The 140,629-nt window shown below is 48.5% G+C and overlaps 3 protein-coding genes, 1 long non-coding RNA gene, 1 other non-coding gene and 1 pseudogene across 7 annotated transcripts, besides 1 other annotated feature; 2 read left to right on the top strand and 4 right to left on the bottom strand.

Moving 5' to 3' along the window:
* Positions 1-9,794: 9,794 nt before the first annotated feature.
* On the bottom strand, positions 9,795-14,102 carry Gm11543 (predicted gene 11543). Of its 3 annotated transcripts, none has more exons than XM_006534610.2 (5): positions 13,770-14,102; positions 11,564-11,586; positions 11,001-11,084; positions 10,663-10,786; positions 9,795-10,482 (listed from the first exon to the last, which is right to left on the bottom strand). In XM_006534610.2, the coding sequence occupies exons 1-5, from the start codon at positions 13,848-13,850 to the stop codon at positions 10,381-10,383; spliced, it is 414 nt and encodes a 137-aa protein (XP_006534673.1). In that variant the 5' UTR covers positions 13,851-14,102; the 3' UTR covers positions 9,795-10,380. The 3 variants fall into 3 exon arrangements, with proteins under 3 accessions (XP_006534673.1, XP_980150.2, XP_011247675.1); XM_975056.4 differs by having other exon boundaries at positions 10,663-10,861; XM_011249373.3 differs by lacking the exons at positions 11,564-11,586; positions 13,770-14,102 and adding an exon at positions 11,325-11,456 and having other exon boundaries at positions 10,663-10,861.
* Positions 14,103-26,946: 12,844 nt separating this feature from the next.
* On the bottom strand, positions 26,947-31,709 carry Gm11544 (predicted gene 11544). The gene is made up of 5 exons (NM_001205037.1): positions 31,361-31,709; positions 28,732-28,754; positions 28,157-28,240; positions 27,825-28,017; positions 26,947-27,654 (listed from the first exon to the last, which is right to left on the bottom strand). The coding sequence occupies exons 1-5, from the start codon at positions 31,439-31,441 to the stop codon at positions 27,553-27,555; spliced, it is 483 nt and encodes a 160-aa protein (NP_001191966.1). The 5' UTR covers positions 31,442-31,709; the 3' UTR covers positions 26,947-27,552.
* Positions 31,710-42,681: 10,972 nt separating this feature from the next.
* Positions 42,682-69,241, bottom strand: A430060F13Rik. Its single transcript, XR_880154.2, has 5 exons — positions 69,068-69,241; positions 44,386-44,408; positions 43,824-43,907; positions 43,484-43,682; positions 42,682-43,316 (listed from the first exon to the last, which is right to left on the bottom strand). It is a non-coding gene; the product is annotated as an RIKEN cDNA A430060F13 gene (transcript).
* Positions 63,044-65,927: an enhancer, noted in NCBI's record as "VISTA enhancer mm568". NCBI's record gives its function as "enhancer in: neural tube[3/5] | hindbrain (rhombencephalon)[5/5] | forebrain[4/5] | branchial arch[3/5]" and the evidence as "EXISTENCE:transgenic organism evidence [ECO:0001131][PMID:17130149]".
* A 32,563-nt stretch (positions 69,242-101,804) lies between the features above and the next one.
* On the top strand, positions 101,805-101,949 carry Gm22456 (annotated as a pseudogene).
* An 8,727-nt stretch (positions 101,950-110,676) lies between these two features.
* On the bottom strand, positions 110,677-116,732 carry Gm46293. Its single transcript, XR_001780299.1, has 3 exons — positions 116,239-116,732; positions 115,515-116,108; positions 110,677-111,418 (listed from the first exon to the last, which is right to left on the bottom strand). It is a non-coding gene; the product is annotated as a predicted gene, 46293 (long non-coding RNA).
* A 1,607-nt stretch (positions 116,733-118,339) lies between these two features.
* On the top strand, positions 118,340-135,158 carry Col1a1 (collagen, type I, alpha 1). The gene is made up of 51 exons (NM_007742.4): positions 118,340-118,560; positions 120,026-120,220; positions 120,343-120,374; positions 120,494-120,529; positions 120,620-120,721; positions 121,507-121,575; positions 121,813-121,857; positions 122,020-122,073; positions 122,234-122,287; positions 122,661-122,714; positions 122,834-122,887; positions 123,218-123,271; positions 123,353-123,397; positions 123,496-123,549; positions 123,663-123,707; positions 123,844-123,897; positions 124,132-124,230; positions 124,320-124,364; positions 124,458-124,556; positions 124,676-124,729; positions 124,911-125,018; positions 125,122-125,175; positions 125,459-125,557; positions 125,706-125,759; positions 125,849-125,947; positions 126,471-126,524; positions 126,714-126,767; positions 126,868-126,921; positions 127,030-127,083; positions 127,484-127,528; positions 127,616-127,714; positions 127,927-128,034; positions 128,391-128,498; positions 128,690-128,743; positions 128,892-128,945; positions 129,190-129,297; positions 129,386-129,439; positions 129,550-129,603; positions 129,734-129,895; positions 129,999-130,106; positions 130,448-130,555; positions 130,659-130,712; positions 130,822-130,929; positions 131,297-131,350; positions 131,472-131,579; positions 131,836-131,889; positions 132,213-132,320; positions 132,407-132,689; positions 132,825-133,015; positions 133,217-133,459; positions 133,589-135,158. Exons 1-51 carry the CDS (start codon positions 118,485-118,487, stop codon positions 133,733-133,735), a joined length of 4,362 nt encoding a protein of 1,453 aa, NP_031768.2. The 5' UTR covers positions 118,340-118,484; the 3' UTR covers positions 133,736-135,158.
* Positions 135,159-140,629: the final 5,471 nt, after the last annotated feature.

A 140,629-nucleotide genomic window follows, 5' to 3' on the forward strand; every position in this document is an offset into this window, starting at 1 on the left:
TTTTTAAAGATTTATAGGCCGGAAGTGGTGCCACATGCCTTTAATTCCAGTTCTTGCGATGCAGAGGCAAGAGGATTTCTGAGTTCAAGGCTAGCCTGGTCTACTGAGTGAGTTCCTGGACAGCCAGCACAGCCAGAGAAACTCTGTCTCGAACCCCCCAAAAGAATTTATTTATTTATTTATTTATTTACTTACTTACTTACTTACTTACTTATTTTATATGAGTACACTTTAGCTGTAAAGATGGTTGTGAGCCTTCATGTTGGGAATTGAATTTATGGTCTTTAATTGCTAAGGTCAGCCTAGCTTGCTGGATCCATGCTCACTCAGACCTGAAGATTTATTTATCATTATTAATAAGTTCACTATAACTGTTTTTGGATGGTGTCATTACTGGCGGTTGTGAGCAACCACGTGGTTGCTGGGATTTGAACTCAGGACCTTTGGAAGAGCTGTCTGTGCTTTTAACCACCAAGCCATGTTGTCAGACCCAGTACAAGCCTTTAAATTCTAGCATTCAGGAGACAGAGACAGATGGATCACCTACACTAACCTGGTCTACAGACCAAGAGTTCCAGGACAGTCAAGAATACACATAGTGCCGGGCGGTGGTGGCACACGCCTTTAATCCCAGCACTGGGGAGGCAGAGGCAGGCGGATTTCTGAGTTCCAGGGCAGCCTGGTCTACAAAGTGAGTTCCAGGACAGCCAGAGCTATACAGAGAAACCCTGTTTGAAAATCCAAAATAAGAAAGAAAAAAAAAAAAAGAATACACATAGCAACTCTGTGGGGGTTGGAAGGGTGAGTCTGGGAAGTTGACTCAGAGGTTAAGAGCAATTGTCCTTGGACCTGAATCCAGTGTCCAGCATCTATATACAAGATGGCTCATAAGCTTCTGTAACTCTAGTTCTAGTGAGATGGCAAAGCTTTTAAATTCAAACTCCATTTCAGAGACCCTGACCTAACTTTGAACTCAGGTAGACTGGCAAGCTGGTATCTAGCATTAGTTTCCAAGTTGTTCCCCAACAGAACCTGAGCCTAGTTCTAGTCTCCAGGCTAATCCCAACAAGACCAGTGTCTCCAGGCTATTCCCCCAACAAATTTGCAACCCCAGGTTACAAGCTGGTTTAGAGCTGGGCTGTGTTTTGTTTCATCCCTCTGCATTTTTCTTACCATCCCTTTCTTCTCCACATTCTGCTAAAACTGCTCTGTATCTATGACACCTAATAGCACTGGGCTGTGATCTATTCCAAGGAGGGTGAATGCTTGGCTTTAGCTCAGTTCTGCCTATAGGGGCAGCATTGAGTCATTTTAGCAAATATGCCACTTCTGGCTGGTGGGCTGTGTGACCATAAGCCATGCAGTCTCTAACTCTCTGCAAATTCATTTGCAAAAGGAGGACTGATGAGTCAGAGACAAATGAAATGACACACACAGACTCTGAAGGATGACATGAATTGCTTCGTATACCGAGCGATCTTATACAAAACCGAAAACAGTTCACTTCTGCCTCCCCAGGGTCAGCTGGACAGGCATAGGCAAGGTCTCTCTCCCCAACCCCAGTTCCCCAGTGTCCTGCACACAGCAATAGCAAATAAACATGAGCTGATTTTGTTTGTGGCAGAATGAAGTACCCAGGAGTGAAGGGACTTGCCTCTTTCCAAAGCAGCTATCTCTTTGTCCCTCTATACAGGCTTCAGGAGAAAGGCAATTTGGTCCCTGAATGGCTCAACAGCCCCTTCTGCTGTCCAGAATGTGTTCTGCACCCCTGCTAAGGCCAAATTAGAAGGGGTAGGACAGTGACCTTTCTGGTAGGATGACTGGTTAGGACCCCTCCCACACATGGTGGAAGGTGACACACACAATTTCTCTCTCTGTCTCTTTCTCTCTGTCTCTCTCTGTCTCTGTTTCTCTCTCTCTTTCTCACACACACACACAGAGAGAGAGAGAGACAGAGAGAGAGAAAGAGAGAGAGCACTCACATAGGGTGAAATGGCAAATCCTTGTGATTTCAACCCTCCGGAGGGCAAGAAAAGAGGAAAATGAGTTCAAGGCTAGCCTGGGCTACATAGTGGGAGTGTGTGAGGTGTGTGTTCCAACCCCAAGGTGGTGGGGGACCATCATCTCAGAGGGTGAAGTCTTCCCTCTTCCATTCTTCTCTGGTGTGAGCAGAAGACACATGCCCAGCTCTGAGGGTGAGTAAAACACCATTTTCTTTCATTTGTCTCTGCAGTTTAACATCTGCTAATTCTCCTGGTGACACGCAAATTCCTACTACAGCTTAAATAAAGCTCCTTTCTGGTCACAAGGAACAAGATCTGCATTCATTCAAATGGCCTTTGCCAGCATGAAAATCTCTTGAGCCCAACAGCCAAAAATTGAATTATTAAAAACAAACTTTTAGTGGTTGGAGAGATGGGTCAGCAGTTAAGAAACTGTATGGTATTGCAGAGGGTCAGGGTTCAATTCCCAGCACTGACTTGACAGTTCCGGACCATCTATAACTCCAGTGCCAAGGAATCCAGATTGTCTTCTGGCCTCCCTGGGCACCAGGCCTTTGGTGCACAGATATTAGCAGTCAAAATACCCATATACAGAAAATAATAATTATAATAATGGTAACAAATCCTTTTTAAAATCTATTAATGTTTAAAGTCAGTATAGTGCAATAATAATAATAAGTCATAATACTGTACAATCCAGCAGGTGACAGCACACACTTTCAATGCCTGTAATACAACCATTCAGGCTGACAGGGTAGGACTGAAAATGCACATCAAGCACTTGGACCTTGAGTAAGCAAGGCCTGGCAGAGATCGCGTAGGGGACAGCACTTCCCACACAACTGTGGGGACTGGGTTTGGAGTCTCAGAATCCATGTACCTGATCGTTGTAACATAAGTTTATTAATCCAGTGCTGGTGGGTGGATCCCAGAGATTCCCTGTCCAGTCAGCTCATCTGAAATGGTGAACCCTGGTTTCAATAAGATGCCCTGTCTCCAAAATACTTAAGTAAGTAAGTAAGTAAGTAAATAAATAAATAAAGCTACATGGAAGAGACTAGGGCATCTCCACAGCCCTCTGACCTCCACATGGAACATTGAGTGGTCACACACATGCATAGCACACATGTGCACTGTCCCAGCTTCACTGCTGTGATCATTATCCTGACAGAAGCCCCTTGGAGGACAGAGGACTTCATCCTGCTTACAGCTCAGCTTAGAGTTCATCCTGCAGGGAGGTCACAGTAGCAGGGGCTCTGCAGCAGCCGCTCCCATTCGCAGCCAACAGCACAGAGAAAGGATTGCAGGTACAGAACAGAAGGTTCACAGACTCGCTGCTCAGTCCATGGGGCTGGCTGCCTGAGCGTCCCCATCTGGTTCCTGAAGCAATCCTGGACAGCTGATGGTCTTCAGTCAACCTTTGAAGCCAGATGAAGCTGGTTCTAGTATCACTGAAGGAAGGAGTAGAGGCAGCAACAGGGTAGACGAACTGACCAGAGAGAGTGAAGGGCAAGAAAGTAGAAGGCAAAGCTTGCTTCTTTTGGCTTTTATATGTGGGCTAAGAGAAGGTGCCACTCACATTAGGGTGGGCCTTCACCCTCCAGTTAATACAAGAGAACTCCTATAGTGCCTCCCACAGGATACCATGATGTAACCAATCATAATTGAGGCTCTTCACTGTGATTTGAGGCTATACAAGTTGACAAAACTAATAAATATATATATACAACACCAAATGCATATAACATACACACGTATACAACACATTCCCTAGGGATGATGAAAATAAGTGGGATTTGATGGTCCACTAACACAGGAAAACACTATATTGCAGAGGATAAAGTGGTTTCCTTCTGTGGCCAACTCCTCAGCCCTTCAGGTGAGTTTGGGATTTTCAGTGTGAGCTGAGTGCTTTGGCCTTTTCCGGGTTTCCTTGAATGGCGAATATTCCCACTAGCCTGTTATAGGATTCAGAGTTCTCTAGAGGAACAGAAACGATATAATGACTCTCTCTATATATATAGAAAAGGGATTTATTGGAATGGCTTCCAGGCTGAGTTCAGCTAAGCTAACAATGGCTGTCTACCAATGGGGACTCCAAGAATCCAGTTGTCAGTCAGTCCACAAGGCTGGATGTCTCCACTGGTCTTCAGTGTGCACCAAAATCCTGAAGAAGTAAAATCTAATGCCAATAAGGAATGAACTTGCTCAGATTTAAGCTTTATCTTCCTGCTTCAAGAGATCTCTGATAATAGTGGGTTTAACTGCATCAATTGATTTCTGAAAAAAAACCCTCACAGGTGTACCCAGGCAGTTGGATTTTAATCAATCCCAGAGGTTGTCAAGTTGCCAATCAAGAACCGCCATCATACAATGGGGATGGCATGTGGTGGGGTGGGAATGTACTTTGAGATGTGCTGTTTTGTGTGTTATTTTAGGTCCCTAAAAGGTTTACTTATTTATATTTTATGGAGATTCTATGTTTTGCCCACACGTGGGTGGGCATCACATGCCTTGGGACTGGTGTGGAGAATCAACTTGAAGACCCAGGCAAAAGCAGCAGATGCTCTTAACCACTGAGCCATCTCTCCAGCCAGCTAAATTCTTTCTTTGTCTTCTCGGGAATATTCAGGGCTTAATGCTTTCACTTCTTCTACTTCTCCTTCTAACAATTATTTATTTACTTTAGGTATAGGAGTACATTGCTACAGTCTTCAGACATATCAGAATAGAGCATTGGATCCCATTAAAGATAGTTGTGAACTAATACTTGGTTGCTGGGAATTGAACTCAGGACGTCTGGAAAAGCAGTCAGTGCTCTAAACTGCTGAGCCATCTCTCTAGCCCCATTTTCTCACTCCTTTTCTGCTCTAAATTGGTCACTCTTCTTGGGGATCCATGAACAAACATCTACTTTTTTCAGATAGAAAATCAAAGTAAGGACAACACCAAAGACCAACTTGGGAGCCAGTTACTTTGATTGTGGTTACTTACAGGAGTATTGGTGAGGGATGATTTATAAGAGCAGAAATGTCTCAAAGACAGCAGCATTACTGAAAGTCCACCCTAACATTGTAATGGCTCATAAACCCTGGGAACCTGTAGCCCAATGCACATCATGTGTGTAGATCAACAGTTTAGAGAGTGTCTCTGTAGTGAGCTCAGCTGCTGGACTAAGCTTTTTTTCAGGTAGCTTTGCTGGTCTAAAAGCAACTTTCAGATGTCCTTACTGATTATGTATGCTTAAGGAGGAAGAGACCAGTGCATCTTGTCTGTTTCAGGTACTTCCTGAAGTCTTTGAGTTGTTTCCTTCCCTGCATAGAAATTTCTCTATCTTAAGGAGCTTCCCAAACAGAGGATTAACTTGAAGGAAATTGCCACACAACACTGTCCTGGTATTAAGTCATTAACTTAAGGATCTGGTTGGGGTTGAGTCCTCAGTGCAGAAAGAATGTCCTTAGCAGACAGATTTTGCAAGGTCAAAGGTAGAGATTTGAGGACAGTTCCCTGCTCAGGGACACCAAGGATTGCTGGCCTCCACTCCGAGTCTCTGAAAGGAGCCACCTGGCCAATTTCTTCATGTCACACCTCTGGTTCTCAGAACTGAGAAAGCATGCCCTTTGATAAGTATTTTGGGGTTCTGAGGCTCTGAGGTTCTCCTCTCCTGGAGGTCCTTGCAAAAGCTGCCTGTTGATCTTTGCATTCCACATTGTATATTGTAGTTCTCTCTACTAGAGTTAGCTCAATGTTACTTCCTCAAAGAGCACAGGCCTGGCCTCCTTCCCTAAGCAGTCTCAACCCCACCCCCTCTTGGGGGAGCTCTCTAGAGTCACCTGTATGGGCTTTTTGACCCAGTCAGTACTCAGCATGCTCTAGAAGCAGACTCCCTTCTTGGGTGTTTGTGTGTTTCATGGGGACAGATGGTGTCTGAGTGAGGTAGCTCTTACCATCCAAGCGCCACTGCTCCACTATAGTGTCTGGTATTTTTGGAAGGGCTCACTGAGAACTGACTGAAGAAAGGGAGGAGGAAGGAGAAGGAGAAGGAGAAAGAGAAGGAGAAGGAGGAGAAGGAGAAGGAGGAGGAGGAGGAAGAGGAGGGGAAGGAGAAGGAGAAGGAGGAGGAGGAGGAGGAAGAGGAAGAGGAGGAAGAGGAGGAGGAGGAGGAGGAAGTGTGCTCGAACATACAGTGAAAGGGGAATGACCTAAAAGAGTCTCAGGTAGGGCTGGCAAGAAGACTCAGTGGGTAAGAGCACTGACTGATCTTTCTTAAAGTCCTGAGTTCAAATCCCATCAATCCTCATGGTGGCTCACAACCACCTGTAATGAGATCTGACACCCTCTTCTAGTATGTCTAAAGACAGCTACAGTGTACTTACACATAATAATAAATAAATCTTTAAAACAAACAAACAAACAAACAAACAAAAAGAACCCAGGCTAGTTAGAATCTCCTGAGTCAGCTTGAAGGATCTGAACACCTGCCCAACAAGATTATCAACATAGCAGTAAGACTTGAGGCCCTGAGGGTAGCGGGGTTCTCAGAAGAAAGACAACACTGGATAAAGACCTTCTGTGGCATTTGGAAACTCAGAGACTGCAGGGAACTGATCTGTAGATGGAATTTCTCTACCCCAAAAGGTCCCTTTCTTTTCTGCCCTATAAAACCTTCAAGCCCTTGCAGAGACACTGACTGTCTCCTCCTGCAGGGAACCTGCTGCCCTTCATGTTCTGATCAAGGGACCATGTACTTCTCATAAAGGACAGGGACCTCCCCTTTTCTTTAATTTCCATGTTGTTCTCCATCTATCCCCTCCTCTCTCCTGGGGACCAAATTTTCAGATGGTACCAGGTGTCTCCAGAGCCATTTCCCCCACAAGACATTTCTGGCTTTTCTTTGAGCTGCCCATGGCTGCTGTGGTCCCCAAGAAGTCAATCACCAAGGTGTGATACCCACCATTGCCTGGTCATACCTAGTCATGACTCTGGACAGTGGCCGGTCTTTCCTTGAGGGAGCTTGCGTGCAGAGTGGACGCAGTGCATAAACACACAGTACAACACAAAGCAAGGCAATTTTAGAATGTGATGGGGCTCCTCTCTGCAGCATCAGAGATATCTCTCAGACAGGGGAAAACTGGAGCCTGGATGATGGAGAAAAGCCCTCTGGGTAGGCCCTGTGGTGATAGAGAGTGAGTCCAAACTTCATGAAAAGATGAAATCCCCTGAGGCAGGTTCTGACCAGAGACACTTAAGTTGAGAAAGAAGAAAGACTGAGGCTAGAAAGGAGAGACCTCATCTGAAGTCCTGCCCCAAGCCTCTCCAACACAGGAAGGGAGTGAGCACTGTATCTATGCTAAGGAAGGATTGCCCTGGGGCTAGCAATCAGCTCAGCTGTGCTTGCTTCCCACACTTGAGGCCAGAGGCTCAGTCACCAGTAGTGTGTATATACCTGTCACATGTGCCACCTATCAGACATACTTGTCTGTCTTCATAACAAGGCTGAAAATTATACCAACTGTCATTGATGAAATTTCACTTACTATGTTTTTTTCCAGTGCTAATGTTTGAAGCCAGGGTCTTGAACATGTTAGACACCCTACGACTGAGTTGTATGCCCAGCCCTTCATAAACTATATCTGCCTATAAAGAAATTCTGTAAAAGACTTACCAAATCCATAAAAGCAAGATTTGTTCGCTGGAAAAAGAAAAAACTCATGTAATGCTAAAGTATACACTATATAAAGTTTGGGCCAGAGAGATAGTTTAGCATTTGGAACACTGGCCACTCTTGCATAGCACCCACCATCAACTTTCAGTACCTACAATGGGGCTCTTAACTGTCTGGAGCCCAAGTTCCAGGGGATCAGCTGCCCACTCCACCCTCCTAGGGTCCTGCATGCACATTGGTACACAGATGCACACACAAGCAAAACACTAATATAGATTAAAAATAAAATCTTAAACTGGGCAGTGGTGATGCACACCTTTAATCTCAGTTATTGGGGTGTGAGGGGCAGAGGCAGGCGGATCTCTGAGTTTGACACCAGCCTGGTCTGCAGAGGGAGTCAGGGATAGCCAGGGCCACACAGAGAAGCCATACCTTGAGAAGAGTTTTTTTAAAAAGCCCCCCAAGCTAGCCACCTGCTTAACACTCACAGAAGCTCTCATACAGTCCTAGAATTGTTGGAGCAGCAAATGGGGACTGAATTCTGAGTCTTGCACATGCTGGGCAAGTTCTCTACCACTGAGCTATGTTCTCAGCTACTCTCCCCACCTTGGCTTTATCTCATTGTAGCTCAGGCTAGGCTGAAATCTGTAATCCTCCTGTCTCTGAGTCTTGACTAACTTGGGACTATACCACAGCACCTGGCTCTTTTAGATTTTAATAGGCATGCAGGGAAACATACAAACACACATTTATTAAAATGTAACAATTAAGTTTATTTTACAAAGCTGCTATGAACTTGTCTCTTCTCCCAATAAGACAGACACAATGTAGGTTGGCATGACAGACCCTTCATCCTTAGAGGATGGATGATAATTGTATGTGCAAGTCTGACAGAACAAGCCCCATAGGTCAGTGGATGTGGACCATCATTTCACACCCCACCCACTCCAGGGCACCAGGAGATGAGCATCTGCATCTCTGTGAGCTTTGGTGTGTGGGTCTCTCTGCAGGCTTCTCCTTAGAGGCGACTCTGCACCTGGTCTCATTCTGGATCCCAAGGACAGAAGTATTACAGTTGTGGCTTTATAAATATTGGTGGAATAGACAATACAAGGTCACCTCTGAAAAATGTGATATCTCTTCACTTTCACCCACAGTAGTGACTATACTGAGTGTATATATATACTAATCCAGGGGACTGGAGATATGGCTCAGTGGTTAAGAACACTGGGCGCCCTTCAGGACCTGGGTTCGATTCCCAGCACCCACATGGCAGCTCATAATCATCTGGAACATCAGATCTAGGGAACCTGACACCCTCACAGAACGCAGATGCACATTTTAAATATAATAAAATGTCAGCCACTGAAGTTCAGGAAGCCACTCTCTGCAGCCCATACCACTGAATTAAAGCCCTCCACCATCTTCAATGTCAGATAGGTGACAAGCAGAATGAAGGGACCTCCTCAGATAGGGCAAAGCCCAGTTCTCAGAGTGTGAATCTACCTGGAATCCCTGCCCTGCCCTCTTCTGTTGTGGTCCAGGGATGAGTATTCTTGAGCATCCTGAATGTCAAGCCAGCCTGGTCTACAGAGGGAGTCCAGGACAGTCACACCCGGCCTGCCTGCACACCTAAGCAGTGAGTATTGATAGTGTTGTCTGTCTGAAGGGAAACATTGGCCTTCATCCCTCTGCAGCACACACAGTAAACACAGGGGTAAGGTGCCAAGTCATGGGCACCAGGAACTGTCTTCACTCCCCGCCCCCTGCAGCTCCAAGTTGTCCTCAGTCCCTCTGCCACAGGTCAAAACTTCTTCCCTTCAGGATTCAACTTTGGGCTGGGTTTCTATGTAGAACCTGGAACCCAGGCTCAGCAGGATGAGGAGCTAGGAGGGGTCTGCCTCTGCTATCACTCCAGAGGATTCATAGAGAGGAATGTGAAAGGAAGTGTTCCCTGACCAAACTCCAAGGAAGTCTAACCAAGTCTCATTCTGCAGGCTTTCTCCCCACCCTACCTTCCCCCAGAGGCTGTTTGTGGCTTGAATCTCTCTGAGTCCCATTCTTAATCAAGTTCTTGTGTCTCCAGAAAGCCCATCCCAGGAATAGAACAGGATCCAGAGAGCTTTTCAATTCATTTATTCAGTGCCCCCCATGCCCCAGGAAGCTGAAGGTCTATGCATTCACTCACATCTTGGCTGCTCTATCCTCCCAGCAGGTGCTCAGTGCAGTCAGTCACCACTGGAAGAAGATGGAAGTGTTTCCTCAGCCTCTATCCTTGTCTCCATGCCCACTTAGCTAGCAGCCAGTTGTGGAAACTTAGTGCCTGAGTTTTCTGCATTGCTATAGCGGGACAGTGAGGTCTTCTCTGCCCAGGCATGGTTGGAAGATGGCTCAGAGTCTGTGCAGTTCACTCTTCAATCTCTTCCAGGCACAGAAGTGCTGCTGTAAGATGTCAGAGCAAGCTGTCCAGTCAAAATTGGCAGTCCACTAGCAATAATCTCTCTTCATCTACTACAGCTACCCCCAATTCTTAAAAATGTCAGCAGTCTTAGTGTGGACAGAGATAATGGATACAGCTTAGCTCTCATGACAAAAGGGGAGGGTTCAGCAGTGTATAAAAACAATAAATTAAATCAAAGGACAAGAGACATGATGGGATAGGCAGTCATTCCAGGGTTCTGGGCTTGATCCGAGAGCTGTGTGTAAGGAAGCTCAAAGGGTTGCGTAGGCACGCCCTCTCATCTGGCCAGCAGGGCCCTCAGGCCTGAGGCTGTAGGGAGGAGGTGGTTCTGTGGGAGTTGGCATCTGAACAACCTGCAGGAGAAAAGGGATACTGGTTTTATTTAGGGTCTGGGTAAAGAATAACAATCATTGTTGGCAGAGCCCTCACCAATCTATTATCCCCTCTCCCAAGTCCATTATCCTCCCCACCCCCCAATTCCATTATTTCAACATGTTATGAAACACATTAGGTATTGGGACAGAAAGACCCACCTGACTGTAGGGTGGTGGGGGATCCAAGGAGGTAACCCAAATGCTCTCTAGGGGAGCAATGGAGGGCGGTTCTGGAGGAGTCTGATGATCAGATGTTCTGACGTCATGCTGTAGATCTGTGCACCTCAAATAGAAATGCCTCAGTAGGACACAGATGAACGAAACGAGTATAATGGCATACAGGATGATGTTCACAAGCCTAGGGTAGTAGGGGATGGTGTTGTCAGAAGTGTCCGGGCCATGCTCCCGTGCCATACCTCCTCCATCTTCTACCCCACCCTGATTCATGTGGACCCAGCCCTCAGTGAAGATGCCCAGAGTTGTGACCCTGGCCTTACCTAAAGCGGTTATTTTCAAGATCCCAGAACTTTCTTTCAGGGCAGCATCCATTGTCACAGCATGTGAATCCTTTGGTACAGTTTCTAGTCAGAACAAAAAGGCATGGGTAAATACTGAAGACATCAGAATGTCAAAAGAAAGGGTCCCTGCTTCTCAAGACACTTAAACCCTCAGGTTGCCAGCCACCCTTAGTGGGTGTGTGGTAACAATCTATCCCGGTTTCACTGGGAGAAATTAGGGTCTGGACTTGGGACCTGAGTTCAGAGTTCATCAGGGCAGTATGCCTTTCTACTCAGGCAGAATGGTGCTGACGCTGAACTTACATTGGAGGCAGGAGTGGGACATTGCTCATTTGACTCCTGCTCCCCGATCCAGCTAAGACAGGTTGGAGATTAGCAGCAGTTACAGACCTGCAGATCCATGGTTGGGTAAGCTGACAGGGGCTATGGTTTAGGCAAAGTGATATGAATTAGGTGACTGTCCCCTTAGCCAGGGCAGAATCTGAGCACACAGGTATCACCCCTGCCTTTACTGACAATTATTGACAAAGTCCCATACTTACAAGATGTCACATGTGTTTACAGTCTGTGGAAGAAAAAAAGACAGAGGTCAGAGCTCAAAGCCTGGGACTTGGGTCTCAGGTGTTAGACTGTTTGTCCAGCATGCAGATAAATCAGGTCGGTGTGGGGAAACCAGGGGTGTTGCCCATCATGACAGAACTCAAGAGGAGGCAGAACTCTTCAAGGCTACAGAGCCAGTTTGAGGCCAGATTGGGAAGTAGAAACCTTCTCAAAGAGAACTATTAGCAAGAGTCTGCTCAGACATTGTCCAGACACTGGGTACCAGATTCTCCTTCCTTCCAACTACCATAGCCAGAGTCAACACACACACACACACACACACACGCACACAGATTGGCATAGGAAGCCACCTTTAGTTGATCCTTAGCTTCAGAGCCCCCCAGAAAGCAGCCTAAATCTCCCACTGCTTCTACTCCCATGATCCAGTGTCATAGGTAGAGACAACTCTGGAAGTTCAATGAACATAATCAGGCCTTATTCATCCTCATGTCCCTGCTGGAAACCCCCTGCCCTGTATCCTAAAGCATTTTGAAGCATCTAAAATCTCCATACAGAATCCCATCCTGTTGATAGCAGTACTGTCTAAGCTCTTAATTAGGACTCTCTTCCCCCAGGTATCAAGGCAGCGCCCTCTCTGGCTACTTCACTTAGAACCATTGCCAGGTGTGGTCCTGCATGCCTTCAATCTCAGGAGTCCACAGCTTCTAGGGACTAGAAGCTCTAGACCCTCTCTCAACAAATAAAGTAGAGGAAGCCAGCTTTTGTCTTTGCTAACGATCATCACAATAGCATTTCTTTTGCTAAAGAAAAGACAATAGGACAGGTGACAGTCACAGCTGGGATCATTCCCTCTCCATGCTCTGTGCTTTGGTGAGGATGGATACAGTAAGCTAAGAACACAAGGGGCCCATAAACTCAGAACTAACTCTCTCTCTCTCTCTTTCATGGGCAGTATTATCTATATAATGAGACCATGTATCAAAAAAAAAGTTTATAGGTTTGATACACTGGACCAGGATTATTCTGTATTGCATTTTTTTTTTTTGTTTTGGTTTTTGGTTTTTGGATACAGGGTTTCTCTGTGTAGCCTTGGCTGTCCTGGAACTCACTCTGTAGACCAGGCTGGCCTCGAACTCAGAAATCCGCCTATCTCTGCCTCCCGGGTGCTGGGATTAAAGGTGTGTGCCTGTGTTGCATCTTAACCAGTTGGTCTGATCAGAATGGTTGGGGGCCTGAGGTTTAATAAACATGGATTGATTGGATCTGATTGGGAGGACTGACAGTGTCTATACTCGGGGCTGCAGAGAGGGGTCAACAAATGATGCAGAGGTCCCAGAATGGAAGTGTCTTGATCCTGGTCTTGACAAATACATTGCCATGCTCAGAGAATTACAGGTTTCAAACAGCCATGGACAGTGTTCTGGGGAGTGGACTTGGGACTTCACTTATGTCTGCCCGCCATAGCAGATTCTCAACCAAGTTGTAAATTTAATTTGAGTTGAGGCCAGCCTGGACTACAGAGCTCTAGGATAGCCAGGGCTACAGAAGCCATGTCTTGAAAATCAAAACAAACTAAAAAAAAGATTGCATTAAACAAAGGCTTGTTCTGACGACCTCTGAGGAAACCTGCCAACCCGAGACACTTAGAGATTATATATGAACAAGCACTCAATTCCTGCCCCCCTGGGATCAAGGTATGAGAACACACAGCCAGGCAGCCAGCTCTACTCTGAGATTGAATTCAAACTAATCATGGAAGTGGGAACCTCCACTTCCCTGGTACACAAACAGAAAAGTCCCAGAGAGGGACAATAAACTACACTCAAGTCACCAACCTTGGAAGAACAGGGAAGGAGAGACCCCTAACCCAGACAAGCAAGACCTCAGGTTCCTCAGCCTGACTCAGGGCTTAATAAGACATGCCAAGACTAAAACGGGGGTCACTGATCCTATTCAGGGCTGTGGTTGGGGCCAGCTCCCAGGTAGCAACACAGCCCTGCCAAGATAGGGGCCCAGATTTCCCTAGAGTCTCCCTGTGTTGTCCCTACCCCCAACTTTACCCAAACACAACAGACAGGAAGTTTCCAATTGCCTGTGGTTTAGGTAATTCCTGACAAGTTGAGGACTGGGTTCCTAGGCAGGCCTCTGCCCCATAGGGTCCTCAAAAGTCATAGAAGTCTCGCTTACCTCATTGAAGCTTACTCCTTGGAGACTGGAAAGCAGGCCAAAGGTCAAGGTGAGTGTGCCCCAGATCCAGGCGTCCAGCATCCTGTCAAGGGGTCCACTGATCTTCAGAGTGTAAGGACAGAGTGACAGGGCAGGGCCTTTTCCACTTCTCTCCACCTATAGGGCCAGCCTCAGGATAGGCCCAGAGTTAACACACTGGAGTTGGCTGGACCAGGGCTTCAAGCTGAACAGGAGCTCAGGGAAGAGAAGTGGAGAGGAGCTGGCCTTGCTTGAGTTTGAGGAACTGGGAGGTGGGAGGTTAGAAGACGTTGATTTGCAGCCTTGTAAGTTGGATGGAGGAGAGCACTGTGGAAGTCCCTCTGCTGGGCTGTGCTTAAATAGAGGATAGAACAGGGCGTGGTGACACAGCCTTTAATCCCATCAGGGAGGAGGCAAATCTCTGTGAGTTCAAAGCTACTACGATCTAATTAGCGAGATCCAATCCAGGCTAGATTCAATTTAAAAAAAAAAAAAAGAAAAAAAGAAAAGAAAAAAGAAAAAAAGGAAAAAAGGTCAAGTTGTAGTATGGCAAGCCTTTAAATCCCAGCATTCAGGAAACAGAGGCAGGTGGATCTCTGAGATTATCCTGGGCTACAGAGTGAGTTCCAGGACAGCCAAGGCTTCTCAGAGAAACCCTGTTTCAAAAAAACAAAATAAGTAAATAAACTTTGAGAGATGAGTTCACCACTGGAGAGCGCTGTACTTGCCCAGACACAAGAGAGACCGCAAAGGGAGGGAGGCAGAAATTCTAGGAAAGGCAGGCCAAGGCCCAAGAAGGATAACGGGAGGTGTGGCACATGAATGGAGCCATTCCTTTGTTCTTTGTCTAAGAGGTGGGGAAAAGACCCTGAATTTGGGAGGAAAAACTTTAGCACAGCATTCCCCACAATTCTGGGATAATAGTACCCTCTCTGGTTTGCAACAGTGTGGCATGTTGGGATGCTGTTACAGTTTCTTTCTGAATGAAGAAATATCGCGCTCAGGACTTTGTCCACTAGCCAAAAAGCCAACAGCCCTCAATGCGGGAGAGCAGGCCAGGTGGGATTCATGGTAGAACTCAGGCGGTCAGAGTATGGCCACCAGGTGGCAGCATCGGACAGCGCCGAGGTGTGCACAGGGACCTGGGACTTGACCTAAGAGGCTCTGGGGCCCCTTGTAAGAAAAACCCCTGGACAGGTGGATGCATGGTGACTGTCAAGTGGCAGCCAAGCTAGGGGAAAAGGGCGCAATGAGGTAGTGGATGATTCGCTGTCTGGTCTGGGGACACAGGAAGGTCGCCTTGGAGGCTCTGGTGTTAGTGTGAGGTGCATCTCATAGCTCCTGTTACCTGTCCACTCTAACTTGGCTCCTGGGAATCAGGCAGCTTCTTGGAGACTTCCTCTGGTTTCTGGTTCCCCTTTTCCCTGTCATACTGAGTGAGCTTCCAAGCCTCGCCTTTCCTGCCAGTCTGTTTTCCAATTTCAGTGTTTCACTGCCTCTCCAAAGGCACTCATTTGAGCCCTTCTGTTTTTCCTCCTGTTTTGCCCTATTATCCACTGCCAGTGGAAGAAGTCAGTTTTTGTTTTTGTTTTGCCCCCATTTCCTTGACTGCTTTGGTCCCTGCATTCCTGTGGCTCAGGGACCCTAGCTTGCTCATTGTCCTCTAAGGAATTGTCCTCTGGTCTCTCTCCCCCTTTCTGCCTCTGTTTCTCACTATCCCTTGGCCCTTTTTAGCGCTTAGCAACAGAACCTTCCAGAGCCAAGCCAAGTGCAATTGGGATGTGGCCCCTGAGAATTCCCTCTCTACTTGCAATCTCTGGTGACAGAGTCTAGGGAGAGAAAAGGGAGTAGGAGGGAGTATGCCACTTGCCAACACCCCTGTACTTAGTAATGGAGCCCATCTGAAGCCTCTTTCCCCCTGCTGAGGTGGACCCTGCTTGAGACAGTGCTAAAACTTCCCAACAACACTCACACTTGTGCCTCCTTTTTTTTTTTTTTTTTTCAAGATAGGGTTTCTCTGTATAGCCCTGGCTGTCCTGGAACTCACTTTGTAGGTCAGGCTGGCCTCGAACTCAGAAATCCGCCTGCCTCTGCCTCCCAAGTGCTGGGATTAAAAGTGTGCACCACCACGCCCGGCTCACTTGTGCCTCTTGAGTGAAATTGTTGCTAACTGGGAATTCTGGCCCTCCTCCCTCTGCCCAAATCCCACTGTCTCTGTCGCCATCTTGAGATATACTTCTATGGCCCTTCATTCCCTGCTGCCGGTCACCCTGTCCAGGCTGGTCTGGGTCTCCTCTGTAATTATGTCTCAGGAAAGATGAGAAGGTCAGGCATACTCAGTAGTTGAGAAGAGGGGTGGGGATGGCTGGGCTGGGGAACTGAAGGGAAGTAGCTAGTACCAGTGGCCCTGATGGGCAGAATGGGCTGGTGGTATTTCCTTTGAGTTTCTGGCATCCATCTAACCCAGATGTAGTGTTGCCAGAAGATGCCTGTGAGTGGGATTAAAGTTGTATTTAGATAATACTAATGTTTACTTGTGTGATGGTTTGTGTGTGCTGGGCCAGGAGAGTGGCACTATTGGAAGGTGTGGCCTTGTTGAAGTAAGTGTGTTATTGTGGTTTTGAACTTTGAGACCCTCATCCTAGCTGCCTAGAAGCCAGTATTCTGTTAGTTGCCTTCAGAAGAAGATGTAGAATTCTCAGCTTCTGCACCATCCCTGCCTGGATTCCACTATGTTCCTGGCTTGATGAAACTGGACTGAAACTTTGAACCTGTAAGCCAACCCCAATTAAATGTTGTTCATCTAAGAGTGGCCTTAGCCTTGGTGTCTGTTCACAGCAGTAAAATCCTAACTAAGACGGAAGTTGGTACCAGGAGTGGGGTAATGCTATGCTAGGACTGAGCATGCTTTTGTTTGAAAGAATGTGGGGTTTGGGACTTTGGATTTGGAAAGCAGTGGGGATGCTTTAAATTGGGCTGAACGGGCCATCCTAGTATGGATATGGAAGACTTTGTTATTGTGAATGGTTTGAACCGTGTAGACCTGGTCCAAGAGGTTTTCTTTTTTTCTTTGTTTCCTTTTTTTTTTTTTGGTAAAGATTTATTTTATTTATATGAGTATACTGTAGGTGTCTTCAGATGAACCAGAAGAGGGAATCAGATGCCATTACAGGTGGTTGTGAGCCAACATGTGGTTGCTGGGAATTGAACTCAGGACATCTGGAAGAGCAGTCAGTGCTGTTAACCGCTGAGCCATCTCTGTAGCTGCGCCTAAGAAGTTTCGGTGAAGAATTTAAATATATGGTACTTTGGTGAAGAATGGGGCTACTCTTTGCCCTTGTCTGAAGAGTCTGCCTGAGACTAAGGTGAAGAGACTCAGATTAATTGCATTGACAAAGGAAGTCTCAAAAAAAGCCCAGCAGAGACCTTGATCTCTGGTTTAGTCTCATGAAGAGCATTTTGAATGAGCATAGCAAGCTGAGAAAGAAAATATATAGAATATATGCTCCAAATATTAAAGGGGTACTAGTGAGTGAAATGGACCTGAATCCTATGTTCTAGGAGATAACAAACTAGGGAGTTGGGGGCAAGATCCTACCCAGCTAAATTTAGATCCAGGCGTGGTGATATAAATGTTTAATCCCAGGAGACAAAGCCAAACAGATCTCTGAGTTTAAGGCCAGCATGGGACAAAGCAGGTTCTAGGTGAAGAAAAGTTTAAACCCAGGCATGCAGCACACACCTTTAATTCCAGTATTACAGAGGACAGAGGCACGCAGATCTCTTAGTTCAAAGTCAATCTACAGAGCAAGTTCCAGGAAAGCCAAGCTTAGGTAGAGAGGGAGTTGGGAAACAGAAAGCTGATAATAGAAAAACGAGAGCCATGTTCCAGCCGCAGCAAGCAGCAGAACTGGGCAGCTTCAGCCATGTGGCTCTGGCTTTAAAGTGAAAAATAGAAAGGACTACTGGGACCATTGATGCTGGTTAGCTGGAGCTATGATATTAGCTGTGATTACGAAGAAACCCACATCACTGAGGTGAAATCTTCTGGGATGTGTTTCTGGAGAATACGAAGAAGTTGTTTTCCAAAGATAGTCAAGGTTGTACCTCAAGCTGTAGCTGTGCTTGGTAATGTGTAAGAGTCACCCAGGTGGTACTGGTTTTGAAGGAATGAAGGGGTCATGAAGAATAGCTGAGGCTTGGTACTCTGGAGGCCATGAAAGACCATTGGTGAAGGTACAGCCTCAGTTCTACTTGATGGCTCTGGACAGAAGGGTCATGCAAAGGATCTGAGGCTTGGCACCGTGAAGAGAGCCTCTGAGAGACCCTTGGTGAAGTCTAGTTGCAACGAAAGACCCCCCAGTAATGGAGATGCTAGTACCATGGGATGATCACCAAGAATAGCAGCAGCAGTGGAGTGGATCAACCTGAGCTTAGAGAAATGTACAGAGGGCAGAGCTGGAGCAATGATGCCAGCCTTTTGGTGGAGCCCAGAAAATCATGTGTCCATCCCAGACATTGAAAGGAGAAGATGTAACATTGAAGCTGTCTTGGAGACTGCAAGACTTTCCAGATGCAAGGGGGCCATAGGATATCTGCCATGATAAAGCTGCACACGAGGAATGGAAACAAACCAGAAAAGAAGCTTGTTGCAGTCAACAAAGATGAAAAAGGAGTTGGAGATCTGAACACTGCCTTGAAATCAGACATGAAGGTGCAGAGTTTGGAGTTTGCCCAGCTGGTCTCCTGTCTTACTTTGGGGATTACAGTTAAATGATTGGATGAACCTTAGAAGAGACTCTGAACTGTGGACTTTTAACATTGTTGAGAGTGCTATAAACTATGGAGACTATGTAAGTTGGACTAAATGTACTTTTTTTTACTATGTTATGGGTAGATATGGCCCCCATAGACTCATATGTTTGAACAAGCCTAAGAGGGCCAGGGAGTGGAATGTGATGGTTTGTATGTGATTGGCTCTGGGAGTGGCACTATTGGAAGGCATGGCCTTGTTGGACTACATGTGTCACTGTGGTTGTGAGCTTTGAGACTCCCATGTAGCTGCCTGAAAGCCAGTATTGTGCTAGCAGCCTTCAGATGAAGATGTAGAACTCCCAGCTTCTCTTACACCATGCCTGCCTGGGTGCTAAATGTTCTTATAAGAGCTGTCTTGGTCATGGTGTCTGTTGACAGAAGTTAAACAGTAACTAAGACAATTTGTTATGTGAATTTCAAAATTACCTTTTTTTCACCCCTTGGGAGAGAGGTTTCTCTCTGTAGCCCTGGTATCCTGAGGTTTCTCTGTGTAGCCCTGGCATTCTGGAACTCATTCAGTAGAGCAGGCTAGCCTCAAACTCAGAGATCTCCCTGCTTCTGCCTCCTGAATACTAGGGTTAGAGGCCACCACTTTGCCACTAAATAAAACCAACATAACAAATACTAAAATAGGTTATATGAAATTTGTAGTGTCTCAGAATTTACTTGATGAATTTCTGCTCACATTTAAAATGTCACAGAGATAGACATCGGAGAACAGCTGTTCCCTGCTTTGCCCTACAACTTTGAAAGAAGAAAGTGTGGTACCTACACTTGACTCAGCAGGCAGAGTCCACAGGGTCCCCAGAGGTTACCTCTGGCCTCCCAGGTTTTTTCCATGATATCAAATTGTCCCTCTATGTCCCTATCTGCACATAGGGTGGGGACGAGACAGGAAGCTGAAGATTCCTGCGTAGGACAAGAGCCCAAAGCCCTTGCCAGTGTTCATTAAGACTGAGGCTCAGCATTCAGTAGGAAAGTCAGATATGGAGCTCAGTGAGAGAGCTATTCTTTTTCTGTGTGGCCCTGGCTGTCCTAGAACTTGCTCTGAGGCCAGGTTGACCTTGATATCAGAGATCCACCTGCCTCTGCTTCCTGAGTGCTAGGATCAAAGGTGTGTGCCACCACTGACCAGCAGAGGATCTGCTGTTGTTCAGAGAGACAAGAGCCCCACCCAAGACTGCACCCCCACCCCACCCAGTGAGCTAGCCATGAGAGGGTGGCATGTGCATGCATGTATGCTGGGAAGCAGAGGCAAGAAGACCCAGAAAACTTCTGAAGTCTTTGTGTCTGCTCACGATTCCTCATCAAATTCTAGCCTGGGTTTCCCAACAGTGTCCCCATGCCTTCTGCACATCCACTCTTCTTTGCTGAAGGAGGAGTTCATTGTCTGTGGTTCCTCATAGGGTCTGGCTTTAAGGGCCTGGAGGTCAGCTGGTCACCCATGCCTTCTCAGAGAAGGCAGCTGGAGTCCAGTGTCCAGGAAGGCCAACTCACAGAGGACACGAGGGCTGAATCACAATTATAACCATGTAGGTTATAAGACCCCACAGGCAGCTCAAGTGACTACATCTCAGCCAGGGCCGGAGGGGTGGAGGGGCTACAGCTCTCTTGGAGGAACACACAGCTGGGTTTGGGAGAAGTGAGACCTTGCTTCTACCTGCTTAGCAGACGCTGGGGAGAAGAGCTGGGCTGTGTTCAGTTTCATCACTCAGCATTTTACCCTACCATCCCTTGCTTCTCCACATTCTAGTAAAACTACTCTGTATCGATGACACCTGATAGCACTGGGCTGTGATCTATTCCAAGGAGGTTGAATACTTGGCTTTAGTCAGGTTCTGCCTATAGGGGCAGTATTGAGTCATTTTAGCAAATATGCCACTTCTGGCTGGTGGGCTTTATGACCATAAGCCATGCAGTCTCTAACTCTCTGTAAATTCATTTGCAAAGGGAGAACTGAGGAGTTGGAGAGAAATGAAACGACACACACAGACTATGAAGGGGGGACACTGTGATGCCAAAGCTTTCAAGTTCAGACTCCATTTTAGAAAACCTGACCTAAGTTTGAACTCATGCACCCTAACAGGCTGGTACCTAGCATTGGTTTACAAGTTGCCCCCAAACAAAACCTGAGCCTAGCTCCAGTCACTAGGTGAGTCCCCAGCAAGACCAGAGTTTCCAGGTTATACCCTCTAACAAACCTGCACCCCAATCTTCCAATCTCACCACATGCCTAACGACCACCTATGCAGAAAGAAACAAGCTAAGTTTATGATATGACTCCCAGCACCAGTCAGTTATGTTAAAGGCCACAGGAGCTTTCCAACTAGATGCCTGCACACATACTCCCTGCTTGCTGCTTACTATAAAGCCTTGCCCTGATAGATATTCAGGGCACCCCCATCACCAAAGCCGTCCTGCATGACGGCAGTGTGTTGGGGTCCTGAGCTAAATCGAATAGAATAAAGATTCTGCTTTGAGTTGCATCAGATTGGTTCCCTGTGGGTTGTTTTTTTTTGGGGGGGGGTATCACTAACATTTCCCTGGCACAACAACATGAGTTGCTTAGTATACTGATTGATTTATACAAAACTGAATACAGTTCACATCTTCCTCCCCAGGGTCAGCTGGGCAGGCATAGGCAAGGTCTCTCTCCCCAACCCCAGTTCCCCAGTGTCCTGCAAACAGCAATAGCAAATAAACATGAGCTGATTTTGTTTGTGGCAGAATGAAGTACCCAGGAATGAAGGGACTTGCTTCTTTCCAAAGCTGCTACCTCTCTGTCCCTGTATACAGGCTTCAGGAGAAAAGTACTGTTGTCCCTGAATGGCTCAGCTGTCCCCTCTGCTGTTCAGAATGTGTTCTGCACCCCAGCTAAGGTCAAATTAGGAACAGTGACCTGTCTGGGAAGATGACTGGTACTGACAATGGCAAGAGGTGACACTGGGACACAGCCCTGAGATATCTCTCTCTCTCTCTCTCTTTCTCTCTCTCTCTCTCTCTTGCCTGCCCTCCCTCCCTCCCTCCTTCCCTCCCTCCCTCCCTCCCTCCCTCCCCCGCCTCTCTGGTGTGTGTGTGTGTGTGTGTGTGTGTGTGTGTGTGTGTGTGTGTGTGTGTGTTTGAATCCCATACTGGTGCAGCTCCACCATCTTCTGAGGTCTTCTCCCTCCAGTTATCTCTGGTGTGAGCAGGAGCCACAAGCCCAGGAAGAGGGTGAGGATAACACCATTTTCTTTTATTTCTCTCTGAAGTGAACTATCCACCAATTCTTGCTCTGACAATAAAATTCCTACAGTTTAAATAAAGCTCTTTCTTGGCCAGGAGGAAGAAGATCAGCATTCACTCAAATGGCCTTTGCCAGCATGAAAAGTTCTTGAGCCCAAGAAAACTGAGTAATTAAAAACAAACTTTTAGGGGCTGGAGAGATGGCTCAGCATTGAAGAGCACTGGATGCTCTTGCAGAGGATCAGGGTTCAATTCCCAGCACCGACTCAACAGTTCCCGACCATCTATACCTCCAGTTCCAGGGAATCTTAATCATTTTTGGAATCCAAGGGTACCAGGCACTTGGTGCACAGACATATGAGCAGTCAAAACACCCATACACAGAATATAATAATTATTATAATCGTAACAAAGCATTTTAAAACTATTAATGTCTAAAGTCAGTATAGCCACAGGAAGTCACAAGATGGGACAGCAGGCCAGCAGGTAACAGGACACACTTTCAATGCCTGTAATACAAACATTCAGGCTGACAGGGCAGGGCTGAGAATTCACATCAAGCACCTGGACCTTGAGTAAGCAGGGCCTGGCAGAGATCGCTTAGGGGACAGCACTTCCCACACAACTGTGGGGACTGAGTTTGATTCCCAGCACCCATGTAATGAACTGATTGTCATCCCATAAATGTATTAACCCAGTGATGATGGGTGGCTTCTTTTCCAGCCAGCTCATCTGAAATGGTGAACCCTGGTTTCAGTAAAAGGCCCTTTCTCCAAAATAAGTGAGTAAATAAATAAATGTATGTATGTAGAAGAGACTCTGGCATCTCCACAGCCCTCTGACCTCCACATGGAACATTGAGTGGACACACACATGCACAGCACACATGTGCACTGTCCCAGCTTCACGGCTGTGATCATAATCCTGACAGAAGCCCCTTGGAGGACAAAGGACTTCATCCTGCTTACAGCTAAGCTTATAGTTCATCCTGCAGGGAGGTTACAGTAGCAGGGGCTCTGCAGCAGCCGCTCCCATTTACAGCCAACAGCACAGAGAAAGGATTGCAGGTACAGAACAGAAGGTTCACAGTGGGCTGGGTGCCTGAGCATCCTCATATGGTTCCTGGAGCAATCCTGGACAGCTGCTGGTCTTCAGTCAACCTTTGAAGCCAGATGAAGCTGGTTCTAGTATAACTGAAGGAAGGAGTAGAGGCAGCAACAGGGTAGATGAACTGACCAGAGAGAGTGAAGGGCAAGAAAGTAGAAGGCAAGGCTCACTTCTTTCAGCTCTTATTTGTGGGCTGCTACAAGTAGGTGCCACTTGCTTTTTTGGGTCTTCACTCTCCAGTTAATACAAGAGAACTCACATAGTTCCAACCACAGGCTAGCATGATGTAACCAATCGTCATTGAGGCTCTGCCTGTGATTCCAGGCCATATCATGTTGACAAAAAGTAACAAAAAAATTATATACCCAACACTTACACATAAAACATACACACATATACAACACACAGACAACATGCACACAACACATACATACATAAAACATACATACATATACATACAAAACACACACATATATACACCAAGTCTCTCCACATGCCCAGCTTCTCCCACAGGTTACACTATTGTGTGGTGACTGATGGTTACAAGTTGTGTAAAATACCAACATCAGGAAACTACATGGGTACAAGCTATCTATAATTCTACTTTATTTTATGTCATATAGATCTCCCCCTTGACACATCGTTTCTCTTTTCATACTTGTGTAAGTTGTGTTTGTTTGTTCATTTGTTTGAGGAAAAGTATAACTATGTAACCCTGGCTGGCCTGGAAAACTATGTAGACCATGTCAACCAAGATGGCTTGAACTCACAGAGATCCACCTGCCTTCCTTTCCTAAGTGCTGGAATTAAATGCATGTACCACCAGGCCAGGTTCGCATCTAGAAACTCATGTAACCACTGCAGCAATTAAAATTCATGCTGACAGAATGAATCAGTATGCAGATCGAATTCCAGGACACCTAGGGCTAAACACAGACACACACACCCCACCCCCCAAAACCCCCCACACACTAAAAGCTGTCAAACTTCCTCAATGCTCTCTCTGGTACACACCCTGCTCAGTAGCACCCACTCCTGCACCTCTTAGTAATGTCTCCATCTCTGTCTCTTGGAGGAGACTGAAGCCCAGTTCTCCCAGTTGTCTAGATAATGAGGCAAGGCCACATTCCACCCATGTTGCTGTGGAATGAGGAGAAGTCAGCATTACCTTGGGATGAAGGAAAGGATGGCGGGATTTGAGGGTCCACTAGAACAGGAAAGCACTGTATTACAGAAGGATAAAGTGGTTTTCTTCTGTGGCCAACTCCTCAGCCCTTCAGGTGAGTTTGGGATTTTCAGTGTGAGCTGAGTGCTTTGGCCTTTTCCGGGTTTCCTTGAATGGCGATTATTCCCACTAGCCTGTTATAGGAGTCAGAGTTCTCTAGAGGAACAGAAATGATATAATGACTCTCTCTATATATATATATAAAAGGGATTTATTGGAATGGCTTCCAGGCTGGAGTTCAGCTAAGCTAACAATGGCTGTCTACCAATGGGGACTCCAAGAATCCAGTTGTCAGTCAGTCCACAAGGCTGGATGTCTCCACGGTCTTCAGTGTGCACCAAAATCCTGAAGAAGTAAAATCTAATGCCAATAAGGAATGAATTTGTTGTATCTTTCAGCCTCAGAAGATCTCTGTTAAGCTTGGGTCTAACTGCATCAATTAATTTAAGAAAAAAAAATCCCTCACAGGTGTACCCGGGCAGTTCGATTTTAATCAATCTCAGATGTAGCTCAGTTGACAACCAAGAACTATGTGGATGGTATGAGGGAGGTGGGAATGGACTTTAAGATATGCTGGTTTTGGTCCCTAAAAGGTTTACTTATTTTTATTTTATGTGGATTCTATATTTTGCCCACTTGTGCCCATAGGCATCACATGCCTTGGGACTGGTGTAGAGAATCAAAGTGAAGACCCAGGCAAGAGCAGCAGATGCTCTTAACCACTGAGCCATCTCTCCAGACGGCTAAATTCCTTTCTTGCCTTGTCAGCAATATCCAGGGGCTTGTGCTTGTGTTTCTCCTCCTCCTCCTCTTCCTCCTCTTCCTCCTGTTCTTCTTCCTCCTCTTCCCCTTCATCATCATCCTCCTTCTAACAATTATTTATTTATTTTATTTATAGGAGTATTGCCACTGTCTTCAGACATATCAGAAGAGAGCATTGGATTCCGTTATAGATAGTTGTGAACCGCCACTTGGTTGCTGGGATTTGAACTCAGGACTTCTAGAAGAGAAGTCAGTTCTGCTGAGCCATCTCTCCAGCCTCATTGCCTCAATCCTGGTATACAGAGGGAGTCTGGGACACACAGAGAAGCCCTTCTTGAGACGTTTTGTTTAATTTTTTTCATCCTCTCAGTTAACCACCTGGTCACTGCTCGTGGAAGCTCTCCTATCATCCTAGAATTGCTGGAGCAGGAACTGGAGATTAAACTCTGGCTTGCACATACTAGGCATATTCTCTACTCCTGAGCTATGTTCTCAGCCACCCTCCCCACCATGACTTTAACTCATTGTAACTCAGGCTAGACTCAGATCTGTAATCCTCCTGTCTCAGATTCCTGACTAACTTCATACTACACCAAAGTACTGTCTCTTCTGAATCTTAATAGAAATGCAAAGAAAGAACACAAACACACACACCTTTATAAAAACGTAATGATTAAGTTTATTTCACAAAGCTGGTCTTTTTTCCCAATAAATAGACCCAATGTAGGTTGGCATGACAGATCCTTCATCCTTAGAGGATGGATGATCAGTGTATGTGCATGTCTGACAGAACAAGCTCCCATAGGTCAATGGATGTGGACCATCATTTCACTACTATATATTCTATAGTCTGCATTTTTGTGAGCTTTGGTGTGTGGGCCTCTCTGCAGGCTTCTCCTTAAAGGTGACTCTGTGCCTGGTCTCATTCTGGATCCCCAGGACAGAAATATTACAGTAGTGGCTTTATAAATATTGGAGGAATGGAGAGTACAAGGTCACCTCTGAAAATGTGACATCTCTTCACTCTCACCCAGAGGAGTGACTATACTGTGTGGGTATATACTAATCCAGGGGACTTGAGATATGGCTCAGTGGTTAAGAACACTGGCTGCCCTTCAGGACCTGGGTTCGATTCCCAGCACCCACATGGCAGCTTAAAATCATCTGGAACATCAGATCTAGGGGAACGTTCTGTGCATCTCACAGAACACAGATGCACATTTTAAATATAATAAAATATGTCAGCCACTGAAATTCAGGAAAGCTGCTCTCTTCAGGCCATACCACTGAGTTAAAATCTCTCCACCATCATCAATATCAGGTAGGTGACAAGCAGACAGAGGTGACCTCCTCAGATGGGGAAAAGCCCAGTTCTCAGAGCCTGAATTTAGCTGGAATCCCTGTCCTGTCCTCTTCTGTGGTGGCCCAGGGATGAGTATTCTTGAAAATCCTGAATTTGAAGTCACTCTGGTCTACAGAGGGAATCCAGGACAGTCACAGCTGGCCTGCCTGCACACCTAAGCAGTGAGTTTTAATGGTGTTGTCTGAAGGGTAAGATTGCTCTCCAGCCCTCTGGAGCACACAGAATAAAGACAGGGATAAGATGCCAAGGCAAGGGCACCCAGAACTGTCTTCAGTCCATCAATTCTATCACAACAGTCCAGGTTCCAAGCTGTCCTCAGTCCCTAAGGCACAGGACAAAACCTTCTTCCCTTCAGGAGTCAAGTTTGGCCTGGGTTTAGATGTAGAGCCTGGAACCCAGGCTCAGCAGGATGAGGAGCAAGGTGGGGTCGGCCTCTGTAACCACCCCAGGGGATTCCTAGAGAGGAATGTGGAAGGAAGTGTTCCCTGGCCAGACTCCAAGGAAGTCTAACCAAGTCTCATTCTGCAGGCTTTCTCCCCACCCTACCTTCCCCCAGAGGCTGTTTTCTGGCTTGTATCTCCCTAAGAGTCCCATTCTTAATTAAGTTCTTGTCTCCCCAGAAACCAGGTCCCAGGCATAGAACAGGATCCACAGAGCTTTTCAGTTCATTTCTTTATTGTCACCAAGGACCCAGGGAGGTGAAGGTGTATTCATTCATTCACATCTTGGATGTTCTGTCCTCCCTTCAGGGGGTCAGTGCAGTCAGTCACCACTGGAAGAAGATGGAAGGGTTTCCTCAGCCTCTGACCTTGTCTCATCACCACTTAGCAGCCAGCCATTGAAACTTAGTCCCTGTGAGTTTTTTGTTTTTTTTTTTTTTTTCGTTTTTTCATTGCTATAGAGGAGCAGTGAGGTCCTCTCTGCCCATGTATGGTTGGAAGATGGCTCAGAGTCTGTGCAGTTCAGTCTTCAATCTCTTCCAGGCACAGAAGTGCTGCTGTAGGATGTCAGAGCAAGCTGTCCAGACAAGATTGGCAGTCCACTAGCAATGATCTCTCTACATCCACGACAGCCAACCCCAGTTCTTAAAAAAGTCAACAGCCTTAAGTGTGGGATGGAGATCATGAATCCAGCTTAGCTCTCAGGACAAAAGGGGAGGGGTCTCACTGCATAAAAACAATAAATTAAATCAAAGGACAAGAGACATGATGGGATAGGCAATCATTCCAGGGTCCTGGGCTTGATCCAAGAGCTGTGTGTGAGGAAGCTCAAAGGGTTGCGTAGGCACGCCCTCTCATCTGGCCAGCAGGGCCCTCAGGCCTGAGGCTGTAGGGAGGAGGTGGCTCTGTGGGAGGTGTCATCTGAACAACCTGCAGGAGAAAAGAGATACTGGTTTTATTTAGAGTCTGGGTCAAGAATGACAATTATTGTTGGCAGAGCCCTCACCAATCCATTATCCTCCCCACCCCACAATCCATTATTTCAACATGTTGAAAAGCCAGCTATGAAACACATTAGGTATTGGGACAGAAAGACCCACCTGACTGTAGGGTGGTGGGGGATCCAAGGTGGTGACCCTAATGCTCTCCAGCGGAGCAATGGAGGGCGGTTCTGGAGGTGTCTGATGATCAGATGTTCTGACACCATGCAGTAGATATGTCCGTTTGAAATAGAAGTGCCTTATTGTGCCACAGATGACAAACAAAAGGGCCCACAGGATGAGGTCCACAATCCTAGCAAGGGGGGGATGGTGTTGTCAGAAATGCCCAGACCATGCTCCCATGCCATACCTCCTCCATCACCCACCCCCACCCTGTTTCCCAAGGACCCAGCCCTCAGTGACGATGCCCAGAGTGGAGACCCAGGGCTTACCTAAAGTGGTCATTTGCAAGATCTGAGAGCTCTCTTTCTGGGCAGCATCCATTGTGACAGCATGTGAATCCTTTGGTACAGTTTCTAGTTAGAACAAACAAGCATGGGTAAATACTGAAGACATCAGAGTGTCAAAAGAAAGGGTCCCTGCTTCTCAAGACACTTAAACCCTCAGGTTGCCAGCCACCCTTAGTGGGTGTGTGGTAACCATCTATCCAGGGTTCACTGGAAAGAATTGTGGTCTGGACTTAGGACCTGAGTTCAGAGTTCATCAGGGCAGTATGCCATTCTTCCTTAGGCAGAATGGTCCTGATGCTGAACTTACATGGGAGGCAGGAGTGGGACATTGATCATTTGACTCCCACTCCCTGCTCCAGCTATGAAAGGTTGGGTATTAGCAGCAGATACAGACCTGCAGACCCCATGGTGGTTGGGTAAGCTGACAGGGGCTATGGTTCCAGAAAAAGTGATATGAATTAAGTGTCTGTCCCCTTATCCAGGGCAGAATCTGAGCACACACCCATCCCCCGCCCCCACGCCTTTACTGACAATAACTGATAAAGTCCCATACTTACAAGATGTCACATGTGTTTGCAGTCTGTGGAAGGAAAAAGACAGAGGTCAGAGCTCAAATCCTGGGAGTTGGATCTCAGGTGGTAGAGTGTTTGTCCAGCATGCAGATAAATCAGGTAGGTGTGTGGAAGCCAGGGGTGCTGTCTGTCATGACAGATGTCAAGAGGAGGCAGAACTATTCAAGGCTACAGAGCCAGTTTGAGGCCAGATTGGAAAGTAGAAACTCCCACAAAGAGTACTGGAGGCAAGTGTCTGCTCAGACATTGTCCGGACTCTGGGTACCAGATTCTCCCTCCTTCCAACTACCATGTCCAGGATCAACAACTGGAACCTTCCTCTGCCTCAGCATGTGCCGAGATTAATGGAACAAATTGCCAGGCAAGGTCCTTCAGCCTTTTTTATTGAGAGAAGCAAGGGCCTCACTGTGTTGACCTGGCTAGTCTGGAATTCAGAGGTCTACCTGTTTCTATCTCTAGACTGCTGGATTAAATATGTGGACCACTACACCTAGCACACACACACACACACACACACACACACACACACACACACACATACTCACTCACTCTCACACACACACATTCACACTCACACACACAGCGATTGGCCTAGGAAGCCAACTTTAGTCGATCCTTCAAGCCCACCAGAAAGCAACCTAAATCCCCTACTGCCTGTGCCCCCATGATCCAATGTCATAGGTAGAGACAACTCTGAGAGTTCACTAAACATAATCAGGCCTTATTCACCCTCAGATTCTTGCTGGAACCCCCTGCCCTGCATCCTTCCGTATTTTGAGGCACCCAAGGTCTCCATACAGAATCCTATCCTGTTGATAGCGGTACTGTCTAAGCTCTTAATTAGGCCTCTCTTCCCCCGGGTATCAAGGCATTGCCCTCTCTGGCTACTTCATTTAAAACCATTGCCAGGTGTGGTCCTGCATGCCTTTAATCTCTGGAGTCCACAGCTTCTAGGGCAGCCAGAACTAGGCCCTCTCTCAACAAAAAGTATAGGAACCCAGCTTTTGACTCTGCTGATGATCCTCACAATAACATTTCTTTGCTAAAGAAAAGACAAAAGGACAGGTGACAGTCACTGCTGTGATCATTCCCTCTCCATGCTCACAGTTGCTCTGTTCTTTGGTGAGGATGGATACAGTAAGCTAAAAACACAAGGGGCCCATAAACTCAGAACTCAGTCTCTCTCTCTCTCTGTCTCCCCCTCTCTCTCCCTCCCTCCCTCTCTCCCTCTTTCTCTCTCTCTCTTCCTCCCTCCCTCCCTTTCTCTCCCTCCCTCCCTCTTCTCTCTCTCTCTCTCTCACACACTCTTCCATATATCCAACTCTTATCATAGATCATATTGGTTTTTCAAGACTGGGTTTCTCTGCCTATCCTGGAATTTGTTCTGTACCAGGCTGGCCTAGAATTCAGATCCATCTTCCTTTGCCTATGGACTGCAAAGATTAAAGATCTCTGCTAACACCACTGGGCTCCTATACTACCTACATTTAAACAGTGGTTAGGCTAGACGTAGTGGACCCTGCCTTTAATTCCAATGATGAGGTACCAAGACAGATCTCTGTTGAATTCATGGGTAGTATAATCTATATAGTGAGTCCATATATATATATAAAAAAGGTTGACAAGTTTGATAAACTGAACCAGGATTATTCTGCGTTGCATCTTAACCAGGTGGTCTGATAAGGATGGTTGGGAGCCTAAACATGGATTGATTAGATCTGATTGGGAGGACTAACAGTGTCTATACTTGGGGCTGCAGAGAGGGGTCAACAAAAGATGCAGAGGTCCCAGACGGGAAGTGTCTTGATCCTGGATTCACTCATGCATGGTCTTGGATGGAGAACGACAGGCTCCCAACAGCCAGGGGACACTGTTCTGGGGAGCAGACTTGGGACTTCACTTATGCCTGCCCGCCATAGCAGATTCTCAACCAAGATTGTAAATTTAATCTCTGAGTTGAGGCCAGCCTGGACTACAGAGCTCTAGGATAGCCAGGGCTACCGAAGCCCCATCTTGAAAAACAAAACAAACTAACAAAAAGACTGTATTGAACAAAGGTTTGTTTAGAGCATCTCTGAGGAAAACCTGCCAACCCAAGACACTTAGAGATCTTACACGAACAAGAGCTCAAATCCAACCTCCCTGGGATCAAGGTATGAGAACACACAGCCAGGCAGCCAGGTCTACTCTGAGATTGAATTCAAACTAATCATAGAAGTGGGAACCTCCACTTCCCTGATACACAAACAGACAAGTCCCAGGGAGGGACAATAAACTACACCCCAAGGTAACCAGACATGTTGGAACAGGATAGGAGAGACCCCTACTGGGCTTAATAAGACATGCCAAGACTAAAATGGGGGTTACTGATCCTATTCAGGGCTGTGGTTGGGGCCAGCTCCCAGGTAGCAACACAGCCCTGCCAAGACAGGGGCCCAGGTTTCCCCAGAGTCTTCCTGCATTGTCCCTACCCCCAACTTTCCCTAAACACAACAGACAGGAAGTTACCAATTGTCAGTGGCTAAAGTAATTCCTGACAAGTTAAATTGGGGACTGGGTTCCTAGGCAGGCCTCTGCCCCTAGGGTCCTCAAAAGTCACAGAAGTCTCGCTTACCTCGTTGGCGCTTACTCCTTGGAGACTGGAAAGCAGGCCAAAGACCAAGGTGAGTATGCCCGGGATCCAGGCGTCCAGCATCCTGTCAAGGGGTCCACTGATCTTCAGAGTGTAAGGACAGAGTGACAGGGCAGGACCTTTTCCACTTCTCTCCACCTATGGGCCCAGCCTCAGGATAGGCCCAGAGTTAACACACTGGAGTTGGCTGGACCAGGGCTGCAAGCTGAACAGGACCTCAGGGAAGAGAAGTGGAGAGGAGCTGGCCTTGCTTGAGTTTGAGGAACTGGGAGGTGGGAGGTTAGAAGAGGTTGATTTGCAGCCTTGTAAATTGGATGGAGGAGAGCACTGTGGAAGTCCCTCTGCTGGGCTGTGCTTAAATAGTGGATAGAACAGGGTGTGGTGACACAGCCTTTAATCCCATCTGGGAGGTGGCAAATCTCTGTGAATTCAAAGCTAGTATGATTTTATAGTGAGATCCAATCCAGGCAGGATTAAATTTTAAAAAGAAGCTGGGCGTGGAGGCGCACGCCTTTAATCCCAGCACTTGGGAGGCAAAGGCAGGCGGATTTCTGAGTTCGAGACCAGCCTGGTCTACAGAGTGAGTTCCAGGACAGCCAGGGCTATACAGAGAAACCCTGTCTCAATAAAACAAAAACAAAAACAAACAAACAAAAATTTTTAAAGAAGAAAAGGAAAAAACAAAAAACAAAAAAGGCCAAGTTGTAGTATCGCAAGCCTTTAAATCCCAGCATTCACAAGCAGAGACAGGTGGATCTCTGAGATTATCCTGGTCTACAGAGTGAGTTCCAGGACAGCCAAGGCTTCTCTGAGAAACCGTATCTCAAAAAAGCAAAATAAGGCTGGAAGTGGTGGCTCACGCCTTTGATCCCAGCACTCGGGAGGCAGAGGCAGGCAGATTTCTGAGTTAAAGGCCAGCCTGGTGAGTTCCAGGAAAGCCCGGGCTATACAGAGAAACCCTGTCTTGAAAAACCAAACCAAACCAAAAACAAAAACAAAAACAAAAACAAAAAACAAAATAAGTAAATAAAGTTTGAGAGATGAGCTCACCACTGGAGGGCGATGTACTTTCCCAGATAAAAGAGAGGCAGCAAAGGGAAGGAGACAGAGATTGTAGGAAAGGCAGGCCAAGGCACAAGAAGGATAATGGGTTGTGTGTCACATGAATGGAGCCAAGCCTTTGTTCTTTGTCCAAGAGGTGGGGAAAAGACCCTGAATTGGGGAGGAAAAACTTTAGCACAGCATTCCCCACAATTCTGGGATAATAGTACCCTCTCTGGTTTGCAACAGTGTGGCATGTTGGGATGCTGTTACAGTTTCTTTCTGAATGAAGAAAAATCCAGGCTCAGAACCTTGTTCACTGTGGCCAAAAAGTCAATAGCCCTCAAAGGGGGTCAGCAGGCCAGGTGGGATTCATGGTATTACTCAGGGGGTCAGAGTATGGCCGCCAGATGGCAGAATGAGTCAGTGCCAAGGTATGCACAGGGGACCCTGGGCTTGACCTAAGAGGCTCTGGGGCCCCTTGCAAGAAAGCAGGCCAGATAGGTGGATGCATGGTGACTGTCAAAAGTGGAAGAGAGACATGTTGCAGGCAAGCTAATAAATGGAGTAATGAGGTAGTGGGTAGGTCACTGTGTTGTTTAGGGACACAGAAATGTCGCCGTTGGAGGCACCTCACATCTCTTGTTTGTTACCCGTCCACTCTCAAGACTACTGGGAAAAAGACGATGTCTTGGAGACCTCCCATGACTTCTGGTCCCCCTTATCCCTGTCAGACTGACTGACTCTCTAGCCTCACCTTTGCTCCCAGTCTCTATTTTCCAATGTCAGTGTCTCCCCAACCTCCAAAGAAACCCATTTGCCCCTATCCCCCCGTTTTTCTTCCTGTTTCTATCACCCACCGTAGGTCACTGGAACAAGACTGATTTGGTTTTGGTTTTCCCGAATTTCCCTGACTACTTTGGTCCTCACACTCCTGTGGCTCAGGGACCCTCGCTTGCTCATTCTCCTCTAAGGAATTGGCTTCTGGTCTCTCTCCCTGTTTCTGCCTCTGTTTCTCATTATCCCTTGGCCCCTTCTAGCACTTAACAAGAACCTTCCAGAGCCAAGCAATGTGCAACTGGTATGTGGCCCCTTGGAATCTCCTCTCTACTGGCAATCTCTGAAACTGAGTCTAGGGAAAGAAAAGGGGGTAGGAGGGAGTATGCCTCTTTCCAACCCTCCTGTAGTTAGTAATGGAGCCCAACTGAAGCCCCCTCTGCCCAGGAGGATCCTGCTTGGGACAGTGCTAAAACTTCCCAACAACACTCACACTTCTGTCTCTTGAGTGAAATTGTTGCTTGGACTTAGACTTCTGGCCCTCCTGCCTCTACCCAAGTCCCACTGTCTCTGTCTGCATCCTGAGATATACTTCTATGGCCCTTCATTCCCGGCTGCCTGCCACCCTGCCCAGGCTGGTCTGGGGTTTCCTCTATAAATATGTCTCAGGAAAGACAAAAAAGTCAGGCACACTCAGTAGTTGAAAAGAGGGGTAGGGATGGCTGGACTGAGAAACTGAAGGGAAGTAGCTAGTATCTGTGGCCCTGATGGGCAGAATGGGCTGGTGGTATTTCCTTTGAGTTTCTGGCATCCAACTAACCCAGATGTAGTGTTGCCAGAAGAAAGGGGGAAGATTAAAGTTGTATTTAGAGGTCCTGGAGAGATGGCTTGGCGGTTAAAAGCACTGATTGCTCTTCCAAAGGTCCTAAGTTCAAATCCCAGCAACCACATTGTGACTCATTACTATCCATAATGGGATCTGATGCCCTCTTCTGGAGTGTATGAAGACAGATACAGTATACTTACATATAATAAATAAATAAATAAATAAATAAATAAATAAATAAATCTTTTGGTTAGAATGAGCTGGACCCAAGCAGGCTGTGCCAGAAAGAGAAGAAAAAGTGTCTGAAGACAGCTACAGTGTACTTATATCTAATAAATAAATACATATTTTAAATAGATGAATAAAGTTGTGTTTAGATCATACTAAAGTTTACTTGTGTGATGGTTTCTGTGTGCTTGGCTCTGATAGTGGCACTATTGGAAGATGTGGCCTTATTGGCATAGGTGATTCACTGTGGTTGTGGGCTTTGAAACTCCCATTTAGCTGCCTGGAAGCCAGTATTCTGCTAGCAGCCTTCAGATGAAGATGTAGAACTCTCAGCTTCTCCTGCAGCATGCCTGTCTAGGTACTGCCATGTTCCTGTGTTGATGATAATGGACTGAACGTGTAAGCCAGCCCCAGTTAAATGTTGTCCTTATAAGAGTTGCCTTGGTCATGGTGGCTGTTCACAGCAGTAAAACCCTAAGACAACTTTTTTCTTTTTCTTTTCTTAAAAATTTATTTATTTATGAATACAGTATATCTGTCTTCAGACACAGTAGAAGAGGGCATCAGATCCCATTACAGATGTTTATGGCCATCACGTGGTTACTGGGAATTGAACTCAGAGCCTCTGTAAGAGCAGTCAGTGCTCTTAACAAAAGAGCCATCTCTCCAGCCCCTAAGACAACTTGTTTCTGAAAGTGAAAATTATTTCTTTTTCTTAAGACAGGGTTTTTATGTGTATCACTGGTATCCTGGAACTCACTCAGTAGATCAGGCTGACCTTGAACTCAGTTATCTGCTTGCCACTGCCTCCTGAATATTAGGATTACAGGCCACCGACATACCTCTAAATATAACCAACATAACCAATAAGTGTTAAAATATATTATGTGAAATTCAAAGTGTCTCAGTATTTACTTGGTGTGTTTGGCTCAGCTTACATTTAAAATGTCACAGAGATAGACACTGGAGAACAGCTGTTCCCCCCTTTGCCCTGTAACTTCTGAAAAGAAAGTGTGGTACCTACACTTGACTCAGCAGGCAGAGTCCACAGGGTCCCTGGAAGTTGCCTCTGGCCTCCCAGGTTTTTTCCATGATACCAAATTGTCCTTCTGTGTCCCTATCTGCACATAGGGTGGGGACGAGACAGGAAGCTGAAGATTCCTGCAGAGAACAAGAGCCCAAGGCCCTTGCCAGTGTTCATTAAGACTGAGGCTCAGCATTCCTATAGCAGAAGTGAGGGCAACTCTTTCTCTGTGTAGCCATGGTTGTCCTAGACCTTGCTTGCAGTCCTGCTTAGCCTTGAGATCAGAGATCCACCTGCCTCTGCTTCCTGATTGCTAATATCAAAGGTGTGTGCAATGACTGCCCCGTCAGAGGATCTGTCATTGTTTAGAGAGACAACGGCCCCACTCTAGGACTGCACCCCCAGCCCATTCAGTGAGCTAGCCATAAGAGGGTGGCATGTGCATACATGTATGGATATCCTCTTGCATGCTGGGAAGCAGAGGCAGGAAGACCCAGAGAACTTCTGAAGTCTTTGTGGTGCTCTGGATTCCACACCAAATTCCAGCCTGGGACTCCTAAGAGTGACAAAGTCCCCGTGCCTTCTGCACATCCACTCTTCTTTGCTGTAGGAGGAGTTGATCATCTGTGGTCCCTCATAGGGTCTGGCTTTAAGGGCCTGGAGGTCAGCTGGTCACCCACGCCTTCTCAGAGAAGGCAGCTGGATTCCAGAGGCCAGGAAAGCCAACTCACAGAGGACATGAGGGCTGAGTCAAAACTATGACCATGCAGATTCAGAGATCCCACAGGTAGCTCAAGTGACTACATCTCAGCCAGGGGCCACTGCTGCTCTCTTAGAGGAACACCCACCTGGGCTTGGGAGAAGGGAGACCTTGCCTATACAGCCAGGCCAGGTTCACATCTGGAAATATATGTAGCCACTGCAGCAATTAAAATTCATGAAGACAGGATTGTTGAGCATTCGGTGCAAGTTCCAGGACAGCCAGGGCTATACTTGCACACACACACACACACACACACACACACACACACACACACTGATTCAAAGCTGTCAGACTTCCTCAACACTCACCCTCCCCAGTAGCACCCACTGTTGCACCTCTTAGTAATGTCTCCATCTCTGTCTCTTGGAGGAGACTGAAGCCCAGTTCTCCTAGTTGTGTGCTCTCTCCCCGGTTTGTCACTGATAACGAGGCAAGGCCACATTTCACCCATGTTGTTGTGGAATGAAGAGAGGTCAGAATTCCCTAGGGATGATGAAAGGAAGAAAGGATTCAATGGTCCACTAAGACAGGAAAGCACAAGCCGGGCGTGGTGGCACACGCCTTTAATCCCAGCACTTGGGAGGCAGAGGCAGGTGGATTTCTGAGTTCAAGGCCAGCCTGGTCTATAGAGTGAGTTCCATGACAGCCAGAGCTACACAGAGAAACCCTGCCTCGAAAAAACAAAAACAAAAAACAAAAGACAGGAAAGCACTGTATTACAGAAGGATAAAGTGGTTTCCCTCTGTGACTGACTCTTCAGCTCAGGTGAGTCAGGGATTTTCAGTGTGAGCTGAGTGCTTTGGCCTTTTCCAGATTTCCTTAGATGGGGAAAGTTCCCACCAGCCCTTTATAGGAGTCAGAGTTCTCTGGAGGAACAGAAATGATATAACAACTCTCTCTATATATATAGAAAAGGGATTTGTTGGAATGGCTTCCAGGCTGGAGTTCAGCTAAGCTACCAATGGGGACTCCAAGAATCCAGTTGTCAGTCAGTCCACAAGGCTGGATGTCTCCACTGGTCTTCAGTGTGCACCAAAATCCTGAAGAAGTAAAATCTAATGCCAATAAGGAATGGATTTGTTCAGAGTCATGTGTATCTTCTTGCGTCAAAAGATCTCTATTAAGGGTTGATCTAACTGCATTAATTGATTTAAGAAAAAAAAACCCTCACAGGTGTACCCAGCCAGTTGAATTGTAATCAATCCCAGATGTAGTCAATTTGCCAACCAAGAACAGCCATCATACTATGGGGATGGCATGAAGTGGGGTGGGAAGGTATTTTTAGATGTGTTTGTGTGTGTGTGTGTGTGTGTGTTCGTTTAGGTCCCTAAAAGGTTTACTTATTGATATTTTATGTGAATTCTATGTTGTGCCCACATATGTTGGGGGGGGCATCACCTGCCTTGGGGCTCGTGCAAAGAAGCAAACGAAGGCCCAGGCAAGAGCAGCAGATGCTCTTAACCACTGAGCCATCCCTCCAGCCAGCTAAATTCCTTTCTTGTCTTGTCAGGAATATCCAGGGGTTAGTGCTTTCACTTCTTCTTATTCCTCCTCCTCCTCCCCTTCCCCTTCCCCTAACATTTATTTATTTATTTTATTTATTTGAGTACATTGATACAGTCGTCAGACATAACAGAAGAGAGCATTGGATCCCATTAAAAATAGTTGTGGACCACCACTTGGTTGCTGGGAATTGAACTCAGGACCTCTGGAAGAGCAGTCAGTACTCTTAACTGCTGAGCCATCTCTCCAGCCCCATTTTCTCACTTCTTTTCCTCTCTAAATTGGTCACTGGAAGCTCAGGATGATACTTTATTCGTGATAAGGTATCTATTATATGACCCTCTTCCTGGGGATCCATGAACAAACATCTACTTTTCTCAGATAGAGAATCAGAGTAAGGATACCACCAAAGAACAACTTGGTGAGCCAGTTAGTTTTATTGTGCTTACTTACAGGACTATGGGCAAGGGATGATTTATAGGAGCAGAAATGGCTCAAAGACTGGAGCATTACCAGAAGTCTACCCCAACATTGTAACGGCTTACAAAGTCTAGAAACCTGTAGCCCAGTACACATCAGGTGCGTAGCTCAACAGGTTAGAGAGTGTCTCTGTCAGGGAGTACAGCTGCTGGAATATGCCTCTTTAGATAGCTATGTTGGTCTGAAAGAAACTTTCAGTTGTCCTTACTGCTTATGTATGCTTAAGGAGGAAGAAACCAGTGCATCTCATCTGTTTCAGGTACTTCCTGAAATCTTTGAGTTGTTTGTTTTCCTGCATAGAAATTCCTCTATCTTAAGGAGCTTCCAAAACAGAGGTCTAACTTGAAGGAAATTGCCACACAACACTGTCCTGGTATTAAGTAATTAACATAAGGATCTGGTTGAGGTTGAGTTCTCAGAGCAGGAAGAATGTCCTTAGCAGACAGATTTTTGTAATGACAAAGGTAGAGATTTGAGGACAGTTCCCAGCTCAGGGATACCAAGGATGGTTGGCCACTACTCCCAGAGCCTCTGAAAGGAGCAACCTGGCCACTGGTGCTCAGAACTGAGAAAGAACTCCCTTTGATAAGCATTCTGGGATTCTGAGGCCAGTCTCCTGGAAAAACTGTTTGCAAAAACTGCCCATTGATCTTTGCATGCCACATTCTACTTCTCCTCTTCTCCATTCAGTTAGCTCAATGTTACTTCCTCAAAGAGCACAGGCCTGACCTCCTTCTCTAAGCAGTCTCAGCCCCACCCCCTCCTTTAGGAGCTCTCTAGAATCACCTGTAAGGGTTTTGGACCCAGCACTCTGCATGCTCTAGAAGCAAACTCCCTTGTTGGCCTCTTGGGGGATAGGAATGGTGTCTGCTTGAGGTACCTCCTAACCTCCAATCACCACTTCTCCCCTACAGTGGAATTTTTGGATGGGCTTACTGAGAACAGACAGAAGAAAAGATGGAAGAAGGAAGAAGGAGAAGGAGAAAGCATGCATGTACATGCAGTGAAAGAGGAATGACGGAAAGGAGCCCCAGGCTAGTTAGAAACTCCTGACTCAGCAGGAAGGATCTAAAAACCTTCGGGATGAGAATATCAACAAAGTGATAAGAGCACAGGCACTGAAGGGAGGCAAGGGTCCTGAAAAGAAAGAAAGTACTTGATAAAGACCTTCTCTGGTATTTTACAACCCAAGGACTGCAGGAAACTTATCTGCAGATGGAATTTTTCTACCCGAAAAGTTCCCTTTCTTTTCTGCCCTATAAAACCGGTAAGGCCCCATGCACCACTGCACTGACTCCCATGCCACGGGGACCTGCTGCCCTTCATGTTCTGATCCATGACCTTCTGCTCCTAATAAAGGACAGGGTCCCACCCCTTTCTTTTATTCCCATGTTGCTTCCATCAATCCCCTCCTCTTGCCTGGGATGGCAAAATTACAGATGGTACCAGGTGTCTCCAAAGCCATTTCGCCCGCAAACAGTTCTGGCTTTTCTTTTGAGCTGTCCATGATTGCAGTGGTCCACAAGAAGGCAATCACCAAGGTATGATACCCACCATGGGCTAAGCATAAACTCTGGACTTCCTTGTGACAGTGGCCGATCCCTCCTTGAGGGAACTTGGGTGCAGAGTGGACACAGTGAAAAAACACACATGACAACACAAACCAAGGAAATTTCAGGACTGGATGGGGCTCCTCTCTCTGCAGCATCATAGAGGTCTCTCAGACAGGGGGAAACTGGAGCCTGGATGATGGAGAAAAGCCCTCTGGGTAGGCCCAGTGGTGATGGGGAGTGAGTTCAAGTGTCATAAAAAGATAAAAAACCCGAGGCAGGCTCTGACCAGAGACACTTAAGCTGAGAAAGAAGCAAGCCTGATGCTGAAAGGGAGAGACCTCATCTGAAGTCCTGCCCCAAGCCTTCCCAATACAGGAAAAGAGTGAGCACTGTATCTATGCTAAAGAATGCTTGCCCTGTGGCTAGCAATCAGCTCACTTGTGCTTGCCTAACACACTTGAGGCCAGAGGCTCAGTCCCCAGCACGTGTGCATACATGTCACAAGTGCCACCTGTCAGACATACTTGTCTGTCTTCATAACAAAATTATACCAACTGTCAGTGATGAAATTTCACTTAGTATGTTTTTTCCAGTGCCTATGTTTGAAGCCAAAACCTTAAACATGTTAGACACTGTACCACTGAGTTTTATGCCCAGCCATTCATAAACTAAATCTACCTATAAACAAATTCTGTAAACACACCTACCAAATCCACAAAAGCAAGGCTTGATCACTGGAAAAAGAAAACCCCTCAAGCAAGGCTAAAGCATACACTATATAAAGTTTGGGCCAGAGAGATGGTTTAGCATTTGGAACATTGGCCACTCTGGCAGGCACCCAGGATCAATACCCAACATCCACAACGTGGCTCTTAACTGTCTGGAGCCCAAGTTCCCGGGGATCTGCTGCCCACTCCGGCCTCTTAAAGTCCTGCATGCACACTGGTACACAGATGCACACACAGGCAAAACAGTAATGTAGATTAAAAATAAAACCTTAAACTGGGTGGTGGTGATGCACACCTTTAATCTCAGTAATTGGGAGTGGGGGCAGAGGCAGGTGGATCTCTGAGTTGGAATCCAGCCTGGTCTGCAGAGGGAGTCAGGGACAGCCAGGGCCACACAGAGAAGCCCTAACTTGAGTAGAGGTTTTGTTTTGTTTTGTTTTTTTTTTTTTCCCAAGCTAGCCACCTGCTTACTGCTCACAGTAGCTCTCATACAGTACTAGAATTGTTGGAGCAGCTACTGGAGAATAAACCCAGGCTTGACATGCTAGGCAAATTCTCTACCACTGAGCTATGGTCTTAGCCACTCTCCCCACCTTGGCTTTAACTCATTGTAACTCAGGCTACAATGAAATCTATAATCCGGGCTGGTGAGATGGCTCAGTGGTTAAGAGCGCCGACTGTTCTTCCAAAGGTCCCGAGTTCAAATCCCAGCAACCACATGGTGGCTCACAACCATCCGTAACAAAATCTGATACCCTCTTCTGGAGTGTCTGAAGACAGCTACAGTGTACTTACATATAATAAATAAATGAAAAAAAAAGTTATCTTTATATAAAAAATAAAGAAAGAAAGAAATCTATAATCCTCCTGTCTCTGATTCCTGACTAACTTGGGACTACACCACAGCACCTGGCTCTTTTAGATTTTAATAAACATGCAGAGAAACATACAAACACACATTTATTAAAATGTAACAATTAAGTTTATTTTACAAAGCTGCTATGAACTTGTCTCTTCTTCCAGTAAGACAGACACAATGTAGGTTGGCATGACAGACCCTTCATCCTTAAGGGATGTGTGTTCAGTGTGGGTGCATGTCTCACAGAACAAGACCCATAGGTCAATGGATGTGGACCATCATTTCACACCACACCTACTCCAGGGCACCAGGAGATGAGCAGCTGCATCTCTGTGAGCTTTGGTGTGTGGGCCTCTGTGCAGGCTTCTCCTTACAGGTGACTGCGCCTGGTGTCATCCTGGACACCCAGGACAAGGAAGAGTAGAGCCGGGGATTGATAAATATTGGTGGTATGAATGGACAATGCAAGGTCATCTCTGAAAATGTGACATCTCTTCACTCTCACCCACAGTAGTGACTATACTGAGTGGGTATATACTAATCCAGGGGACTCGAGATATGGCTCAGTGGTTAAGAACACTGGCTGCCCTTTGCGACCCAGGTTCAATTCCCAGCACCCACATGGCATCTGGATCACCAGTTCTATGGGATCTGACACCCTCACAGAACGCAGATGCACATTTTAAATATAATAAAATATGTCAGCCACTGAACTTCAGGAAAGCCACTCTCTGCAGCCCATGCCACTGAATTAAAAGCCCTCTACCATTTTCAGTGTCAGGTAGGTGACAAGCAGGCTGAGGTGATCTCCTCATATAGGGACAACCCCAGTTCTCAGAGCCCAGATCTAGCCAGAATCCCTGTCCTGCCCTCTTCTGTGGTGGCCCAGGGATGAGTATTCTTGAGCATTCAGAATTTGAAGTCACCCTGTTCTATAAAGGAAGTCCAGGACAGCCACACATGCCCTGCCTGCACACTTAAGCAGTGAGTTTTGGTAGACTTTCTGAAGGGGAATATTGGTCTTCAGCCCTCTGGAGCACACAGAGTATAGATAAGGGTAAGATGCCAAGGCAAGGGTACCAGGAACTGTCTTCAGTCCATCAATTCTATCACAACAGTCCAGGTTCCAAGCTGTCCTCAGTCCTTAAGGCACAGGACAAAACCTTCTTCCCTTCAGGAGTCAAGTTTGGCCTGGGTTTAGATGTAGAGCCTGGAACCCAGGCTCAGCAGCATGAGGAGCAAGGTGGGGTCGGCCTCTGTAACCACCCCAGGGGATTCCTAGAGAGGAATGTGAAAGGAAGTGTTCCCTGGCCAGACTCCAAGGAAGTCTAACCAAGTCTCATTCTACAGGCTTTCTACCCACCCTACCTTCCCCCAGAAGGCTGTTTTCTGGCTTGTATCTCCCTAAGGGTCCCATTCTTAATCAAGTTCTTGTCTCCCCAGAAAGCAGGTCCCAGGACTAGAACAGGATCCAGAGAGCTTTTCAGTTCATTTATTAAGTGCCCCCCACGCCCCAGGAAGGTGAAGGTCTATGCATTCATTCACATCTTGGATGCTCCATCCTCCCAGCAGGTGGTCAGTGTAGTCAGTCACCACTGGAAGAAGATGGAAGGGTTTCCTCAGCCTCTGACCTTGTCTCATCCCCACTTAGCAGCCAGCTGTGGAAACTTAGTCCCCGTGTTTTCTGCATTGCTGTGAGGAACAGTGAGGTCCTCTCTGTCCAGTATGACTGGAAGATGGCTTAGAGTCTGTGCAGTTCAGTCTTCAAACTCTTCCAGGCACAGAAGTGCTGCTGTAGGATGGCAGAGCAAGCTGTCCAGACAAGATTGGCAGCCCACTAGCAATTATCTCTCTACATCCACGACAGCCAACCCCAGTTCTTAAAAATGTCAACAGCCTTTAGTGTGGACAGAGATTATGGATCCAGCTTAGCTCTCATGACAAAAGGGGAGGAGGCAGCAGAATAAATTAAATCAAAGGACAAGAGACATGATGGGATAGGCAGTCATTCCAGGGTCCTGGGCTTGATCCAAGAGGTTTGTGTGTGTGGAAGCTCAAAGGGTTGCGTAGGCACGCCCTCTCATCTGGCCAGCAGGGCCCTCAGGCCTGAGGCTGTAGGGAGGAGGTGGTTCTGTGGGAGTTGGCATCTGAACAACCTGCAGGAGAAAAGGGATACTGGTTTTATTTAGGGTCTGGGTAAATAATGAAAATTATTGTTGGCAGAGCCCTCACCAATCTATTATCCCCTCTCCCAAGTCCATTATTTCAATATGTTGGACAGCTAGCTATGAAACACACTAGGTATTGGGACAGAAAGACCCACCTGACTGTAGGGTGGTGGTGGATCCAAAGAGGTGACCCTAATGCTCTCTAGGGGAACAATGGAAGGCTGTTCTGGAGGAGTCTGATGATCCACTGTCCTGAATTCATGCTGCAGTTCTCTGCACTTGGGACAGAAGTGCTTCACTAGGGCACAGACGCACAAAAGGGGTAGAATGATGCATACATTGATGAACACGATCCTAGGGAGGTGGGGGATGGTGTTGTCAGAAGGGCCCAGGCCATGCTCCTGTGCCATACCTCCTCCATCACCCACTCCCACCCTGTTTCATGTGGACCCAACCCTCAGTGAAGATGCCCAGAAGTGGTGACCATGGCCTTACATGAAGGGGTTATTTGCAGGGAGCCAGAACTTTCTTTCTGGGCAGCAGTCATCCTCACAGCATGTGAATCCTTTGATGCAGTTTCTGGTCAGAACAAAAGGCATAAGGAGTTACTGATGGCATCAGAGTGTCAAACCAAAGGGTCCCTCTTCCCTAGACACTTAGACCCTCAGGTTGCCAGCCACCCTTAGTGAGTGTGAACTACAGATCCATCCTGGGTTCGCTGGGAGGAACTGGGGTCTGGACTTGGGACCCGAGTTCAGAGTTCATCAGGGCAATATGTCGTTCTTCCTCAGGCAGAATGGTCCCGATGCTGAATTTACATGGAAGGCAGGAGTGGGACGTTGCTCATTTGACTCCTGCTCCCCGCCCCAGCTATGAAAGGTTGGGGATTAGCAGCAGTTACAGACCTGAACCCCATGGTTGGCTAAAGTGAGAGGGGCTATGGTTTCAGCAAAAGTGATATGAATTAGTGTCTGTCCCCTTTTCCAGGGCAGAATCTGAGCACACACCCATTCCCCCCTGCCTTTACTGACAAGTATCAACAAAGTCCCATACTTACAAGATGTCACATGTGTTTACAGTCTGTGGAAGAAAAAAAACAGAGGTCAGAGATCAAAGCCTGGGAGTTAGGTCTCAGGTGTTAGAGTGCTTGTCCAGCATGCAGATAAATCAGGGAGATGTGCGAAACCAGGGGTGCTGCCCACCAGAACGATTCAAGGCTACAGAGCAAGTCTGATGCCAGACTGGGAAGAAGAAACGCTGTCTCAGAAAGAACTGGAGGCTACTGTCTGCTCACACATTGTTCCAGACACTGGGTTCCAGATTCTCCCTCCTACCAACTTCTAAGTCCAGGGTAAACAACTGGAGCCTTCCTCTGCCTCCCCAAGTGCTGGGATTAAAGGTTCAAATTGCCAAGCAAGCTCCTTCACTCTTTTTCATTAAGACAGGCCAGGGTCTCACTGTGTTGCCCTGGCTAGCCTGCAATTCAGATATCTACCTGTCTCTGGCTCCAGACGGCCGGCTGGATTAAAGATGTGGACCAGTACACCCAGTTCTCTCTCTCTCTCTCTCTCTCTCTCTCTCTCTCTCTCTCTCACACACACACACACACACACACACACACACACACACACACCTGCAGATTGGCCTAGGAAGCCTCCTTTATTGGATCCTTAGCTTCAGAACTCCCCAAAAGCAACCTAAATCCCCCACTGCCCCTACCCCCATGATCCAGTGTCATAGATAGAGACAACTCTGGGAGTTCACTAAACATATTCATGTCCTATTCATCCTCAGACCCCTGCGGGAAACCCCCTGCCCTGCATCCTTCAGGATTTTGAGTCACCCAAGGTCTCCATACAGAATCCCATCCTGTTGATAGCAGTACTGTCTAAGCTCTTAATTAGGCCTCTCTTCCCCCGGGTATCAAGGCATTGCCCTCTCTGGCTACTTCACTTAAAACCATTGGCAGGTGTGGTCCTGCATGCCTTTAATCTCAGGAGTCCACAGCTTCTAGGGCAGCCAGAACTATGCCCTCTCTCAACAAATAAAGAAGAGGAAGCCAGCTTTTGACTTGGCCAAAGATTTTTACAATAGCATTTCTTTTGCTTAAAAATAAATAAATAAATAAATAAAAGAGAGAGAGAGAGAGAGAGATAAAAAACGACAGGTGACAGTCACAGCTAGGATTGTTCCCTCTCCATGGTCACAGTAGCTCTGTTCTATGGTGAGGATGGGTGCTGTGAGCTAAAGACACAAGGGGCCCAGAAACTCACTTTCTCTATCTCTGTCTTTCTCTGTGTGTCTCTCTGTGTGTGTCTCTCTCCCCTCCCTGCCAATCTTCCAACTATCAGACTCTTGTCTCAGACCACATTTATTTTTCAAGACGAGGTTTCTCTGTGGATCCCTGGCTATTCTGGAACTGGCTCTGTAAACCAGGCTGGCCTAGAACTCAGATCCACCTGCCTCTGCCTTCCTTCTGAGTTCTGGGATCAAAGGTGTGAGCTGCTAACACCACTGGGCTCCTATATTCAGACATGAAGGATATCACCTTTAATTCCAATGCTGAGGTACGAAAGCAGGCCTCTGTTGAATTCAAGGTCATTATAATCTATATTTTGAGACCCTGAGTAAATAAATAAATAAACAAACAAACAAACAAACAAAGGCTGACAGGTTTGATAAACTGGGCCAGGATTCTTCCCTGTCCCATCTTAACCAGGTGGTCTGATCAGGATGGCTGGGGGCCTGAGGTTTAATAAACATGGATTGATTAGATCTGATTGGGAGGACTGACAGTGTCTATACTTGGGGCTGCAGAGAGGGGCAACAAAAGATGCAGAAGTCCCAGACTGGAAGTGTCTTGATCCTGGGTTCCCTCATGCATGGCCTTGGATGGAGAACGACAGGTTCCCAACAGCCAGGGGACACTGTTCTGGGGAGCAGACTTGGGACTTCACTTACGCCTGCCCGCCATGGCAGATTCTCAACCAAGATTGTAAATTCAATCTCTGAGTTGAGGCCAACCTGGACTACAGAGCTCTAGGATAGCCAGGGATACAGAAACCCTGTCTCAAAATACAAAACAAACCAACAAATAGAATGTATTAAACAAAGGCTTGTTCTGACCACCTCTGAGAAAATCCCGCCAATCCCAGACACTTAGAGTTTGAACATGGACAAGAGCTCAAATCCTGCCTCCCTGTGATCACTGCATGAGGCCACCCAGCCAGGCAGCCAGGTCTACTCTGAGATCGAATTCAAATTAATCAGAGAAGTGGGAACCTCCACTTCCCTGGTACACAAACAGATAAGTCTCAGGGAGGGACAATAAAGCACACCCCGATGAGGAACAGGGAAGGAGAGACCCCTAACCCAGACAAGCAAGACCTCAGGTTCCTCAGCCTGACTCAGGGCTCAATAAGACATGCCAAGACTAAAACGGGGGTCACTGATCCTATTCAGGGCTGTGGTTGGGGCCAGCTCCCAGGCAGCAACACAGCCCTGCCAAGACAGGGACTCAGGTTTCCCCAGAGCCCCCTGTGTTGTCCCTACCCCCAGCTTTCCCCAAACACAACAGACAGGAAGTTTCCAATTGCCTGTGGTTTAGGTAATTCCTGACAAGTTAAGGTGGGGACTGGGTTCCTAGGCAGGTCTCTTGCCCGTTTGGGTCCTCAAAAGTCATAGAAGTCTCGCTTACCTCATTGAAGCTTACTCCTTGGAGACTGGAAAACAGGCCAAAGGTCAAGGTGAGTGTGCCCCAGACCCAGGTGTCCAGCATCCTGTCAAGGGGTCCACTGAGCTTCAGAGTGTAAGGACAGAGTGACAGGGCAGGGCCTTTCCCACTTCTCTCCACCTATGGGTCCAGCCTCAGGATAGGCCCAGAGTTAACACACTGGAGTTGGCTGGACCAGGGCTGCAAGCTGAACAGGACCTCAGGGAAGAGAAGTGGAGAGGAGCTGGCCTTGCTTGAGTTTGAGGAACTGGGAGGTGGGAGGTTAGAAGAGGTTGATTTGCCAGCCTTGTATGTTGGACGGAGAAGAGCACTGTGGAAGTCCCTCTGCTGGGCTGTGCTTAAATGGTGGATAGAGCAGGGCGTGGTGACACAGCCTTTAATCCCATCAGGGAGGAGGCAAATCTCTGTGAGTTCAAAGCTAGTGTTATCTAATTAGTGAGATCCAATCCAGGTAGGAGCCTGGATTAAAAAAAAAAAAAAAGTCAGGTGGTGTTATCACAAGTCTTTAAATCCCAGCATTCAGGAGACAGAGACAGGTAGATCACTGAGGCTAGCCTGGTCTACTGACCAAGAATTCCAGGCTAGCCAAGACTACACAGAGAAACCCTGTTGGGGTGGGGAGGCTGAAGAGTCTGGGAAGTTGACTCAGAGATTAACAGCCGTTGTCCTTGGACCTGGATTCAGTTTCCAGCATCTATATACAAGATGACTCACAAGCACATGAAACTCTTACTTCTAGATGATACTGTCACCCTCTTCTGGACTCTAATGGCATCAGGCATGCATATGGTAGACATACATCTATGTAATAAATACTTATACACATAAATATGAAATAAATAAACTTTAAACAAAAACAAACCAGTAAGGTCAGCCAGGTGATTCTGTGGGTAAATGTGCTGTGCACCAAGCCTGAAAACCTGACTAATGTTTCGCTTTCTTTGTTTTGTTTTTGGGACAGAGTCTCTCTACATGGCACTTGCTGCTCTGAAACTCACCACATAGACCAGGCTGTATTCCAAATCACAGAGATCCCCCTGCCTCTGCTTTCTGAATACATTGATTAAAGCCCTGTGCTCTCACAACCAGAAATTGATCTCTGGATCGTGTAGATCCTTCGGGACCCCATGGGTTCTTCCGCAAAGTGGAAGGAGAAAGTCAACTCCATGCACTTGCCCGCACACACACACACACACACACACACGGGGGGGTGGGGGGATGAATAGCTGTAATTAGATATCTTTTGTTAACGTTTTAGTTTTCAAGACAGGGTTTCCAGGGTTTCTCTGTGTAACTCTGGCTGTTCTAGAACTCACTCTGTAGACCAGGCTGGGCTTTCTGATTTGTTTTTATTTCAAACACTCAAAATAAATGGATAAACGTTGAGAGATGAGCTCGCCACTGGAGGGCGCTGTACTGGCCAAACACAAGAAAGGCAGCAAAGGGAGGGAGGCAGAGATTGTGGGAAAGGCAGGCCAAGGCCCAAGAAGGATAATGGGGTATGTGTCACATAAATGGAGCCATTCCTTTGTGGTTTGTCCAAGCCGGGGGGGGGGGGGGGGAAGACCCTGAATTGGGGAGGAAAAGCTTTGATACAGCATTCCCCACAGTACTGGGATATTAGTGTCCTTGCAATTTTGTGTGGGGGGTGCTGGTACAGTTCCCTTCTGACTAAAGAAAAATCGAGGCTCAAGACTTTGTTCACTGTGGCCATAAAGCAGGTAGACCTCAGGAGGGGAATGAGCAGGCCAGGTGGGATTCATGGAAGGACTCAGGCGGTCAAAGTATGGCCGCCAGGTGGCAGCATTGGACAGCGCCAATGTGCACCCTGGGACACTGGACTTGACTTGAGAGGCTCTGGGGCCCTTTGCAAGAAAGACCCCTGGACAGGTGGATGCATGGTGAGTGTCAAGGATGGAAGAGAGATATGTGACAGCCAAGCTCAAGGAAGTGACACAATGAGGCAGAGGCTGGATAGCTGTCTAGTCTGGGGACACAGGAAAATCACCCTTGGAGGCTCTGATGTTAGTGGGAAGTGCACCTCACATCTCCTGTTACCTGTCACTCTAACATGGCTACTGAGAAACAGGCAGCTTCTTGGAGACCTCCACTGACCACTGGTTCCCTTTTTACCTGACATACTGAGAGACTCTCCAAGCCTGGCCTTTTCTCCCAGTTTTTGTTTTCCAGTTTCAGTGTCTCCCCTTCTCTAAAGGCAACCTTTGGCACCGCACCCCCACCCCCTGTTTTTCCTCCTGTTTCTATCACCCGCTGTAGGTCACGGGAGCAAGAATGTTTTGGTTTTAGTTTTCTCGAATTTCCCTGACTGCTTTGGTCCCTGCACTCCTGTGCCCCAAGGATGCTAGCTCGTTCATTGTCCTCCAAGGATTTGGCCTCTGGTCTCTCTCCCACTTTCTGCCTCTGTTTCTCATTATCCCTTGGCCCCTTCTAGTGCTTAACAACAGAACCTTCCAGAGCCAAGCCAAGCGCAATTGGGATGGGGCCCCTGAGAATCCCCTCTACTTGCAATCTCTGGAGACTGAGTCTAAGAAGAGTAAAGGGGAGACAGAGGAGTATGGCTCTCTTTAAAGCCCCTGTAGTTACTAATGGAGCCTGACTGAAGCCCCCTGCCTACAGCTGAGGTGGACCCTCCATGGGACAGTGCTGAAACCTGCTGCCTGCCACCCTGTACAGGCTTAGAGCCTCTAATTATGTCTCCGGAAAGAGGAGATGGCCAGGGACACTTGGTAGTTGAGAGGAGAGGTGCAGATGTGTGGGATGGGGAACTGAAGGGAAGTAGCTAGTACCAGTGGCCCTGATGGGCAGAATGGGCTGGTGGTATTTCCTTTTAGTTTCTGTCATCCATCTAACCCAGATGTACTGTTGCCAGAAGAAGGAAAGGCAATTAAAGTTGTATTTAGATACTAAAGTTTACCTGTGTGATGGTTTCTGTGTACTTGGCCCTGAGAATGGCACTGTTGGAAGGTGTGGCCTTGTTGGACTAGTGTGTCACTGTAGGTGTTGGCTTTGAGACCCTCATCCTAACTGCCTGTAAGCCAGTATTTTGCTAGCTGCCTTCAGATGAAAATGTAAAACTCTCAGCTTCTCCTGCGCCATTCTACCATGTTCCTGGCTTTATGAAACAGGACTGAACCTTTGAACCTGTAAGCCAACCCCAATTAAATGTTGTCTATATAAGAGTTGCCTTGGTCATGGTGTCTGTTCAAAGCAGTAAAATCTTAACTAAGACAGAAATTGGTACCAGGAGTGGGGTATTGCTGTGATAGGCCCGATTATGTTTGGAAGAATGTTATGGCTAGATATGGCCCCTATAGATTCATATGTTTGAACCAGCCTATGTGGACCAGGGAGTGAAATGTGATGGTTTGTATGTGCTTGGCTCTGAGAGTGGCACTAATGGAAGGTGTGGCCCTGTTGGAGTAGGAGTGTCAGTGTGGTTGTGGGCTTTGAGACCCTCACTGTAGCTGCCAGGAAGCCAGTATTCTGCTAGCAGCCTTCAGATGAAGATGTAGAACTCTCAGCTTCTCCTGCACCATACATGCATGGATACTACCATGATTCTACCTTGATGATACTGGACTGAACCTCTAAACCTGTAAGCCAGCCCCAATTAAATGTTGTCCTTATAAGAGTTGCCTTGGTCATGGTGTCTGTTCACAGCAGTAAAAGCCTAAGACAATTTGTCATGTGAGATTCAAAATTAGCTTTTTTTTTTTTTTTTTTTTTTTTTGAGACAGGGTTTCTCTGTGTAGCTCTGGCATCCTGGGACTCACTCAGTAGACCAGGCTGGCCTCGAACTCAGAGATCTGCCTGCCTATGTCTCCTGAATACTAGGATTAAAGGCCACCACCTTGCTACTAAACAAAAATCAAAATAACAAATAAATGCTAAAATATGTTATGTGAAATTCAAAGTGTCTCAGAATTTACCTGGTGTGTTTGGCTCTGCTCACGTTGAAAATGCCACAGGAATAGACGTTGGAGAACAGCAGCTTCACCCTTTCCCTCTAACTTCTGAAAAAAGAAAGTGTGGTACCTACACTTGATTTATCAAGCAGAGCCCAAAGGGTCCCTAAAGGTTACCTCTGACCTCCCATATTTTTTTCCCAAGATACCAAATTGTCTCTCTGCATCCCTATCTGCACATAGGGTGGGGATGAGACTGAAAGCTGAAGATTCCTGCATAGGATAAGAGTCCAAGGCCCTTTCCAGTGTTCATTAAGACTGAGGCTTAGCATTCCTGTAGGCAAAGTCAGGTATGGAGCTGCGTGGGAGGGCTACTCTTTCTCTGTGAAGGCCTGGCTGTCCTAGAACTTGAAGCCTGGTTGGCCATGAGATCAGAGATCCACCTGCCTCTGCCTCCGAGTGCTGTGATCAAAGGTGTGTGTCAGCACTGCCGTGTAGAGGACCTGCCGTTGTTCAGAGAGAAAGGGGGCCCACTCTAGGACTGCACCCCCATCCCACCCAGTGAGCCAGCCATGAGAGGGTGGCATGTGCATGCATGCATGGATATCCTCTTGCATGCTGGGAAGCAGAGGCAAGAAGACCCAGAGAACTTCTGAAGTCTTTGTAGCGCTCCAGATTCCACACCAAATTCCAGCCTGGGTCTCCTAAGAGTGACAAAGTCCCCATGCTTTCTGCACATCTACTTTTCTTTGCTGAAGAAGGAGTTCATTGTCTGTGGTCCCTCATAGGGTCTGGCTTTAAGGGCCTGGAGGTCAGCTGGTCACCCACGCCTTCTCAGAGAAGGCAGCTGGAGTCCAGAGGCCAGGAAGGCCAACTCACAGAGGACATTAGGGCTGAGTCACAGTTATGACCATGTAGGTTCTGAGACCCCACACATAGCCCAAGTGACTACATCTCAGCCAGGCAGGCTGCAGCTCTTTGGGAGGAACAACCAGCTGGGGTTGGGAGGAGGGAGACCTTGCCTATACCTGCCTAGCAGATCCTGGGGGGAAGAGCTGGGCTGTGTTCTGTTTCATCCCTCTGCATTTTATCCTACCATCCCTTGCTTCTCCACATTCTACTAATACTACTCTGTATCTATGACAACTAATAGCACTGGGCTGTGGCCTCTTCTAAGGAGGGTGCATACTTGGCTTTAGTTCGGTTCTGCCTATAGGGGCAGCATTGAGTCATTTTAGCAAATATGCCACTTCTGGCTGGTGGGCTGTGTGACCATAAGCCATGCAGTCTCTAACTCTCTGCAAAAGAGACGGATGCAAAAGGAAGACCGATGAGTCAGAGACAAATGAAATGACACACACAGACTCTGAAGGATGACATGAATTGCTTCGTATACCGAGCGATCTTATACAAAACCGAAAATAGTTCACTTCTGCCTCCCCAGGGTCAGCTGGGCAGGCATAGGCAAGGTCTCTCTCCCCAACTCCAGTTCTCCAGTGTCTGGCATACAGCAATAGCAAATAAACATGAGCTGATTTTGTTTGTGGCAGAATGAAGTACCCAGGAGTGAAGGGACTTGCCTCTTTCCAAAGCTGCTCTCTCTCTGTCCCTCTATATAGGCTTCAAGGAATAAGCACTGTTGTCCCTGAAGGGCTCAGCAGCCCCCTCTGCTGTCCAGAACGTGTTCTGCACCCCAGCTAAGGTCAAATTAGAAGAGGTAGGACAGTGACCTGTCTGGGAGGATTACTGGTACTGACCCCTCCCACACATGGTGGGAGGTGACACTGGGACAGGGCCCTGAGATCTCCCTCTCCCTCTCCTCCTTTCTCCCTCCCTCCCTCTCTCCTTCTCTCCCTCTCCCTTTTCCCTTCTTTCCTCCCTTCCCCCCTCTCTCTTTTGACAGGGTCTCTCTACAGAGTCCTGGCTGTCCTGGAACTCACTATGTAGACAAGGCTAGCCTTGAACTCATGGAGAACTGATTAACCCTGCCTCTGGAACTCTGAGCTTAAAGGCATTTGTATCACATCTCATCTGAGAGATTTCTGCTCTTTCTAGTTTACTCCTTTCCCATTGTCCTTTACGGATCTCTGGAGAACTCTCTCAGAGACCGGAGAATGTCATTGCTGTCACCTCCCCTGTGTAATGCAGCCTTGCTCATTGGGGATGTCACAGCCATTTTCCATAAGATCTTTAGCCTGGGTGCCCTGCTGACCCTGATGGAATATGTTTCTCTTTTGCTCTCCAGCCTTCAGAGGCTCCTTCTGCCACTTTCATAAGGCCCCGTCCCCAAAACAGTCCCTCATCCAACATCCTCTCGCTGCCCTGCCATCATAGTCTAGAATCTTCACCCCTCTCTCGCCAATTCTCTCCTGGTTTCAGCCTGAGTTGCTTCCCACCTCTCTCAAATTCAATAAACTCCTTCTCACCACCACCTCCAGAAAGCCCTCTTAGACTTTGGTCTTGTAAAAGTAACCCTCCAGCGTCCTCCCTGTTGTCTCTATGGGCCTCTCCCTTCTCTCTTGAAGATGTGTGGACCCAGTCCTCTTTGTTCCCAGTAGGCTGCAGGGAACCAGCCAAATCTGTTTCAGTCTTCATTTCCCATGGTGCTTTGTTCCAAGTAAACAGAGGCTGTGTTGTCAGAGAGGAAGCTGGTTGGAGCCTCCAGGGTCAGGAATGAGTTTCTCCTAGGGGAAATTTGTTTCCAAAGTCTTTGTTGAGTGGCCCTTGGTTAGTGATGGGGTTCCAGATTGACCCTACTTGCTATGTGTTTGGAGGTGTCTACTTCTGCTTCTTGTCCCCCAACAGCACGTTGAAGCTTATGAACCCTTCTCTTAGTAAAGTAACACCCCAGAAATTGAGATATTCTAAGGGTGTTTGGGGGAACAACTGCTGACCCACCTTCTAGGATGGGTAGAGGGGCCAGCCCGGTCCTGCCAGTGGGGCCAGGGTCTTAGTCTCCTTCCCAACAACATTCATTTGACTATGGAAGCCCACTAGCCCTTCTTCCTGAATGATAGACACAGGGTGGGGGGTGGACTACGTGAGTTTTGGAGTTGACCCCAAGTCAGAGCTGCCAGTCTGTGGAACAAGATAGAGAGGTAGGGCTAACCGCCTGAAACTGTCCGTGCAGAGAGCTTATTACCCTAATGACTGGGTTAGGGGGTCTCTACTAATGCTCACCTTCCTTAGCAGGGGTGGGGGGCAGAAAAGACATTTTGGGGACTATTATACTTCCAAAGTTTAGGTTTCTGGGGCCCAGACCTGAGGGCAGTGTTCAGGAAGTGGATGGTGGTGGCAAGAGGAGACATTTTTTTTTTTTTTTTTTTTTTTTTTTTTTTTTTTTGGTTTTTCGAGACAGGTTTTTTGGTTTTCTCTGTCCTGGAGCTCACTTTGTAGACCAGGCTGGCCTCGAACTCAGAAATCTGCCTGCCTCTGCCTCCCGAGTGTTGAGATTAAAGGTGTGCGCCACCGCGCCCGGCTAAGAGGAGACTTTTGAGCTAATGGGCTTTGGCTGTCTGGGGTGGCAGATGAAACAGAAGTACCAAGATGTCAGCTTCAGAAGCTGAGCTAAAACTGGGTTGAGGGTCTAGAGACCTCCAGTCTCCTCCATCTGGGTCTTCATCCACTCCCACAACCTCGGTTTCTGCTCCGTGCTCCCCTTATTCCTTGAGGTAGGCGCCTGGGGCCATAAAGAAACAAGGAATTTGAGATTCCTAGATTCTTCACTTTTCAGCTCTATTCTTACCCCTTGAAAGAGGCTTCTACTGTACCCTGTCTGTATGATGTCTTACAACAATCCATGATGTGGCTGGGGCTTGCGGTTACATTTACAAGAATTTCCAAGTCCCAAAGAAGCTGGGAGCTAAAAAAAAAAAAAAAAAAAAGCAGGCCCTCTGAGGGCTGGGCACATTGAAGAGAGAGTCTCTTAATGGTCTGGGGCTGTGAGTTAAGTTTGGACCAGGGAACAGCCTGGGAACATCCAGGAAAGAAACCAGGAAGTCAAAAATAAATAAATAAATAAAATAAAAATGAGGGCGAGAAGGGGCGGAGGAAGGAGGAAAGAGGTGGGTGGAGAACGCATTCTTCCTGCGATCCTGGCTTCGCAGAGTAGCCACATCATCTGGCTCCCAATTGAGGACAGACTTGGCTTCAGTTGTGTGCACGCACACATGTGACGGCGCGTGCGTCGGAGTACATACGTGTGCACGTGCTGTGTGCACCCAGCCAGCGTCTGTGCTGACGTGGCCGCGCCCCTCACCCTAGCCCAGCCTCCTTATCTCCAAGTTGGCTCCAGGAACCCCCCTCTCAGCAGTGGTCCTGTTAACGCCTCCCTCTCCAGTGTTAGCGCCTAGCCGCTGGGCTCCCTCCCTCTGCCCCTGAGGGCCTCCAGGGAGACCCAGTGGCTCGCAGCCCAGGTTTTGCCTTCTGATTCTACTTTAGCTTTTATTTTTTTGACGCTAGGTTCTCCTTCTAGCCTGTAAGTCCCCTGCCCTCTCAGTCCTTGCCTGGACCATGTAGAAAAGGTTTTTACAGAGCAAGGTAGCCTGGGAAGGGAAATTAGTTCTTTCACAGTTAATGGTCCTTTTCTTCCAAACTGAGGACAACATATTAGGGTGCAAAGTGACTCCTAGCAACCTTTCCTGCCTGGAGAATAGAGGGGGGCTCAGGGAGGCACATACAACTTAAGAAGAAAATGTTCTAGGGACCAAAGTTATAGGACTTTGTCCTTGTCATAGCCCCAAAGGCGCGCGCGCGGGGGGGGGGGTAAGGGGGGCGGTGGCGATGGGGTTGGGGTGTAGATAGAAATGACCCTTCCCGATCATTGCTTCAAGTCTGATCCAGCCGGCTGATACTGAGTGGGACAGGGTGGTCCTGTGCCGGGAGCCAGGTTGTCAGGCGTCCAGGACCTCAGGTTTCCTTTACCGAAGGGCCCCTTTCCTTCAGGCTTTGAAGTGTCTGCTAGGTTAGTGGAGGATGTTTGGCTTGGGGCCTTGGGCCAGAATAAACTCCCTCTGCCTGCCTCTGCCTTCTGAGCCAAACCACTGCCTCCTTACCGCCAGGCTCCTGCCTCTCCCAGCCCTGGGTCTGGGCTCCTCCAAAGGCTGCTTGCACGGTCTATCCAAGCCATGGACACTCTTACTGCGACTGGGGAGAGTCCCTATGGGCAGGATGGCTTATCATTCCTCCAGTCTGGCACTGGGTGCCTGCATGCTTGAAAGAGCAGCCCACTCTTGGCAGGGGTGGGGGTAGGGGTTGGGGTGGGGGTGGGCTGTAAGAAGCAAGACCCCATTGCCAGTAGAGGACAGGATGCGATGCAGTGGGGAGCCGGGGTGCCTCTGTGAGCAGCCTGAGTAGGCTGCAGTGCCTCCAAATGGGTCAACTCCAGATGTGGGATGACTCACGCTGGATGGGGTGGGCAGTCGAGGTGGGGGTGTGAGGCCCAAAGTCGCTTTCAGCTGCTGTTCCCTGTCCTCTAGAGCAACCCCCCTCCCTGCCTCACCCCCCCCCACAATGTGCAGCCTAGCACACCCTACTACATGCTCAGAGATGAAATGAGAAAAAGCCTTTGGACACATCACCGCCAAGGGTCAGAGAAGGAGAAGGGGCGTGGCAATAGGGGAGGTGGAAGGGAGGAGTGAGAAGGAAGGGGTTGGGAGAAGCCCAGGGTAAAAAATGCTGGCCTCCCTTGGGCCTGCTTCAGAACTGTAGCACTGTATGGGGCGGGGAGGGGGGCGGGGGGGGGGAGGAGCACGACAAAAGAATAGATATTGGGGTCTAAGTATGTGGGTATGAAGGGCTTCGTGGTTGCAGGGGAAGAGCCACATTGAATGAGTACCTTATGTCTGCTGGGGTTTGTGAACCTTTGTGCTGCTTAGATTGTGCGTGTCAGGGAAGAGGAGCAGAATCTTGGTCCATTTGGTGAAGTTGACATAGGAAGACAGTGGTCACTGGCTTCAGTGGGCAGAGGGTTGCGACACGTGTGTTTAAGCCAAGTCACTGTACTTCCAGGCATTGAAGTTGGACTCCTCCCCTAGGGTGTGAGAGGCAGAGGAACCCAGGTGCTATAGAGAGGGCTCCAAAGACCTAGGTTCCCATCTGCCAAGCAGCACCCAGCCTCCTGGAACTATGGCATCTTTCATAGCGCCCAGCAGGCGGAGCGGTCCAGTCAGGTAGCTGGAGACCCCAAGCCTGAGGCTGGCACACTACACGCTGCAATGCTGGTGTGCTGCAGCTGGATACAGCACCATCTGCCCTCCTGCCTCGGCAGAGTTGCCGTCCTGGTCTCCTCCTTGGCTTCCAGGTGGGTCTGTTGACAAGAGTTGCCAGACTACTCCCTGGAGAGGTCCACCTGTGCCAGCCACCCGGGCCAGGGTAAACAAGGCACTAAGTGTCTGGGCGGGTGCCTGGCAGGCTGGGCACACAGCTCTGCTCCAGCCTGGCTGGACTGCATCCTCTCATCAAATGACAGGTCTGATGCCCCAGGCCCATAAATTGTGTTTTCTGGTTAAGTGGAGAGGCATGGGGGCTGTTAAGCAGACGGATAATCAAGTTGAATAAGGAGAAAACATGTCACCTCCAGGGGCGGGGGTTGGGGGGGCTCTGATGACTGTCTCCCTTGATGTAGGGTTTCTGGCTTCTTAGAGTAGACATGGTTGATTCCTCTAGTCTTCCAATAGATGCCAACTTATAACATACTCACTTGTACTCTCATACAGTTTCGTGCTCACTACTGCACGCACACATGCAGCCCGAAGCTCCTTTCGTAGTATTGGACCCTTCTGCTCCAAGCATCCTCAGTGGCTGAGATCCTGCCAGTTGCTATGTCGTGAGCCCTCTTTTTACAGTGAGGGGATGAAGCCAGAGAGGTTGAGCCTTATCTCCTAAATCACCCATGAGGTCTGAACTTAGATGTAGGCATCGTTCCTGTAACGCCACCATGTAAGTCCCATTGGTCCCCAGTCTCTGTCCCTTCTCCTCACAACATGGGCTAGAAAAGGCTCTTTGAGCTTGCCCTGCCTTTGGGACTTCGTGTCCCTCTCTACCCTCCATAGTGTGTGCCGTAAGGGAGAACACGGAGAGTTAAGGCTGGCTCTGGAGGAGTCAGGCCTTGGAGGGGCAGAAAGGAGGGGCATGATCAGGACACAAGTTGCCTACCACAAGGGAACAAAAGATCTAGCCAAGTAGGAAGAATAAAAGGAAGTCTACCACTCCTTAGCCTCCAAGAATGGGAGCAGGTACTGCCCCAGTTTGCCCAAGGCTGGAGAGACAGTGAGGGCCTAAGGGGAGAAGCACTCTAAGGCCCTCTACCCCTTCAAGTCTAGACAGGCTAAGAGCATGAGAGAGTGTTAGCAGTCGTGGGTAAGTCTCCCAGGCACATAGATGTCATGAGGGTATGGCGGAGTTCTTACCCAATCCTTGCTCCATTCCCAATTTGTCGTTATCCTGTTCCAGTGATACATGGAGACATCTCTCGCTCCCATATCTCTCCCCCCCCCTTCCCCTCACTGGTTAGAGCAACAGCCCAGGAGTTAGGGCCACTGCAGCTTATGTTCCCAAGATCGAAGACAGCTTTGTCCAGAAAGGCCTTGGCCGAATTCACGATCTCAAAATAGCTATGCCAGCTTGCCCTGTCCTTTTCTCAGAGCTCCCCAGAGCTCCTCTGTGTCTAGGGTCCTTGAAGTCAGAACACCAACCTTGCCAGATGGTGTGGGAAGGGGTACAGTCAGGTCTGCTACCTTGGTGACCAGTGGCTGAAGTCAGATCACACCGTGCGTGCGTGTGTGTGTGTGTGTGTGTGTGTGTGTGTGTGTGTGTGTGTGTTTTAAGTTGCAGCACTCAGGGAACCTGAAGCCTGGAACCCATCTCTGGAAGACCACCCTATGTTCAATTTGCTTGTCTGGGACTAGCCAGATCTATCCCAAGGCCCGATGTTATCATTAACAGTGCCCTAAAGTAGCCTGCTTAGGCCATAAATTATCCTCAGCCCAGCAGACAGGTAGGTCACAACCCCCATTCCCTTGGTCTCTGGGAGGAGCTATGGAGCCTGCTTGGGCCTCACCCAAGCATAATAGGGCCAGACAGCAAAAAGGGGGAGCTGGAGCTATATAAACAAGCCTATGGGGGGAGGCCCTCCAGCCCTGGGTAGAGCTGGGCTGCCTGCTGGCCAGGGAGGAAGAATTGTGGTTGCCCCTGGGCATCATATAATTTAGGGTGTATTTTGGGCACTCTTCTCTAGCTCAGGGTGGAGCTAAGGTTAATTTAAGGGTTTAATGGATTGAGGAAGGAAGAGAGGGAAACCCTCCCATTCAGGCTAGTTGGCAATGGAGGGTCCTTCCCAAGATCTCTGCAACCTTCAGAGTCTCCTCTCCTCATCCTTGCCCCTCCCTCGGTACCTCTCCTTAACAGTGGCAGCTATCTGCAGTCCTTCCCAAAGTGTGAGGAGTTGGGTCTCAGGCCTTAGCTCTCCCCCCCACCCGCCCTCACCCCACCCCAACAGAGACGGCAGCATCTGGGTTCTGAGAGAAGCACTGGAGGCCATGGAGTCACTATGGAGATGATCAGAATGTTCTGGAAGTTTCTGAGCTGTCTCAGTTTCTGGTCCTGCTGTCCTGCTGTGCCCTTCCTGAGTCACAGGCTACTTCCAACTTAGTGGAGAGGGCATAGGCTCTGCTACAGTCTGATGATGAAGGTGTAAGGGAAGTCTGAGGGAGGAGGCCCAGCACAGATAATGCTAGTCTATTGCATTAGCCTGCTGGAGCAGGTGTCACGGGCCCTGCATCAGCCTAATGGAAAGGGCTCAGGTTCTGCACTTGCGGAATTTCGTCCGCAGGCCCAGTCTTCTAAGAGTAACCTCTTCTATCATTTTGGTTTTTATTTGCATTTTAACTTTAGGATCTTGTATTCTGGGACTTTATTCTGCCCTCTATAGGTTTTGGCACTTGTCCAGGCACAGACCAGAGATTTTCTGATGGCCTGAATGAACGCAGAGGCAGCATCAGATCCAAAAAGCCCTGGGGCAAGACCCTGCGTTGGGCAAGGAGAAGGCACGTGGCCTCAGGGCTGCATGTAGTTCTTTCATTCTTTCATCCCGCAGCTTGCTGCCTCTCTGATCACACTCAGGGGATCAGCAGCCACTCTGAGTTTCAGTATCCACTTTCTCCTTCCCTTTCTCCTCTCTTCTGTAAAGTCCTGCTGGTCCTTTTAAACTCCCCCATCCTCTGCTGTTTCCTAAAGACCACCACCAGTTCCTTTGAGGGTCTCCCTTCTCCCTCTATGGGGGGGGGGTGAGGGTGGGGGTTGCAGTTTCTAGATCTTCCTCCTTTAGGCAGAAGGTCCTGGGAGACCCTGGTTGTCTGGAGCTCTCTCAGAGCCTGGTACCTTGTGGAGGCTCAACTGGGGATGAGGCCCCATTGAGCTAGGGCTGACCTTGCTCCTGTGAGTCTCAGTGGGAGGTGTAGGTGGCTGCTGGGGAGTGGGATAATTTCAGAGGCTGAGTTGATGGGGAGGTATTAGTGCCCATAGAAAGGTGTTGAATCTCCTAATAGAAAAGAAAGAGAAAGGAGACATGCAAGAGGCCTGAGGAAGAGTGAGGGGATTGGAAAGGGAGGCAATGGGGACAGGGTAAGGGTACAGGGCAAGGATAGGAGACAGAGGGAGGCAAGGACATTTGGGTCACTAGACTACACAAGCTCAGACCCCTGTATGGGGGCCTCCGAGGCACTGACTGTTCATTCTCCACCTCCTTTGTTGGCCACACCTGCTCCATCTTTCCTAGGGTCCTCTTTGTCTTTTCTCCATGATGCCTGGGATATCTAACCTCCTTGGTGGTCTCTCTACTTGGCTACCCAAGCTCTCCTTTTTCACAAATGCCGCCTGGCCTGACATTCAGACTGGAAACCTGGAAGCCAACCTTGGGCCTCATCTTTCCATCATCAGTTTCCAAGCTGATAGGTTTCTACCTCTTACATCTCAGCAGTGGGTTATCTTTTTCCATCTTGTTACCACAGGCTGGACCTGTCCACCATGGCCTGTCACCTGGAGCTTAGTGGCAGCTTCCTAGGAGTCTGCCACATTCCGCAGTGACTACCTTCCAATAATCCTCATACCTTGTACAAGCTGTACTGATTCTGTCTCCTCTTGGGTCTGGTTGTCACATATCCTGGGAGCTCTTCCTAGGCTCTGTAACCAAAATTGGGTCAAAGCCCCCTTCAGAAGCTGCCCTGTCCCCACAACACAGCATATTGGTTGGGTCTTAGCTCTCTGGATCTGGGAGCTCCACCAAGGCCATAACAGGCCCCAGTAAGACCTGGGACACAGCAGGTCATATGCCACTTATTAAATGTCTTCCTCCAAGAAGACAGCAGATGGTTGCCCTCACAGTCAGGTCTGGGGTCTGGAGGGACTAGAACAGGGGCAGGGACCTTGTGTTAGAATTGAGACTGTCCCATGCTGGCCCTGGAGAAGCTGACCTACAGGGAACTAGCAAAGCTCCCCACCCCCACCAACACACCCTGGACCTCTGTCTGCGGGAAGGATCAGGATTCCTTATCAGCAGTCACTAGCATTTTTAGCAGCAGCCTGGAGCTGGACAGTCCAGGAAGGGTGTGATAGCATCTTATTCCTGGTCTGGACCAAGCCAGAGAGGAGGATGTTACCTCCAGAGTTGGACATAGCCCGCAGTAGAGACCTTTGAGGATTCTTTTACCTTAGAAACTCCTAGGGGTCTGGAGAGATGGCTCAATAGTTACGTGAACTCATTCCCCTTGCAAAGAACCAGGGTTCAATTGCCACATGGTAGCTCACAATCACTCCTTAACTCCAGTACCAGATCCTGTGCCCTCTTTTGAAGCCTCTGAGAACCAGGCACACAGGGGGTGCACATACTATATGCAGACAAAACAAACAAACAAACACCAACAAACAAAAAGCCAGAACAAAATCAAAAACCAAAACTCAAAAAAAAAAGCTCATTAAAAACAAAACAAAGCAACCACTCATACGCATACTTTGTTTTAAATCTAAATTTATATTTTCTCATTTAAAACCTCTTAGGTACTTTACTTTCTAACTCCCATGTCTTTAATTGTTTGACTTTTTAGAAGACTTATTTTATGTGTTTTGTCTGCATGTGTGGAAGTGTATCGTGCCCATGGAGGCAGAAGATGGTGTCAGATCACCTGGAACTGGCTGTATAGGCAATTGTGTGCTGCTGTGTGGGCGCTGGGAACTGAACCCAGATCCTCGGGGAGAGCTCTTAAGCACTGAGCCATCTCTCCACTCCTTTGGTTGGTTTTTAATGTTTTAATTAAATTGTGTGTGTGTGTGTGTGTGTGTGTGTGTGTGTGTGTGGTGTGTGGTGTGTGGTGTGTATGTGTGTGTGTGTATGAATCTGCTTTCTCCTTCTAATTTGAAGGAAGGTCTCTAGGATCCATCTCAGGTAGTTAGGCTTGGTGGCAAGTGCTTTTTACCCACTGACCCATCTCCCTGGCCCTAATTAATTAGTTTGTTTGGTTGGTTGGTTGGTTGGTTGGTTGTTGTTTGAAAGAGGATCGCACTATGAAGCTCTGGCTGTCATGGAACTCACTGTGTAGACCAGGCCAGCCTCAAACTCACAGAGATCTTCTTGCCTCTCTGCCTCTCAAGTGCTGGGATTAAAGGTATGCATCACCAGACCAGGCTAAATGTATGGCCCAGGCTGGCCCTGAACTCATGATCGATCGTTCAGTCACTGCCTCTTTCAGCAAATCCTGATTGATCACAAACTGATGATTTTTTTTTTTTTTTTTGAAATTAGGTCTAATGTAGCTCAGGCTATCCTCTTGTAGCAGAGGATAACCTTGTGCTTCTGATCCTGTTGATCATGCAACACTGAGGAAGAAGCCCAGGCTTTAAGTATGCTAGGCTACCTACCACTCTACACACTGAGCTACATTCTCCGCTCTCCTGTGTAGATGTGAAGAAATGTCAAGCCTGGGCTATCCCAGCCCCTCTTCCTAGGCTCAGCTCTGCAGCTCATAATCCAATTGAGGCTGAGCCGGCCATGAAACAGGGTAATAAACCTGTCACACCACCCCTTAGACCTCGGCCTCCATTAAATGGTGTGAAGACGGAATGAGTCATACAAAGGACCAGAGAGACGCCAGGCTGAATGCCTGGGAGTTAGATCGCCCTCCCAAGGCTCTTCCAGGGGATACAAAGGCAGTGGGGAGCTGGAGGCCAGTCAGCTTCCAGGAAAGAGGCTGGAAGCTGGGGGTCCAAGACCTCAGCAACTGCCCCCTCCCTCCCCTGCTAGAGGAAAGGGTGAGCTCACAAGCGGGCCCAGGCACAGCCAGCGAGTAGGAGACATAATTAAAATGCCAGAGGTTAGGAGGTGAAGTTACAACGGAAAGAATGAAGGGCCAGCATGCTGCGGCGGCGGCGGCAGGGGCCAGCATGCGGCGGCGGCGGCAGCTTCTCCCACCCGCTCCCTCCCTCTGCCAAGCTCACATTCGATTTTTATTTCGGGAGCCGCCAGCACAGCACTTGGGAGGGAGCAAAGAAACCACTCAATGCTCTCACCCTGCCACGTCTGGAGCTGGGGCTAGGCAGGGGAAGAGCTTCGGGAAGGACCAGCAGGTCCCCACCCCAAGTCTTAGCCAACCTCAGGAATGGGGCGCCAGGGGAATGTGGCACCTGGGCAAAAAGTGGGGCTTAGAAAGCAAGAATATCCAGACCTAGGAGAACGAAGGCTGATCCCTGCCAGTTCTCTTGAACCTTTCCTGGGTCACTTCAGCTCTTGGGGATGAACTCAGAATCCTCCTGCAGGGGAAACATTCAGCTCGTTGGGTCCTTGCTTTGACTTGGCCACGTGTATGCATGGAAGGCTCCTAAGCCTGGTCTTGGTTCTTGTGGCTCCCAGTGTGACCCGGGAAAGTTACTGCTCTTCTCTGGACCTTAGTCTCCTCTGCCATAGGAAGAGTTAGTAAGATGAACAGTTTTGAACAGAGCTCTGCAAAGGTCTGGTCTTGCCTTCCAGGCCATCTTCTTCTGAGCACATTTTGTGTCTACTTTCTAGGGAGATAGGAAGATGAGGGCTAAGGCTGAGCGGCCCTTGAAGAGCACAGAGCCCTTCCTGCAGACAGGAGCTGGGGGCCAGCTCTGTGTTCTTTGCTCTCAGTTTTCTCCTCAACCCATAATGCAGTCCAGATGCTGCCTCATCAGAAAGCCGAAGCAGCAGATTCCAGGGAAAGCGGTTGGGCTCCTCTCTGCAGCAGGCTGGGGAGGGGGCTGGGGCAGGCCACGGAGAAAATGGAGCATGTGGGAGGGGTGCTGCCTCTCCCCCCCCCCCCAGGAGGGCATATGGAAGAGATCTCTGAGACACCTCACTACCAAATAAGGGGCTGAGGACAGCACAGACATAGAAAGGAGTGGCCAGGCTAAGAAGAGTGTGTCTGCTGAGCTCCTTGGAGGTGCCCTCCCTGACTGCTCCGCCAGAGCCTTGTTGGTAGGGGGAAGGGTCCCAAGCATCCGTTTTGGGAAACAGTCCCGGTATCTGGGTTCAAACTCTTGCTTCGCCTGAGGGAGACTTAATAGCAGTTGATGGGGCATAGTTGATGGGACTTCGAGAACCTCAATCACCCACCCCATCCATAAAATGGGTTGCTTAATGCTACTCTTGGGATGGCTGTGACTGTGACACACAGCAGCCTCACTGTTAGGCAGGATTCCTGCAATAAGGAGAAAACTTCATTGTCTACCCCTGGTTTCCCCCCCCCCCCCCCCCCCGGTACAGTTTCTCTGAGGACTCCTGGGAGAAGTCAAGCCTCCTTTGAGAGATCGTCCTCCCTCCCGATTGAGTATAAAGAGGGAGGGTGCTCTGGCAAAGGCTGACCCTGGTGCCTCCCTCCTCCCTGGCTGGCCCTCCCCCTCAGGACTCCTGGCTAGGCTCAATCCGGGGCCAAAGAGCCACGTTGAAGAAGCAGAGGGTGCAGGGCAGGGGCTTCACCGGGAGGGGGGAAGTCTCTCCCCAGCCAGGCCCCGCCCGCTCTCGTCTTCCCAGCCAGGACAGCCTCCAAGCCACGCTATGCTCTCCTCTGCCTCAGATGCACGGAGGGGAGCGCCTCGATTTTTTTTTCCACCAGTAGAGCCAAAAGTAAAATGAGAACCAAATCCACCCTGAAGCTGCTGGGCCCCCTACCTATCCCTGTGGTGAATGGAGGGAGGGTGAGGGACTGCAGTCCTGTCCCCACCCCATTCGATGCCAGGACCCCCCACCCCCCAGGGGCAGATGGCTCAGGCAAGAGGGACCTCGCAAGAGGGACCTCGGCTGCCTCACCCTCACTGTGGCGTGGAAATTGGGGGCGGCTGACGTATGACTCCCCACCCCTGGTCCCCAGGAAGAGAAAGCCCCACCCCACTGCCCCACTCTGTCTCCAGGCTGGGGCTTCACTGTCTGAGTCCCGACTGAAGGGATGAGATCTCTGAGGTCTCTTCCTCTAACTGGCCCCTGTCCATTCCTGTACCTCCTTTTTACAGAGTCCTTTTCCACACAAAGTCCTTTCCCTTGACCAGCCCTGCCTTCCCCGCCTTGCGCGCTTGCTTTCTTGGTTCATCTCATTGTTGGGCCCCCAGGCAGAGAGGCCTTGTTTCTAGCCATTCTCGCAAACAAACGCCTGGGGTGTTGGGGTGGTGAGCAGCAGCCTCCCTTCCGGAATTTTGCCACTTGATCCACCTGAGCATATTCCTTCGCTAGTGGCTAGTGAGTGTTCCTGGCACAAGACCCGCTCTCGGCCAGACTCAGGACTCCATCTCCTGCTCCTAACACTTGCCACACCCTGGTCTACATACACCCTAGTCTCCCTAAGTCTCACATCTCAGTTTTGACGAACCATCATCCTATCACGTACTGAAATCTCTTCCTCCGTCCTACCTTAGAACCCTCAGCATCAGCGTTCCTCAACTCCGGGAACACGGGTATCCCTGTCTCTCATCCTCCCTCCTGATTTTCAATTCTCTCTCTCTCTCTCTCTCTCTCTCTCTCTCTCTCTCTCTCTCTCTCTCTCTCTCTCTCTCTCTCTCATCGAGGTGACTTTCTTGCTGGTTTCCAGAGGTAATTAAATTCTCTCTGAAAGAAGACTCCAGCAGCCAGAGTCACCAAAAGCCCCTACCTGCTCCCCGTCCCCCAAACACACACACAATACTCAGTACTCCACAGGAAATGGCCAGACAGCTCTTTAATGTCCTTTCTCCTCTCTTTATCCCCCACCTTCTTCTCTTCCCCCTTTCCTATCTCCTTTCTCCTCCTGCCCCCTCCCTTCTCTTTCCTGTCCTTACCTCTCCCCTTCCTTCTTCTTCCTTCCCAAACCAATTCCTTCCAGAAGCCAAGCAAAGTAAAAGTCACCTAGGCATTAGGATAGAGATATACCACAGTCCACATACTGTTTGGGCAGGAGGGTGGGGCAGCAAATGAAGTAAAAAGGATCTTCAATGGGGTGGAGGTGGGTGCATAAGAGAGCACCCAGGCAGGAGGATGGCCTGGTGTGGGTCATGAGAGTCCAAACAAAGTATTGGGCCCAGCAAGGGCAGTCAACTCACGAGAGGTAAAGAGGCCCTGGCTGGGCAGGTGGATAAGCACACAGTGGAGTCCAGCAGACAGGGAGGAGCCCCTGAGGTACCCCAGGAACTTAGTGTGGGGAGGCAAGAACCTGGTAAGGTGAGGGCACTTCTGGGTAGTGTATGCACTTTGGACAGAATGTTGGTCCCAAGGGTTGTGTGTTAGGGCTGAGCCATGCAGACTGCAGCCCAAACAGAGAAGGCAAAATCCAAGTGGTGGGCTGGTCCAGTCACATGGTGGCAACCTGAAACTGGGGACAGATGTGGGTCAGGGAGAGGGAGAGGTTGTGGTGTTGGGTTGAATGAAGTGGGGCTGTTTCCGGAAGCCAAGGAGAGCCAGCAAGCACAAAGAGAGTGAGTTGTCACTGCTCTTGAGTGTCATATGCATGGGCAAGGCGTTGCCACACAAAGCCCTGCAGAGATGGACTGGGAGTGGAGTTATTGGTAAGAATCTGTGACTTTAGAACAGCTTTAGAAAGAAGGCTGGAGGGGGCTGGAGAGATGACTCCGTGGGAGGGGGCTTCCCCTTCTGCCAGAGGACCTGAGCTCAGATTCTAGCACCTGTGTGGAACTCCAGCCTTAAGGATCTGATACCCTCTTCTGGCCCCCTTGGGTACCTGCACATCCCCACCTGCACATAGTCCCACACACATATGCCCCAATTAAAAATCAGATGGTCAGGCTGGAGAGATGGTTCAGCAGTTAAGATCACTGACTGCTCTTCCTGAGGTCCTGAGTTCAATTCCCAGAGACCACATGATGGCTCACCACCATCTGTAATGGGATGCCCTCTTCTGGTGTGTCTGAAGACAGCTACAGTGTACTCGTATACATAAAATAAATAAATCTTTTTAAAATGGTCCCTGGGGGAAAAAATCAGCTCTGGAAATAGATTGCCACAAATGTATAGGTGTGTCTATGTTGTCTATATGTGTCCATGTCCATTAGATTGTGAGTACACATGTTGTATTTCCCATCTTCATCCACTGAGAATCTGGGGATGTGGGTAGGGGACGCAACTTTAATAGTAGCAAACCGTCATCACCAACCACTTGTTTTCCTAAGTGCCATTGTCTACTGGAACAACCAAGACTTCTTGAGGAAATGTCTGATCACAGGGTCAAGATGGGGTTAGGGAAAGTACAAGATAAGCCCGAATCATCGAATCATCAAGTGCCAGGAAGAGAAGTGCTCAGGGATGACACAGCAGCGTTAATGTATGCCGGGATGACTCCTCCCTAAGAGTCCCCCAAGGTTTGCCCATGAGCATGTACAACCGCATTGCTCACCATAGCCAACAGGGAGGAATAGCAGAAACACCCTGCGGCAGAGCAGATCAACAAAATGTACTATATCCAAATGCTGAAATATTATCCATCCACAAAAAAAGAATGGCGGTAGCCGGGCAGTGGTGGAGCACGCCTTTAATCCCAGCAGTTGGGAGGCAGAGGCAGGTGAATTTCTGAGTTCAAGGCCAGCCTGGTCTACAGAGTGAGTTCCAGGACAGCCAGGGCTACACAGAGAAACTCTGTCTCAAAAAAATAATAATAAAGTAATACTCAATAACAGTGAAGTAATTATATAGTCTGGCCAAATCTCAAAAGCAAAATGTACTATATCCAAGTATTGGAATATTCAGCCATAAAAAGGAATGGTGGAATGATGCTTATATGCATTAAATTATAAGATAATATTCAATAATAGTGAAGTAATTATATAGTCTGGCCAAATCTCTAAAACATTGTCTAAATGGAAGAAGATGGTCACAAAAGCTCACATAGTGTGTGATTTCTTTTCTCTTTTCCTTCTTTCCTTTCTTTTCCTCCTCCTCTTCCTCTTCTTCCTCCTCTTCCTCTTCCTTCTCCTCCTCTTCCTCCTCCTCCTCTTCCTCCTCCTCCTTTGTCTTTCATGACACGGAGGGTTTCTCTGTGTAGCCCTGACTGTTGTGGAACTCACTCAGATAGACCAAACTGGCCTCAAACTCAGAGCCCTATCTGCTTCTGACTCCCCAGCTCTGGGATTGAAGATGTGCACCTCTGCAGCCCTGCTGTGTGGTTCTATTTCTATGGAACAACTAGAACAAGAAAGCCACTAGACTGGTGGCTGCCAGGGCCTCAAATGGAGACTGAAGGATGAAATTGTGGTGGTGGTGGCACACAGCTATGAATATGTTTAAAACCATAGAACTATGGAGCTGCATAGTTTGTATGGCATGCAAATTATACCTCAATAAGACTGTCTTTAATTAATTAATTAATTATTTTTGGAACAAAGGCTTGTAGCCTTGGCTGGCCTGGAACTTCCCACGTAGCCCAAATTCGTGACAGTCCCCTTGCCTCAAACTCCTCTGAGATTGCAGAAACTCCTCCTGAGTGCTGGGATTGCAGACAGGAGCCATCATATCCGTGCCCCACTGAAAGTCCCTGGTGCGTTTTAAAGATATGGCAAGGCAGGGCTGGCAAGGTGGCTTAGCAAGTCAAAGTACTTACCACGTAAGCCAGACGACCAGATGTGTGCCTCCACCTCGGCATCCATGTGAAAAAGCCAGATAAGAAGGCATGCACCGTAATCCCAGCATCCCTACTGGCGAGATGGGGGAGAGGCAAGGACACATGGGAGAATCAGCCTTGAGGGCCAGTTAGTCTGTGGAATGCAACATGACAGAGGCTAGAAGTAGCTGCTGTACAGATGTGAGGACCGCTCTTTGGATTCCAGCACCCATGGAATAGGCTGGGCAATCACAAGTACACGTGTAACCCCAGATCCGAGGGAGCCAGGAACAGCAGAGTTACTGGAGTTTGCTGGCTGCCTGCCTAGGCAAGAAAAACATGAAGCCTAGCCCTAGATGCAGGGAGAGACCCTGCCTCAAAAGACAGGCTAAGAGTGATGGAGAAGAAGACACCCAGTGCTCTCTTACGTGCTCCCTGTACACACTCATACACGGTATGCACCAGAGCTATGATGCATAAAAGAAATAATAAATCGAGAGCAGAAAGAATGGAAATAGGCAACCTCAGGAGGTAAGAGGTAGAAGGATGGAAAGTACCTCTAGAAAGTACCAGAGACCTGGGAGGTGAGAGATGCTCAAGACTCAAAAAGAGGGACCTTAGATGAAATGACCAACAGTGGGGAGAGGGAACTTGTGGAGTCCACCTCCAGTAGAAAAACAGGGCATCAAGTGAGGGATGGGGTTGCCATCCCACAGTCAAAAACTCTGACCCAGAATTGTTCCTGTCTAAAAGAACTGCAGGGACAAAAATGGAAAAGAGACTGAGGGAAAGGAGGTTCAGTGACAGGCCCAAAGTGGGATCCAGCTCAAGGGGAGGCTCCAAGGCCTGACACTATTACTGATGCTATGGTGTGCTTACAGGTAGGAGCCTAGCATGGATGTCCTCTGAGAGGCCCAACAAGCAGCTGAAAGAGTCAGATGCAGATACTTATACCCAACCAACGGACAGAAGCTGGGGACCCCTGTAGTTGAATTAGGGAAAGGCTGGAAGAAGCTGAAGAGGAAGCCGACCCCATAGGAAGGCGAGCAGTCTTGTTAACCTGGACCTGGGAGATCTCTCAGACAGTGAGCCAACAACCAGGCAGCATATACTAGCTGATATGAGCCCCTCCCCCCTCCTGACACATATATAGCAGAGGACTACCTGGTCTGGCCTCAGTGAGAACAGATGCATCTAACTTTGAGAGACTTGAGGCCCCAGGGAGTGGGGAAGTCTGGTGGGGTGAAGGTTGAGGTGGGGGGATCCTCTTGGAGACAGGGGGAGAGGGAATGGGATGAGGAACAGTCAGAGGGCAGACCAGGAGGGGGGGATAATTACTGGACTGTAAAAAAAGATTAAAGAAGAAGAAGAAGAAGAAAATTTTAAATAAGGAAATAATAAGTCAATAATTAAAAAACTATAGAATGCCACCCCATACCAGTTTTCTTTTCTTTTCTTTTTTTTTTTTCTTTTTTTTTTTTTATGACTGAAGGGCCATTTACTCTGAGTTCTTTTACCCAGTGTATCCTGCATGCATGACATTCAATTTTTTATTTTATTTTATTGATTTTTCGAGACAGGGTTTCTCTGTATAGCCCTGGCTGTCCTGGAACTCACTTTGTAAACCAGGCTGGCCTCGAACTCAGAAATCTGCCTGCCTCTGCCTTCCAAGTGCTGAGATTAAATGTGTGCGCCACCATGCCCGGCAACATTCAATTTTTTTAAAAAATGACAAGGCATACTGAAAACTAAGACACACAAAAGTCAAAGCAAGTAGCAGAACTAAGCCACTGCAGCTGAGTTGTATAATAATAGGATAGCAGTAGACTAATCAGACCAGGATGGAAAAAAAAAATACCGAACAACAAGAAGGAAAAAAAAAAAAAAACAAAAACAAAAAACAAACAAGAAAAACCTATGAATTTAAAAGAATCACCATGTCACAGTTAATCAACTAAAACCTCTGAAGGATAAAGCAGAAGGCATGCAAGAAGAGAAGGATGGCTGGGATATAGCTCATCGGCAGAGCACTTGCCTAAAATGCAAAAGGTCCTGGGTTCTAGCCCCAGTAATGCAAGAAGTAGTCCCACTCGTATAAAAGGCAAGAAGACTGATGAGGCTGGTTGTGTGGCACACACCCTGATCCTGCACCTGGCTTGTTTTGTTTTGTTTAATTTTTTAGTTGTGTGTGTGAATGAATGCTGATGTACACAGAGCGGTCAGAGAGCTTTTTGAGTTGCTTCTGTTCTTCTAGCACAGGTTCCAGCCTCAGGTTCTAGACTTGTTTTGCAAGCATTTTTATTCAATGAGCCATCTCACCCATCTTTGTTGTATTTTAAGACAGGGTCTTGGGTAGCCCAGGCTAGCCTTGAACTCCTGATTCTCCTGCCTCTACCTCCCAAGTACTAGGATTATAGGCATATGCCACTAAATCTGACTCTTTGAGTTAATTTCCCATTGCTGTGATAAAATACCAGGACCAAGGCAACTTCTAAAAGAAAGTTTTCAATTGCGCTACAGTTCAGAGTGTCAGAGGCCATGACAGCAGAGCCAAGGCATAGCAGCAGGAACAACTGAGAGAGCTCACATCTTGGTTCACAAGTAGGAGGCAGGGATGGAGGGTATTGGGAATATGGTAAGCCTTGAAACCTCAAAGCCCATCCATTGAAATACTGCTTTCTGTAGGCCACACCTCTTTTTTTTTTTTTTTTTGTTTGTTTGTTTGTTTTTCGAGACAGGGTTTCTCTGTGTAGCTCTGGCTGTCCTGGCACTCACTTTGTAGACCAGGCTGGCCTCGAACTCAGAGATCTGCCTGCCTCTGCCTCCCAAGTGCTGGGATTAAAGGCGTGCGCCACCACGCCTGGCAGGCCACACCTCTTTAAACCTTCCCTAACAGTTTCACCCACCAGGGACCAAGTATTCAAACATATAAGCATTCTTATTCAAACCATCAAACAGGTTAATTCCAGCACTTGAGACACAGAGACAGAAGGATCATGTGTTTGAGACCAGTGTGAGCTATGCTAATATCCTCTCTGTCAGAAAGAAAGAAAGAAAGAAAGAAAGAAAGAAAGAAAGAAAGAAAGAAAGAAAGAAAGAAAGAAAGAAAGAAAGAAAGAAAGGAAGGAAGGAAGGAAGGAAGGAAGGAAGGAAGGGAGGGAGGGAGGGAAGGAGAGAGAGGAAGGAAAGAAAGAATGAAAGAAAGGAAGAAAGAAAAGAAGGAAGGAAGGAAGAAAACAGGAATGCAGATAAAGAATATGTGGAGAGCTGGGTGGTAAAGGGACACACACACTTTTAGTTCCAGCAGAGGAGGCAGAAGTAGGCAGGTCTCTGAGTTCAAGGCCAACCTGGGTCTACAGAGGAATTCCAGGACAGCACCCAGGGCTACACAGAGAAACCCAGTCTTAAAAGATGGATGGATGGATGGATGGATGGATGGATGGATAGATAGATAGATAGATAGATAGATAGATAGATAGATAGATAGATAGATAGATAGATGATGATGGATGAACAGTGTAGGCAGAAAGATGGTGGAAAGATGGACTTTCTAACAAACAAAGCAGAACTAGTGTGGTGGCTTATGACTGTGATTCTAGCACTTGTGAAGTTGAGGCAGGAGGAGTATTGTGAGTTCAAGGACAGTCTGTGTTAATGAATTCTAGACTGGCCTGGGTTACAATGTGATACTCTTTGGGGTTGGGGGAGGGGGACAGGACACCAAGTCAATGAGATGGCTCAGCCAATAAAGGCGCCGCCAACCCTGATGGCAAAACTTTGAGACCCAGAACTCACATGGTGGAAGAAGAGAACCAACCCCCACAACTTGTCCTCTGACACACACTGTGGCGTGCACACACACGTACACAAGAGCAAACACACAAACACACAAATAGAAATGTAGTAAGTGTTTTTTTAAACTATCAACACAACACAAAACAAAGCAGTGCTGGGGATAAAACCAACCAACCAACCAACCAACCAACCAACCAACCAACAAACAAACAAGACTTGCCAGGCTCGGGAGGCACATCACAGGCGGGTCTCGGTGAGTTCAAGCCCAGTCTGGCCTACAAAGAGAGTTCCAGGACAGTGGAGGCTACATAGAGAAACTAGAGAAACCGTCTCAAAGGAAATAAAACAGTATAACAAAAATGACCAATGCATTTGCTGGGCTCAGAGCAGGCAGGACACTGCTAAGGAGAGAATCTCTCAGTTTGAGGATATGGGGAAAGAAATTTAGAAACCAGAAAAGCCAAGAGAAGAAAGACAGAAAAACAACAGACTAATCAGATAGCCAAGAGCCAGGGGACGGCAGCAGTGACTTACACGTAATGAGAGCACCAGAAGGAAAAGAAAGGAACGGAGGAATCTGAAGCAATCATGACAGCGAATTTCCCCCAAATTAATGCCAGACGCTGAAATACAGATCCAGGAAGCCCAAGGAACACTAGCTGGAAAAATGGGAAAAGCAGAGACCGAAGTCTATGAGACAACCCAAGTCTACAAGGAGGCAGAGGCTACTCACACTGCTGAGAATCCAGTAGAGAGAAAATGGTGAAAGAAAATTAGGTGGGAAGCACCCTATCTATGCAAAAGTAAAGACAGTGGTTAAACCAGACAATCCTATAAAGTATAGAACTAGCCGGGAGCGCGGGCACACACATTTAATCCCAGCATTCTCCAGGCAGAGCCAGACATATCTACACACACACACACAGCATTAGACCAAGAAGAGAGCAAAATGCAGTACTTAAAGCTATAATGTGTTAGCCCTTCTGTGGTGGTAGACACCCATAATCCCTGCACTCAGGAGGCAGAGCAGGTGGATCTCTAAGTTTGAGGCCAGCCTTGTTTACAGATCGAGTTCCAAAAATGAGAAACCATGTCTGAAAAAAATCCAAAAGTAAAAAAATTAAAAATAAAGTTTAGAGAGAGAGAGAGAGACTTAAAAATCTGTACCCTGTGACATTATTATCTTTTAAAGAAATAGAAAAGCAGAAGCACTGGATAGTGGTGTCTCCTGCCTTTAATCCCAGCACTTGGGAGGCAGAGGCAGGTGGATTTCTGAGTTCAAGGCCAGTCTGGTCTACAGAGTGAGTTTCAGGACAGCCAGAGCTACACAGAGAAACCCTGTCTCAAAAAACCGAAGAAGAAGAAGAAGAAGAAGAAGAAGAAGAAGAAGAAGAAGAAGAGGAGGAGGAGGAGGAGGAGGAGGAGGAGGAGGAGGAGGAGGAGGAGGAGAAAGAGAGAGAGAGAGAGAGAGAGAGAGAAAGAAAGAAAGAAAGAAAGAAAGAAAGAAAGAAAGAAAGAAAAACAGATGCTCTGAGGAGTAGGTTTCTAACAGATCTGTTTTGTTTTGTTTTAAATGGTAAAGAGAAAAAGTTCTTTAGTGAGAAGGAAAATGATCTAGGTCAGAAACTGACTTATAGAAAGAAAGGAAAAGAGAAAAGGAAAAGAGAGAGAAGGAAGGAAGAGCGTTAAAGGAGAGAGTGGGTGCTGGCTCAGGGGCCATGCACTGCATGGCAAACTCAAGGACTTGAACTGGGATTCCAGCACCCATGGAGCAATCAGCCACAATATGCCAGAGTGGAAGAGAGAGACTGGCGCTGGGGGGGGGGGGGTCGGTGCAGCGCTGGGGGACATGTGGATCCTGGGAGCTTACTGGTGAGCCCCGTTAGCCAAATCAGTGAGATGCCAGATTCAGTGAGAGATCCTGTTTCAAACAGTAAGGTGGACAGTGATGGAGGAAGGCACCAACATCATCAACCCAGGTTTTCACTGCACATGCATGTGTGCACACACCCACAGTCACACACAAATTCACACGCCCATACACATAAAACCAGAAGAAAAGGAGAAGATGAACTAAAACTTGTACTTTTCTCTTTCCTAACTGATTGAACAGAGAATGGTTTGTTCCGAATAAGACTACCAGTGCCCACGGGGCTGCAGAGATGACTCGGTGGGGAAGAGCACCTGCTACTCTTGCAGAGGACTTGGGTTTGGTTCCCAGCACCCATTTGGCAGCTTGCAACTTCCTGTAACCCCATGTAAGGCTATCTCATGAGGCCTCTTCCAGCTCCTGCGGGCTCCTACATGTATGTGTTACACATAAGCATGAGCAGCCTTTCTCACATATTTAAAAAAAAAAAGTCTTTAAGAAAAAGTAAGCTGAACTTGGTGGGACACCCTTTTAGTCCCAGCACTCAGAAGGCAGAGGCAGAAGGATCTCTGTGAGTTCAAGGCCAGTCTGGTCTACAGAGCAAGTTCCAGGACAGCCAAGACTACACAGAGAAACCCTGACATGAAAAACAAAAACAGGGGCTGGAGGAATGGCTCAGTGGTTAAGAGCACTGACTGTTCTTCCAAAGGTTCTGAGTTTAATTCTCAGCAACTACATGGCTCACAACCATCTGTAATGGGATCTGACACACTCTTCTGGTGTGTCTGAAGACAGCTACAGTGTACTCATTCATATACATAAAATAAATAAAATCTTTAAAAACAAAAACAAGCAAAAAAGTTAGTGAATTAAAAACTATGAAATATATAACTTAAAAATAAAGTAGGTCTTAAAAAAAAACCAACAACTCTTCATGGTTTAGAAAAAAAACTTGCTTTAAATATAAGGCTACATATACATTAATGATAAATAGAGAAAGATGAACCATAATTAATTTCAGAGAGATCAGATTTCAGAGCAAGGAAGGTTGTCAAGGATAGCAAAACCATCACACAATGACAAGAGAGTCCGTGTCCACTCTCTAAGAAGACATTAAAATCCCTACTATGCACCTAATGCACACCTAATGCGTGGGGCTGAGCCACGAGGTAGCTCAGTTGGTAGTGTGCTTGCCTGGCAGGCACGAAACCCTGACTTCAACCCCATTCCCGAGTAAGGCCATATTGATGATTCATGCCCACCACTCCAGCAATGCAGGAGGTGAAGGCAGGAGGATCAGAAGTTTGAGGTTATCCTTGGTTGTTGCAAATTTGAGGCCAATCTCCCCCACAATGTTTCTTTTTAAATTTTGTTTTATTTTGTTTGTTTTGTTTTGTTTCATTTTGTTTTGTTAAGAGGAAAGCAAGCTGAGTGTAAGCATTCGTTACTCTCGGTCCCGAGTGCCATGCAGTGCAACCAGGCAACTCCTGCCTTGCTGCCCTGACAGACCGTATTCTCTTGAACTGTGAAGCAAAAATCAACACTTTCTTCTCAAGTTGCTTTGGTCTGGTGTTTCATTCCAGCAATAGGGGAAGTAACTAATAGGAGAATGATGAGACCTGAGGTAGCCTGGGCTAGGCGGTAACTTCAAGATTTGCCTAGGGCTATGTAGCAAAAACACTTTCTCAGAAATCAAACCAACCAATAATATCATAAAGGAAGAAAACTATGTTACTATCTCTCATGAACATATATTTTAAACGTGCTCAATGTCAGATGTGAGAGACTGGGGCTGCAAATACATCGGGTACCTGAAATGAGATCTAGCAGAACACAGGACTCAACCGCGGAGATGCATTGAGCCTCGAGCTGCGCTGCGTCTGAGTTACTGATTTACCCAGCAAAGGCAGTTAGGTGTTTGTGTTAGAATAATAGGCAAAATGAAAAGAATATATCTGTACTGTGTAACCAATTTCAAAATCTCCTGGGGACATGATTTTAAAGACATAATCTGTTTTTACAGAGTTAGACAACAATTCTAAGACCTTCAGGCAAGCTGTGTGCTGCCGGCATCCTGGAACAGACTCCTGTTTGTAGAGGGTGTTTAAGTCGTTCCTGGTCCCCCAAGGACTCTGTCTTTAGATAGTACTTTCGCCTGATATCTTGTCAAGGAAATACTTATTGGACTATGAAGACAAACATTCTGCAAACACCCTTGAATTTTCGAGGGACGTTTCTCGAGTGCATTGTCCTGGCTTGATGTCAGTTCAATCTCCTTCCCTAGGGCCAATCAGATCTTACAGCGTGTAAAGTAACTGGAACTACGGCCAAGCCTGAGTCACCTCAAGCACTCCAGTCGGTCTCAGCACTTGAAAACCAATTAATACGATTAATTACATCAACAGACTCAAGGAGAAAGAAATCTCACAATAATCTCAGTGGGTACAGAGGCTGGATGCGGGTGGTGTACACCTTTAATCCCAGCAATCAGGAGAGGCCGGAGGATCTCTGTGAATCTGAGGCCAGCCTGGTCTACATAGTAAACTCCAGGACAGCCAAGACTACATAGAGAGATCATATCTCAATAATCAATAAATGAATAAATAAATCCAGAAAGGCATTCACAAGAAATGCATCATGTTTTTAACTTGATCATGGAACATCATAAAACCTCACAGATAACACCGTTCTTTTTTTTTTCTTTTACTTATTCATTTATTATTTGTTCATTTTAAACAGGACCCTCTATGTAGCCCTTGTTGTCCTGGAACTCTCTAGGTATCTTAGTCAGGGCTTCTATTCCTGCACAAACATCATGACCAAGAAACAAGTTGGAGAGGAAAGGGTTTGTTTATTCAGCTTACACTTCCACACTGCTGTTCATCACCAAAAGAAGTCAGGACTGGAACTCACACAGAGCAGGAACCTGGAGGCAGGAGTTGATGCAGAGGCCATGGAGGGATGTTCCTTACTGGCTTCCTTCCCTGGCTTGCTCAGCTTGCTTTCTTATAGAACCCAAGACTACCAGCCCAGAGATGGTACCACCCACAAGGGGGCCTTCCTGCCTTGATCACTAATTGAGAAAATAATGCCTTACAGCTGGATCTCATGGAGGCATTTCCTCAACTGAAGCTCCTTTCTCTGTGATAACTTCAGCTTGTGTCAAGTTGACACAAAACTAGCCAGTGCACTGGATAAAACCAGGCTGGCCTCAAATTCACAGAGATCTGCCTGCCTCTGCCTCCTGGGTGCTCCGATTAAAGGCGTGTGCCACCACTAGCCAGCTGACCTTGAACTCTTCATCCTCCTGCCTCTGTCCCCCCAAGTGCTAGCGTTACAGATGTTCAACATCATTCTGGACTTATTCAGTGCCGGGAATTGAACCCAGGGCTCCATGCATGCTAGGCAGGCAGTCTACCGTCTAAGCTCCATCCCCAGCCCATGACATCATTTCTTTACCTGTAGATTTAAAGCAGCAACAACTTGAGCACATTATATCACAGATACTGATAAGCTGACTCTAAAATGTATGTGGAGAGCTAAAAGGTCCAGAACAGCCACCACCAATATAGTTTTTACCCACATGAAGAAAGATGACCAGGCACCACAGCCTGCCTGTAGTCCTAGCATACAGGAAGTGGAAATGGGATTCCCAGGGGCAAACTGGCTGCTAGACTAAAGTCATTGAGCTCTGGACTCATGGAGAGATCTTGCTTCAATAAATAAAGTGGGTAAAGGATCAAGGAAGACACGCAATGTCAACCTCTAGCCTCTATCTACAAGTGCACGTGTGTACACTAGCACACATGCACCTCCATAACATTTGAACGTGCAAATGAATGCACAATACACAAACATCCATAGTCTTCACTCCACCCCACCCCCCACCCCCAAGAAAGAAAGAATAGGAAGACAGGCTATGGGGGAAAACACTTTCTGATTAAGGGGTTTTATACAAAATATATAAACAATCCAACTTGAAAATGAGCAAAAGTTCTAGACACCTCACCAATGAAGGTACACATCTGCCAAATAAGCATATGAAAAGATGCTAGGCGTCCTGTATCCATCGATAATTACAAATTCAAACAGCAATGAGATAGCACTACACACTTAATAGAATGGCTAAAATCCAAAACACTTCCAGCAGCAAACGTTGGCAAGGGTATGGGACGAGGCTCCTCATTCACTCTCGGTGGGAATGCAAGATGCTGCAGCTGGCGGCTGCTTGTACAACTAAACAATGTCTTACCATACCATCAGCAACCCGCGAGCGCGGGGTGGTGTTTACTCAAACGAGTCAAAAAGTCCATTCTACATGAGAATCCGCACATGAATGTTTACAACAGCTCTGTTCCTGCCAAAAGTCAGATGCAACCAAGATGTCCTTCTGTGAATGGGTAAATATGCTTTGGAAGACCAAGGCAACGGAAATGATACTCGGGACTAAGGAGAAATGGATTAGCAGGCTAAGAAAAGTCCTGCAGCAAACCTCAGTGCAGAAGCCTAAGTGAAAGAAGCCAGTCTGAAGAGGCTGTGGACTGCGTGTTTCTAATTATATGACATTCTGGAGAAGGCAAAACTATAAAAACCAAAAGCATCAGTTGTTGCCAGGGGCAGGGGGAGGGAGACGTGCACAGCAGAAAAGGCGATTTTCTTTTTCTTCTTTTTTCTTTGTGTGTGTGTGGTGTGTGTGTGTGTGTGTGTGTGTGTGTGTGTGTGTACAGGTGGGCAGAGAACATCCCCGGTGTCATTTCTTAGGCAACAAGCACCTTTTTTCAAAATAAAAACTATTTTTATTTTGTGCGTATGTTTGCCTGCATGTACGTATGTGCAGCGTGTGTGTGCCTTCTCTGTACGTGTGTGTACCATGTGTGTGCCTGATGCTGCTGGAGACGTGAAGTGAGTGTCTGATTCCCTAGAACCAACGTTACAGATGGTTGTGAGCCTCCAGGTAGGTGGTGAGCCCTCTGCTAAGCACCAAGTGCTCTCAACCACTGAGCCAGCTCTCCAGCCCCTACCCCTGGTTTGAGACAGAGTCTCTTACTGGCCTGGACTCTACAAAGCAGGGCTGGCTGGCCAGCAAGCCTCAGGCATACTGCTGTCTCCATTTCCCCAGCGCTAAGATTACAAGCACACCATCACAGCCAGTTTTTTTTGTTGTTGTTGTTATTTTTGTTTGTTTGTTTGTTTGTTTTTTCTTTTCTTACACAAGTTTTGGAGATGCAGCTCTAGTTTGCAAGCACTTCACCAGCCTGACAGAGAATTAGGGAAAGCCAAAGCGATTCTGTATGGCGGTGCAATGATGGCTAGATGTCATATATATTTGTAAGAGCCTGGGAAATTCACAGCTCCAAGGGTAAGCCCTAGAAAGAGTCATGTGCTATACAGGTGCAGATGCTGAGCTGGTGTAAAGCCTATGCCCACAGTGATACACCTACTCCAATAAGGCCACTTTAAAATTTTTTTATTTATTTATTATCTGTAAGTACACTGTAGCTGTCTTCAGAAAGAAGAGGGTGCCAGATCTCATTATGGATGGTTGTGAGCCACCATGTGGTTGCTGGGATTTGAACTCAGGACCTTCGGAAGAGCAGTCGGGGCTCACCACACAGAGCGCCTGACATGGGTTTGGAGCATGGAGTAGATTGTGTGCTGCAGAGGCAGGAGGTAGGAAGGAAATCTCTGGGCCTTCCGCTCAGATTCACCGTGAACTTGAATCTGCTCTAAAATATAAACTCAGTTCAAACGAAGCTTAGAGAGATGAAGTAAGAGACATTAGGATTAAATATGGTGAGCGATTCTTGACAGTATCTTCATGGGGAAAACACTTCTGGGGCAAATGTGTAAATTAGACAGTAGATCGGGTAGCCAGTGATAATTCCAGATGATTGTTAGTATTGTTGAGTATGATTATGGAATGGGAGTGAGGTGGGAAGGCATAACTATGTTGAACTATTTAGCAAGAGACACCATGGCATCTGTAATGTTGCTCTGAAAATGGCTTCAGAACACACACACACACACACACCCACACACAGAGAGAGAGAGAGAGAGAGAGAGAGAGAGAGAGAGAGAGAGAGAGAGAGAGAGAGGTGAAACAAAAATGGCAAAAACCTGGACAGTTTCTGATTCTAAGTGTGAGTATTCAAGTATTTTTTCCATTTTTTCAGCTTGTGTGTGTGTGTGCGTGTGTGTGTATTTGGGAATTTTCAAAATTAAAAAAAAATACTTTTGTAATGTTATGTTACACCTGAAAATTGGAAATTAAGGAAGTGATTCTCAAACCCAAGAGTTGATGTATGGCCTCTCTCCAGTGCAGTTCTCCTCTGTGTAAGAAGCCATTAGTTTGTGATAGAGGGTCTCTGCAGCCCAGGCCCACCTCATAGTCAATGTGTAACTGAGGCTTACCTTGAAATCCTACTCTTCCAGCCTGCACTTTCCAAGTGCAAAGATTCTAATCAAGTACCACTACATCTAGATGTAGTAGATATTTTATAGCTTAAATATACATATGTCTAACCTTAAAATAAAATTAAAATTCGGGCAGAAATAAAAAAATATTGGGCAGATGTGATGGTTTGTATATATTCAGCCCAGGGAGTGGCACTATTAGAAGATGTGGCCTGGGCTGGTAAGATGGCTCAGCAGTTAAAGCCCCGACTGCTCTTCCAAAGGTCCTGAGTTCAAATCCCAGCAACCACATGGTGGCTCACAACCATCCATAATGAGATCTGGCACCCTCTTCTTTCTGAAGACAGCTACAGTGTACTTATAGATAATAAACAAATAAAAATTTTTTAAAGTGGCCTTATTGGAGTAGGTGTATCACTGTGGGCATAGGCTTTAAGACCCTCACCCTAGCTGGGCAGTGGTGGCACACGCCTTTAGTCCCAGCACTTGGGAGGCAGAGGCAGGCGAATTTCTAAGTTCGAGTTCTACAAAGTGAGCTCCAGGACAGCCAGGGCTATAGAGAGAAACCCTGTCTCAAAAAACAAAAAAACAAAAAAACAAAAAAGCAAAAAAAAAAAAAAACCCAAAAAACCCTCACCCTAGCAGCCTGGAAGTCAATATTCTGCTAGCAGTCTTCAGATGAAGATATAGAACTCTCAACTCCTCCATGTGATCCCAGATGCTGCCATGTTCCTGCCATGGTGATAATGGACTGAATCTCTGAACCTGTAAGCCAGCCCCAGTTAAATGTCCTGATAAGAGTTGCCTTGGTCATGGTGTCTGTTCATAGCAGTAAAACCCTAACTAAGACATCAGGTAAAGCCGGGCCTGGTGGCGCACGCCTTTAATCCCAGCACTCGGGAGGCAGAGGCAGGCGGATTTCTGAGTTCGAGGCCAGCCTGGTCTACAAAGTGAGCTCCAGGACAGCCAGGGCTATACAGAGAAACCCTGTCTCAAAAAACCAAAACAAACAAACAAACAAACAAAGACATCAGGTAAGAGAACTTGTCATGTAAAAGCACCTGCCTCATATGCCTTATGATCTAAGGTCCCAAGTTTGGTCTCGGTAGCCCATGGTGCAAAGAGAGAGCCGACTCCCCAAAGATGTCCTTGACCTTCACTTGGGTGCCTAGCTGAGCTCACACACTATTGCATGTGAACACCCCAGAATGCGTACACACAATCATAAGTAAAAATGAAAACACAAATAAAAACAGGCTGGAGAGTTGGCTCAGAGGCTACAAGGACCTGCTGCTCTTGCAGAGGACTGAGTTCAGATCCCAGCAGCCACATGGTGGCTCACAAAAATCCAGAACTCCAGAGCCAGAGGAATTTAATGCCTTCTTCTGACTTTCTGAAGTACCAGCTTGCATGTAGTGCACATACATACAGGCAAAACATATGCATAAAATTAAATAAAGCTAACAAATCAACAAAATTTAGGAAACAGAGATATTTAAAGACCAATCAAAACTGAGACTTTATTCATCACCAGCAGAGGCACATCAAAATTATATCCTAGCAGGAGTTAGGAGTGGAGGTAGGGGTCAGGTGGCATATGCCTTTAATACCAACACTTAGGAGACAGAGGCAGGCAGAGCTCTGTGAGTTTGAGGCCATCCTGGTCTACAGAGTGAGTTCCAGGACAGCCAAGGCTGGGCAGACAGATCTCGTTTGTTTTTTGGCTATTTTGTTTGTCTATTTTGGTTTTGATTTTTCGAGACAGAGTTTCTTTGTATAGTGTTGGCTGTCCTGGAACTCGCTCTGTAGACAAGACTGGCCTCAAACTCAGAAATCCACTGCTTCTGCCTCCTGAGTGCTGGGATTAAAAGTGTGTGCCACCACCATCAGGATTTTCTTTTCTTCTTCTTTCTTTCCTTTTTTTTTTTTTTTTTTTTTAAATTTTAGTATGTTTTCAAATAAATGTGGATGAAGTGATCCCAGATGGAACTCTGATGGTGCAAAGGAAGGAAAGGAAAGTACTGTAGAGGAATTTTTAATCTAGCAACATGGCTGCTCTGGCAAGAGATCCCATCCAAAGACCATCTAGGTCCGTGTGATCCTTCTGAAAGGCAGACAGGCCACCACCTTTAATCCCTCTGGTTGGAATATAGACACACCTTAGGACACACCTTTAATCTCAAATGATGAAGGTAGATTTAATTTGTAGAAGGAAGCAGCCATATCTGAAAGTGATACTAACTAAGGGGCAGACACAGTGATGAATGTGACAGGATGAATCTGAGATAGGATACACCCAACTCTCACGGGAACAGACAGGAAAAAGAAGGGTGGAGGGCAGTTTTGATGAGTTCCCGCAGTGTAGTGGGGTTAGTTGAGTTCAGTTCAGAAAAGTTCAGTTAAGTGCAGTGGAATTCAGTTGTGCTTAGTTCAGTCCAGTTCAGTTCAGAGCAGTTTGGAGCAGTTCAGTTCAAGGAGTTTAGTCTTTCCAAGCAAGCCATTCAATCAGAATGCAGTGTGCATGCCTGCAATCCCAGCATTCAGAAGGCTAAGTGGGGTGGGGGGGGGGAGGAGTGCCATGACTTTGGGGGCCAGTGTGAGATCCTGTATCCAAAAAGAAGGTGAGAGAAAGAATAAAAACTTAAACAAATAATCCCGTTAAAAACAAGTAATAAAGTAACGGATTTCAACTTACATGAGTTTGAGACAAAGATTTCCAGAACATGGTGGGGCAGGGTGCTTTACAGCCATGGTAAATATAAGTACAAAGAAGTATTGAAAATGAAGGCAGGTGTAGCTATGCTATGTAAATACTAATCAAAAGATGTAAGATCGTGAAAGATATAAAGATGTATGACCACAGAGAACGGTGTTTGGTTTGGTTTTGATTTGTTCTAGCCGTGTGGCCCCAGGGCTGATCTTGAGCCTCTAAATCTCATGTTCTGCCTTCCAAATGCCAGGATTACAGGTGGAAACCACTACATCCAACAGATAGTATGTAACATTTTGCCACTTTGCCCATATTCTGTAATAGGCTGTAGGTCAAGAAGTCGGGTTAGTAATAAATTGTGACCTTTCTGATTTAGAGGAGGCAAATGCGATTATACAACCCCCTTTAGTGTTTATATCTGTAAGAATATGACAATGCCTTAAAATACATAAAAATGAAAAGTTGAATTAAAGATAGAAATCCCTGTAGGCTTGCACAAACCCCCATTACGGATTAGAAATTTGAATGTAGCCTCTCAGTAATTGCATCAATTAAATGCAGTAATGACCTCAGAGGAACCAAAATGGCTTGGTGTCACCTGAAGGAAGAAAAACCCAGCACTTGTCTTTGAGTCACTCAATGAAGGGTGAGCCCACATTTGAGTTCTCCACTTGTCCAATGTCTTCTGTCTCTGGAGTCTTTGGATTCTAGCTGGTCTGTAGTCTATACGCTGTGCAGAGTTTATCCCTACTACTTGTTTGTGTGTGTCTCTATGCCTGCTTGCAGCTACCCATCCCCGACAAAGGGATTTGCTCTGTATTTATTGAACAGCACAGAAAAACATCCTGTGGGGAAGGGTTGAGGAATTCTTTACAGATAACTTTAATAGAGTTTTACAAAGGCTTACGTTATTTATTCCAGCCGGTCCCAACTGCTCCATGGCACTAAGGGCTGCAAACATACTGTTAGCTAGCAGGATTTGCACGATGTTTCCAATATCTATGGAGGATGTTTGTTGTATAAGATTGCTTTCAACCTGTTCGCTGTTTTTCAACAATTACCATGACGGGCACATTGCTCTCTGGTGAGGAGCATGGAAGAGTACATAACTTAAGATTAAGGTGATGTGTTAACTTAGGTTGTAAAAGCTGACTCCATGGGAAACACAAGGCAAATACCAGTGATTGGTGCATGGATTGTCCTCTTAAAGGCAGGTTAAACAAACAGGCCAGGCACACAGCAGGACAGCAGGTGGTTTTAAGTGATCTTAAATTGTATTATTAACTGAAGTGAGAGGTTCCAGTCTCTTAGAGTGTAAGGGATATTTTGTTGGACTGTATTAGCACAAGTAGCTGATGGAATGAGCAGGCAAAAAAATTAGTGAGCATAGAAGTGCTGCAAGCCAATCTGACATTTTATACCTGTGTGTATGTATGTACACACACATATGTGCACACATGTATGTGCATGAAGTTCTTTTCTGAACCAGAAAGCAGGCCTCAGGTAGTATCAATGGACAGAAATTATAGAGCTTGGATCCTCAATGGCCATAAAAAGAGGCCAGGAGTTGTAACACCAAAACGACTTGACAGTCTCTATTTACAACATTAATTAAGCAAAACATTTCTTTTCCTTTTTCTTTCTTTCTTTCTTTTTTTCTTTCTTTTTTTTAAATTTTTTATTAGGTATTTAGCTCATTTACATTTCCAATGCTATACCAAAAGTCCCCCATACCCACCCACCCCCACTCCCCTACCCACCCACTCCCCCTTTTTGGCCCTGGCGTTCCCCTGTACTGGGGCATATAAATTTTGCGTGTCCAATGGGCCTCTCTTTCCAGTGATGGCCGACTAGGCCATCTTTCTTTTTTTCTTTCTTTCACTATATATCCCTGACTAGCTCAGAACTTACTATGTGGACCAAGTTGTCCTCCAACTCACAGATGCCTGCCCATTCTCTGCCTCCCAGCGCTGGGATTAAGAGCATGATACCATGTGTAGCCAAGCAAAACATTTCTAAGTCACCCCTCCCCGATTCAGAAAGAAAGCCTGCTAGAAATCAGGACCATCTTCAACAACTCACACTGAAATAGGTCAAAAATTGTGAAGCGTAACTAAAATGGTACTTGGTGAGAAATTTGGGCTGAAATTGCAGATATTAGGAATGAATAAAGACTAAAAGAATTCAATAAATTGTGATGGAAACAAATTTAATAAATAAGAAGGAGAAAATCATTTGGCAAGAAAGAGGACATCAATAACAAACACTAGAAATGCAAATGTCACTACAGACATTTGGAATTACTGTGTAGATCAGGCTGACCTGGAGCTGGAATACCCACTCCTGCCTCCCAAGTGCTGGGATTAAAGGTATGAGTCAGCCCACCCAGGCAATAAGTTAGAAATGTTTGATGAAATGCTAAACTTAAAAAAACAAACAAACAGCCCAGGGATGGTGGCACATGCCTTTAATTCCAGCACTTGGGAGGCAGAGGCAGGCAGATTTCTGAGTTGGAGGTCAGCCTGGTCTACAGAGTGAGTTCCAGGACAGCCAGGGCTACACAGAGAAACCCTGTCTAAAAGCAAACAAACAAACAAATAAACTAACATAGCCTACTAAATCTTACAGAAACCAATGTATAGTATTTCATTAGACAAAGCATGCCCTTAATTTGAAAATCTTCTCTCAAGAAAAATTTCAAGTCCAGATGGCGTGACTGCTGAGTTCTTCCAAACGTTATTAACTAGCATGAGTTTACCCAAATAGAACAGAATGATGGAACTAGGACATTTCCTACCTTTTTGGATGAGGGCAGCATAACCCCGATATTAGAACTAAAATAGGACATTTTGAGAAAGGACAGTGGCAAAGCAACTTCTGTCAGGGCCTAGACACAAAATCCCAAAAAAATTGACAGTAAAATAAATGCAGGGCTATAACACAAAAATGATTATGTATCAGGACCAATTTGAACCCACTCCAGGAATGCGAGGTTGGCTTCAGCTTTGAAAGCCAATTACGTAACCGGCCACAGGAAAGGCATAAAAGTATAAAGTCCTACTTAGATATCTAAAAAACACTTGATAAAAGTTCAGCATCTCTCTGTGACTGAGGTCGTTAGCAGACGTCGGAGGAAGTCTCCTAGGCCAGTAATGAAGAAAAGCCATAGGAAACTTTACACGTAGTGGTACACAGTATTGAAAGTGGTCCACTCTGAGGACGACCACCACCATCACCTCTGTTCACCGATATTCAGAAGGCCTCACTGGAATGGGAAGGGGTGTTGATGTCATGATTCTATAGGCAGGACTACATTTTTCTTAAGTACAGATGTATACCTTGGATTCATATATTTAGCAGTGTTACTAGAAACAAGGTCAATGAACAAAACCATGCCATGTTTCTGTAAACTGGCAGCTGTAATCAGAAGGTGGAAGTTTGGGGCTGGAGAAGGGGCTCAGTGGTTAGAGCACCTCTTGCTCTAGCAGAGAACCCAGGCTCAACTCCTAGCACCTACATGGTAGCTTACAACCATCTGTAACTCCAGTTCCAAGGGATCTGATGGTCTCTGCTGAACTCCAAGGGCAATTGGTATACATGTGATATGTGTGCATAAATACTTTCAGGCAAAACTCATACACATTAAAAAAACAATCTTTAAAAAAAATTTTAAACCTGGAAGTGGTAGTCTACATCTTTTATCCCAGCACTTGGAAGACAGAGACAGGTGGATCTCTGTGTGTCAAGGCCAACTTGATCCACTGAGTGAGTTCCAGGACAGCCAGGCTACACAGAGAAACCTGTCTTGAAAGCAAGCAAACAAACAATCAAACAAACAAATTTGAAAAAAATAGACATTTTTTCCTTTTATTTTCTTTGTTTTTGTTTTTGTTTTTTTGTTGTTGTTGTTGTTGTTGTTGTTTTGTTTTAAGACAGGGTTCCTCAACAGGCATGGTGGAACAGGCTTTTAATTCCAGCACCTCCAGAGGCAGGGGCAAGAGGATCTGTGTGAGGCTCCCTAGCACTGGGACTAAAGGCAGAGGCTACCATTGATCAGTAATTAAAAAGAAATTTTAATGGACTTGTAGTATGTAGTATTTTGTAGCTGAGCCTTTTTGTTGTTGTTGTTTTGTTTTTCTGAGATTGGATTTCTCAATCTGTAGACCAGAGTACCTCAAACTCATACAAATGAGCCTGTCTCTGTCTCCCAAGTGCTGGGATGAAGGCAGAAGCCACTACTGCCTGCCTAAAGTGACTTTCTTTTTATGAAGTCAAGTGAGACATGGTGACTTATGGTTTTCTTTCTCTGGTTTTGTTTTGTTTTCCTTAAACATTTCTTTCCCCTTTATTTGTTTGTTTCTCTTTTCTTTTTGAGACAGTTTCTCTATGTCGCCAGCCCCTGGCTGTCCTTGCACTTTATTTGTAAACCAGGCTGGCCTTGAATTCAGAGATCTGCCTGCCTCTACCTCCTGGTAGTAAAGGCATGCTAGGATTACAGTGCTGGAATTAAGCCACCAAGCCTGACCTTTTTGTCTTCCTCCATCCCCACCCCCGACGCCAGAACAGGGTTTCTCTTTATAGCCCAAGCTGTCCTAGATCTGGCTCTGTAGACCAGGCTAACCCCGAACTCACAGAGACCTGTCTGACTCTGCTTCTGGTGTGCTGGGACTAAAGAAAGACGGCATGAGTCACCACCACCTGGCTTCCTTTTACATGAATGTTTTGCCTATATGTTTGCCTGCACACCAGTAGTATGTCCGGGGTTCTCAGAAGCCAACATTGAATTCCCTGGAAATGAAGTGACAAATGATTGCAAGCTACCATTTAAGTGCTTGGATTTGAACCTGGATCCTCTGTGTCTTAGTTAGGGTTTTACTGCTGTGAACAGACACCATGACCAAGGCAGTTCTTATAAAACAACATTTAATTGAGGCTGGCTTACAGGTTCAGAGGTTCAGTCCATTAGCATCAAGGAACATGGCAGCATCCAGGCAGGCACCGTACAGGAAGAGCTGAGAGTTCTATACCTTCATCTGAAGGCTACCAGCAGAATACTGACTGCCAGGCAGCTAGAATGAGGGTCTTAAAGCCCACATTCACAGTGCCATGCCCACTCCAACAAGGCTGCACCTACTCAAACAGGGCCACACCTTCTAATAGTGCCACTTGTTGGACCAAGCATACACAAATCATCACACTCTGTAAGACCAGCATGGCTCTTAACCACTGAGCCATCTCTCCTGCCCCTGTTCATGGCCTTTGTCTAGGCACTCAGAAGGCACTCAAGGGACCCTACCAGTAAAACAAGAAACAAAATAAAACAAAGAAACAAAAACCAAAACCAAACAAAATTATACACAAATGTGTTCACAGGGTAATTATTCATAAAAGTCAAAATGCAGAAACATCAAATGAATAGAGAAGTGTAGTATATCCAGACAAAGATATCATTCGTCATAAAAATTAAATACTATAGATTTTATGAAACATAAATACATGCAAATGAACTCCACAAACACGCTACAGTATTATGTCCAATCTGAAAGCCATGGGTACATGCAGCCAAGGATAGCTCTAAGTAAGCCAGCAATGCCGGGGCAGGGGAGGGGTGTTGCATACCTTTAATCCCAGCATTTAGGAGACAGAAGCCGGAAGATCTCTTGAGTTGGAGGCCAGCTTGGTCCACAGAGCAAGTTCCAAGACAGCCAGGGCTACACAGAGAAACCCTGTTTGGGGGGGGGGGGGTGAGAAGGGAGAAAGGAAGGAAGGAAGGAAGGAAGGGAGGGAGGGAGGGAGGGAGGGAGGGAGGCAGGGAGGGAGGGAGGGAGGGAAGGAGGGAGGGAGGGAAGAAAAGAGGGAAGAAAACAGAAGAGAAGAGAAGAGAAGAGAAGAGAAGAGAAGAGAAGAGAAGAGAAGAGAAGAGAAGAGAAGAGAAGAGAAGAGAAGAGAAGAGAAGAGAAGAGAAGAGAGGAAGAAAGAGAGAGAGTTACAATTTCTTTTCTATTGTTATCTACTGGGGGCAGGTTGTGTGTGTGCCTGTGTGGAGGTCAGAAGACAACTTGAAGTTGTTTTTCCTACTACTATCAAGCAGGTCCTGGGGTTTGAACTCAGATAGTGATCATAGTGCAAGTGTCTTTACCTGCTGAGCCATCTAGCTGACTGACAATCCCATTTAAATAAAATGTTCAAAATAAGCTTATCTGTGAAGTTTAAATAGAATTAGTGGCTGCCTTGGGTTTTAGGCCAACTGGGGAAGAAAGGGCACAGACGGCTAACAGGCCTGGGGTTTTCTCTGGATCGTGTTAAATCTTCTAAATCTATTGTGGTGACAGTTGCTCAGCTCTGTGAACGTAACAAAACCCATTGAATTACACACTTATTAAAGTGGGTGAATTTAATAATCCTTTAAAAACACAAAACAACCTCCAAGATGATTTTTTTTCTTTTGGTGGGAACTGACAAGCTGACCATAACACTTCTAAGGAAATGTAAAAGGCCAAAGAGAAGCCAGGTGCGTGCGCCTGCAGCCCCAGCGCTCAGGAGGTTGAAGGAGAATTCCAAGCTCTAAGACAGCCTGAGCTACATGGTGAGACCTGTCTTTAAAGAAGAAACAGAAACGGGGCTGGGATGTAAGTCGGCAGCTGAACCTTTGCCAGTGTGTCCAGCGCCCTGAGTGTGATCCCTAGCAACCGCAAAGAAAGGGTTTGGCTTGGTTTACTTTCAGATAGGATCTCACTATGTAACCTCAACTGGCCAGAGATCCCCCTACCTCTGCCTCCCTAGCGCCGGGCTTAAAGGCTTGTGCCAGCACCCTCAGGTGGCTTACTTAGCTAGAAGACTTACACAACCCAGGAACACCGTCCCATGGGTGGTCTAGGTGGGGAGGTGCTCCTGGGTTGTATAAGAAAGCTGGCTGAAGGGCTGGAGAGATGGCTCAGCGGTTAAGAGCACTGACTGCTCTTCCAGAGGTCCTGAGTTCAATTCCCAACAACCACATGGTGGCTCACAACCATCTGTAATGGGATCTGATGGCCCTTTCTGGTGTGTCTGAAGACAGCTACAGTGTGCTCATATAAATAAAGTAAATCTTAAAAAAAAAAAAAGAGCCGGACTTCAAAACTTCTGAAGGATGCTGGGCACCTTTTATTCCAACACTCAGGGGCAGAGGCAAGTGGACTACTGTGAGTTTGAGGCTAGCCAGGTTCACATAGTTCCAGGACACCCAGCACTACATAGATGAGACCACATATTAATATATAAATATAAATATATATACATATATATGTGTATATAAATATATGTATATATAAATATATAAATACACATGTATATTTATACATACATATATACACATATATGTATTATATATACATATATACATATATATATATGCATATATACATCTGAGCCCCAACTCAGAGCCAGTCGGTTCCAAGTCTTCAGAAGAGACTGTTTCAGGAGGAGAACCTGACAAGAGTCCCTGGTGTGTCTGATCATCTAGAGACAGTCTTTGAACCACAGGGGCTGAAGGAAATTTTCTTATTACCTAGAATTCTATGCTCAGTAAAATGACCAATCAAATGGAAGGGAATGTCAGGTACATTTAAATATTTAATTTTTTTCCAGAAATTATATCAATTTCAGTTTCTTAGGTCAAGAAAGAGAATGAAGAAGACATAGGCTTCAGGTAACAGGGAACCCATGCCTAGAGGAGCTGACATGGACTCCAGGAGTGGGAGAAGGCTAGGTAAAGAGAAGAGGGGATGTTGCCAGCTGAGAGTAGGGGCAGCCCCAACTCAGAGCCAGTAGGTTCCAAGTCTTCAGAAGAGACTGTTTCTGGAGGAGAACCTGACAAGAGTCCCTGGTGTGTCTGATCATCTAGAGACAGTCTTTGAACCACAGGGGCTGACAGAGTGCTGCTTGCAGGAAGCTAAGTGAGCAACCGCAAGGCCAGGTACCTATTACTCCAGAAGAAAGAGCAAGGGCGGCCATAAAACACTACACAGCTCAGACAATGGATCAATTACACACTCAGAGCAAGGAATACACTGAACATTGGCCTCACCCAAATTATCACTTAGCCATCCTGGGCGTGTGTGGGCCAGAAAGCTGTTTGAGTATGGGAAAGTATAGAGTGCTTGCTTCGCATAGGTAAGGCCATGGAACCTGGAAGTCAAAAGATACTGCCTCCAGCACGGTTGCACACACCTTTCGTTCCAGCACTTGGAAAGCAGAGGCAGGAGGATCCTTTTGAATTCCAGGCCAATCTGTTCTACTTAGCAAGTTCATGGTGAAAGAACGAGGAGTGGATGGGAAATCCAGCAAGATAGCACAGGGTAAAAGCACACATTGCCAAGCCTGAGTACTTGAACTCCTTATCTGGGATCTAGAAGGTGAAAGAACTAGCTCGTGCAAGATGTCATCTGACTAGTGTGCTGTGGCATGTATTAACCTCCCGTCCCGAGGTAAATAAAAATTAAAAAACTGAAATAAGATCCCTGAAATAAGAGTCTTCTCTTTTCTTCCTCTCTCTCTCTTCCTATTTTATTTTATTTTATTTTATTTTATTTTATTTTATTTTTCCTACCTGTCTCCATACCTAGGCAATTCAGCACAGTGGTAAGAGCAGGGTAGGCACTGTGACTGTGCTGGTGGTGAGCCACAGTGTCCAGAACAAGATGTCCAAAAACTGGAGAGTAGGGGAAGGGTCAGCTGCTGGGAGAGCGAATGTTGTGGGCAGCAATGACCTAGGCAGTTTATCAGTGGCATGGGGAAGGGTGTCCCTGCAGAGACGTCATGGCATGGAAAGCATGCATGCTTTGGGCAAGCAGTCTACCACTGCGATCCTCATCCCAGCATGGGTGCTCCGACAGCCACGAGACCTTATTCTCATGTCTTAGTTTTCTGGTATCATTTTCCAACAACAACAACAACAACAAAAAAGAAGCAGAACTCTGGGTAACTGACAGACAGGAGGCAAAGAATGTACCTAATAAACTAGTGCTATTTTGTTCCAGAGAGTAGGGAACTCCTCAAAGAATAATGAGTCTGCCTCAGTCAGCCTGGGCTCCTGTATGAAGCATCACAATCCGGGCAGCTGAAATGGCAGGCATTTTTTCCTACACTGCACTAGAGGCCACGGTCAAGGTGCTGACGAAGCTGATCTCTCTGCATCCTCTCCCCCATGTCTTCTCCTGGGTCTGCCCATTTTCCATCCTCTGAGTGTGCCCTACCTGGTGGTGTCTCTTCCTCTTATAAAGCTGTCAGTCTTATTGAATTAGGGCTCCACCCTTATGACTTCATTTAACCATAACCTCTGTGGTGGTTTGAATAGTAGTGCCCATGGGAAGTGGCACTGTTAGGAGGTGTGGCCTTGTTGAGTGGGTGTGGTCTTGTTGGAGTGGGTGTGGCCTTGTTAGAGTAGGTGTGGCCTTGTCGGAGTAGGTGTGGTCTTGTTGGAGAAAGTGCATCACTGTGAGAGATGGCTTTGAGGTCCTAGGCTCAAGCTAAACCCAGTGAGGAAAGAGTCTCCTCCTGGCTGCTTTGGGGTCAGGACGCAGAACTCTCGATCTTCCAGTACCATGTCTGCCTAGACGCTGCCATGCTTCCCACCGTGATGATAGCAGACTGAACGTCTGAAACTGGAAGCCAGCCCCAATTAAATGTTTTCCTTTATAAGAGTTAACTTGGTCATGGTGTCTCCTCACAGCAGTAAAACACTAAGACAACCCTTCTTGTGTTTATTTGAAGAATAGTTTATTGAGTACAGTTAGGGCCTCAGCATGTCCATCTCAGTCAGGGAAACACATGAATATGACACAGACGCCAACCTGAAAAGGTTCTCGGCAGCTGCATCTGGATCTCTGGTCCAAGTGATAAGTGATGAACTTGGTGGGGCTGGAGGGATGGCTCCATGGTTAAAAGCACTTGCTGCCTTTGCAGAAGACCTGGGTTCAAATCCCAGAACCCACATAGCTCACCACTGCCTGTATCTCCATTTCCAGGGAGTCCAACATCCTCTTCTAGCTTATTCAGGCAGCAGGCAAGCATTCACACAACCACTGAGCTCTGTTGCATCTTTGAAGGGAAGACTCTCCATCCGGGGCCTTTTCCTGCTTCTCCAACTGCATCCTGGCCTCCATGAAAGAGCAGCGTTACTACACCCTCCTGTCAGCATGCTTCCCTCTAGCTCTCTTCCCACAGAGGACACAGTGAGAAGCTGAAGCTGAACAAGCCTGAGCCTGAGCCTGAGCCTGAGCCTGAGCCTGAGCCTGAGCCTGAGCCTGAGCCTGAGCCTGAGCCTGAGCCTGAGCCTGAGCCTGAGCCTGAGCCTGCAGATGCTGTAACATTGCACTTTTAGTCTCCATATCTGTGAGAAGGGAATTTCTGTTGCTGACACGCCCTTCCTGAGTCTTTAATGCACTGTTTTTGTTTGCTTGGTTTTTTTGAGATGCAATTTCTCTGTGTAGCCTTGGCTGTCCTGGAACTCGCCCTGAACCTGAACCCCAGGCTGGCCTCAAACTCACAGTGATCTGCTGGGATTGGCATGTGCCACCACCGCTGCTGCCATCAACACCGCCACCATCACCACCGCCACCAGGCTTTATGGTGAGTTGTTGAGGCAGCCAGATCACCCTGATAAAGAGCATTTCAGTCGAAGGAGTCAACGAGAGCTAAGCTAATAGGTCCAGGTAATTAAAGAATGAGACACGTGACTCAATGACCCTGCCCACAAAATGCATTTAATTACAATGGGGAAAGGAGAGACCCATCACACACCCTCAGTCAGACTCAGTCAGCAGAGACTGTACCAGGTCAGAAGTCAGTGAGAACACCGTGTCACCTCTGGGAGGGTCCTGCTCCACATTCATAACTGGAGTCTATTCATGGGACACGTTAGACAGACTCACACTAAAAGACACTGTGCAGGAGCATGGTCTGACATCTTGCAAACTGACACACCTGGAAAGAAGGAACCTCAAAGGGGGAGTTGCCTCCATCACTCTGGCCTCCTGCTGAGCCTGACTGTGGGAGCATTTTCTTGATTACTGGTTGATGTGGGAGGGGCCAGGAACAGTGGGTGGGACCATTCCTAGCCAGGTGGGCCTGGTCTCCATAAGGAAAGCCTAGAAGCAACTGTCCTTCATGGTTCCTGATTTTGCTCCTGCATGAGAACGTTCACATATGCCAAGGAACAGCTGAAAACAAGAGCAAAGCCACCAACTGGGTCTTTCTGCTACAAAGGACATGATTACCCCAAATGGCAAAATGTACATAAATTATAACACTGTAGCTAGATTTTCCCAGCTGCTTCATGGTGACTTGGGAGAAAGTCCTCTAAACTCTGCACACTATGGTATGCAAGGATACTGAGATACCACGGTAGCCGTTCACTTACAAGTGATTGCTGCTGAAGAGAAAAGGCGTTGGCCCTATTAGGGGAACTTTTTTTTTTTTTAAACAAATGTGAAAGTATGTCAAAATAGAAAGAAAGATAAGATGGTAACAAGAGCTTGTAAGGGGGTGTGTATGGGAGAAAAAGGCCCTGTATATATTCTGGCAGCCAGGGAGTGGGGTGATTTAGACACCTTAGCGTTCATTCTTTTTGATTCCACAAAAGCTATCCAGATTGTATTTGGGGGAACCAGCCTTCTCAGCCCACATGCTGCTAGCGTGGGCCTCTGCCCAGATCAGTCAGTGTTCTTCATCTGCTTGGCTGAGGTCACTGGTCAAGAAAGGAACACATGACTTAAGTCAGCTCAATGTGGGTCAATCTTTGGGATTTAATTTTTTTCCTTTCTGAAATGATTGTGAAAGAGGTTTTGTTTTTCTCCTGGGATTGTTAAACTCTTAGAAAATAGGCTAAGGAGGCTGCCTGAGGACCTCCCTCGTGAAGCCAAACTGGGCTGACAAAAGCCATCGCTATGGAGAAAGGCAAGTCCAAGAAAGGGAGAAAGCACTTCACAATTACCTCCCAGCCCTCTGAGCCTGGAGCTCTGGTCTTTCTGGCAAAATAAGCCAAATAGCTTTAATTTTCTGCTTAAGCCACTTTGAGCTGGGCTATTGGCACTTGTGGCAGAAGGAATCATGACTAATATTAGGAAATGCCTAATTCCACTGGGCTGGAGTTCAGAGGATGAGAGGGAGGGGAATTATAGCCACAGCCAGACTTGGCAGGGCCCCTGGCCATCAGGAGCCAGTGTGGGTTCCTGCTCCTCCCTCCCCCAGAGGAGGTTTATGAAGGTGCTGTGGGAGACAGGGAGAGAGCAGGTGGCAGGCCACGGCACGCAGAACCCCAGAGTGCCTGCTCAAAGTTTAGTTGTAAGATTATACCTGGTCAATTCTCCCCTGGAACAGCTCGCTGTCCAGTCCACAGCCCAATGGCTACACTCTTGGCACAGCCTGAGCAGAGACACCTAGGCCTGGTCCACTCTTCCCTCCATCTCTGTGATGACCAGGCATTAAATTTCTCCTCCTTGTCTAGGATTACAAAGCTTAGGGTCACCAGTCCGTGCAGCTTAACTGAAGGGCGACCCCTGGACGGGATCATCCCCACTGTACAGAAGTGGAAAGTAAGGCTGGGGAGGTCCGTGGTCTCCAGGCTATTTGGTGACACTGCCAGGTGACTAGAAAACAGGGCTCCTCCCTGAAAGCCCAGAATTCATTATAGGGTCTTTTGATTGGGGTATTTCTGAGATGGGGTGTAGATAGCACAGTAGAGTGTGTACATGTGGGAACACGGGTGGATGGGTGTGTGTGTGTGTCTATGCTCACTCTCACACACCAGCGTGCACAGACATTTCATTGCATAATCTCTCTCTCTCTCTCTCTCTCTCTCTCTCTCTATATATATATATATATATATATATATATATATATACACACAATACATATATATTTAAAAAAAAAAAAAACAGAATCTCTTACTGAAACTGTATCTCACTGATTGGCCAGACAGGCTGGCCAGCTACTCTGGGCATTCTACCTTTTTCTGCTCTCTTCTCTGCCCAAGGCCTTTAATGCTCATGGAAAAGGCACAGAGCCATCTCTCGGTCACCTTGTTTGCTTGGTTTTGTTTGTTTGGTTGGTTGGTTTTGTTGTTGTTTTGGGTTGTTTGTTTGTTTGTTTGCTTGCCTGCTTGCTTGCTTGCTTTGAGATGAAGTCTCATGAGACCCAGCCTGGCCATCAAACTAACCATGTAGCCAAAGATGACCTTGAACTCCTGATCCTCCTGCCTCTACCTCCCAAGTCTCTCCTTAGATCTGAGAGCTCTTTGGCCTGAGTCAGAAGCACAGGGACCCGTGAGTCCCTGGGAGAGGGAAGGGGAATGAGAAGGATTTGGGCTCAGGATGCTAACTGGGGCCAGGCAGGGGAGAAGGGTCCCAGGAGGAAACAGGAGGCTACACTTCTGCCACTGGACTAGCTACGAAGGCCCTTACATTTTCATAAAACCAAAGGATCGTTCTCGCCATTTTAGAGATAGAACAAATGAGGGTGGTACAGAGAAGGAAAGAAACTTGCCCAAGATCACGTGGCAGAGAAAAGGGAGGCTGGGATTTGAAATGGAGACCTGAGGGCAGAGCCTAAACAGTCCTCCAGTATTCTCTGAGCATTCAAAACCCACTAGGCAAGATGCTAGAAGAGACAGGAACAGGATGCAAGAGCTCCTCCAGGGCTCCCAGCACCATCTGCCCCTCCCCCTATGGTTATTATTTTCCATTTATTATATATTTAGTAGTATGTATTTTTATTTTAAATTTAGCATTTACATTTTAAAATATTTATAAATAAATATTTAATTATATATTTAATTAAAATGTATTTGCATCATCTCCCCTTCCTCCTTTACTTCTACTAAAACCTCCCCTTCTCCCCAGCCCCGCCCCCACCTCATTCCCCATTATCAGCCAGCCAACAGCACAGTGAGACCTGCTTGTGGGAGAACCTGGTGTGAGGTGGGCAGAAGTGGGATCTCAGAAGAGTCTCTGAAACATCCTGAGAGTTAGGGGAGGCAGAGCATTGAGGTGGCACTGGAAGCAGCAGCAGGAGACAGGGGAAGGGACTGTCTCTGCAATGCTGCTCTGGAGCAGGGTCCGTGCTGGGCAGGACACACCCAGGCAGGCCTTGCGCCACCAGGGAGGGCGGGCCAGCTGCATTGGCAGGCCACCAGTGCTCTGCAGGACGTGGCACCCGCACTGCCTCCAGCAACAGGACCTGAGGGACAGCTGGGGGTTGGGTCCCTTTGGGAGACAGGACCACTATGCAAGGGACCAAAAGCTCACAGAGTAGAGACCAGACACCTCAGGAAGACCACCAGGCTGTCGAGGATGGCGGGGGGGGGGGGGGGGGGACGACGGGAGGGGGAAAGAAATGGGGGAGTGCGGGGGAGGGGCGGTGCTGGGAGAGGAGTGGAGAGGGAGATAATAACGTCTGGCATTCGCAGAGACCGAGGAGCAGAATATGGAGGCCATAGCTTGGATGAGTGCCCATGATGAAGTTTTTTTGATCGTAGAACTAGAAAGCCCCTTTCATGCCCAGCTGTGGTGGGAGTCAAATTCGTTAGGATGGAGCCTGTGTTGCCCCTTAACAGCAGCTGGGCAAAAGGCAGGTGGCTTAACTTCTCTGGACTTCAGTGTCCTCACCTCTAGAGTGCAGCTAAGGACTCCAGTAACCAGAAGGGTTTGGCTGTGAAGATCGTGAGGATGCAATTGTTAACTTGTGGAGGCTGTTATGTGAAGGACAGAGGCTGGAGGAGGGAGCCTTAAAACACCTTAGACAGAAGGTGGCCGGCTTTAGGGAGAAACACTGGACTGGGGTCCTCAAGTCAAACAGGCCGTGCCCTGTAGCTCCTCTGCCTCTTGAGTAAGCCCCTCCCACTAGCTGCCAGAGACTCGCAGAAGCCAGGGTGAGTGTGGGCCCAGCTGCCACAGTGTGGCTGGGTACAGTGAGTCAGGCAGGCTGGAAGAGCCATTAGGAGTCCTCAGGATTTCCTTATCACTGTGGAATGCAGCCCAGGAAGTCAGCTGGAAAGCTCTTTCTCACACCTTTTAGAAGAGCATGCATGTAGCTGGGACAGCCATGAACTCCTGAGGTGGCTGAGGCTGGCCTTGATGTCCTGATCCTTGCACGCTTTTCCAGCTGGCTTTTCAGGCTTTTTTTCTCTTCTTCCTTTCTCCCCACCCCCACCCCAGGACCCACTCTCCTCTTTAGCTCAGACTGACCTGGAACTCTCTGAAGACCCAGATGGCCTGAACCTCAAAAGAGATCTGCGTGTCTCTGCCTCCTGAGCGCTTGGGTTTAAAGCGGTGGGCTACCACTTCGTTTCTCACATTCCCTAGCCAGCATTAAACTCACACACCGACCACCAAGTTTTAGACAACTTTAGAAGCATTTATTTCCAAAATAATAATAATAAAAAAATTGCAGCGTTGTAAAAGCAACGAGGGATAATTACCCCAAATTAACTAGAGGGACACAGCGGTTACAAGGAAGCAGAAGGGTTTTCAAATCCTGTCTGTCGCTTTCTTTTCTTATTCCTATTTGTACTGAATTAGAAAACCCCAAACCACAATTATAGGTCATTAGAAATGGCAGTAAATATTAGTGGCTCTGTCAGATGGCTTTGGATTTGGACCGCATCCATCTCTGAGGACTGTCCACCTTCAGCCCTCAAGCATCCAAGGTCAGAAGATGCCAGGTTTTCTAAAGACTAAGGCCTAAGCTGTCTACTGCAGCTTCCCAAGAACAGCACGCAGAGCAGCAGCCTGTTCTTTGCTTGAATTTGACTCTGGAAAGAATTCTTTAAGTTCTGATGTAATGTTTGGATGTGGTTTTTAAATAGTCTTAATAATATGTCATTGATTCCAGTCTCCTGGTCTGAAACAGAACTCTGCAAATGGGGAGGGAGATATGAGCCCCCCATTATGGAACAGCAACGTTACAGTTTGGGTTTGGGACATTCTGCTGTGCTTTGGGTTATAGCTCAATTAGAGCTATACTTAGCAGAGCATGCGTGAAACCCTGGGTTCAACCCCCCCCCCCCATGCAAACCATAAAGAAAATCGGTCCACTAACATAAATGCAACAGTAAATCTGTAATAGATTGGTAATGCCTGGGCAGTTCCGCTGGTGACTATGTTGCTGCTATCTGCTTAGGCCGCTCACAACTGTGGACGTGGTGATCTTGAGTAGCCCTATGAAAACATGAAGTCATGGGTTTATTTCCTCACTCTTCCAGGGGTGGGACTGGCTCACAGCTACAGTTTCCACTATTTCCTTGAACTCCTACTGGGGAGGATTTAGATTGCACCTTTCATGACTGAGTTCAAAACATAATAGTGTCAGGCCGTCAAGATGGCTCAGGTACATGCTGCCAACCCAGACCACCCAGGTTCACTAACAGGAACCCACGGGGTTATTGTCTGCCCTCCACACTTGTGCCCTCACATGAGTAGACAAACACACACGCTCACACACACAAAATATAGAAATGTAAAAAAAAAATTAAAACAGCAATAGTAAAGATGTGGCGGCACATGTGTGTAAGCCTCGCACTCGGAAGGCAAAAGCAGGAGGATCATAGATTCCAGGCTAGCCTGAGCTACACAGTGAGTTTCAAGGCAGCCTGAGCTACATTTCAATAAACAATAAAAAGAGAGCAATAAAAAAGACAAGCAGTTTCTCTCTTATCTGATAATCTGGAAAACAGTAGCCCAAGACTGGGGAAATACTTTTTCCTTGCCTGATTTGCTCAGAGACCCAGACTCCTTTCATCTTGTGTTTTGGCTACCCAAAGCTTCTGTTTTCATCTGCAGGCTCCACGATGGCTGACCACTAAATGGTGCTAAGCAGTAATGGGAGGGAGCTGGAGAGGAATGCCAGGCCCCCTTCCTATAAGACCCTGAAAGCCACACATTATAGATGACATCCCACTGGCCACCTAGTCACAGTGACCACATCCAGCAGAAAGTGCGGAAGGGAAACGTAGTTTTTATAATTCTAGGTTGTCGTCTGTCCTGCTAAAATCAAGAATACTAATTTTATGAAGAGAAGAAGTGAAGGGGACTGGGGATCTTGGGAGACCCTAGCCACCAGCTTACACTAACAGACACCAAAGAACAATCAGGAAACAGACACACATTGGCTCTTACGTGTGGTCTCTTTCATCCCTGGAGGAGTGACCCTCCCTAGGCTGTGACATCCAAAGCAACTTATCAACTCATATCATGATTCAAAAATGATCACTGAACAAAGAGTCCTTTTTGTACCTGAAGCGTGGTGATGAACCAAACATTTTGAAACACTGTTCTCTTATTTGAACTACACATGTGCCAAATGTGTCTGGACTCTGCCCACCACTGATGTCTAACCAACTTGAGGCTTGGTCCCACTGGAGATGGTTTTAAAAAGATGAGATGCAGATATTTGTTCATTCAAGCACGATGACACATGCCTGTCCTTCCAGCATTTAGGCAAAGGCAGGATTGTGAGTGACAAGCCAATCTGGGTGGGCTACATAATGATGTGTGTGTGTGTGTGTGTGTGTGTGTGTGTGTGTGTGTGTGTGTGCATGTGTGTGTGTGTATGGGGTGGGTAGTGTGTGTGTTTTTGGTTGGTTGGTTTTTATTTGAGACAGGGTCTTTTTTTGTAGCCCTGCACAGCCTGAGGCTCACTGTGTAGACCAGGCTAGAAATCTGCCTCCCAAGAAATCAGTTGAGGGTCACAGAAAAAGAGACCACCACTCCAATTAAGTGGTCTGGATGAGGCATATTTTACTTTTGATCGAGAGGGCATGCTGGGAAATAAAAAGTGCATTTGACTTTTTTCTTTTTTCTTTTTTCTTTTGTTGTGTGTGGGGTGGGGGTTCGAGGCAGGGTTTCTCTGTATAGCCCTGGCTGTCCTGGAACTCACTCTGTAGACTCACTGTCACCCCCAGATTATTATTTTTTTTTTTTGCTTCGTTTTTGAGATAAGTGGTTTTCCCAGGGCGAGGCTTATCCATTGCACTTCGGATGTGCTGAGCCCTGCGATTTCCCCAAATGCGGGGAAACTCGACTGCATAATTTGTGGTAGTGGGAAATTGTGCTCTCCCCTGGGGAAAGAGAGAGAGAGAGAGAGAGAGGGAGAGGGAGAGGGAGAGGGAGAGGGAGGGAGAGGGAGAGGGAGAGGGAGAGGGAGAGGGAGAGGGAGAGGGAGAGGGAGAGGGAGAGGGAGAGGGAGAGAGAGAGAGAGAGAGAGAGAGAGAGAGAGAGAGAGAGAGAGAGAGAGATTTTACTGTATAGTCCTAGCAGGCCTGGAACTCTTAGCCTTGAAGTTACAGAGATCTGTCAAGCTCTGTCTCCCCGTGAGGGGATTAAAGTTGTGCGATACCACGCTTGGCTCCTATTTCTAGTTGGTTGGTTGGTTTTGTTGTGGTTGTTGTTTGATTGTTTGTTTTGTTTGTTTTTTTAGACGAGTTAATTAGCCTAGGCTGGCGGGCCAATGAGCTTCAGAGCGTCACCTGTCTGTGCCCTGGCTGGCCAATGAGCTTCAGAGCGTCACCTGTCTGTGCCCTGGCTGGCCAATGAGCTTCAGCGCTTCACCTGTCTGTGCCCTTTCCCTCCTCTCCTCCCTGCAGAGCTGGGTTTGCTTGCCCTGGCAGCTCACCTCAGCTTCTACTTGTGGTTCTGGGGATGTGAACTCATCCTGTTTGTACAACAGCCACTTTACTCACTGAGCCATCACCTCTGCCCAAATTTACAAGGTTTAATAAGCATATGAGACAGCCAGAGTTGCCAAGTGGTAGTGGCGCACGCCTTTGACCCCAGTACTGGGAGGCAGAGGCAGGTAGATCTCTGAGTTTTAAAGGCCAGCCTGATCTACACAGCAAGTTCCAGGATAGCCAGGGCTATACAGAAATCCCTGTCGAAAGAAAGAAAGAAAGAAAGAAAGAAAGAAAGAAAGAGAGGGAGGGAGGAAGGAAGGAAGGAAGGAAGGAAGGAAGGAAGGGGAGGGAGGGAGGGAGAGAGAGAGAGAGAGAGAGAGAGAGAGAGAGAGAGAGAGAGAGAGAGAGAGAGAGAGAGAAAGAGAGAGAGAGAGAGAGAGAGAGAGAGAAAGAGAGAAAGAAAGAAAGAAAACAATAGTGAGAGTTATTCAAATTAACTTACTCCGTTTACATCCAATGCTGCCACCTGATAAAGGATTGCCAAAAGTTGGCTTTCAGCTCTCTCATGAGTGTTTTAATAAACACAGATGCACAGATGCTCTCAGGTTTTGTGGATCGAGTTACGCAGTATCCATTTGACTGAAAGGATGTGATTTTCAGTCCAGTCTCCGGGGCTTGTTTCTCTTCCTGCCTCTGGGGGGCAGGGGTGGTGAAAAAAAAATCCATTAATTTTGTCCTGGAAAGTTTATTTTGCTTTTGGAGAGAGAGAGAGAGAGAGAGAGAGAGAGAGAGAGAGAGAGAGAGAGAGAGAGAGAGAGTCAATGACTCACCAGCAAGATCATTATGTTGTGTTTGAAAACCTTGTGAGAATCTGAGAAACTCAGGGGCTCTCTGCTGCTGCTTGACAGTTTCATAACATACAGCACGCTGGGGACTCAGATGGCATGGCTCACCCTTCCAGCGAGCCCTGATCTCGGCTGTTTAGCATCCCAGTCACCCTTTCTCTGCTGCTACTGCCTGTGTGAAATCCCAGTTCTTAGCCATTGGCTTTGTGGGGAACCGGGTTTTTTAAAATTTGCTTTGTTTTTGTTTGTTTGCTTTTTGAGATAGGGTTTCTCTGTGTAGCCTGGCTGTCCTGGAACTCACAGAGATCCTCCTGCCTCTGCTTCCTGAGTGCTAGGATCAAAGGGTACACGCCACCACCTCCAGCCTGGAAGCTGGATTCTTGATCAGGGTTCACTAGTACTCTTTCAGTCCCAGGTCTTGAATAACTGTCCCCCTGCCCCAAGCCTTCAAGAACCACTTCTGAGTCGCTGGCTCATTTATTTAGATAGAGGATAATCCGCCGCACAAAAGGCATCACTCAAACCCCATAAGTTACGTGAAAATAGATTGCCTGAGACAAACTGCCAAGATAGAGCAGTTGAATCCTTATTAGTGCCTGCGCACTGCCAAAGGATATGACAGTTATTTAAATCATAATGGGATTGCTGTAAAACCTTCATGAATATTGCCTTTCAGGCTTACGAGTGGTTATGTTATTCATTCATGTCTTCCTTGGAGATATTCAATATCTGTGGGCCACTTGTAGACTTTGAGAACACACCTCCCCACACACCCACACACCCAGCGCCTCCATATTTCGAAAAAAAACTATATGCATTAAGTTTGCTGTTTGCATCATGAAGTGGGGTCATCAATGGAGTTTTCCTGTTACCCTGGTTTCTGAAGCTTGTATTGACTGAGTGGCATGCTAACTGGGAGGAACATTAACAGACATGTATAGGGTATCCAAGAGAGATCTAGAACAGTAACAGTGATCAGCTGTGCAGGGTCTGTCAAAACCCAGTTCGTGGTAGACAGCTCTGAAACAGGACCGCCACCTGATGCCCCCAGGTTTTTTACTCTTCCAGGTCCTTGTAGCCAGCAAGAAGCTGTTTTGTACAATCTCTTAATGGAAATGATCTTTCTCCAAAGCACTTGGAGACTACACTGAAACTCTCCCATTGATGTATTTATTTTTGTTTCCTCACTGTGTAGCCCAGTGTAGCCTTCAACTCAAGATCCTCTTACATCTATCTCTTGATTACAGGTATATTGAACCATGTGGGCTTCAAATGTTTTTTTTTAATTAATTATTATTTGTGATGGTTGGTATGTACTCGGCTCAAGGAGTGGCACTATTAGAAGGTGTGGCCCTGTTCAAGTAGCTGTGGCCTTGTTGGAGTAGGTGTATCCCTGTGGGTGTGGGCTTTAAGATCAATGAAGATTGTAGCTGCCTAGAAGCCAGTATTCTGCTAGCAGCCTTCAGATGTAGAACTCGCAGCTCTTCCTGCACCATGCCTGCCTGGATGCTGCCATGTTTCTTTCTTGATGATAATGGACTGAAGCTCTGAACCTGTAAGCCAGCCCCAATTAAGTGTTGTCCTTATAAGAGTTGCTTTGGTCATAGTGTTTGGTCATAATAATTAATTAATTAATTAATTAATTAAGATGAAACAAATATCACTGCAAGATCTGCAGTATACAGTCCCAAGTGGCAGGGCCATTCTACCATGCCTGAAAGTGGCTTTCAGTACCCTGTACTGACTGTCTGTGTCCCCATCTGTCCCAGGGAACTAGGACCCTATCTGGGAAAATGGCGGACATGACTAAAGAGGGTCTTTGGGAAGGTGGGGCCCATGGGAGTGAGGAGAGAGCTCACCCAGGAGAAGGAAAGGGGTCAGTCAGAAGGAGGGGCTGTGGGGGAGGGGAAAATAAGAACAAAGTATAACATACATGTTTTAACCATCAGACAGTAGGGTTTACAGACAGCCACCCTGCTCTTTCCTGGGGCTAACCTAGACCCTCTGTCCCGCCCCACAAGTAATGGGCCCCACTCAGGCATGGACGTACATTCTGATTGTGGGTGGCCAAACTTCCAACTTCTGCTATTCCCACAGGGCACAGAGAAGCTGGTGAATGATAAAGGTACCCAGGAAGGCAAGAGGGAGACAAGACAGATGGACATAACAGAACGACAAATATGAAGAGACCATCTAATATGTTAGACTGGAAATGCCTGAGACAGTTTGAAGGAGGGGAGATTTGTTTGGGATCATGATGTCCTTCCATGATAACTGCTCCATTGTGGGAAGCCACATGTGCCGTTGCTGAGTGGCACTGACTACTGCTGGCCACCACGCATAAGATTGGACAAACAACCAATGTGTACATATGCAGTAAAGTTTTTTGCAAAGACACTGCCTAGCCCAGGCATGATAATGAGGTTCTGTAAGGTACTGAGAGAGAGTAGCCAATCAGATGAGGAACATGCAAATGAGGCTTAGTGCATAACCAATCCGGGTGTGAGACACGCCCCTCCTAGGCCTATAAAAGCAGCACCAGTTCTGGGCTCGAAGTCTTTTCGCCTCTACAATCAAGCTCTCCCAATAAACGTGTGCAGAAGGATCCTGTTGCAGCGTCGTTCTTCCTGGCCAGTCGAGCGCGCGCAAGACTCCATCACTGCAGGTCTGGGGTGACAGGGATCACTGTGATGGCAGGGGGTGGGTGTGAGGGGATAGAGCAGCCAGGCAGCAGAGAGGGAATGCCTGCCATATTGGGCTTCCTCCTGACCGCCTCCTTTTCTTTCATCCATGTCCCCAGCCTACCGAGTGGTGGTGTCTACTTTCAGAAGTCTCCCCATCTCCCTGTTAATTCTCTCTGGAAATACCCTCACAGACATGCCCAGAAATAAGCATCTCCCGGGAATCTCCAGATCCATCAAATGGACAATCAAGACAAACTACACAGAAGCCGGAGAGACCCTCTGCAGCAGTTAGGAAGAGTTGCTGTTCTTGCAGAAGGCTTGAGCTTTGTCTCCAGACCCCCACATCAGGCAGCTCACAACTGTCTGCACTTCCAGGCTCCGGAGAATCGGATACCCTCTTCAGGCTTCCACAGACATCATTCCAGGAGGATACCGAACAGATGGCAGGATACGATCATAACAGAGCCAGAAGCAGAGAGATGTCCCCTGCTCCCCCACCTTAGCCCTCGTTTCCAGAAACCCACCATGTTGCATTCCCAGGCCTCCATGCCTCCCACTCAGCCACCACTGCAGTGTGCTCCCTCACTAGGTGTCAAATTTTTGGGACCCAGAGACCCACCTGTCCTAGCGCTCTTACAAGGGAGACTTGCTGGGCGAGGGGGGTAAGAGCAGGCCTAGTGCATCCAACTGTGAGGCCTGCTAGGCAGGAGAAGACAGAGAAAGAGAGGAGTACTCTTTGCCTCCCTCACCTGTGTGTACCTAACACAGGACACAAAAAAGCAGTCAGCAACTGCGGACTCTGCAACATAAATATCCCACCAGTATCAGAGTATGAGATATAATAGCACACTATTATAATTTATAGATTAGGTTTATATTATCTAATTATAATATATACTTATATATTAAATTATTTTTTATTTTTTAAAATATTTATTTATTTATTTTATGTATGTGGGCACACTGTAGCTATACAGATGGTTGTGAGACTTCATGTGGTTGTTGGGAATTGAATTTTTTTTTTAGGACCTCTGCTCGCTCCGGTCAGCCCCACTCACTCAGTCCCTGCTTGCCCAAAGATTTATTTATTATTACACATAACTACACTATAGCTGACTTCAGACGCATCAGAAGAGGGTGTCAGATCTCATTACAGGTGGTTGTGAGCCACCATGTAGTTGCTGGGAATTGAACTCTGGACCTTCGGGAGAGCAGTCGGTGCTCTTAACCGCTGAGCCATCTCACTAGCCCTATGTACTAAATTATAATAACATATTATATAATAGTGTTATGCTCTGGTTTCAGCTGGACAGCTCCCTAGCTGTGTGACCTTGAACACATTATTCCTCTGAGACTGTCTCTTCTATAAAAATACAAATAGAACATGCACTATAGGTCCCTTCACTGACCTAACAATAATGCCTGGTACACAGAAAACACTCAAGAACCCTTAGCTTGGGTGCCCAAGTGGGGTAGGCAGCCAGAGTATCTAGGCTGATAGCAAAGAGGGAAGAGCGTCTATCACTACCTGGCTGGGTTGGCTCCAGTAAAGAGCTTCCCGTCATGAATAAGGTAGATCTAAGACCTTCCTGGGGCATCTTCAATGAGAAGGAAGAAAAGGTTGCTTGCACCCCAGCTTCGAGCTGTCAGTCTCCTCAGATGCACAGGATTCGATGTAGGAACTGTGTGGATGTGCAAGCAAGGAACACAGGGGGCCACGGCCATGATGACCATGACTGTGTGACTGTGTGACTTCAGTCAGCCCTTGGCTCTAAAAAAAAAAAAAGGGTTGTGGGTAAAGGGGCCCCTAGGCCTCCCTTAGTCTCTCTGGGTCATACAGAGGTGTTAAGGCTAAATTAAGGTATATGGGGTCTCAAGGATTCGCTGAGATACCATGAGAATGTGTCATTTTTTACAACCATCCTCCGTGATGAGAGGGAGGTAGACCAGTGACTTTTCTAGCCACTGCAGCTACGGTCTGACCTTTTTTTGTTGTTGTTGTTTTGTTTTGTTTTGTTTGATTTTTAAGACAGGGTTTCTCTGTGTAGCCCTGGCTGTCCTGGAACTCACTTTGTAGACCAGGCTGGCCTTGAACCAGAAATCTGTCTGCCTCTGCCTCCCGAGTGCTGGGATTAAAGGTGTGCGCCACCACCCCCGACTCACTTGTGCCACCACGTCCGGCTGGTCTGTCCATTTTTTTTAAAAGATTTATTTATTTATTTATTTATTTATTTATTACATGTAAGTACACTGTAGCTGTCTTCAGACCCTCCAGAAGAGGGAGTCAGATCTCATTACGGATGGTTGTGAGCCACCATGTGGTTGCTGGGATTTGAACTTCGGACCTTCGGAAGAGCAGTCGGGTGCTCTTACCCACTGAGCCATCTCACCAGCCCCTGGTCTGTCCATTTTTAACCGTTCTATGTTGCACTCTTCCTGGGAGAGAGCCTGTCTGCATACATAGTAGCCTCTTCCAACCAGGTACAATGGTGTCCTTCGCTGTCCATCCTGGGTCTGTGGGTAGCAGTGAAGCGGTGAGGGTTCTGGAGACGCGCTGTCGGAGTTTGGATTCTGACTCTTGGCTTTGTGACATGGGGCAGCTGGCCTAGCCTCTCTGTGCCTTTCTTTTCTCTGAAATTGCAGACAGTCAGCACACCCTCCCTCGGGACTTTGTGTGAGTACAAACGGGAATATAAACGTGTGATGTGCTTGCAGCGAGGCCTGGTACAGATGTTTGTTTTTAGTTGTCCTGGCTGCCTAATTCCCACGCCTTTCTGAGCCAGCAGATAGCTCATCCCTTCTGAGAGCTGACTGGCTCCCTGAGGCAGAAGTTCCTAGAAGGGTGCAGCTTCAGGCCGCAGCCAAGGCAAGCTGCTCCAAATGGTCACACTTAAGATGAAGCCCCGGGATGCAAAGGGGACAGAGTTTATTGCTAATGGTATGCAGAGAAGAAAAGCAAGGTCCCCAGTGCCCACCACCATATCTCTGTTGTCCTCATAAACCTCAGAGGAATCTGAAGGCTCTTGAAGTTGGGGAGTGGTCCTGGCCAGAGCTGACACTGGAGTTCAAACTTGAAAGCCCCTGTCTTTCCTTGCCCTTGTCAATGATCTAGGAGGAGATGGATGATAAAGGGGGAGAGGTGATTGGAAAGGAAGAAGATGGGGAGGGGGGGTGCTGTCAGAGGCAGAAACAGAAATGGACCTGTCTGACGAGGACTGTGGATGTGGGGGAGGCAGAGTGGAGGAAGGAGGAGAGAGAGAGAGAGAGAGAGAGAGAGAGAGAGAGAGAGAGGGAGAGAGAGACTCAATGTATGTCTGATTCTCTTTTGTTTTTTATCTGTCTGTTTGCTTATTTTGTTTGACATGGGGCCTCACCATGGGGCTGGCTGTCTTAGAACTCACTATGTAGACTAGGCTGGCCTCGATCTCACAGAGATCCATTTGCCTCTGCTTCTCAAGAGCTTGGATTAAAGGCTTGTGCCACTATGCCTGCCTGTTGTCTGATCTACTCACAGTCCAACTTGAGGGGAAGAACTTTTCTGTTCAGCCTCCGTATTCATATGTCTCAGATAAGGAAACTGAGGTACGAAGAAATGAACCCCTCTGGAGTTATCGGGTCAGACTAGCACTAGGCTGACCACTAGAGAGTCGACTCATCTGGGGCTGTGATTGGAAAGGAGAGGGGAGTAAAGGGGCAAAGATCCTGAGTTCCTTGAAGGTCCTGGGATCAGGAACTCCCCGACAGCCAGCCTCCTTTGCTGCTGAACTGCACCAACTAGATGTCTTCCAGTCTGCATGACGAAGGCAGGACTCACTGCTGGGGAGACTGGGCAAGAGGATTGGGAGGTGACCTCACAGGGCTCAGGGATTCTGTTAGAAGGGTCCAGGCTCATGGCTTCCCCACCCCAGCCAGGACAGACACTGTCGTCCTCAGCAGCCTTCCTGCCGGGCTCAGCCTCCTGCAGAGCGCTCTTCAGAAAGAAATTTGGCCAGGCTCCAAGTTAGGTGAAGGACAGCCCTAAAGTGGCCTGAGTCCATCCAAGTTCCTGCCCCTCTTCAGTTCCCACACCTGGGATGCAGGAGTCCTGAAGCCCACCATTGATTGGGCAGGGACTGTCTCTGGGAGAAGCCAAGCTAATCACTTGTGAGTAGCTTTAAGCAAGACTTCAACTTTGCTTCCAGGACTCCTGTCAAACGAAAGGGAAAAGAGGGTCCCTGGCTTAGGGATTGGGAGCTAGCTGCAGGCTGAACAGACATTCCCAGATGACTCACAAGCCTGGAACTCTGTGAGCCAGTGGGGATGGGGACGGTTTCCTGGTCAGTCAGGGTCAACTGGACACACACTCTGGGTCAGGGAGGCAAGGGAGAAACAGAAATCAGAGGTAGAGCGCTTTGCCCAGGGACTCAGGGTAAGGTCTCTAAGGGGCCTAGGGAGAAGACACTACACGTATCTCTGCTGCAAATTGGCAAATTACTACCTAAAACAGAAGGACAGGGCTAGGTTTCACAAAGGATTTCAAGCCTTCTGGGAACTTCCATTCATTTGAATAGTTTGACAAAGGAGGGAACCTGCCTTCCCCCGCCCCTCACACCCCATCCCCCACCCCACTCACACCCCACCCCACATCCCACCCCCACCCCCGGTGCCTCTGCCTCTTCTTGAGAGCAATACTCCCCAAACTTAAGAAACTGAGGGATGGCTGGGATGACCTCTAGGGACCTCCCTCTCACCCCCACCTTGACTCTTGTTTGGCAACTCTAACCTGCTTCACACTTAGCTCCTCTCCATTCACTGGGACTCATATTTGGGGAAGGGAAACTGAGGCACCAAGTGGTCACAGCTACCTTCCCTAGCTCTGTCTCTCTGAGCAGGTTTCTAGGCTAAGGGTGCCTGGGCCCTCTTGCAGCCACCCCTACGGAGTCCTGCTGAGGCTCTAGTCTACGTGGCAGGCAGTTGAGGGGGGCTGCACGGGCGGGAGCTGGGAATGAGGTCAGCGGGTTGGAAGAGCCTGGCCGGCTGTAGAGGCATCTGGACTCCAGCCTTCGGGAAGGTGGGGGCCTCCAGCAGCCACTCCCAGCCCAGCGCTGTCAGTTGCCCGCCCACTGTGGCCTGCTGCCCTGTCTTGCCCCGCCCTCCCTGCAACCCACACACCCGAGGCCCCACCCCAGCCAGCTGGTTCCCATCAAGCCCTTCCAGGTGGCAGTTCCTCCCTGCCCACCATGCTCCCTTCCCCCTCTGGTCACAGGGCCCAGCTGAGGGCCTGGAGCTGCTGTCTGGGACTGTCCGGGGCTCCCAGATTCGGGCTGGAATGATATGGTGGTCTTGTCTTTCATGCCGTCTCTCCCACATCTGCTGCTTCTGTAGATGGACAGAGTGAACGGCTGGAAGGTCTGAAAAAGACAACAAAGACTGTATCTCACAAAGAGAGCCCCGGGTCCCAGCTATGTGGCCACAGAGAGTCACTTGCCTACTCTGGACCTCAGAGGTCTCCTCTGCGTCACTGGTGGGGACGTGGGGGCATGTCTCTCTTATTTTAATACTTCAAACTCCAGTCCCTAAAAATCCTGGAGCTCAGCAGAAGCTGGAAAGTAACTTAGCGGGGAAGGTGGGGGGGGGGGGGGGGAGTGTCAGCTCCATTACTCCAGTCTACTCTCCTGCCTGTGTCTTCCTGTTAATCCCAGACCCACATTCCCACTCTCGTCTCTCAGAACTCCCCTCCCCGGTTCAAGGGCGCCAGCTTTATATTTGGAGTCTTTTTGATGTCACGGAGGTCAAAGTGCTTTGGACAAGTCTCTGTCAAAAGTCACAGCCAGGCCCTGCTCAGAAGTGGTCGCCAACTCTCTGAGATGCTAGGACGAAGAATCCAGAGTTCCAGGTCTCTAGACATCGGCTCCAGCTGACTCGTCTAGCCTTGTCTTGGTTCCTCGGACCAACCCCTTGTCTGCTTGTCATCATTCATACCCCACCCCCCTCCCTTTCTGAATTGGCTGTTCCTCCCTCTCCAAATTGAACTCTGCACTCAGCACCATTGCCTGCACTCCCAGGCTGACTCTAAAGCCCCTCCTCCATGAAGCCTGCCCCCTCTGCCCCCACCCTCAGGGTATTGTTCTTAATCCCTGGGTCTCTCTGGAGACTTACCTTTACTGTGCAAGACCAGGCATTATTGCTTACCCCATTTTACAGATCAGGGAGATAAAGTTCCGAGCATGAAGCAATTGCTAATCCATAGCCAGCAGGCCTTGGCCAGAAGCACTTTTGTTTTTATCTCAGGGACTTCCCTGCTTCCCTGTAAGGTACAAGCTGTTGATCCCAACACAGAGCAGGGCTGATCCCCAGTGGCCTGCAGCATGTCTGTCCTAGACACCCAACTCAGGCTCTTCCTGCCCAGCTTCAGGCTCAGGACCCAGTCATTGCCACTGGCTCATGGCTCAACCCCACATCTGCTTGCTTGCCGGCTGGCTTGCTTGAAACCTAACACCTGTCTGTTCTCCTCCACAAGGCTCGCGAAGCCATCTTCTGATTTGGTCCTGCTCTCACCAACCTGGTACATGCCTCCTCACTTGGGCCACACTGACCTCTCTCAGCCATTCCTCTACTGTGCCTACTTAGAACCCTCTCCATCCAGGGACCGTGGTGACCTTTCCCAGACACAGACTTAACTGTGACCCCTCCAGCTTCAGGCCCTCTACAGGGGGCTGAAGGCACTTGCTTGCCTGATCTACTTGCCATGCTCAGCACTAGCTCAGCTTCCCCCACCCCCAAAGACAGGCTTTCAATGTATACCCCTGGCTGTCCCAGAACTCACTCTGTAGAGCAAGCAGGCTGGACTCAAACTCAGAGATCCACCTTCCTCTGCCTCCGGAGTGCTGAGATTCAAGGCAGTCAACACCACAGCTCTAGCCTTCTTGAGAGTCCCTGAGGAGCTGGAACCTGCCTGCATCAGAACCTTTGCATATATTGCCACACCTATGAACTCAGCTCCCCACTTGAATCTGCTCCTTACCTAAGCCATCTCCACCCAGCCACCTCCCTGCTCAGGATCCCAAGATTAGGGCAGACCCTCATTCACAACCCGGTCTGTTGCAGTCTTTGGTTATGAGGTTTATTTCCGTCTCTTTATCAGATGTGGGAATCCACAGGGTCTCTGCAGCTCGCTGAATCCCAAGAGGACCAAGAGGATGAACCCTTGATGTTTAAGCACTGTGGGGTGACTACAACAGAAGTGAACCCTAACTTCTCAGTAGAGGAAGCCGGGGCAGGGGGGGGGCAAAAACCCTGTGGGGAAGAACATGGGACCATCATATCCTCCTTTATACTGGATTCTTTTTTTTTTTAAGATTTATTTATTTATTTTATGTATATGAGTACACTGGAGCTGTACAGATGGCTGTGAGCCTTTATGTGGTCATTGGGAATTGAATTTTTAGGACCTCTGGTTGCTCTGGTCAACCCTGCTCCCTCCAGTCAGCCCTGCTCGCTCAGGCCCAAAGATGTATTTAATATTATACGTAAATACACTATAGCTGACTTCAGACCCACCAGAAGAGGGCATAGGATCTCATTACAGGTGGTTGTGAGCCACCATGTGGTTGCTGGGATTTGAACTCAGGACCTTCAGAAGAACAATCAGCGTCTCTTACCCGCTGAGCCATCTCACCAGCCCTATACTGGATTTTTTCTGCTGCAAGCCACATTCTGTTCAGCCAGACCCCTAAGGAGGGATCAAAGGAGGCTGGTACATAAGTGTAAGATTGAAGGCATCTGTGGCTGAGGCTTACCTGGAGAATGGAGACAATATCTGGATAGAGCCCCTGACTCAAACACCATCTCCTCACCCAGCTCTACATAGACACACTCTAAAACTTGAAAATCAAGCTTCATTGGATTCTCTGCATTTATATCCTTGTAGTTCAAGCTGGAATCTGGTGGTGATACAGGACCCTTAGGCCTCTTCCCCTCCCGAAGGCAACTGGACATCCTTCTCTTGCTGAGAAAGGATGCAGATACTGGAGAACTGGAGACTTGGGAGCTGCGATGCCAAGCAAGGATGTTAGAAGAGAAGACAAAGGGGAAAACACTGCATGGGTGGAGGGGTGGGGCAATGGACAGAGGGAAAGAGAGGACACTGTGAAAAATGCATGAAAAGGAGACTTCGAGGGAGAGGAGCAGAAGGGCAGGGGGAAGAGAAGTGCAAAGCAAAGGGGGGGGGGCGGAGAAAGGTGAAGCTAGGGAGGAATGAGCGAGTCCCTTAGGGACTAAATGAAGGTCCAGGCACTTGATGCCTCCAGAATTCAGATAACAGGAAGGAGGGGTCTGACGTCTCCTCTAAAGAGGAGTAAAGAAGAGCAGGAGTTTTCCTTCAGAACCTCCCCTCCGTCCTTTTGACATACCTGTATCCCCACTCACTTTATGGCTGAAGGCTTTCTTTGCCCGCCATGTTTTACTGAGCTCTGCAGTTCTCTTTGGAGCACCCACCTCTTCCTATTTCCAATCACTCTCTCCATCCCTCTCTTCCTTCCCTTCTCCCTCAATAGGCCATTCTTGTCCCATCTCCTGTGTGTGGTCCTCTTCTCCCAAATCCTTCACTCTGAGGTGGCTCGAGACTTGGCTCTAGCCCTCAGCTCCCCCGCCCCCATGCTTTCTCTGGGGACAACTACACACACACACACACACACACACACACACACACACACACAGCTTCAGTCTCCATGTTCCTGCGGTCCCCCCCCCCATGTTTCTTCTCTAAAATCTAGAATGCAGAAGCCAAGGATTTCCTTTTCTCTCTTCTCTTTCTTTTTTCCTTTTTCTCTTTCCTCCCCCCCCCCCAAGATGGAGTTTCTCTGTGTAGCCCTGGCTGTCCTGGAACTCACTCTATAGACCAGGTTAGCCTCAAACTTAGAGATCTGCCTGCCTCTGGCTCTTGAGTGCTTAGAATTGAAGGTGTAAACCACTGCTACCTGACAGAGGATTTCTTACACATGTCTGACTGGAGCGCTAAGAGGCATCAAACTCAGCATAAGCAGACCTGAACTTGTTGGCTTTCCCTTTAAATCAGCCAGGAAAGGAGGGATGGGGAGAGGAAGGAAATGCTCAGAAGGAAAGGAGTAGTACTGAAGGTGAGCTGGAGGAACCCAGATCGGGCCATACAGAAGAAAAAGGAGAAGCAACGCACCCACACACCTAGGCTCCACCCACAGATGTTGCTCTGGGTACCTCTGTCTGAAGACTGTAGGGCTTTGTGATGGAGGGTGGGGTATGCTTCATGCCCATGGCCTTTACTCCAGACCTAAATGCCCACCCCCACATACAGCTGCTCTTTTTCCCTGCCCTTCTCCCGAGAGACCAGCTCTCCATCCCTGGTCTGCAGCCAAGGCTGGGGGCAGAAGAACTTTCTGGAGGATCTGAGTGAGAAAAGCAAGAGAGCCTCGAATAGGGACTAGAACCACTGGGGCGGCAAGTGCAGAGGAGACCGGGTGTGTGCCCTACCTGCTACATTTATACCTAGGCTGCCTCTGCTTCTGTTCCACACCGTAGAGTCCAGACGGGTCTTCTCCCTCCCTCGTGGGGGGGGAAACATTTGGGAAAATTTGGAGAGAGACAGAACTCAGAGCTCAGCACTTTCCTCTTTCTGTTTTTCTTCTTGAGGAATTTTTTTCCCCCAACGGCTGATGACTTTACCATTCTTGGGGGTGGGGGGGGGTGGAGATTCTGGCTTTTGCTCTCCCTACACTCCAAGTGCCTGACAAAGCCCTACATTCCTCAAAAAGCCAGAGCTTTAGAGTTTCCTAAAGATGAGGTGGCGTGGCGTGGCGTGGCGTTCTCCTCCCTTCCCAGCTCCAACTCCCCCTCCCCCAGTCTCCAGCCCTCAGCCCAGCCAGGGAGGCCCCGCCAGGCTGGGAGGAGACCCCAAGCACATTCTTCCTCTCTCTGTCATGCTGCAGAAATTAAAGACACATCTCTGAGCTGGGCACCCGCCAATCGTTTCAAGTAGAGAGTGGCAGAGGAGGTCCTGAGCTGCAGCTCCATGCCACGTGTAAAGGAAGCTTGGAACCCATTGCCTTCAACTCCTGGGGCAAAGGCCTGGAAATCAGACACAGGGTGACGGCTGTCACTGAATGCACACACACCAATCTCCCCCACACCCATTCTAGTGGTCTCCAAGTTTCCATCAGAACCTCAGGCCCTTAATGTAGCAATCACCAGTTCATACCTGTTAGGCTCTTGTCTCTTCTTCCAGGTGAGCCTTGGGGATGCTAGATTGGGAGCAGGGAAAGGGAGCTTTGGATAAGTGCTTTTCTGATACAAAACCCAACAAAGGGTGAGCAGATCACACCGCGCGCGCGCGTGTGTGTGTGTGTGTGTGTGTGTGTGTGTGTGTGTGTGCGCACGCTTCGTGGCATTCTACCCTGGACACAGCCACCTCAAACACCTGTTCCCTCTGAGGTACACCATCCTTGTCCACTGTTGGGGAGTGGGGCATCCTTTGGAACTGACCACAGTGGAAGGCAGGACTTTGGTGAGTTCCGGAACTACCATCTCAGCATCTCAGCCCCAGCCTTGCCCTACAGGCACTGGCATTAGGCGGGGGCAGATCCTGGGCCACAAGTTACTGCCACATGGTTGGGATAATTGATGAAGTCCTGTCCTTCCATTGCTGTCTCCAGCTCTGCTTCTCTGGAAACTCTATATTTTCCCTTTAATTATAGCCCCTGCAGTCTCCCTCCGCCACCCCACCCGCACTGCTCGGCCTAGCTGCCCACGGCCAGCGACGTGGCTCCCTCCCCTTCTGTTCCCTTGGTCTTTTTTTTTTTTCCCTTTGCCTTCGTTGCACAAAACTAGCTCAGGGAGGGCGTGAAGGGGGGGGGGGGAGCAATGGAATCTTGGATGGTTTGGAGGAGGCGGGACTCCCTGCTTCCACGTTTACAGCTCTAAAGAAGCCGGTGGGGGAAGTGATACAGGATGTCTATGGGCCCTGCAAGGAGACCCCAGTGCCTTCCCACACCACCCACACAGTTTGACAAGATGAAGTTCCTAAGCAGATTGGACAGAGCACCTTTGCAGGGTGCAGGGAGCACCGGGGAAGAACGGACACTGTCTTTTAGCGACAACTTTAAATATAAGCTGCTGTTCTTGGGGGACTACAGATGACCCTTTCCTGACGGCAGAGGTGGGGAGCAATGGCCAAGATTTTCAGCAAAGAAGTGAGGACATGGGAAGAAACCATTAAATAAAGTCCCTCAGCTACCAAACACAAGTTTCTGCCACACACTGAGTTCACCTAGGTGTCCCCAGACCACATCCAAGTACAATTAGAAAAGAGGGCTCTCTGTAGCTTTGAGAACACCCCTCTATGGCCAAGTACCTTCTACCTGTTCATTCTGCATTGATATTGCTACATAAGAGGGCCTCTAACAAATCTCTGGCTGTGGCCACAGCTGACACAAGACCTTTTTCTAAAACATCCCTGGTCACAGGCTTCCTGCAACAAACTCACATCCCAGTGCTGGGATGGAGGAGGTCAGAGAAGAATTTATACAACATGCCCCAGGCCCCAGCTTTGAGGACCCAGAAAGCCCCCTGCCCACACTGCTGCTCATCACTTAATGCATAAGCATTCTTCTGGAAGGACAAGGATGTCAAAGGTCTCCCCAAGCCTCAGCCTCAGAGCTGTTATTTATTAGAAAGGTGTGTCTGGCATGGCAGAACAGATAGGCACCCCCTTCCTTTCAAACCACCACATATCTGACTCTTAGTATCTGTGAAGAGATGTATAACTGTTCACAAATATTCCTACCCTCCATTCCTGGGTCCACACCATGAGGTGATCCCCTCCCTCCAACAGGCACATCTGCTTAGCTGATAGGTTCTAATCAGATTAATCTAACTTATTCCTTAGTTCTTCCCCAGGATGCCTGAAAGATTACTAGGCATGGCCAGGAGGACCTTTTCCCAATTATTCCTGACACTGATCCCTTTGTAGTGTTTCCCAACTCAGATTCTCAGTTCTACATCCTTCTGATTTGAAGTCCCAGAAAGAAAGTACAAGGGGTATTCTCTACCCACACTCAGTATACTGAGGGCCCAGCCACACTCCAGTGACAGCACCTCTGGCCCATGTAGATCTGGGGGGCAAGGGCGGCAGAGTTGCGGGAGGGGGGGCGCTGGGTGGACTCCTTTCCCTTCCTTTCCCTCCTCCCCCCTCTTCGTTCCAAATTGGGGGCCGGGCCAGGCAGTTCTGATTGGCTGGGGGCCGGGCTGCTGGCTCCCCCTCTCCGAGAGGCAGGGTTCCTCCCAGCTCTCCATCAAGATGGTATAAAAGGGGCCCAGGCCAGTCGTCGGAGCAGACGGGAGTTTCTCCTCGGGACGGAGCAGGAGGCACGCGGAGTGAGGCCACGCATGAGCCGAAGCTAACCCCCCACCCCAGCCGCAAAGAGTCTACATGTCTAGGGTCTAGACATGTTCAGCTTTGTGGACCTCCGGCTCCTGCTCCTCTTAGGGGCCACTGCCCTCCTGACGCATGGCCAAGAAGACAGTAAGTTCCAAACTCTGGGGAGTTTACTACAGCTTCTTGGTATTGCGTTCTGTATAGAGGGGTCCTAGCAGATAAGACTTAAATGGAGGTGCAGGGCTGCTCCAGAGGCAGGGATGGGACGGTGATGGAGAGGAAACGGGATGAGAGAGGTCACCCTGTTGAGCAGATGAGGGGGAGCAGTTCTCAGAAGTGGAGCCTTGCATGAGATGGCCCAGGAAGAAATTTCAAGCACCCATCTGTAGCACAACAGGAAAAGTGGGAATCTGGACACGGGTTGGGGCAGAGTACGTCGAAAATGAAATAAGGCCTCTGGAATAGAGATTCGGAGCTCAAGATGTAAAAGCTATCAAAAAGGCTGCGGGATGATTCATAAGGAAAGATTGTTTGCCCTCTCTGCAGGCTAGACAGTGTTGCTGGGGCCTCCGGGGTGCTGGGCTCTCGGGGGGGGGGGAGGGGACGCACGGAGAGGGCGGGTTGCTGGATGAGAAAGTTTGGCTAGGACTTGACTGGGCGCGGTCCCTGTGCCTCCTGCTGGCCAGCCGAGAGCACTACGAGTCCTGGTACAGCACTTTACAGCGCACAGGCTGAGAAGGAAAACCTGGGTTATTGCGGACCCTCATCTCCAGACTAGGAAAATAAAAGCAGGGATGGATGGGGTAGCTCTGGTCTTTGAAAGAAGTGACCCAGGCCGAGTAAAAGTCGGTCCGCCCCTGCATTGCTTAGTTTTGCCCGCCACCTAGTGGTTGCCTTGATCAGGTCCTGGAGCGGTGGGCGTGGTTAACTCATCATTACTATTTGTAGACTTGACTTCTTTGGCTAAGGAGATTCCAAAGCACTACTGGCTTTGAAGGACCCGGCTTGTCTAGTTAGCAAGTTTTCAAGATTCCTGGGAGCTGGAAATTGGGATGTATCTAACTTTAGGGATACATTTTACTACACTGGACAGGGCTCCACTGAAATCAGCCCCTCCACATTGTAGCCCCGCCCATTCCGCCCCACCTGCCCCGGGAAAGGAGGTGGGACCAGGGCTGAATTTCCCCTTCTCTCCTCCCACCCCCGCCTCCTGTCTCCGCGCAAACCACGTCCCACGAGCCCCCACCTACTGCGTAGGAGCCCTCCTACTCTCCTTCAGCAGGCTTTTTTATTTCATTTGGTTCCCGCGCGCGTGGGCTGAAGTTGTTTGGAAGAAACCCCAGTCTAGAGCTTTGTTTAAATTCCTGAGAACTGGGACGTTATAGTCCTGGCCAGGCGCCCTGGTGCTGTCACTGAACGTCGCCGATATGGAGCAGACCTGCATTTAAGGATTTGAGGGAAGAATATAGGGAGTGGGGGGAAAGATTCAGGAAGTGGGAAGTCTCCGTGCGCCTCTTAGACAGGGCAAAGAGTGAGTAAGGCTGGGATCCCTGGTGCTCCGGGGTAAGGTCTCTGACCCGCACACATCCTGTGTCTCTTCCCATTTGCTCAGTCCCTGAAGTCAGCTGCATACACAATGGCCTAAGGGTCCCCAATGGTGAGACGTGGAAACCCGAGGTATGCTTGATCTGTATCTGCCACAATGGCACGGCTGTGTGCGATGACGTGCAATGCAATGAAGAACTGGACTGTCCCAACCCCCAAAGACGGGAGGGCGAGTGCTGTGCTTTCTGCCCGGAAGAATACGGTACGGTTCTGGTCCTAGGGTTAAGGGAGGTTGGAGTCCCTCCCTCGCCTATGTCTTGAAAGCCTATAACACCCCCAGGTACCTTAGTAAATTTACTTCTAACTGAACGTTTTTCTCCCCAGTATCACCAAACTCAGAAGATGTAGGAGTCGAGGTAATAATCTGCTCCCTACTTTCCTCCCACCCGTCCACGACCCCCACTGTCCTCCAATAAACTGCAGTTTTCTTTGCTTCTCTTAACGGCCTTTTGTTTCTTCATCCTCAACCCCACAGGGACCCAAGGGAGACCCTGGCCCCCAAGGCCCAAGGGTAAGCATCGTATTCTAAATGAGCTGGGAAACTGGAGGGGGCGTGGCTCTGATTTGTGCTCATAGCAGCCCCCTCCGTCTCTTGGTGCAGGGACCCGTTGGCCCCCCTGGACGAGATGGCATCCCTGGACAGCCTGGACTTCCTGGTCCTCCTGGTCCCCCTGGGCCCCCCGGACCCCCTGGCCTTGGAGGAGTAAGTAGATCTTGGAGACCCCAGAGGGGTGTGACTTCCCGTTTTGTTTGTTTGTTTGTCTGTCTGTTTGTTTGTTTTTCTTTGCTTTGGTTTTGTCAGACATAGTTTTCTATTTTAAAATAATTATAAACTTACAGAAAATAGAATAGAATAGAACTTCTATACACTCTTCAACACAACCGCTTTGCCACTTTCTGGGCACCCAGTTCTCTATGTCGCTGTATGTCCTGGACCATTTGAGACATAAGTTGCCAAGAACGTGCCCGTGACTTACGATCTTAAGTGCATTTCCTAAGAGCAAGGGCATTCTATGGAACCATAGCACCAAATTTAATGTTGATCTAGCCTGATTAATATTGCCTGATATGCAATCTCATTTGCAGATTTCACCAATGCCTCCCAAAATGTTCTTTATAGCATTTCTCCCGCCCCCTTCCTGTCTAAGACCGCCAATTGCATTCCATTGTCTCATTCCTTTGGTTCCCACAAATGTAGACTGTTTCTGAGACTCTATGTCATCCTTGACTTGGGAAGGTTTTGAAGAGTCTGGCTGTTGGGCAGAGGGTGTTATTTTATAGGTTCTTCTGTAGTTTGGGATTGTCTGGTTAGATTAAATTCAGTCGAGGTGTCTGGTACAGGAATATCTTACAGGCTATATTGCTGTCTCCCTGAGTTAATTACTTCCGGAAGCCTACATCCGTTTGTCCCATTACTGCTAATGCCTCCTGGCTTTCAATTTACCATCCAGAGTCCAATTTCTCACACATTCTCTCTTGTTTTTCTAGAACTTTGCTTCCCAGATGTCCTATGGCTATGATGAAAAATCAGCTGGAGTTTCCGTGCCTGGCCCCATGGTGAGCCACCAGGGGGAGCAGTGACCACACAGAGGATAGGCATCCCGAAGAGAAAGGCCAATGATGTCCTGCAAGGGGGTGGTACAGATAGCTTGGGAGGTAAAGGCCACCTTAGGGACTTGAGATCTACAGTAGATGCAAGTCAGACAGTGATCCCCACAGGAAGAGGTAGAAACAGATTTCTGCCATACTGCCTTTATTCACAGATATCAAAAGCCCCTCTTTTTCCTTCTGTAGGGTCCTTCTGGTCCTCGTGGTCTCCCTGGCCCCCCTGGTGCACCTGTACGTATCTAAGGGTCTTCATGGATCATTTTGGGCATGTACTGTTGCGGGGGTGGGGGAGATGGGGATGAGGGCAGAAGGCTGGTAGACATCTCTTGTAAGAGGGAGACAGCCCGGGAGGAACCTGCCTTTCTGAGCCTATCCTTCTCTCGTGTTCTTCAGGGTCCACAAGGTTTCCAAGGCCCCCCTGGTGAACCTGGCGAGCCTGGCGGTTCAGTAAGTTAGTCCTCCATGCCGACACACCTCCATCTCCACAAATTCTCCTATGGAAAGTCACCTGTACTGAGAGAGGGGTAGCTTGTCACCTCCTCGCTCCAGTCTTCCTCCTTATTGTCTCTCATCTAAGAGTTCTAAATGCTTCTCCTGTCCCCTCTAGGGTCCAATGGGTCCCCGAGGTCCCCCTGGCCCTCCTGGCAAGAATGGAGATGATGTAAGTACCCCTGGGGAAAGACACTATCAAATCCTGTGGCCTTCTCTATGTGGGTCCTGAAATCTTCCCAGCAGGGTCTCAGCACCAATAACCAGGAGAAGTCAAGATGACCCTTGGCAGTCATCTTTCCACTGAATAGAATGTTTTAGTGAGGCAGCCTCCATCCCCACTTGCATCCTCACCCCCATCCATCTCCATCCCTTGGAGTAATCCAGGTTTAAGAGTTCTGGGTGAGCAGATGTGGAAATGAATACACCACTGTAGATATAAACTGAGTTTTAGGTTAGAAGTTAGATTTGGTCCCTTAAACTGAATCCACCCTTCAATGGGGGATAGAGGAGCATTGCCATAATGGGCTTTTCTCTCTCTGTAGGGGGAAGCTGGCAAGCCCGGCCGTCCTGGTGAGCGTGGACCTCCTGGACCTCAGGTGAGCAGGATGTGAGGGTGGGCCCAGGGCTTACTGCACTGGGGATACATTTAGGAGCAATAGTCACAGAGCCCTTCCTTCTGACACCCTTCCAAGTCCTCATTTGCCTTTCTCTCCAGGGTGCTCGTGGATTGCCTGGAACAGCTGGCCTCCCTGGAATGAAGGGACACCGAGTAAGTCTCTTTGGAGTCACTGAAGCTCCCAAAGCCCCAAGTCACCATTCTCTCCCCTTCCCTAAGAGATCCTGTTGTGAATCATGTTAGATGGTAGCTAGAGATATCTCAAAGGTCATAGGTTAGACATCTGAAAGGACTTCCTTTTGTGGGGGAAGAAGTCCCAATAAAGAGACTGGCTGGATGATAGGTGAATTGGGATCTACTTTAGCTCAGAGACAGAGAGATGGCTGGAGATCTTCCAAAAATTATTGTCAAATCCATGTGGGTGTCAAAGTGGTATACTCCCCCAACAGGGGTCTTACTTCATCTCTTTTCCCCCCCATTAAGGGCTTCAGTGGTTTGGATGGTGCCAAAGGAGATGCTGGTCCTGCTGGTCCTAAGGTAAGATACTGATGAGAGGTCCTGAATGACCTGTGCCCAACAGTCCTACTATGAATGCTTCACTCTGTTCTCTGTTCCTAGGGAGAGCCCGGCAGTCCTGGTGAAAACGGAGCTCCTGGCCAGATGGTAAGTAGGCCAGCTTGAGTGACAGGGGGCGCTCCAAGAGGGAGGCTGCAGAAGAGGGTGTCTCCATCTCATTCGACCTCCCTTGGTTTCGTTTTTAGGGTCCCCGAGGTCTGCCCGGTGAGAGAGGTCGCCCTGGACCTCCTGGCACTGCTGTAAGTACTCCTGCCCCCCTTGGATGCCCCGGGCTCTGGTTGCAGTTCCCTGGGGACTAAGGGTACTGGCCACTGCTCAGGGGACATAATTGGGCTTCCCCTCTCTCTTACAGGGTGCTCGCGGTAACGATGGTGCTGTTGGTGCTGCTGGACCCCCTGTAAGTATGGCCTTGACTTTGAGTATGGGAGTAGGGTGAGACCTCAGGGTCAGCTCTTGGGGCTGACATCAACTTTTGAAACTTAGAAGCTCTTAGTCTCCTCCACCTTGTAGCTAAACTTCCATTTCATCCACAGGGTCCCACCGGCCCCACTGGCCCTCCTGGCTTCCCTGGTGCAGTTGGTGCTAAGGTGAGGCACGTTCTTTCTTTGAACATGATTGTCATAGGCAATGGGCTAGGCATCACCCAGATCAGAGAAGCCCAGGGTGGCAAGAATGAAGCACACTCTACAATCCTGGACTCAATCCTGGTGTCCCCTTCCTAGCTCTCAAAGTCCTCGTCCTTGCTCCCCCGCCCTCCAACACCTGACATACAGAAGTAATGCTGGCTGCCCCAATCTGATTTGTCCTTTCCTCCGATCTAGGGTGAAGCTGGTCCCCAAGGAGCTAGAGGCTCTGAAGGTCCCCAGGGTGTGCGTGGTGAGCCCGGACCCCCTGGCCCTGCTGGTGCTGCCGGCCCTGCTGTGAGTGTCCTTCCTGCTGCTGACCCCTGTGCTACCCGCCAACTTCACAGTTCTAGGCTTTCACTCACCCTCCTTTCTCTATGTGACAGGGAAACCCTGGTGCTGATGGACAACCTGGCGCTAAAGGTGCCAATGTAAGTCTCTAGCAGCCCTCCTCCCATGAGCCACCTGCCACCTGCCCCATGCCCTCCACCCTTGGGCTAAAATGTCTGTCCTGACTCCTGCAGGGTGCTCCTGGTATTGCTGGTGCTCCTGGCTTCCCTGGTGCCCGAGGCCCCTCTGGACCCCAGGGCCCCAGCGGCCCTCCAGGTCCCAAGGGTAACAGTGTAAGTATAAGACTCTCCCTTCTGCCTCGCTTGTTCATGAGCTCCAGGGTGCCCCCTTCTGGAGAAACATACACTTGCGAGCCAACAGAGCAACTTACCCTCTTTCTCTCCCTACACAGGGTGAACCTGGTGCTCCTGGCAACAAAGGAGACACTGGTGCCAAAGGAGAACCCGTAAGTCACACATCACCCCTTCTCCCCCTCTGCCCCCAGGGTCAGGAAGCCTCAACGGGGAGCTCCAGGGAGGAAGGGAGCCCCCTCCTCATACCCAGAAGTCCTATTACTAGAGGCCAGCATCATAGGCTCCTGGGCTTGTACTCCCTCACCAAGGCTACTCCCTCTCTGCCCACTCCAGGGTGCTACTGGAGTTCAAGGTCCCCCAGGCCCTGCCGGAGAAGAAGGAAAACGAGGAGCCCGTGGTGAGCCTGGACCTTCCGGACTGCCTGGACCTCCTGGCGAGCGTGTAAGTGTCCCCTGTCCCCTGTGTCTCTCCTCATTTGCTCTTAGTGCTTGCCCAGTGCTGTGATGGTAATAGGCTCACTGGCCTTTTTTCCTTCTCCCTGCAGGGTGGACCTGGTAGCCGTGGTTTCCCTGGTGCTGATGGTGTTGCTGGCCCCAAGGTAATCTCTCTTCCTGGCAGAGAAGCTGACTCCCCCAGCTGCCCGACGTCACTTCCCTGACAGTACGGTTGACATCCACCTACGCTCATGTCCGCAGCTGTGCTCCCTGCCGCCTTGCAACCACGGCTGTGTCTCCCTCCTCCTCTTGTTTGGCCTCTCTTTGGCATCCCCACGAATCCACCTCAAAGTCCAAGACCTTCTCCCAGCATGAAGAGGATGCTAAACCCGTGGTAATAAGGCCAAGGCTGTGGCCCTGATGCGTCTGTGACTTCTCTCCACTTAGGGTCCTTCCGGTGAACGTGGTGCTCCCGGACCTGCTGGTCCCAAAGGTTCTCCTGGTGAAGCTGGTCGCCCCGGTGAAGCTGGTCTCCCTGGTGCCAAGGTGAGAAGATCCTCTGTCCTGTATGGGACTTGGAGCAGCCTGCAGCTGGTGCTCCAGACTCCTCCCCCCCTCCCACACTCCGATCCCCCTCCTCCCCTTGTCATCCCCCTCCTCCTGCCCTCGTTCATGGCCTTCTGCTTCACCCTAGGGTCTCACTGGCAGTCCTGGCAGCCCTGGTCCTGATGGCAAAACCGGCCCCCCTGTAAGTATGCCTGTTCTCTCATGCCTCACCCTACCCTCCTGTGTGCCTACCTTAGTCCTTACCACAACTCTTGTGCCTCCCATCCTCAGGGTCCCGCTGGTCAAGATGGTCGCCCTGGACCCGCAGGTCCTCCTGGAGCCCGTGGCCAGGCTGGTGTGATGGGATTCCCTGGACCTAAGGGTACCGCTGTGAGTATTCAGTGAGGAACACTACAGAACCAGCAACAGGCATACTAACTCGACTGACACTCTGTGTGACCTCAGGCCCTTTACTGACCCTTTCTGGACCCATTAGTGAAATAAGAGACCATTGGTTGGCTCCATGACCATCATTCTGTCCTTGATAAATAAGTATTGCTAGGCAGACTCCCCTGAACACACAGATAATATGGTCTTTTTATGTGATAGTCACACCCAAGTCTGGTAAGGAGAGCCTTGAGATGACTGCCATTAGTCAGTGAAGGTGTGTGTCAAGGGGAAGGGAAGGGGAAGGGTGACCAGGAAGGAGTCTCGGGCAGGAGACTGCTTTGGGTGCAGGAAGAGAGGCTGAGCATTAGATGCCGGCAAGACCTTCCCTAGACCCTGAAGCTTGCCAGCCTCCTGCAGTCTTCTTGAACAGAAAGCCCCTTGGGAATGCTCACTGTAATGAGAGGTCCTTGGCTGTAACGAGTCTCGACCTGTGACCCTCAATCTTGCTTCCCTTTCTACACAGGGAGAACCTGGAAAGGCTGGAGAGCGAGGCCTTCCCGGACCCCCTGGCGCTGTTGTAAGTATCTCTTTGGAGTCTCTGACCTTTCTGCCCCTGCCTGTGACATACACCATCCTCCCATGGAGGATGTCTGCAGCCACTGTCACAACATCGGAAGTCACTAGGGGGCTCTGCTGTGTCTCAGAGGTCCAGTCCCTACCTGCGGCTCTCATCTCCCATACTGAATTTATTGCCTTCTCCCCACAGGGTCCTGCTGGCAAAGATGGAGAAGCTGGAGCTCAGGGAGCCCCTGGCCCTGCTGTAAGTATTCCTGTCTGCGAGCCTTGGGGAGCAGGAAAGGTGGGGCCTTGCTTCCCTTCCCCTTGGACTATTCATGACCACTGCCTCTTCTCTACCACAGGGTCCTGCTGGTGAGAGAGGTGAACAAGGTCCCGCTGGCTCCCCTGGATTCCAGGTGAGGCTTCATGACTTAGGTTTGCAGGGAAGAGTGCAGAACACTCCTTTGTTAACTGTTAAAGATTCTAAATCCTACCTCTTCTCCCCTCCACCTCCCACCTTACAGGGTCTTCCTGGTCCTGCCGGTCCTCCTGGTGAAGCAGGCAAGCCTGGTGAACAGGTAAGAGGTAGCAGCAGGACAGAAGGTGGGAGCATGCAAGAAATACAAAGAAAACAGCCACCCACTGCTTGCAGCTGATGGGGGTGGGAATCACCAGCTAGAGGGATAGGGATTAAACGCAAAGGGAGGACTTTGGATATACCAAATGTGTGAGGGCACTCACTGCAAATGATCTGGCACTGGCTTGGTAGCCTCTAGGCAAGGTGACTTCTCTATACACACTCCTGGAATAACTCTGGCTTTACCTCAAGCCTTCCTATTGTAATGAGGAATTTCAGTTCTAAGCTGAGTATGTGGTCCTGTGGGCTCCTGAGGTCCAGCTTCTAGGAAGAGGGGGCAGAGGTTCTTTCTCGGGGTGGGGGTAGGTTGGATTCACTGCAGTTCCTCTTTCTACACTCAGGGTGTTCCTGGAGACCTTGGTGCCCCTGGACCCTCTGGCGCAAGAGTAAGTGAGCCTTCTCGTGCCACTTCCGTTACGACATCCCAAGCTTGGTCCTGTCAGAGCATCATGTGCCCTTTCCTTCCTTTCTAGGGCGAGAGAGGTTTCCCTGGTGAACGTGGTGTACAAGGTCCCCCAGGTCCTGCTGGTCCCCGAGGAAACAATGGTGCCCCCGGCAACGATGGTGCCAAGGTGAGGGCATCGTGGAAAGGTCATGACGGTTGTGTCCCAGATCATAGGACTTGGGGACAAGACCAGAGTGGGGGCCCAGGAGTCACAAGGTCGGGTCTGTGAGTTTGTCCCTCTGGTTGGAACCTGTGATCTGGGATCCACACATAAGGGATCCTAAGTGGGCTCATGGCTCTGAGACACCTCTGGGCTCACTAATCTTGTTTCCTAAACAGGGTGATACTGGTGCCCCCGGAGCTCCCGGTAGCCAGGGTGCCCCCGGTCTTCAGGGAATGCCTGGTGAACGTGGTGCAGCTGGTCTTCCAGGTCCTAAGGGTGACAGAGTAAGTCAACCTTCCCTTCCCATGAGCCCTTGTGGTTCTCATTTATCTTCATGCTTTCCTGGTTAATCTAATACCTGTGACTCAGGCCCTTCTGATGTGTTACCATGGGGATGAAAGTTGGGGCATCTCCCTGATGGAGGTTGCTTTATTTACCACTCTGTAGAATTCAGGGGCCTCTTAACCCAGGTTCCACCTGAATCCCCAAGTAGGCCCCTTTAACCCCTGAAAGAACTTTACATCCTTGACAGAGCTAAGGAGGGCCTCTTAGATATAGCTGCAGAATGCTGTAGCTCAACTCTTGGCCCCAATCTGGAAGTCTCAGGGGTTGTTTTGGTTTTTTTTTTTCCTGTTTTTAGGGTGATGCTGGTCCCAAAGGTGCTGATGGTTCTCCTGGTAAAGATGGTGCCCGTGGTCTGACTGGTCCCATTGGTCCTCCTGGCCCTGCTGGTGCCCCTGGTGACAAGGTTAGTGGCTACCTCTTCACCTTCTTTCTTAACTCAAAACCTCCTTCGCAAGCTCAGGTGGGGCTCTGCAGGGAAGGCAGGTCCTGCCATATGAAGCTGGTGACCCAGGAAGTTCAAGGGACCAGGAGGGAGGGAAGGTGTCATTGGTTCATCTCCCAGGAGAGTTGAGAGTTCCTGTCTCTCCCTCATAGGGTGAAGCTGGTCCCAGTGGTCCTCCCGGTCCCACCGGAGCCCGTGGTGCTCCCGTAAGTACAGAAGACCCTGATCTCTGTTCATCCCTTCTCCCCTACCTGCTTTCTGCCCCCACCGCAAACCCCACCCCTTTACTCTATCCGTTCCTCTCCTTCCCTAATGTTGAGACATCTCTCCAAAGTCGTCTCCTTCTTCTTCTAGGGAGACCGTGGTGAGGCTGGTCCCCCTGGTCCTGCTGGCTTTGCCGGCCCCCCTGTGAGTATCAAGACCCTCCTCATTTTCTGTCCCTAGCTGAGACACGAGGCATGGGACCTTGGGGTGGCTGAATGAGGACAGAAGTGTTACCCTGAGTCAGAGGAGAAGGGTGGGGAGGTACTGGTGTCTCCAAGTGTCTCTGCATCTCCAAGTCCCTATCTGTGGCCCTTCCTCTAGCCCAGAGGCCCTCTGCTCTCAGGCTGCCTCCTCCACTCCTCCACTCTCCATTCTCCCTCCTGCCTAGGGTGCTGATGGCCAACCTGGTGCGAAAGGTGAACCTGGTGATACTGGTGTTAAAGGTGATGCTGGTCCTCCTGGCCCTGCTGGTCCTGCTGGACCCCCCGGCCCCATTGTAAGTATCTTGTCTTCTGCACCATAAGCTTTGGATAGCCTTGGACTTGGGGCTAGCCTGGATCTCATACCTTGACACTGTCTTACAGGGTAACGTTGGTGCTCCTGGACCCAAAGGTCCTCGTGGTGCTGCTGGTCCCCCTGTGAGTATCATATGCATCTCTGTCGCGACTCCCCAAAGGCAGAGACTGGAGATGAGGCCAGGTGACAGGTGACTGTTCACTTCTGACCACCCAATGTTCTCTCCTACCAGGGTGCTACTGGCTTCCCTGGTGCTGCTGGCCGTGTCGGTCCCCCTGGTCCCTCTGTGAGTATCTGTGGTTCTGGAATGAGGATGGGGTGAGACATGTATTGTCAGGACAGCAGGCCTGGCTGGGGCTTGCCACTATGATGCTTTGGAAGCCTGGACTCTGACAGTCCTTCTTGTGCCCATCTAGGGAAATGCTGGACCCCCTGGCCCTCCCGGTCCCGTTGGCAAAGAAGGGGGCAAAGGTCCCCGTGGTGAGACTGGCCCTGCTGGACGTCCTGGTGAAGTTGGTCCCCCAGGTCCCCCCGGTCCTGCTGGTGAGAAAGGATCTCCTGGTGCTGATGGACCTGCTGTAAGTGCTAACTCACATCTCTGTGATTGTGGAGAGTTCCAGAGTTGTGTATGTGTTTCCTGTGCTACTGTGAGCCCTTCTCACCCCTGTCTGCCTCCCACAGGGCTCTCCTGGTACCCCTGGACCTCAGGGTATTGCTGGACAACGTGGTGTGGTCGGTCTTCCCGGTCAGAGAGGAGAAAGAGGCTTCCCTGGTCTTCCTGGCCCCTCTGTGAGTGTTCTTTCCTCTTGGGGTGTCCAAGAAGAATCATCTTAGGACTTGAGTACTAGAAGGGGCAGGGTAGCAGCAGTGGAGACAAGGAGAGCAAATGTGATAGAAATGCTCTCATGGTACCCAGGTGGTGGTGGTGAACACCTTTAATCCCAGCACTAAGGAAGCAGAGGCAGGTAAATTCCTGAGTTCAAGACCAGCCTGGTCTACAGAGCGAGTGCCAGGACAGCCAGAGCTACACAGAGAAACCCTGTCTTGAAAACCAAACTAAACAAACACACAAAAGAAGTCTCATGGCTTGAGCCACCACATCTGACCTCCAGCCTTACTCTGTTCTTTAGGGTGAACCTGGCAAACAAGGTCCTTCTGGATCAAGTGGTGAACGCGGTCCCCCTGGCCCCATGGGGCCCCCTGGATTGGCTGGTCCCCCTGGTGAATCTGGACGTGAGGTCAGCAGCCCCCACCTCCTAGCCAGTCCCCGTGCAGGACCACTTGTCCTACGCCTGACCTCTTCCCTGGAGTGGACACTCATCTCTCCCCCTCCCTTTACAGGGATCCCCTGGTGCTGAAGGCTCCCCTGGAAGGGATGGTGCTCCCGGGGCCAAGGTAAGAGATCATGCCACATATCAGGCTGGACTCTGGTGAGCCCTGGCCCCTCCCCAGACTGCACATTTCATCTGAGGCTGACCCCATGACCTCTACCCTCTGTTCCCAGGGTGACCGTGGTGAGACTGGCCCCGCTGGCCCCCCTGGTGCCCCTGGTGCTCCCGGTGCTCCCGGCCCTGTTGGTCCCGCTGGCAAGAATGGCGATCGTGGTGAGACTGTAAGTTGCTGAGCTCAGATCAGACCTCTTCTTCAGACATGCTCAAAGGCCTCGAAATGGATGAATTACCTCACTCAGGCTGGGGAAGAAGAGGGTTTTGGGATATGTCTGGGTCCTTAGCTTCCAGGGAAAAACAGTGATTACTTAGCCTTCATCTAGGCAGGACTCCATCTTCCCCAAGGCATGGGGCTTGCCCCAGCTTATCCCATGAAGCCTGGCTCTGGGGAGGTTTAATCGGGAATCAGGAGAGGTGGCCACAGCAGAAGAGATGTGGGTCAGGAGGAGTCTAGCCAAGGGGAAGGCTCACCCTGAAGCCCTCAGCCTTGGCTTTTCCAAGTCAAGATCTAACACACTGTTTTCTCTCCAGGGTCCTGCTGGTCCTGCTGGTCCCATTGGCCCTGCTGGTGCCCGTGGCCCTGCTGTAAGTGTCCCATGCCCACCTCATGCCCTCGGAACACTGACCCAGAGGTGAATACCATCCCACTCAATACTCAGTGTGAACTTGCACCTGACAGCCTGTCTTGTCCCCTCCTCTCTTTTAGGGACCCCAAGGCCCCCGTGGTGACAAGGGTGAGACAGGCGAACAAGGTGACAGAGGCATAAAGGGTCATCGTGGCTTCTCTGGTCTCCAGGGTCCTCCTGGTTCTCCTGTGAGTATACTCAACTTCCCAGGCCCTGGCTGCCATCAGGCCTTTTCCACCATACCCTGATGCAGATCACATGGTGGGAGGGGGACACTTGCCTCAGTGTCTACTCTAGATAGACATTCTGATTCCTTCCTAGTGAGGGTGAGGGGCAGGACACAGACAGACAGACAGAGGGCTCAAAGAAGGATTGTGGGAGTGGTCTAAAATGAGGGGATATGTTACCCCCATTGCCCCTGAACTGCTTTTCTCTGTTCTTCAGGGTTCTCCTGGTGAACAAGGCCCCTCTGGAGCTTCAGGTCCTGCAGGCCCCCGGGTAAGTTGCATCTTCCATTACTTCTTCCTGGGTTCCTCCCTGTCTTGGTTACTTTCAGATATCCCTCTGTTCTCCAGAGAAGAGTTCAGAGACCAGACAGGGGGTGGGGAGAAAAAGAAGCTTGGTCTTACAGAACCTTTGACCTTCCCACCCGTGCCCCCTTGCAAACCTGGCCATAGGAACTAGTTGAGGGCACCCTCTGAGAGACAGAAGCAGAGACTGGGCGGAGCCAGCAGTGGGGGGAGGGGAAACACTTCTGAGCCGGAGTTTGGGGGCTGCCTTGAGTTTCTAGCCACTTTTTCTAACCATCTCTCTATCCCTAGGGTCCCCCTGGCTCTGCTGGTTCTCCTGGCAAAGACGGACTCAACGGTCTCCCTGGCCCCATTGGTCCCCCTGGTCCTCGAGGTCGCACTGGTGACAGCGGCCCTGCTGTATGTAGCCCCACATCCTCTGCCTCATGACCCTCCCCCAAGAAGACTTGAATACCTGGAAACCTTGATCTCCTTCCTCTACACAGGGTCCCCCCGGCCCTCCTGGACCCCCTGGCCCTCCTGGACCTCCCAGTGGCGGTTATGACTTCAGCTTCCTGCCTCAGCCACCTCAAGAGAAGTCTCAAGATGGTGGCCGCTACTACCGGGCCGATGATGCTAACGTGGTTCGTGACCGTGACCTTGAGGTGGACACCACCCTCAAGAGCCTGAGTCAGCAGATTGAGAACATCCGCAGCCCCGAAGGCAGCCGCAAGAACCCTGCCCGCACATGCCGCGACCTCAAGATGTGCCACTCTGACTGGAAGAGCGGTAAGGATTAACCCCAGCCACCTCCCCCCCCCCCTTTAGCCTACCATGCTGCTTCCCCCATGTTTTCATACATTCCACTTTCCATATGGTGCTGGCTGCCTACTCCTCCTGACTGCTTTGCCTTGCCCACTTCAGGAGAGTACTGGATCGACCCTAACCAAGGCTGCAACCTGGACGCCATCAAGGTCTACTGCAACATGGAGACAGGTCAGACCTGTGTGTTCCCTACTCAGCCGTCTGTGCCTCAGAAGAACTGGTACATCAGCCCGAACCCCAAGGAAAAGAAGCACGTCTGGTTTGGAGAGAGCATGACCGATGGATTCCCGGTACGTGAGCTGAACCCCAGAGCAACTCTACAGGAGATGGGTTAGCCTCTTATCCAGAAAGCACAGGAAGTCCTGGAGTGGATTTAATCTGCTTAGTGGAAGGGCAGATACAGATCTAGGATACAGGAGTTCTGGGTAGGAAAGCCAGGGACGAGAAGGTCCACGTGATCGCTCATTCTCTCCTCTCTCTGGCCCGTGCAGTTCGAGTACGGAAGCGAGGGCTCCGACCCCGCCGATGTCGCTATCCAGCTGACCTTCCTGCGCCTAATGTCCACCGAGGCCTCCCAGAACATCACCTATCACTGCAAGAACAGCGTAGCCTACATGGACCAGCAGACTGGCAACCTCAAGAAGGCCCTGCTCCTCCAGGGATCCAACGAGATCGAGCTCAGAGGCGAAGGCAACAGTCGCTTCACCTACAGCACCCTTGTGGACGGCTGCACGGTGAGTCCCCCAGACTGGGTCCAGCCTGTCTCTTTGGGCATCTGGTTTAGCCTTCTGGCAGAACAGAGTGAGCCTCACTTCATTCCTACCTTGGTAATGACCCTCTCCCGCTGTCTTCATTCACACCAGAGTCACACCGGAACTTGGGGCAAGACAGTCATCGAATACAAAACCACCAAGACCTCCCGCCTGCCCATCATCGATGTGGCTCCCTTGGACATTGGTGCCCCAGACCAGGAATTCGGACTAGACATTGGCCCTGCCTGCTTCGTGTAAACTCCCTCCACCCCAATCTGGTTCCCTCCCACCCAGCCCACTTTTCCCCAACCCTGGAAACAGACGAACAACCCAAACTCAATTTCCCCCAAAAGCCAAAAATATGGGAGATAATTTCACATGGACTTTGGAAAACATTTTTTTTCCTTTGCATTCACCTTTCAAACTTAGTTTTTACCTTTGACCAACTGAACGTGACCAAAAACCAAAAGTGCATTCAACCTTACCAAAAAAGAAAAAAAAAAAAAGAATAAATAAATAACTTTTTAAAAAAGGAAGCTTGGTCCTCTTGCTTGAAGACCTATGTGGGTATAAGTCCCTTCCTGCCCACTTGGCTTATGATACCCTAATGCTGCCTTTTCTGCTCCTTTCTCCACCCCCTCTTGGGGCCTCTCCTCCATTGCTCCCCAAATTTAAGTCTCCCCCAAGACACAGGAAATAATGCATTGTCTGCCCAGCAAACAAAGGCAATGCTGAAATGTCCCACCAGCCCCTCAACCCCGTCTACTTCCCTACCCAGCACCCTCAAATCCTGCTGGGACATGGGGTTCTTGGACTGTTGAAGGAACCTAACCATCTGGCATCTCCATGGCCTCTGCAACAAACCCCCCACTTTTTTCTCTCCCCCCCCCCCCAGGGAGGGCCTGTGCTTTGGGCAGCCACCTGCCCCTCTCAGGGGTTTGGAGCCAGGCAGGGTCACAGCAGACTGGAAACATCGGACATGCATGTGCAGGCTGGGTGGGAGAGACCGTTCTATTCCTCAGTGCAATTGTGTTGCTGAAAGACTACCTCGTTCTTGTCTTTGTGTGTCACCGGGGCAACTGTGTGGGGGCGGGGATGGGGGCAGGGTGGCAGCACGCCCAGTTTGGTATCAAAGGTGCTACATCTCTGTGAAGGGGTGGGGTGGGAAGGAATTTCTGGTGCTATAGAAGCTGAGATGCTCCCTAGACCAGCAAATGTTTCTTTTGTTCAAAGTATTTTTTATTCTTTTTTTTTTTTTTTTTAATGGATAGGGACTTGTGTGAATTGTTGGGGTTTTTTTTTTTTTTTTTTTTGGTTTTGTTTTTTTTTGTTTTGTTTTGTTTTTTTTCCTGAAGGTGCTATTTAACAAGGGAGAAGAGAGTGCGGGGACTTCACCCTGCCCACTCTCTACTCTCTCTCCACTCTTCTAGTTCCTGGGCCTATCTGATCTCTCTCTTTCTTCTGAAACCCTCCCCTCTTGCTGCTGCTCCCTCCCCTCTGCCTCTCTCTTGGTCTGTCCTGCATCAGGGTTTCAGAGCACCACTTTCCAAAGCACAAAACAGTTTTTACCCCTGGGCTGGGAGGAAACAAGAGACTCTGTACCTATTTTGTATGTGTATAATAATTTGAGATGTTTTTAATTATTTTGATTGCTGGAATAAAGCATGTGGAAATGACCCAATGCATGTGCAGTGGCCTCTGAATTTCCTTCCTGGGACGTGGGGAGGTGGGGATCCAGGGACAGGGCTCTGGGATGGGGGACTTGCCTTCTACCCCTGCCCTTTCTCTCTCCCTCACTTCTCATCCAGATATTGCCACCTTCCTCTCTTGCCTGTCTTATGCCTTAGACCTTTTTTCTTGCCTCTTTTACCTTTTCCTCTTTCCAGTCTTCCTTGTGCATCCCCAGATCCCCAGCTTCACCAGTTCAATCATCCCAGGTGCACAGCATTGCGGACATGCTCGCACGTACTTCATTCCCAGATCTCTCTCTCTCTCTCTCTCTCTCTCTCTCTCTCTCTCACACACACACACACACACACACACACACATACACACACACACACCTCAGGCCCGCCATCCCAACAATACATCACATCTCCATGCTGCAGACCTGAGGCCTGGGAGGTGTTGCCCATGGATCCTGGGAGGTTCATGAGCCCTCAAAGGGATTCAAGCAGCAGAAACAGGGACTGAGACATGGAGGACCAGGTTGCTCCTTGGTCACACATGGAGGGGTAGCTGGCCTCTCCCCACCTCTAGCCCAAAGAAACCATAATTTAGTATAGAAGGGGCCTTCTAATGCTGGGGTGTCACAAGGAGGATGAGAATTTCTTGGGTCACCCTTGATCTCACCAGAGAGAGGTGCCCAGCCCTCAAGGAACTCTCCCCGGGGGATCTTAGAGAGCTGTGGTGGAACTTCCGGGGTGTCACCAGAAAGGACAGGACCCCACATCACAGAGGTGCCCGGGACGATAGCATGCTGGCTCGGTACAGGGAGCCCGTGGAATTGTTCCCCCCTTCTTCCTGCCCCCTTCTTTCCTTTTCCTTTATCCCCAAAACTTTTTGCTTTTTCTTCTTCCTTTTCCCTCTCTCCCTCTGTCCATCTGAGAACCTGAGGCCCTAGAGGGATGGTAACTAATTGTCCCCCACATCTCAGAGAATGGGGACGGTGACATAGTAGAAGGCCCGAGAATCCAGCAGGCAGAAGTCTGGGGTGAACCAGACAGTAGACATAAGGACACAGATGACCCCTTTCACTCGGGGAGACAGGTCTCAAATTTGAAAGGAAGGAACAGGCCATTTGTAGCTTCCCTCTCTTGTGCTACCAGTCTACTGTGGCACCCATAGGACACGTTCATATGGTCACGGAGTATCCAAGACTATTAATGATGGCCTTTAATAATTTATTATTAGCACTTTGCATGAGGACAACGTGAAAGGAAAATTTATCTAGAGAGGAAAAGAAGTTAGGGAATGTAAAGATCTATTCAGACACAAATTATCCAAACTCCTGTAGTACTGATAGACCCACTGATTGACACGTTGATTGGGTAAAACCTTTCTTCCCAGGCATCACCAGTCTTGGGACTCTTCCTGGCTAGACCCTATCTCCTCCCATCCTCACAGGGTCCATCCTTCTGAACTCAGCATCCGAGCTGTACCTGGCCACTGCTCGCTTGTCTGAACTTACTGTCTCCTCCACGAGCCCCCATCTGTCATACCAGACAAAGGGTGTGACTGTAATTTCTACACATATAACCCTCCTTCTCATTTTATTTCCCTCCGTATTCCTGGCATAATGTCCCCTCTCTCTACTGACTAATCCCTCATCCTCCAAGGGCAGGTTTCCTCCCCTCTTCCCTAACCAAGCCCTCTGAGGTCCCAACACACCATCAGCCCATTAGCCGGTATGTTATTACCAGGCTCCCGTGGTCATGGTCCACTATGTTCTTTTCAGGCCTGACAATTCTGTGCAGGGCTGGGCACAGTCTCCATAGGTACCAGGGAGAGGCAAGATGGTGAGAGAGGTCCTCCGGAGGATATAAGTACAGAGCTGTGGAAAGGTGAGGGTGAAGGTGAGAGGAAGAACAAACAAACTAGCCAAGAAAGGGAGCAAATGACAGCTTCCTGGCGTGACAGGTAGTCAAGCACTTGAAATGTGTCTCCCCGTGATAAAGGACAGTAGTCCTAACTTGTACTACTGCAATCATTAATTAATTAATTAATTAATTAATAGCTACAAATGGGCTGAAGGAAACAGAACTCCAGACAAAGGAGCGAATAACTTCTCACTGTGCGCCTGAAAATCTATACATATACATACATGTACACACGTGGATATACACAAGGGCATGTGCACCTTGTGATAGGCCTTGTTTGCAGCACCCCGCAGCGGCTGTCACGTGGCATGGGCTGGTATGTGCTCTAAATGTGTGTATAGAACAGGGACGGAGACAACAAAGAGATCATTGTATCACACTCTGAACCCAAGCCCTCCTTTCCGCTGACATCATTGCTGCCTTAAATACAGATGCCAGGCCCTGTTTCCAAGACCCTCACTGTCCCCTGTGTGCTAACACAGCACCTACTCCCAGCTCTGCTCTATGACAGTCACCTTCGTTTTTTGTGGGGAAGAGTAGTCTCTTGGAGCTGATACTTCAGTGAAATCCAAGTGGAAAATCTACAGGGAAAGAAGACTTCATTTTGACTTTTTTTCTCTCTCTTGCTGTCCTTTTGGAATCCAAGTCCCTTTGGGGAGGGACCTGGAGCATGGTCATCTCCTGGATGGATTTGCTGTAACCTAAAGATGGTGGGTTTTCCCCTTTATTCAGCTTTTCAATCCTGTTTCTGTTTCTAGCTGTCTCCAAAACTCCCATAGACAGAGAGTTGCATGTGACCGGAGAGGAAAGGCTTCTAGCTGGAGCTTGGGGACCTTAGCGGTGTGAGGGAGGACAAGGGGAGTACCCACCCATGAGGGGAGGCACTCATTAAGGCACAGGAAGGCCTGGGTGGTAACGTGAGGGAGTGAATGGGAGCTGTGGGTGGCCCCGTGTGGGTGTCACAGTGGGGACCTGAGTGAATGTGTCTCTTTCTGTGCCCACTTACCTGTAAGCAAAGACATCTATGTCCACAGGCCCCTTCCGGTTTGGTGTGGCATAGGTGGGAGATCACAGCCTCTGGACATACAAGTCTTACAAGTTTATCCGTGCAGGCTGATGGGTTAAAGCTGAGCAGAGAGACACTTGGGAAAACCAGGAGGGGCTGGTGTGGAAGAAGACAAGCATCCCAAAGTCCCCCGCACTAGTGGGAATTCTCAGAGCTGGCGAGAGGCTGTTAGTGTGTTCCTCCTGAATGTGTGCTGCAAACTGAGCCAGGGCATTTGCACGGAGGAGGCAGGACCTGGGAAGAAGGTAGTCTTTCTGGGAGGGTGACTGATCCTTGTGCACATGGAGATCTCAACTCTTTACAGAGGATGTGCAAAGCCAGGCAGGGAGGGAGGGAAGCGAATTGGTACCCAAAGGTGCTGGAGCACTGGTGCTTCTCCCTGCCCAAAATGATAGGAGGAGCAGGGGCATGATGGCACACCTTGAATCCCAGTACTCCAGAGACAGAGGCAGGAGGATCTCTGTGAGCTCCAGGGCAGCCTGGTTTACATATCAAGTTCCAGAACAGCCAGGGGCTATATACAGAGAAATCCTGTCTCAAAAGAAGAAGAAGGAGAAGGAGGAGGAAGAGGAGGAGGAGAAGGAGGAGGAGGAGGAGAAAGTGCGCACAATGTGTGTGTGTGTGCATTCCTGTGCTCTTGTGTATGAGTGTGTGCCTGTGTGTGAGTGTATGTGTGTGTGTGTGGGGTGGGGGATGCACACACGTGCAATTTTAAAAAGTAGATTGTGGGAAACTCATGTTTTTCATTTTCTTTCTTTCTTTCTCTCTCCTTCTCTTTCTTCCTTTCTTTCTTTCTTCCTTTCTTTCCTTCATTTTCTGTGCATTGGTGTTTTGCCTGCATGTACGTCTTTGTGAAGGTGCAGGGTCCCCTGGAACCTAAGTTACAGTTGTGAGCTGCCATGTGGGTGCTGAGGATTGAACCCTGAGCCGTTTCTCCAGCCCCATATTTTTTATTTTCTAGCATCCATGTTTAGAAAGGGGGTTGGGGGGAGATGAGCTGCAGTGTAGCTCCGCTGGTACAGTGATTCCTAGTATGCACAATGCTTTGCGTTCAATCTCTATGCCACAGAAAAGATGGAGACCGGATCAAAGCCTGGGTTACATGAGACTCTATGTCAAAATAAATAAATAAATAAATAAAAATAAAAAGTGAGGTGAAACTAGTTTCATATCTTATTTAACCTAATACAATCTCAACCATTAAAACCATACACATTGCCGGGCAGTGGTGGCGCAAGCCTTTAATCCCAGCACTTGGGAGGCAGAGGCAGGCGGATTTCAGAGTTTGAGGCCAGCCTGGTCTACAGAGTGAGTTCCAGGACAGCCAGGGCTACACAGAGAAACCCTGTCTCGAAAAACCAAACCAAACAAACAAACAAACAAAAAACTATACACATCTCAGTTCGAACTAGCTGTATGTAGTTCTGGTGTTCACTCGTGACCAACAGCGTCCTTGCATTTAAGGAGTGCAAACTTTATCATTCCTTTCCATTCAGAAGGAAAAACAAAAATTTCTTGAGGCATTAGGGGAAGCAGAGCCCATTGGTCAGGATCTGACAGGTCAGAGAGACCCACACCCCTCTCGCCTGAGGAGGCTGTGTGGTACCCGGGATAATGCGGTGTCTAGGAAGTATTGGCATGCCTACCTTCATGGGTTCTCACTTCAGCCCTGAAGTAGGAATGACTCCGTTTGGGAGCAAACTAACTGTTGAGGTCGATACAGTGTGCCAGAACCATGTTTGGACCCTGCCTGGAGAGGTGTGGCCTTAGTGATTGAGGCCCGAAGTAGGTGGCCTCTGTATTGAAGAGACTGGACCATAGGGAGTGGTGCGGAAATGGCTGCAGGGTCCGGCTGCGCATGCGCATGCATAGTCTGTATTTAGAGTGAAGGTGGAGGCCGCTCATCAAGCCAATAATCAGGGCCATCATCTGGACTAAAAGTAGGGTGGAGTGAGTGCGGGGTGACACCACAGAAGGTGGGGGCTGGAAACAGCTGCCTACTCTGTGAGGGACTGTAGGAAGCCATCCTGATTACTCTTCCAGGAGAGGCTTCTGCCCAGTGAGTATGTCTGTGTCCTCCCTCTGTGCTGCTGGTCATCTGGGCGTTCACATGTGGATGCCCAGGCAGGGCTCAGTGTCTTCTGTAGTCACGCCATCCTCCCGGCTACTTGTCTGGGCCACTTCCTTTCAGGAAGGCAGCCAAGCCGGCTCCTGTGTGCTCTTTGGAACTGAGTTGGGAGGTAGAGGCTGCCAAGAGCCCAAGGCAAGGCCAGGAAGCAGAGGGAGGGAGGGAGGAGCTGACTTCTTATTCTCCCGCCCTCGACCAGGAAGGACATGCAGGGGACCAGACAGAGGTGAGAGGGGAGCCAGCAGCCCCCACCTTAAGGGTGCAGGGATCCAGTTGAAGCTAGCCTATGCCCCAGGACTGTGACACTGAGCTAGAGCTATGCCTGCCCATCAGCTGAAAGACCTGTGGGGGAGGGGGAG

This window comes from Mus musculus, chromosome 11, assembly GCF_000001635.26.
Source record: "Mus musculus strain C57BL/6J chromosome 11, GRCm38.p6 C57BL/6J".
In the NCBI taxonomy this organism is placed as follows: Eukaryota; Metazoa; Chordata; class Mammalia; order Rodentia; family Muridae; genus Mus; species Mus musculus.

Excerpts from the sequence above, each read along its gene's own strand:
- Col1a1 (NM_007742.4), top strand. The coding sequence starts at position 118,485 with ATGTTCAGCTTTGTGGACCTCCGGCTCCTGCTCCTCTTAGGGGCCACT. Across the intron at positions 121,576-121,812 it reads TTTCCGTGCCTGGCCCCATG|GGTCCTTCTGGTCCTCGTGG; the intron begins GTGAGCCACCAG and ends TTCCTTCTGTAG. Across the intron at positions 133,016-133,216 it reads GCATGACCGATGGATTCCCG|TTCGAGTACGGAAGCGAGGG; the intron begins GTACGTGAGCTG and ends TGGCCCGTGCAG.
- Gm11543 (XM_975056.4), bottom strand. The coding sequence starts at position 13,850 with ATGCTGGACGCCTGGATCTGGGGCACACTCACCTTGACCTTTGGCCTG. Across the intron at positions 11,587-13,769 it reads AAGGAGTAAGCTTCAATGAG|ACTGTAAACACATGTGACAT; the intron begins GTAAGCGAGACT and ends TTTCTTCCACAG. Across the intron at positions 11,085-11,563 it reads GTAAACACATGTGACATCTT|AAACTGTACCAAAGGATTCA; the intron begins GTAAGTATGGGA and ends TGTTCTGACTAG.
- Gm11544 (NM_001205037.1), bottom strand. The coding sequence starts at position 31,441 with ATGCTGGACGCCTGGATCCCGGGCATACTCACCTTGGTCTTTGGCCTG. Across the intron at positions 28,241-28,731 it reads GCAAACACATGTGACATCTT|AAACTGTACCAAAGGATTCA; the intron begins GTAAGTATGGGA and ends TGTTCTAACTAG. Across the intron at positions 28,018-28,156 it reads CTTGCAAATGACCACTTTAG|GATTGTGGACCTCATCCTGT; the intron begins GTAAGCCCTGGG and ends CCCCCTTGCTAG.